Raw genomic sequence first — 134,496 nt, 5'->3', positions numbered from 1 at the left:
CATATCTGGCACTGTGGACATCACATTGTGCGGTGTAATGGGCATCATGGTATGGGGCGTAATTGGCATTATGGTGTGGGGAGCATTGGGTAATTGCCATCACAGTATGGGGTGTAATGGGCATCAAGGTGTGCAGCATAATGTGTAATTAGCATCACAATGTGCAATCTGCAGGTACACAATACAATCACGGTACAGGCTACAACCCCTTATGATAGGCCACACGCCTAATTTTTCAGCGCGCCTTCGGTGCGCACAAGCATTCCGTCTTCAGGATGGTTGGTGGTGGTGGTGGTGGTGGGGGGGGGTGGTATGGGCCAGCGCTCTGGACTTGCCCCCTAGGCTAAAAGTTGCCAGCCAGCCCCTGCGCAGGATATAGGCATCATGGCAGTTCCCGGGGTAGCCTGCAACCACACTGAGAATTCTGAGGTTGGCATCGCAGACCACCTGCACATTGAGGGAATGTCTGCCACTGCGATTCACATAGACATGCTCCCTCACGTGCGGGGCCCGAATCCCAATGTGGGTGCAGTCTATGGCTCCCAGCACATTTGGAAATGCTGAGAGCCGATAGAATGCCACCTTCAGGTCCTGCCATTCGGACTCACAACGTGGGAATGTGATATATGTGCGCCACAGCTTCTTTAATGCATTTAACACTTGAGAAAAATGTTTAGAGAAAGTGGCTTGTGACACCCCCAAGGCCCATGAGCTCACAGACTGAGTGGAGCCTGTGGCAAACAAGTGGAGGGCGCACATTAATTTCTGCAGCCCAGACACTGCATAGTTGGCCCCCCCACAAGGGTCCAAATCATCTCTCACCTGCTCATATAAGTTCAACAGGTTCTGTCGGTTCAACCTAAACATGTCCACCACCTGTTGATCAGAGAGGGAGTCCAGGTACACCCTAGCACGGTACCGACGAGAAGCACGGAGTGGTCGGGGTACCTGGATCTGGTGGGCAGCATCATCCCTTCTGCGTAGCTCCTCCAAACGCCCCAGCTCACACACTAGCACCTCCAGTCCACTCTGCAAAATGTCCATCTCAAACAGCCTCACAGGTGTCCATAATCATGTGGGAGTATATGTAGGGGAGTTAGTTAGTGCTATGTGGGTCACCTGTGAGATATTTAACCGTTTCTATGCTCAAACGCTGGCGATTTTAAGCAAATCGCCACCCTGTACTTGGTCTATTTTTGGGGGGGGCAAAAACCGCATTTTGTTGCCGATTTCCAAATGCGGCAGACATTAAATTAGCGATTTGTATCTTTTTCAATGGGAAAACATCTGGATGCGATGTTGTAAATCGCCACTTCAGAAAGTGCGAATTAGCGGCAAAAAGTGCAATTTATGCCGCAAATCGCCACCCATTAAGTAGTCGATTTGGGGGAAAAAATGAAAAACTGGCCGTTTTTGCGATAAAAATCGCCAAAAACCCAACAGCGATCTCTAATAAATGTCACCCTAGAGGTCATGTTCACCTCTAGCGTCTGTCTCCTGCAAAGCGGTGGCCATCTTTGGAGTGGCCACGGCAGGCAGAGTCTGTGGCGCCAGTGGGGCGAGCTGGGGGAGCGGGCGAGCAGGGCTGGGGAGCCGGCGGCAGAGTGCACGGCTCTGGCGCCCTGTGATATCTCTGCACCCGGAGCTTGTGCACCACCCTAGCTACGCCGCTGGCTATGAATGCTGAGGTTTTCGAACCTTAATGAAGGTCCTCATCTTTCCTAAGGTCATATGTCCACCTGGCGTCATTGATTCAGACATACCACAGCCTGGTGAGTGTTTTCTTTACCTTTAAACTTTTTTAAATGTATATATTGACAATAATTAGTTAAGTTTACAATAACAAATGGCTTTTTATGGGGCAGTATGGATGGTGTAATGGTTAGCATTACTGCCTCACAGCACTGAGGTCATGGGTTCCCACCATGGCCTTAACTGTGCAGAGTTTGTATAATCTCCCTGTGTTTGCGTGGGTTTCCTCCCACAATCCAAAAATATAATGGTAGGTTAGGTTATTTGGCTCCTAACAAATGTAACCCTAGAATCATTGTGTGCATGTACATGTGGTAGGGAATACTGTATACTGTAGATTGTAAGCTCCACTGGGGCAGGGACTGGTGTGAATATTCAAATACCCTCTGTAAAGCGCTGTGGAATATGTCTGCGCTACATAAGAAACTGTTAATAAATTAAAATATGTTGATATGTTGTCCCTTTGCGGGACTTTGGGTGAGATGATTGCTTCTTTACTATCAGAGGGTATGCCATATTTTGTGCTAAAGAATGATCTGCTATATTGTGTTGCTACTTTACAGGGGAAAAGAGTAGATAATTTGTTAGTTCCCCCGAAAACTTGAGCGGTTGGTATTAGAAGTTGCACATACGCATTTGTGGGGTGGCAATCTGTGGGAGGAGAAAAAACTCCAATGCACACAGTTAAGGTTATTTTGGCCTGGCATCTATGTCTTAGTCAAGAGGTATTATCAGGAGTGCCCAGTGTGCCAGAAGACGGCCCCTCGGCCAGAGTTTAGGGCTCCACTGGTCTACCCCTATCATTTCCATGCCTTTTGAGGAAAATGCTATGGATTTTATAGGACCAGTGGAAAAATCAAGGGCACCAATACATACTAATGGTAAAGGATTATGCTACCAGATACCTGGAGGCTATACCCCTGCATAATATGAAATGTGGCACTATTGCTATAGATGCTACACCTAGGGGTTATAGTGGAGGCAACCAATGAGTGGAATAATCCCATTGTTTTAGTACCTAAGCCAGGCTTTCCCAACCATGGTCCTCAAGGCACACCAACAGTTCAGGTTTTAGTGATATCCTTTAGCACAGATGGTTTAATCAGAATCTCTCAGGTATTAATTAAGTCACCTGTGCTCAAGTCTGGATATCACTAAAACCTGCACTGTTGGTGTGCCCTGAGGACCGTAGTTGGGAAAGCCTGACCTAAGCCTTTGGGTGCATTAAGATGACTTCCATAAATTGAAAATTTCTTGCTTTGATTTCTACCCTTTGGCCCAGGTTGATTTGGTAGAACATGTAGTCACGAGTCAGTATCTTACCACTCTTGATCTGACAAAAGGATATTGGCAGATCCCTTTGACGGAAGAGCTAAGGCAAAAACATCCTTCTCTACGTCAGAGGGCTTATTTCAGTACAAAGTTCTGGCACTTGATTTGGGTGTTTCTGCTTACATGGTGCCCCAATAAACTTCCAGAGAGTTACGAATAAGTTGCTGTGGTCCAACAGGCAGTATGCAGCTGCATATTTAGATGGCATTTCTATTTATAGCTCTAACTGGGAATAACACCTACCAAAGGTAGAGGCTGTCTTAAAGTCTCTTCAGGCACACGGGTTTACTCTGAGAAATGTGCCATTGGTATGGGGGAAGCAAAGTATTTGGGGTACATTGTGGGCAGAAGACAGGTTGAACCTCCACCTAGTAAGGTAAAAGCAGTCTTGACTTGGTCTAAACCCAAATGTAAGTCACAACAGGACATATCTTGGTCGCAAGTTCATTTGAGATTTTGCCACTAGAGCGGCTCCACTAACTGAATGTCTTAATAAACAGTCCTTGCCATAGGCGAATCTAGAATTAGGGTAATGGGTGGTCCCAGAACTTGACATAATAGTAGGGGGACCTTTGCACCAAGGAGGCGTGGCCTCATGGGAAGGAGGCGTGACATCACACATAAGTGCTGCTTACCTACGTGCTCATTGCTAGGGGGTTCTTGCTTGATGGCACCATAGTACCCATTACACATGATGCCGCACACCATAGTACCCATTACACATGATGCCGCACACCATAGTACCCATTACACATGATGCCGTGCACCATAGTACACATTACACATGATGCTGCATGTCACAAACTGTGGGTCTCAGCCCCGTCTGAGACCTCGTCCATTACCTTCCCGGTGGTCAGCGTTGAGAGTAAGGCCTCTGGTCGCTGTTAGTATCTGGCGAGATGTCCCATGTTTGGCGGGTGCTGACCCGTGTCATCGACATGCCGGCACGCTGGACTCCGCGCGTCATGGGCGCCGCCATGACACATGCGCTCAGCTGACCAGAAAGTCCAATCCCGCTGTTCAGCCAGGGTAACCTCTGACCCACACACCTGCATACCTCTCAGGTATGCTCACTCTTTCCCTGTACTGATTGGTGCTGCTGCAGCTACCCAATCAGCACTCAGCAAGGGGGATATATTCCGGTCTCTAATCCTCAGTCATTGCCTTGTACTTGTGTTCATCTGACCCCAGTACCTCCTGTGTTCAGCTGTTTCCAAGGCTCCTGGTTATCCGGTCTCCCCGTGTACCTCTCGCAGTTCCTGCAGCTACTACCTGGTTTGTCATCCCCAGAAGACTCCTGCTATTTCCACTCTGCAGTCGAGTAACTATTCCTGCTACCATCCTCACCTGGCATACCATCTCCAGAAGCCTCCTGCAGTTACCATCGTGCAGTTGAGTGATCCCATCGACCCCGCTATCGACATCGGTGTTGACACTTTCACATTGTGCCTTCTAGAGACTGTTCCACCTGCCAGTGTCTCCAGTGTCATTATTATTACCATCTCCTATGCTCACAGCCTCAGTCCCAGCCTACGTCCAGAGGGCCAGGGCAGAGGGCCGCGACCTGCCTGTCAGACGCAGCTAAGTCCATATCCCCTTGCGGGGGTCCCTGGTGAATACCGCTGGCAGGTTAGACTCCGCGCCTCTGTTTATGGTCTCCGCCAACACTCTGGTACGCAAGGCCTTGCCCCTGTGCATGTCATACATCAGGCCTCCAGCCTTCCGATACTCAGCACCCTCCACTGGTCCACCACGGTCAGAGTCGGGAACACAACAGACCCCAGACCTGACACTGCACACATAATGCCCCTTACACATGATGCTGCACACATAATGCCCCTTACACATGATGCTGCACACATAATGCCCCTTACATATGATGCTGCACACCGTAATGCCCCTTACACAATTAAGCCACACATTATGCGTAATGCCCCCACATACCGCCACTTGTAGCGTCCCTTAAGCAATGCCCCCAAAAGTGCCACTTACTGTAAATTTTTATATGAGCCTTCGCTGCTGCTGCAGGGAGAGATGTAGAGCAGTGCAGCTGCTTCTATGGGGAGAGGAGCAGAGCGCAGCGCAACACAGAGCACGCTCCCACTCCCCTCTGGTGTCCCCTCTAGCCGAGTGGACATTTGAAATATTGTGCGCGCTGTTGTTGTGCGTGACATCGGGGGAGCACACCGGGCGCCGGCACCACATGATTAAAGGGGGGACGGGCTGAGGTGAAAGCGGGGAGAAGAATTGGAGCAGAAGCTGCAGAGGTGACAGTCATTGACAGCTGGGCAGAGAGCAGGGAGCTGCCCAGTATTTACCTGTCAATATGGTCCCAGGATCATGCAGGGACATTCCCAGGCTGACCCCTTATACACCAGCCTAGTCCCTGCATTTTCTGGTGTGAGGGGGAGAGACAACCACTCCCCTCTCCCTACCCCCCTTTAACCAACCAGCTATATCTTCGAAACCAACTGACCCATTTACATGAGACCAGTATCATATTGAAGAACTTTTGAGTTGGCTTCGAATAATTTTGGTCCTGTGAAACTGGGCTGTTTGGTTCCAGAGAAATCTGCCCTCAAAGAACATAAATAGTCATGAAATTACATTTTAGAAATAAAAAAAAAAATGGTTTAACCTCAATATCCCTGGAACCAATTAACCCATATGGATCCAGCCTGGTATCAGATTGAAGGCCCAGCGATTTGGGTTCGACTGAGATCAACCTCGAGCTTCAGTGATGCCGAAGGGGGAACTGGCAGCCGTTGAACTGGGTGAGGGCCGGAATTAGCGGGTCCCATGTTATCCTATAGGGAAAACGTTCCAGTTTTGCCTGGCAGTATCTCCGGTTCCCAGGGGGCTAGAGACACGGGGCTGGGCTCATTGGAAAGCCCCATCCCTCAGCTACAAAATGGGCTAATGGGTGGTCCAGTGCACCCCCGGACCACCCCCTAGATTCGCCTATGGTCCCTGCAACAAAACGGAGACTGTCAGCGCTTCCCAGCAGCACATTGCGTTACCTTCAGCTCTCTGTAAAATGCTGCCCATCATTGGCTGCCCCTGCTGGTGTCCCACTGTTGCCTCTGCGGCATTCTGACCCAGTGGCCGGGTATCCTGCTGCACATCCCTGCGGGCCCACCATGCCAGTCTTGACTCCATTCTCCTCCATGAGCAGTGCCATGACACTTCCTGGTCATCTGACGCTGCTAAACTCAGTCAGAACTGACTCCCCTTCAGGGGAACGCCGTACCCAATCTTCTTACAACCAGCTCAGGGCACAGCACCCGGTCAGTGTTTTGTTGTCTACTATCAGCCTGTAGTGAGCTCCTGCTTATCTCTGCTTCCAAGACACAGTGAAATGACCAGCCTCAGCACTCCCTGACTCCAGGTGTTCATTAAGGACAGCTTCTACGATTCTCAAAGCTCCTTAAAGAGACAGTACAGTTCCATCTGCAGCTTCACCTGGCTCTAGGCAATCCAGCTGTCCTGACCCGCTGGCTCTCCCAGCTTCAAGCAAGCCTGCTTCCTCCAGTGCTGGTATCCCCAGCTTCAAGCAACCCTGTTTTCTGCTTTGCTGGTGCCCCCAGCTTCAAGCAAGCCTGCCTTCTTGTATTGCTGGTACGACCAGCTTAAAGCAACCCTGCTTCCTGTACTGCTGGTGCTCCCAGCTTCAAGCTAGAACATGCTTCTTTACTGCTGGTGTCTCCAGCTTCAAGCAACACTGCTACCTGTACTGCTCATGTCCCCAGCTTCAAGCAACACTGCTACCTGTACTGCTCGTCTCCCCAGCTTCAAGCAAGCCTGCACCCCTGCATTACTGGCGTCCACAGCTTCAAGCAAGCCTGTGCTCCTGTATTACCAGTGTCCCCAGCTTCGAGCAAGCTTGCAACCCTGCATTGCTGGTGTCCCCTGCTTCCAGGAACACTGCTACCTATACTGCTGGTGTCCCCAGCTTCAAACAAGCCTGTACCCCTGCATTGCTGGTGTCCCAGCTTCAAGTAACTCTCTTTCTTTATTGCTGGTGTCCCCAGCTTCAAAGAAGCTGTGGTCCCTGTACTGTTGGTGCCCCCAGCTTCAAGCAAGCTTGCACTCCTGCACCGCGGGTGTCCCCAGCTCAACACAAGCCTGCACTGCTGCATCGCTGGTGTGCCCAGCTCCACACAAGCCTGCATTTCTGCATCACTGGTGTGCCCAGCTCCACACAAGCCTGCATTTCTGCATCGCTGGTGTCCCCAGCTCCACTCAAGCCTACGCTCCTGCATTGCTGGTGTCCTCAGCTCCATGCACGCCTGCTCTCCTAAATCGCTGGTGTCCCAGCTCCACGCGAGCCTACACTCCTGCAATGCTGGTGTCCTCAGCTCCATGCAAGCCAGCACTCCTACATCGCTGGTGTACCCAGCTCCAAGCAAGCCTACATTTCTGCATCGCTGGTGTCTCCAGCTCCATGCAAGCCTGCACTCCTGCATCACTGGTGTCCCAGTTCTGAGCAAGCCTGCTTTCCAGTATTGATGGAAATCCCAGCTCCAAATAACTTTTAACTTCATGTTATCCAGCCATTGGCTTTATTCCATTCAGCCATTGATTTAATCTTATTCAGTTATTGACTTTATTAATTCAGTCATTTATTGCTTCATTCATCCATAGATACTTACCTGTACCCATATGCATGAATACATCTTTCATCAAACCTGCCAGCTTCTGTCCTCATGCATCCAGCCAACTGGTCACCTGCTCTTGTCTGGGTCCACAAACAAATACAGTCCTGACAGTCGGTGGAAAAAAACGGGTCTGAAACGGGTAGGACCCTGCTTTATTACTGTTTAGAAATACCAGTTCAATAGAACCGATAAATTCACTCTGCACCTTTCAGACTGCACAAATTACCGTTTTAAAACGGTAAACAAACGGCAAAATAACGGGTAAAAAGTGCGTTTACAGATGGATGCCTCTGGGACAGAATTAGGAGCAGTCCTTCCCAAGAGGTAGATGAAGAGGGGAAGCCCATGCTCTACCTTAGCTGTAAATTCCTTCCAAGACACAGCAAGTACTCAACTGTAGAGCAGAAGTGCTTAGCAATTAAGTCAGCAGTCGAATACCTAAAATATTATTTGTTGGGACATGGGTTTTTGTTGGTCACAGACCATGCGCCCTTACATTGGATGCATATGAATAAAGAGGTGAATGCTCATGTGACAAATTGGCTTTTGGCCTTACAGCCATATAAGTTTTAAGGTGCGACATCGCCCGGGGAAACAGCAACACAGGTTTGTAGGTCCCAATCCTCCAAGCAACTATCAATACCGATATTTATATGACCAAAGAACAATAAGTGAAAAGCGTAGGTTACGTACTTTTTCCGTAACTTGCGTACCTTTTATTCCTAGCTACATGCGAACAAAGCGTAGTGCAGCGTAGCGTACCTTTACCGTGTATTGTACACGGATGAATCAATGCAGTAATAGGAGATCCCTTCGCAGTACTTAGTCTCTAATCTGCGAATACACTTTAAGGACAAGGTCCGTAATACACCTTATCGCTAGATGCGAATAATTAGACGAGACCACGATATAACAAGTGAGGAGATAGATTCTCCGTAAATAGTGTATTTAGTCCCTAGCGGACAAAAGGGGATTACAGAAAGAAGAAAATACAGGGTAACACGTGATACAATTATCTAACAATAATAATACAATTCAAACACTACTAGGGAAAGAAAACAGGCACAGAATACAATCAGCCAACAATACAATAAAAGAAAGTACAGGGAATGCAACCGTTTACCGTCTCAAATATGCGCAGCGCAGTCCGGTCGGAGCTCGCTATATTCAGATTGAACTATAGCCCGGTCAATGGTGAGGGATAGAAGCAGTGCCGAAGTGACCGAGGCAGCCCAGGGTTAGCTATCTTATAGGGTCAGAAGGGGGAGGTCAAAGGCCATTCCTATTGGTCAGGGTTCGAATGTCCAGTCCTCAGTGATTGGGGCAAAGTATTACACCTGGTTTGGATTGGTGCAGGGGGAGTGAACTTTGGAGTCCTTTGTGTGTTGGCATCGTCGTCGGGGGTCGTAAACAGCAACAAGAACCGGTTATATCTAGATTCTTTTGTCACACACAGTTTAACAGAAATAGTCCTTGAAATATAGATTTTGTCCGTAATTATCGGACCATGTGAGTTGCGAAAACTTCGCAACGACCGGAGTACTGCGCATGAGAAACGTAACGTAACGGTACCAAACATTATACAGACAGAAGTATGTAATGCTGATTAAACTATGTGTAGTGCTCTAAACCTTTAATTAACTATATTTGGTACTCTTTACCTAGGAGGGCGCCCATCGCGATTTCCCATAGGGAACAATGTTAAATGTCTCAATTGACCCGATTTTCCTGTTCAATGCCTCAATTGACCCGATTTTTCCATTGGAAACAATGTTAAATGGGCCACAGAGGCCAAATAGGCACCCTGAAGTGTGAAATGGCCACCCCAATTGTTAACGCCACCCCACGATCAACGTCAACCCGAAGCGTGGCGAGCGCAGCAAGCCCGCGAGGGGCGGCGGTACGCATCCTACAACCTTTTCATACCCCCACTATCCACGTCGGCGTGGAGTTGAGAATAGAAAGTGTGGCGAGCCCGAAGCGTGGCGAGTGGATGCGGATACCTTCACAGGTATACGCGTCCCCTCGCGGGCTTCACAGCTGTCCGCGTCCCCTCGCCACGCTTTGGGCTCGGTTGCTCGCTGCGCTCGCCACACTTTCTATTCTCAACTCCACGCCGACGTGGATAGTGGGGGTATGAAAAGGTCGTAGGACGCGTACCGCCGCACCTCGCGGACTCGCTGCGCTCGCCACGCTTCGGGTTCACGTTGATCGTGGGGTGGCGTTAACAATTGTGGGGGCCATTTCACACTTCAGGGTGCCTATTTGGCCTCTGTGGGCCATTTAACATTGTTTCCTATGGAAAAATCGGGTCAATTGAGGCATTGAACAGGAAAATCGGGTCAATTGAGACATTTAACATTGTTCCCTATGGGAAATCGCGGGCATCGCGTCGGTCGCATCGCACCCGATTTTTTCGTGCATGCGATGCCCGCGATTTTTTACTAACGATGCCCACGATCAAAATCGTGGGCGCCGTTCTAAGTAAAGAGTACCCTATATTTTATTTGGTGTAAGTATGGTATTATGAATTTATGTGTAATAGTATGGCTGCGCTTCTGGTCCACTTTGTCACACAAACTCGGGTATGTATACTTTATTTGCGCAACTCTGCGAACCAAAATGGCGGCCATACTATCCTAAAATGGCAAGTGTGCAACTCGACTTTAACAGTCCACCCTTTGACAGTAAATACAAAACTGTCACAGTACAAAAATATTTCCTAAAACACAGAAATTCATAATCCTAACAATAATTTTGGGATCCTTGAATTTTAAATAAAAGGGGAGTAAACCATCTGCGCTAGGCCAATCCAGGATTATGGATAAATGAGGGGACACATTTATCGAACAATCTACTCAGGGTGACGAAGGATAAAATACAATTTTTGGGATAAAAATAAAAACAAGGGAGGTTACAACATATACACTTTTTCAAATATATCTTTAAGTGGGTGATGGTTTCAATTCTAGGGTCATATACCAAACCCTGGTCTTCCTCTGCATCCCTCCTTCTTACACTCATGATTTCAGTACGTTTTGTCTTTCCCCGGGTCACCATTTAAACACATTTAAACAATAGCAATAAGACTATAATGGCACCACCGATACAAAGAAGTAGTTTTCCGATATTAGCTATGATTCCTTGTGCCCATTCTCCTAAACCGGAGAACCAGTGCATTGGGTTCAGCCAGGAGGTCCATTCGCTGACCTTATCACCTACTTCTGCCAGGCTGACATTGTGTTCCCTTCTAAATTCCCATTTAAGTTGAAGAATCTCATCCATCCGATGATCGATGATTTCTTCTGGGTCTTCAGTATGGTTGGTGATGTAAGTACAACATTTTACCCCAAACTGTGTGGAGAGGGTGACACAATATCCTCCTGTCATGGCTGTCAGATAGTTCAACACCATCCGATGTTGAACTAGCTCTCTTTTATATGCCTGTAACTCTCTCCCAGTGTATCTAAAGGTGTCATCATAAATCTCAGTGATGTTATCTACCAAGCTTGCTAATGCTTGAATATACTTAAAATTAATGACTCCCCTGGCGGTATGGGTAATGTCTAACGCAATGAGGAGTTGGATACCGAATGATTTGTGTATCAATTCAGATGCTAGGGGCTCCTTCTTGATTGTTAAATCCCTTTTGTGGATTTGGTCATAATGGGTATGAGTGTAAGGAGGAGGTATACCTTTGTGTATGCTTACCATTTCATCATGTGTAAGGGTCATTACTTCGGGTAGCACTCTACCTAAATAACAAATTCCAACGTAGTTCATGGAGTGCCATTTGTACGCCCTTCTACCACAAATATAATAAACATCATCAGGGAGAAAATAAGGGACAGAATATTTCATGATTTTATCACACACTATCCATAAGAACATTCCCGTCCCCTGCTCCCTGACCTGTTCCTCACAGGTTTCTGGTTGTAAGGTCATATTACAATAACCGGCGGATACTCTGCCGGCCATCATTTTATTTTTCTTTACAGTGTAAACATATTTATAGTGTCTTCCACTGGTGCGGATCTTTAATAACAATTCCTTATCAATAGGCTCTCCATCTGGACGCTGGGAGTAAGTTATCGTCTGGTTGTGCCATGTCACTTCCCAAGTACCAATCGTTCTGGAACTAGAGAAGTTCATACATACCAGGGACTTATCCACTTGGTATGGGTGTAATCTAAGACTAGGGGACCTGGTATACAGGTATCTCTTATACAGTGGCCTCCCTTTATTTAAGACGCTTATCTCAGAGATATTTAGCGGGTATGGGACTAGGCCTACACTACTTCTTTTATGTAATACTTGTGAACACACCCAGCATTCTGTTTGGTTTAAAACCTTACCCACTAATGAGTGGTAATCACTCAAGGGATGTCGGCTCGTAGTTGCCTTACCCATCGACTGACATCGCTGGATGCATTTTTCTTCCATTTTTGGCTGACAATATCTACAAACACAGTACTCACCAGACAATAACTCATCACATTGCCCTTGAACTACGTTCCCCTCATACCTCTTACCCTCTCCTGTTATGGGTAAAGTATCAGGCTTGTTTAGGGATTCTACTTCACCCTGGTCTGGGTCCATTAGTACACTGTCAGAACTCCGCTCCGATCGCTCTAGAGGTTGGCAGCCACCGAGTATCTTTGGGTGAAGAAGGGGAAACAGGAAGAAAACAAAGAAATAGAAATATAACCATGAACCTGTTGCTTCCATCATCTCTACCAGGGGTCTTTTATTGCTCTGCTCTTTAACTTTTGCTCGTACAGGTTGCTTGACCTTAGCTGCCTTTCAATCCTCCCGGAACAATGCCTCTAGCGATATTTCTTCTCTTTCACTCTCTGCACAAGGGAACTCCGGGTTACTGGCTTTCTTGCAGTGGGACGAATGTATCCAAGTCTCTCTCTCTGCGACTTTAATTGATGTAGTGCTGGTCAACAAAACTTGGTACGGTCCTTCCCAACGGTCTATCAAACAACCTGAGCGTAAAAAATTTCGGATCATAACAAAGTCTCCTGGTTTAAGATTATGACAGTTCTCAATAGGCATGTCAGGTGTCAGTAAATTCAGTTCCTTTTGTTGTTTCCTCAGCTGTTTGTTTAGCTTTAGGATATATTGTACAGTTAGCTCATTGTTACACTTGAGATCATCCTGTGGGTCTATCATGACGTGTGGCTGCCGGCCAAACAATATCTCGAAGGGGGACAAATTAAGCGGAGGTCTGGGAGTGGTCCTAATGCTATACAGCACAATGGGCAGTGCCTCTGGCCATAACAACCCTGTTTCAGCCATAACTTTACCCAATTTGTTCTTAATAGTACCATTCATTCTCTCAACTTTGGCGCTCGCTTGGGATCGATATGGAGTATGAAGTTTACTATTAATTCCCAGGAGTTTACACATGATTTGGAAGACTTCTCCTGTGAAATGAGTGCCTCTGTCACTCTCGATGACCTTTGGGATACCATATCTACAGACAAACTCTTGACATATTTTCTTAGCTGTAAAGGTAGCAGTGTTGGAGGCAGCGGGGAAAGCCTCCACCCAGCTGGAAAACATGTCAACACATACTTCAAATTTCTACAGGGTGGTAACTGTATGAAGTCGATTTGTATTACCTGGAAAGGGCCTTCTGTAGGAGGGATGTGGGATGGCTCTGTTGGGATGGCTTTTCCAATGTTCTTCATCAAACAGGTGAGGCATGACATTGCCACTCTACCTGCTTGAGACGCGAACCCTGGTGCACACCAGTAGGCCTTTACCAGCTTGCACATACCTTCCTTCCCAAGATGTGTCAGCCCATGGGCCGCCTCGGCTAGACTAGGAAGGTATGCCCTGGGGGCCACTGGTTTCCCGTGTCCATCTCTCCAAAGTCCGGTGGACTCTTTGCCACATCACTTCGACTTCCATACAGCTCTCTCCTGTGGGGAACACAAATTCTGCATGTCTATCAGTTTTGATGTGGATACCATGTTAAGTGTACAGAGGTTTGTAGGATGGGTAGAAATATTTACAGGGCATGCGGCCCTTTTCGCTGCCTCATCAGCGCGGCTGTTACCAAGGGACACCGGGTTCTTCTCTGATGTGTGAGCTTTGCACTTAATAACAGCCACTCTGTTTGGAAGCTGGATAGCTCCCAGAAGTTTTCTGATATATGTCGCATGCGCCACTGGTGTGCCAGCCGCCGTCATGAAATTTCTGAGGCGCCATAGGGCTCCAAAATCATGTACTACTCCGAAAGCATATCTGGAGTCGGTATATATTTTAACTGATTTTCCTTTGGCCAGTTCACATGCTCTGGTCAGTGCCACCAGTTCCGCTATTTGTGCTGAGTGAGGTGGTCCTAGGGGTTCAGCTTCCACAATACCTTCTCCATCTACTACCGCGTAGCCTGTGCACAGCTCTCCCGTCTCCGTTTGTCTATGACAGCTACCATCAGTGTATAAGGTTATGTCTACCTCACTTAATGGGCTGTCGCTTATGTCAGGACGTTTCTGTAAAGGTCTGATTCAGGTAGGTCATGCAATCATGTTTGTCCTCACCTTCACTAAACTCTGCCTTACCATTTTCAGCTACATTCCCATCAAACTCCACCCTTTGTGCCTTGGAGGGCACATGAGGTAGGAATGTGGCTGGGTTCAGTGTGTTGCATCTTTTTATGGTAATATTTACTGGGGCCATTAGCGCCAGTTCCCACTTGGTGAACCGTGCTGAGGACACATGTCGTGTTTGGGCAGAGTTTAGGAGGGCAGAAACAGCATGGGGAGCATGAACAGTTAAATCGTGTCCTAACACCACATCCTCACTCTTGCTTACTAGTTGTGCTATTGCAGCTACGCTTCGTAAGCAAGTTGGGAGCGAGCGTGCTACTGTGTCCAATTGGCCACTGTAGTACGCTACTGGTCGGTTGGCATCACCATGTTTTTGGACAAGTACTCCTGCCGCACACCCAGCTGATTCTGTTCCGTACAGTTCAAAGGGTTTCCCGTAATCTGGCATTCCCAGTGCTGGAGCCTTTGTTAGGCTCACCTTTAGTTCTTTGAAAGCCAGTTCAGATTCCTCATTATGAGAAACCCGATCTGGCTTAGTTGAGGAAACCATTTCTTGTAGTGGTAATGCCAGAATAGAGAATCCTGGGATCCAATTGCGACAGTATCCACACATGCCTAGGAACATACGGATCTGGTGCTGGGTCTGTGGCAGCACCATGTTTTGAATCGCTTGGATTCGGTCATCAGTGAGGCGTCTCAGCCCTTGGGTAAGACAGTGGCCCAGATACTTAACCCTGGTCTGACATAATTGTAACTTATCCTTTGATACTTTATGTCCTGTCTCTGAGAGATGCATCAGCAGCTGTCGAGTGTCATCTACTGATGACTCCAGTGACTCAGAACACAACAATAGATCATCCACATATTGTATTAGTATCGAACCACTCAAGGATTGGAAGGATTGTAAACAATCATGCAAGGCCTGGGAGAAGATGCTAGGGCTGTCTATGAATCCCTGAGGGAGTCGAGTCCAGGTGTACTGTACTCCTCTGTAAGTAAAAGCAAAAAGGTATTGGCTGTCAGGGTGCAAAGGGACAGAGAAGAAAGCAGAACACAAATCAATGACTGTAAAATGTGTACAGTGAGGTGGGATTTGCATCAGGATGACAGCTGGGTTTGGCACTACGGGGAATTGGCTCTCAACTACTTTGTTTACCCCTCTTAGGTCCTGCACTAGTCTGTAGCCCCTCCCCCACTCTTTTTCACAGGAAAAATGGGACTATTGGCCGTGCTAGAGGTTCGAACTAGGATTTCTTGTTGGAGCAATCGTTGGATCACATGGTACACACCTAGTTCGACTTCAGGTTTTAAAGGGTATTGTGGTATTTTTAGGGCTATCCTGCCTTCTTTTAAACGAATCTCTACTGGAGCTACGTTTGCCATCAACCCAGCATCCTGTCCATCTTTAGTCCAAAGGGAACTCGGTATTTGTGCTGTAATTTCAGCTACCCTAGATGGATTCGACTCTACAACAGTTGAATACAACATTAGCCTCTGAGGACTGTCCAGCATATCTTGCACTTCCTGTGCAAGATCTCTAGGAGTGTCCAGAAATACCCCATCGGGGGTGCAATAGATGACACATCCCATTTTACATAGTAAGTCTCTACCCAGGAGGTTAGTCGGAGCCGCCAACAGGAAAGAATGTTTGGTATGCAGAGGTCCGATTGTAACTGCCGGTTTCGTCAGTGGGTAATGTTGCACTTTTCCTGTTACCCCAATTGCTGCTACTGATTGATCAGTGAAACCCAAGTGAAGGGGAGTGTTGAGAACAGATCTGGCCACCCCTGTATCAACCAAAAAGGTTTGTCTTACTCCAGCTATATCAACCTTTACCTGAGGTTCCTCTCTAAGGTGTTGTGTCAATCTAACTGGCTGTAGGATACAGGTATGACCTGTTTCCTATTGTCTTACCTGGGTTGCCCTTAGTACGGTGTCAGCCATCAGATGGGGAGGAGGCATGTTGCGTGACCTGTCTGTCTCCTCCCATTGTCTAGGGGTTGGGTATCTCCGGGTCTCACCCTGGTGAGATTCCCATTCTCGCCTATGTGTTCTGTTTCTCCTGGGGTTTCCTGACCTGCATTGGTGTGCAAAGTGTCCCTCTCTGTTGCAGTTGTAGCATACCATGGGTTTTCTCCCTGTGTCTCTGGTGTTTGGTTGGTATGCAGTTTTATTTGGGACATTTGCAAAAGCTTGGATGCTAACCACCATTAATTTTTTGGTTTGCATCTCTCTGTTTCTTAGTATGTTTTTGTCATGGTCGACAGCAGATTCCCGTAGGGCATCTACTGTCATTCCTCGCCAATTCGGGAAAGATGTCTGGACCCTGGTCCTCAATTTCTCTCTCAGCCCCTCCACTAGCACAGAGACAACCATCTCCCTCAGGTGTGGGTTATCCTTAAGATCGGCGACACCAGTGTGTTTGGATACCATCATCAAACCCCGGTTGAAATATTCGCTAGCTGATTTACCATCCTTTTGTTTGATAGTGAAAATCTTGCTATATTCCACTGCTGCAGGAAAATATACACCCAACTGTAAGTTTATTAGGCGTATCATTTCCTGGTTGATCTCATCATTTATTTCCTTGTCTCCTCTCAACCCGCTATCCTGAATGAATTTCAAGATATCGATGTGAGTAGGGAGACAGGCCCTCAACATGATTCTCCAATCCTTGTTGGTGGGTTCATCAGAGTTTCCCAGATCCCTTACAAATTTCTGGCATAAGGTCAGATCTTTCCTAGGATCAGGGAAATCTGAAATGATGGACCGCAGTTCTAACCGTGTCCATGGATTTAACATGGTCATCTTCCTGGTAGGACACCCTCTCTGTCTGCCTTACCATAGGGAACCTCAAGTGTACGTACTGGGTATGTTTGCACCACATCCGCATTACTGGGTCCTGGTATGGGGTTGCTTGTGTCTGTGCTGTGTAGTGCTTTCTTACCTGAGTCCACAACTACACTGTTGGCATCAGCCGTCTCCTCTTCCTGTGCTGGAGCCCCAGCAGCAGGTTTTGCTGGTTCAGCCTTTCCTTCAAGCATGTTAATTGCATGGGAGACGGCCGATGTCAACAGCAGATCGTTTTCCTCTCTGGTTTCCTTGTAAGGGGATAAAACAGGGTACAGGTTAGTAATGGTTACATCTTTACTCATGTTCTGTTTAGCAGTCATTAACCCCTCCGGCACATATGGAGGGGGGGGGAGCGGTTGCGGTTGCATTCCTGCGGCTGATTGTATCTGTTATTGCTAGACATCCAATTCCCCTTTGTTCCTGCCCTTCCTTCTGCCACAAATTTAGAATTTCAATGTGCTTCACTCTCTTCTTACGTGAGGAAAGTAGACATATCTCATCTTTAACTGCGGATAAGATCTCTGGATCAAAACTACCAACACTGGGAAATTCTAACTTGCTGCCCTGTGTCATCTTTTTCCATTTCTCTTGGTAAACAACTGCTCGTTCACCGTCTTTCCTGCACATTATGAATGCTGCCGACCCTTTAGGTCAGCTTGATTCAGTAGCTCCCAAAACACTTCCCAGCAGCGTGGCACTATTCCGCACTTAAGCGTGAAGCCCACTCTGCGAGGTTGCGTCTACTCAATCACCACTCGCTTACGGTAAGAAACGCATAACTACACGATTTGCGGGGTGCGGCCGAGTTTTGCAGAACACAAAAAAACTTGTTTTTCCTGTATCCTCAAAACTGGTATATTTCTAAAGTGGCTAATCAGATCACTGGGTTCCGATTTAGCTTCTTGTACCCTTCCGGTGGATCAAAATAGGTAGGTCCACGGAAGGGGCAGTTCCTATGGGCACGTCATCACGTGCGCCTCTATGTCTTAAACCATGTCCTACTCTGGACTGCGCTGAGTCGTGTCGTCACATACCCGTTCACCCAATGACTGTTTCACACTGGGTGCTAGTTACACCTTGGTCTTACGCTTAAACTTGCAATATTTCTGTATAGAAAATCTTCCCAGGTTGGTAGTTTCTCACTAGATACTTATGCAGGTATAAATCCCTTTAATGGCTATAGGAATCTATTAAAATAATGCTTGAGTTGCTTGTTTTTGGGAAAAATGAACAATAAAAGAAAAACTTATTTTCTTTTATTAATTACCACTTACTCCACAGTATGTTACTATACTGTTTTAAATAAAGCTAGTGATTTATACTATTCACCTCTGGGTTCCTATGTGTGCTGCATGTGCAGTGCCAGTGAACAGCCACGTATGTACGTGTGTTTGTTAAACCTGTTCACAGGCCGCCGATGACTCGGCCACCCACGTGTTCTACAGTGTATTTGTAAGGTCGCGATCGGGTTTCGCTACACGCAGTAATTGCGCATAAATATGGAATAAATCCCTTAACTCAGTCCGAAAGTTACGTATAAAGATGCAAAATAAATCCTGCACTTAATCCGTAAATTACGTACAAAGATGCGAAAATTTCCTAACGTAAGCACGTGCGTGCGTACCTTGCATAATACACAATAGACGCTTCACGTTACTGAAAGGCCCAGAACTTATCGCCACGTGGCGGAGTCCCTGGCCCTGCAGTAACTAACAATAAAAAGTTATAGTTTTGCACAGAAGGGATCCTCTATGTACTATAATAAACACAGGCCTTTGCCTCCACGTGTGCGAACCTTATCGCACGTGGCACATATACTGTAATAAACAAGCAACTCAAGACACTATACCCCGTTAAACTACTTGTGGCAGGCAGAAGTTCAGATTACTAAACACTTAATATACTTTAAAACACGTGGCTTAATATTTCCTTGGATTTCACTTATTGTACTTCGGGTTCAGACGCTAGCACCTCTCGAACCCTGCACCGCCGCGGACTTGGCCTATCCAGCAATGGTTAAATAATCACTTCCACCCTTTTGCTGGTATAGGTTCAAGCCGCGCGTTTGGTACAGTGTTCTAGAGTATGAAACGCTCGGACGAAAGCCCCCAATTATCAATACCGATATTTATATGACCAAAGAACAATAAGTGAAAAGCGTAGGTTACGTACTTTTTCCGTAACTTGCGTACCTTTTATTCCTAGCTACATGCGAACAAAGCGTAGCGTACCTTTACCGTGTATTGTACACGGATTAATCAATGCAGTAATAGGAGATCCCTTCGCAGTACTTAGTCTCTAATCTGCGAATACACTTTAAGGACAAGGTCCGTAATACACCTTATCGCTAGATGCGAATAATTAGACGAGACCACGATATAACAAGTGAGGAGATAGATTCTCCTTAAATAGTGTATTTAGTCCCTAGCGGACAAAAGGGGATTACAGAAAGAAGAAAATACAGGGTAACACGTGATACAATTATCTAACAATAATAATACAATTCAAACACTACTAGGGAAAGAAAACAGGCACAGAATACAATCAGCCAACAATACAATAAAAGAAAGTACAGGGAATGCAACCGTTTACCGTCTCAAATATGCGCAGCGCAGTCCAGTCGGAGCTCGCTATATTCAGATTGAACTATAGCCCGGTCAATGGTGAGGGATAGAAGCAGTGCCGAAGTGACCGAGGCAGCCCAGGGTTAGCTATCTTATAGGGTCAGAAGGGGGAGGTCAAAGGCCATTCCTATTGGTCAGGGTTCGAATGTCCAGTCCTCAGTGATTGGGACAAAGTATTACACCTGGTTTGGATTGGTGCAGGGGGAGTGAACTTTGGAGTCCTTTGTGTGTTGGCATCGTCGTCGGGGGTCGTAAACAGCAACAAGAACCGGTTATATCTAGATTCTTTTGTCACACACAGTTTAACAGAAATAGTCCTTGAAATATAGATTTTGTCCGTAATTATCGGACCATGTGAGTTGCGAAAACTTCGCAACGACCGGAGTACTGCGCATGAGAAACGTAACGGTACCAAACATTATACAGACAGAAGTATGTAATGCTGATTAAACTATGTGTAGTGCTCTAAACCTTTAATTAACTATATTTTATTTGGTGTAAGTATGGTATTATGAATTTATGTGTAATAGTATGGCTGCGCTTCTGGTCCACTTTGTCACACAGACTCGGGTATGTATACTTTATTTGCGCAACTCTGCGAACCAAAATGGCGGCCATACTATCCTAAAATGGCGTGTGTGCAACTCGACTTTAACACAACCCTATGGTGAATTTAGGGAGGAGGTGAGGTGGGTGACCTCTGGAAAGTGATGGAGGGCTGTGTACCCAGGAGGATGAAACAAGGGGTGGGATGTATTCATATACATCGCTGCCCCTCACCACGTCCCCGCCATGATGCCAGCGCATATGTACATATGCGGCTGACATCGCAGTGCAGTGACGGAGGCCCCCCGCGATACGTGTGAAGTGGTTTGCGGGGGGGGGGGGGGGGAGCTTCTATAGGGTATCGCCACCCAAAGACGTAGACGGTGCGGACGGGCTCTGGTAAATTTGAAAATGCGGTAAAACAGGGGGTTTACCGCATTTTTGGCTTAGTACAGGTTTTAGATCATAACCGGCAGATTTAAAAAACGAGATCCAGTCCAGGTTCCCTAATTGATGTGATTTGGGTTGGGCTGATTAAGTAGCACCTGTCTTCTCCTGATACAAGGGTTTCCAGAGCAGAGGCCTGTTGCTCTTGATGGTGGAATAGCTGCCCAAGTAATAGGCCAGGGTGTGGGTAGAGACCACTGGAGATTTCTGTGTGTTTGTACTACGCTGTAATGCTGTAAGCATTCTTTCTGTGCTAATTAATTAATATAATTAAGGTGTGCCCAAATGAAAAGGAGACTTCTGTTATAGCAGCATTGTAATAAATCACAGTGGGTTGATGTGTTTGCCGATAAATGGTGTGGTGTTTTTCCCAGTTGAGCAGTTTTTTTGTGTGGATGGATGCATGATGGATTCCTCCAGATCAGCGCGAAGAGCTGTTATTCAATTCCTTCACGCAGAAGGCGAGCAATTTTGGCAGGGACACTGATGTGTGTCAAACTTGCTGGATATGGAGAGAGGTAGCTGTGAAGACAGGGATTGGAGGTAGAAGCCAATACTGACTGGGGTGGAGTAGAGAGTCTGTGGGCTAAAACCTGTCACCGCTCTAAGTGAAAGTAAAAACTGTCACAGCTCAAAGTGAAAGCACATTGCAGTCTCATCATTTTGAAAGGCTTTTAACTAGTGCATATATAATTGTCCACTGAATCAACTACACAAGCCTTAGAGCAGGCATTCCCAACCACGGTCCTCAAGGCACACCAACAGTGCAGGTTTTGTAGATGTCCAGGCTTGAGCACAGGTGACTTAATAAGTATCTGAGGGATTCTGATTAAACCATCTGTGCTGAAGCCTGGATATCACTAAAACCTGCACTGTTGGTGTGCCTTGAGGACCGTGGTTGGGAATGCCTGCCTTAGAGGCTGGTTGAAGTACAGTATAACCTGTTTCTTGGAAGAGGTATACAGGGAGACCCAATCCAGCTCTTGAGAATCTCTGTCAGACTCAATATAACACTGACTGCTGAGCATCTCAGTAGGAGAAGGGTAAGAAATAGCAGCTTAAAAGGCGGGAAAACCACAAGAGGAATCACACCATGAGTTGGGGCTAACACGGGAGCCAACCTCCCCCATGTTGACATTCACCCCAGGGCTATACAGCTTAATATGCTCTGTTGGTCTAGCAGAGGACCGCCAAGAGCACTAGACCCATCACTAATGCTACTGCACCGGCAGGAGTTGTTGGAGCAGCAGTGCTGGCATCAGTATCAGACACCCATTGATGCTTGCTCTAAATAGTAATAAATAAATAATAAAAGCCTGTCAAATGGCGTCTCCAGCTGCAGGCAGGATATAGGGGAGGAGGGACCAATGCATCCTGGTAGCAGAGAGCTTTAACGGTTTGGTGCCTGGTTCACTCCAAACCACCTATACTCCGTTTCTGCAGTAATACACGTGTGACATTCTGCCATAACTCAGTGATACTTTTTATTAAAACAAACAAAAAAGTGAAGTCTCTACTTCCATTAACTTATGCGCCAGTATATAGGTTTCCCGGGGAGATCAGAGTTATAAGAAAAGTGACTTTCGGAAAATGGCTGCCCCCGTACGAAAGACAGTTTTTTTAAATGGGGTTTCCTATGGGGCAGCCATTTTCAGAAAGTTCCTTATTTTTTTCATACGCGAAGCCAGCCGTGGTACAGTACTGCGGCTGCCGATCAACTGCAACGTGAGGAGGTACCGACTTCAGGGGGGGGGTGTTCTTAAACACAATGCGGGGAGGGGTTAACGGGGTTGGGGGTGCGGAGGGGTTAACGGGATTGTATGTGTTAACCCGCGCGGGGGGGTCGCTGAAGACTGGCTTTGACCCTGTATTTGGAAGGTTTCCAAAAACGGGTCTGCCAGTGCAAAAAAAACGCACTTAAACGGTAATATACCGTTTAAGAGATGCGGTGTGAAAGGGGTTTTACCTGGCAGACCCGTTTTTGGAAACGTTTCCAAATACAGGGTCAAAGCCAGTTTTGCGGTCTGAAAGCAGCATTAATAGGCCCACACCAAAAGTTTTACATGCACTAGTTGGACCTTGACAAAAAAATCGACACACAAAACACATGAAATTGTCGATCTGAGTTTCTCATTCCTTTTTTTGTGTTAATTTTGACACCTGAACATGTGGGCAACCCATTCGCAATCGGAAGCATGAGAAATTCCAAAGGGGATCAAATTGTGAAAAACTCACGTCGACCACCTACTTGTGTCGACATGTTGTCATTGTCAAACTAGTGCATGTGTAACTATTAATGTCGACCTGTCTAAGTAGATATTGTAGGTCAGCCACCGGGATCCCTCCCGAGTCTTATGACACGCCTCATTTGCACCCGATGCTCCGGTAGCTGCGGTACCAACCAAGGCAGGCTGACCCCGGATCCAGCAGCAGGAAGGCGGGCCAGCAGCAGCCCTGCATGGGACGCATGATCGACGCCCTCCTCCTGTGTGACACGGAGCAGCGGCAGCCTAGCGCCGGGGACTGGGCGGGGTGACTGCATCCTGCACCCTGTCCCTGCCTGCTGCTGCTACCGCCGCCGCCTGTGTCACGGGGGCCGTCCCCGCACTCGCTTTCATTTCGCGAGATTTTAGCTTGGCGCCGTGACCCCCATGTGAGAGCAGCAGCTCCTAGTAAACACTCCCAGAGCAACAGCAGCAGCTCCGACATGGCCGCCCAGCGCCGCGCACACCGCGTATAGACAACAACAATAATACTAGCAACAGCGCCAGCCCCCAGTGCTGCTAGTAGTGAGCAGAGCCCCGGGCGGCGGCGGAAGCATCACGGTGAGCGCCTTATCTCCCGGTGCAGCGCCCTGTATATCCGTGCTCTTTGTTGTTGAACTGGGCTGTCATCGCCAACTCGGGCGCATTACACACAGGCAGCAGCAGTAACAATAATAACAATAATCATCATAAGGATAGTAGTGCTGCTGGTGCGGGGCATCGGGGCTGTATATCGCACACTGCACTCGGCAGCTCGTACAAGATGTGGATCCAAGTGAGGACCATAGATGGCACCGAGACCCACACCATAGATGACCTGTCCCGTCTCACCAAAATAGAGGGACTGAGGTTAAAGATCCAGGAGAGTTTTAATGTGACCCCGGACAGGCAGCGGCTCTTCTACCGGGGCAAACAGGTAAGACGCACCCCCCTGCCTCCACCCCCCAACACTGGCATCACATGCACTGCAGTCACCCTGCCTGCATTCCTGCACTGCATGCCAGGAGGGCAGCACCATCAGAGCCACTGCTGACCATATATGCTCCTGCACACCTCTGTGCAGGTACATGGTGCTGGAAACAAAGCTTACCACACCTGGCCTAGCACCACATGCATGGATGCTGCACAGGGTTTGCACAGTATTGTAGGCACTACAACAGAACCCTTGCAGCAATTGACGAGTAATCCAACATCCATCCACACTTCATATTTTAGTTGTCAGTATTGTATTGATAAATAATGAGATGGAAGGAGCACATGGCTCTGCATATTGCTTTAAATGTGCCCTAAGCATGCCATCTCTGATTCACTACAATAAGATTAGCCATTCTTTGCATAGTTTCTAGGCATCCAGTAAATCCAGCTTTGTTTCCTGCTGCATGCTTCCTAGACATGCACTGGTATTAGTTGTGCAGCCTAATCTCCCCTCCACTCAAATTACACAGTTTTTTTTACTGATCACTTTTCCGACTTCCTAAATACCAATCGATTTATTAAACAGCTTTAGCCTCCATCTATGTTTGCTAGATGTACTATTGTACTTCCTTTCTGGAAAGGCCTAGAAGACGTAACTTGGCATGCACACACACACACCAGTACTTTCCTAGCGGAGAGGCCTAGACGGTCAATTTGTGTTTGGATTCTTTAGTGTTATTGGTTGAGCCTCTAGATGTTCTGCTCTAACTATGTAGGCTCATTTACATCTTAAATTGTCATTCTCACAAGATGTTAGTTTTGCTAAAGGACTCCTGTCATTGCTATTTGCGGCTGCTACCGCATCTCAGAATATAATACAAGGAAAGCTGCAGGGCAGCATCATACCCTATTTATTAAATATCTTTAATAAAGGTGTAAATAATTTAAAATGTAGCAACTGTTTTCTAGCGCTCTCTGTGCCTGCTGACGTTACCACCCGCTCGCTGCCTGCTTGGTGTTCATTTTTATCTCTTTAGTAAAAAGAGTCTTTACGCTTTGGTTTTCATGAATTATCTTTGCACATGTGGCATACTATCTGTAGCCATGGTTTAGGTGCTTATTAGTAAATAAATGCATGGTATGCACATTGTATGTCGCAGCAGGATTGGTATTACTGTAGCGTAGTCACAACTCTGCTTATGGGAGGCAGAAAATCGTGCCATGTTCATTACCCCAGGACATTAGCAATGTTAGCCTGTCTGCTATATTATTTGGTGGCTAAACCAGTCTGCGAGACTCTGACCACATGTACACAAACCAGTAAGCTGTGCCTGTCGCTGCCATGTGACTCGCCTTTATGAACAATGCCTGCTGAAAATGTCAGCAAAGGCCTATGTGATCTGCCAGTGTACGAATACCATTATTTAACTACTAACCACCCATTCTGTGTATTCCGCTTTCTTTCCATCGTCGCTGCAAATGGTCAGCAGGCAGGAAGGCAGGCATCGATATGTTAGCTTTGACTGTAAATCTTTTTTTGTTTTGAGTTGGTGGCGAAAAGATCAAACTATTTCCTGTCACTTCCTAGTAACACTTAACATTATTGGTAATATTAATCTGTATTAGCAAAGCACCAGCATTCTTTTCAGCACTGTACATTAAGGGATTCGCGACACAAACACATCGCATGCAATGAGCTGAAACTGACTTGTTTTTGTTTAAAAGACCATTCTCTTCTGTATCTAGAAATATTTGCGTGATGTGTTTTTACTTTGTCATTGCGTTCGGCAACTGTATAATGCGACCTATTTAGACCCAATAGGGTACTTATGTAGTATCTGGGCTTCCGATTTAGAAATCGGATCGGATCGCATCGTATCGCATCGCATGCGACCAAATCGTATGCGATGCGATGGTCAAGATTTTTCCATAGGATTCAATGTTAAAATGGTCTGAGTCCATTTTAACATAGAATTCAATGGGAAAAAGGGGTCCTGTTCCTTGCCCTACTATCCAAGTGGGCATGGAGTTGGATATAAACCTGTGGCGAGCGAAGCGAGCCCCGCGAGGGGACACAGAATACTTTTTAAGAAATATGCGTCCCCTTGCGGGGCTCGCTTCGCTCGCCACGCTTCGGGCTCGGTGGCTCGCTGCGCTCGCCACGCTATATAAAATCAACTCTATGCCCACTTGGATAGTGGGGAAATGAACAGGACCTTCTTAACATTGAATCCTATGCAAAATCGCATCGAATCGCATCGCATCTGATTGTATGTCTTAAGGTAAGGCATACAATCACAAAATCGGCAGCCCAGATACTACATAAGTACCCCCAATAGTTCAGAATAGTTTTCTTTCTTGTTTTGTTTTGACCAAAGGTGAAATGTCATTCTTTTATCGCAATCTTAAGGTGTTTACTAATTGTGTTTATTATTCGCATTGCCATGGTTTATACGGAGAGAAGTCTGCCCTAAACCATGTTTTCTTCCTCGCTTATGTTTTATCGGTAGCTCCCTCGTCCGTTTTGTTTTTCTCAAATCTTTTCCACTCTGCACAATTAATGAGGCATCTGGCATAGTATGGCTTCCCGCCCCCTCTCATTGCAGCGTGTTTTGGTTCTGTGATCACAATACTGCTCTGTGTTTGGTTACTCGAACTTTCATCTGATGCATGTAAAATAGTAGTTGCCATTTTATTGGTACTCACAATTGTTTTTTTTGTGTGCATATGCCTGTACACTTTAACAGAAAAGGTGTTTTTATTGTTCAGGATTCTTTTCTGATTTAATTTTCTTAAGGGTGTTGTGCACACACGGTTGGATTGCCTTGCTAGTCGATCAGGATCGAATCGTATGGGAAGCTAAACGCATTCGATGTACACTACATAGCACAGATCTGTACTATATATAGTTTTGCCTGCACAGTCGGCATCAAATGCGTCTGAAAACTGTTTGATGTCAATTTAATTTTGATTAAATTAGTAAAAGCAAATTGAAAGCAAGAAAGTAGCGCACCATGTGTATGGGGGCATTAGGGTAGGAGGAATTCAATAATAGGAAAAACAAGTAGACTTAACCCTCCCCCGTCGCTATTCTCTTCAGCAGGATGCAGCTTTCAGTCTTCTGACCGCCAAAAGCAGCCCATCTGCCAGTCACACATACTGAATCCCAAGTGGGGTACACATATTCTGGCTATGCCTCAACAAAATACTCCAAAATTACTTGATATTGCATTTTTGCAACAGTTATCCCCAAGGACATTGCTTTATACAGTCATAAACAGTTGCGGCCCACAACTCAAGCATATGCTGTTTATATCATAGTTTAAGGACTTGCCTCCCACATCAATACAAGATGGATGGTGAGAAGAAAAGTGAACTTGATCTGTTTTTCCTATTATTGCCCCATACACAGCAAATACTGGGGAAGGGTTAATTCTACTTACCTCTTAACTCTTCATACCTGCAGTGTAACTCTAATAACCCCTTTCACACCGCACCTTGGACCCAGGTTATTGCTGGGTTGGTGACATATGGACCTGGGTTGAGGTGTGGTGTTAAAGCACCACTACCTTTGTCGACCAACCTGGTAATTTGACCCAGGTTGTAAAAAGGATTAAACCCAGGTTGTCCGCTGTATAATGGGCGATCCGGGTTTAATGTGAAAGCGTCTGAGCCGGCTTCCGACCCAGCTTTGGGTATAATCCCCCACCCCTGGCCTAATGTTACAACAACCCATTGATACTTGTGATTGGGATTTCAGCCACAGCATTTTGGACCCCAACATTGTGACCCCCCCCCCACCCACACACACTTGAATTGAGGTTAGTGTAGGTTCTGGTCTCTCCAAGATTTCCCATTGTTCACCATAGGGATCCCATAGTCTGTCACAATGGAGGGCGTATATTCCACATATAGCCGCCGATAATGCTGTGTAGATTCCAGCCACTCCATTGTTTTTAAAGGTCCCATGAGTTAAATTAATACAGACTTTTTTTTTAATTCAATAGTTTTTATTGATTTTTCAAAAATAGTAAAACATCTAAACATGCAGGCACGTCAATGGGTAGATATACAATATCAAATTTGTGACATCATACACATGAGTACAATAGAATGGGGAAACATACCCTACAGATGTTATTAAAAAGAGAATACCCGAAGGCGCCATACAGGTTAGTAAGCAATAGAAGAAAGTAGGGGTACATATATTAATCGTCTAAACATGTTATAAAGTTCAATATCACTCATCATGAGCATTCAGCAGAGGAGTTATATATCGAATAAAATGTGGTTGCACAGCACTAATTACTAGCAGTGACATGTCCTTAAAACAACCCCCTTCCATGAAAAATAAAGGAAATTAAATTAAACCCCAAAGCAAACCTACTCCAAAAACGGGTGTGGTATAGGGGTCCGACAGTCATTATCCTGACGTCGGGATCCCGACTGGCCGGACCCAGACAGCATGGCTAGTGCAACTAAGCCCCATGCGGGCTCGCCACGCTGCGGGCATGGTGGCTCGCTGTGCGAGCCACCTATTCTATTCTCCCTCTATGGGGGTTGTGGACCCCCATGAGGGAAAATGGCCGTCGGGAACCCGGCTGTCGGTGTTTTGACAGCTTGGATACCGACGTCGGGTAAATGCCTGTCGGGATCCCGTCCGGCACCCCCCAAAACCCCCCCACCCTGTATAACCTATCCCCAATTTAGGCATACTTAGATCCCAAAACCATCCCTTCCCAATCCCACTAACTACACTAACTAAGTTCCATATCCCACCCACCCCAAACAAAATGCGAGGCAAAATACTAACGGCTTTAAGCTATGCCGCATATATATAGGATATACCTATAAGACCGGATATAAATAAACTAATCGAAATTAGCAGGCAACCCACCATAAAGAATGACCAAATATGCATACATATAGTAACAGAGCACCCAATAAAAACTAAAGAAAAAGATGAAGTGGTACAATTAAGTGATCTTTTTACAAATAGGACAAATAGCATACCAGGATATACATGTAACATAGTCTTAAACTTTGCAAGCGTCCATCACCAACAGGAACTTAGGACACCATCTGGGATATATCAAAGTAAAATTTAGAGGCCATCGAAGGGTTTAATATGAACTTGCAAAAGCATCATTGAGTGATGCAAGTGCACAAAAATGGGCAGTACCAATACCCCGATTTTTCTTTTGCCTGCTCTGCAAATCAGGAAGCCTTTTTGAAACATCACTCAACAGCCTAGGGGTAGTGGGTAAGAAGGTAATTTCCACGATTATTCAGGTAATTTTGTGGGAATTCATATTTGATAACATTTAATGGATTCTGTTTTGAAAAGATATGTAGAGGGCGTTAACCTATAGAAGCCTATGGGCTTCTTTCCATGTTTCCCCTGGAGATGGATCCCTCATTGCACCCACCATTGCATGTGTGTCTCATGAGGCATGTGCATCGTAATGGATTGCTCACAACAGATCATGATATGAGCTGCCATTTGTGATCTGGGAGTCTGTCTGCAGGCACAGAAGAAAGTGTTGGATGCTGAAAGGGATCCATTAGGATCCTCCCAAACCACAGATGCCTAAGAGTTGGGAGGAAATATTTTTGAAGACTTTAATTAGTTGGTTTTAGATTGATTGTTAAAGCTGGTTAATGTGGTCTCCCTTATCCCACTGACAGATAAAAAGTAAGGACAATATAATGTACTGGTAATTTTGGGGCGGAGTACCATTTTTTTAGGTATATGCAATGTTACAAGAATTGTCTCGCCAAAGAAATTTACCGAATATATGACTTAATATTTAAGTGTGCTACACACAGGGTTTAGGATTTATGCAAAATTGTCATGAAGATTACATCTTTTACTAAATATAGATTTGTGTGGAATGTCTACACAGTAGGAAAACGGTAGCCGCCAAACCACACTGAACGTCAGAATTTTCCAGACTTATGCTGAACTGTTTAAAATGGCTGCAATACAGGACCTAGTAATGTTGTGTCCGGTGTTCGCTAGTAGATTATGTTCAGTTTTACATCTATTTTTTAAATGATTAGTGTCATAAGTACTTAATTGTGGAATCCTTTACTGTATTTTATTTTCTGAAGCTATACCATTTTATTAGTCACTTTTTTTAAAACTAACTTGTAGTCCTATAGCCAAGAAGTCTTCTGGCAAAATAAATGTTGAAATGTTAAAACTTGTAAAGGAAAAGTATTCTCATGCCTAAAATAAGAGTAAGATATGTACAAATACTGTATATAGGAATGGCGACATACACTGAGACACCAAAGAAAAAGTTAAGTGGCTTTGCCTACAGTTCTGTCATCATGAATTACAATACTATTACTAGATAGGAAAAAACATTTTTAAAATATATATATAAAAATGGCAATTGTAAGTATTTTGTGTGAATGCTACTTAAAATATGTCAAAGTTTTTTTATTTTATTTTTTATTTTCTGTGGTGAATCTCCACACGCAGGGGTCCATTTATCAAAATAAGGCTGTCCTATATCCCGTATTGCATGCATCCTGCCCCTTGTCCCAAGCATAGTGGTGTTAATGTCATACACATAACATCATATACATAAATAGTTAACATTAATATATGTATACTTAACCCTTTGAGTGCCAAGTGATTTTGTCAAAATTGGTGTGAAAATTGCAAAGCCAACCTTTTTATTCTTTGCAATGACCTGCAATGTTTACATTATATAGGACATATAAGCTTTTTATTCCACAACATTTTTTATTTGAATTTATATAACAAATGTGAGAGACCCTGGCATTTTTTTGTAGATATCTTGACCATCGCTCACTGAGATTTTGGCAATTTTAGCAGACATGTTGCGCATCTCTCACAGAGATGTTGGGACTCAATGTGTTAATCCAGTGATTCCCAAACTTTTTGAATCATGGCACCCTACAGTATAAGAATATTTTTCAAGGCACTCTTAGGCCAAAAGTTTTGTTACTTTCAGGAAAAATAAAATTAAGTTGTGATTAATTTTTATCCTTAGGTCCAGTTATGTGGTGAGGAACATGATTCACTTCTGTAAACCCACATAGTTTATAATTTGAAGCCACAAGCACTGATTTTGTCTATTTCATTAACCATAAGTAAGTTAAATTTGTTCTGGACCACCAACCCGAGGCAAGTGCTCTGAGGCACACCAGGGAGCCTAGGCATACAGTTTGGGAACCACTGGGTTAAGCAAAGGACAGATCTTCCAATAAAAGACGTTCCTTGCAATATGGGGACTTCTGGATTTATGACCCCGGAGTCCTTTAGCAGCTCTCAGTCAGGGCATGTGTACACTGTGAGGGAACTTTCAGACCTCTGTCTAGGGATTTGTGCAGTAAAAAGCTCAAATGCTTCTCGATAAAACACCATCTATAGATGGCATTCCCTATCGGGTACAAGCTCTGGAAACATTTGGCCGCATTCTAGTATTTGGTACATCTCATCCTAAAACATGGTAACTGCTTATGTTTTTGGAACTTGCCTCTGGAAATGAAAGCCGTCTTCAGATGGCACCATCTGTTACCATGTGATCTCTATTTGGTAGGCTGGAGTGACTGAGATGGCCATTACAACGCCGCCATTCTGCATACTGTACAATGACAATGACAAGTGACAATGTAAACTATCACTTTTTCTTACTAATACTCAGAATGGGCTCCTATCAGAGCCCATATCCAGGCCACTTGGCTGTCGTAAATACTCCCCTCCAAAAAAATATTCCTTAGTTTTCGGTGGTATATCCGTTGATCTGTTTTTAATAAATAGTTTCCAAAGTGTGAAACAAAAAGATTACATATATTTTATAAATGTCATTAATTGGTCATCATCAAAATTGCTTTTGTATGGCTTCTACACAAACTTTAATTTCACAAAATAGAATTATAAAGAAAGTAGTTTTACCTTTGTATGCAAGCATAGGAACATGATATTGGAGTCCATTTAAACCTATATTAAGTTAGTATAAATATTTGTTCTATTTAGCATTTATTTTGAATGGTTTTAGGTATTTTTATGTGTAAATATTGAAGAATTAATATGTTGATATAAATTGTGTTGCAAATAAGGGTATATAGAGTACTTGCAAATTTTTTTTTTTCATTTACCCGTATTATAGAAGTAAAAAAGGAAATGCCTCTGATCAGTAGCAGTTACAGTATGTTGAGGAAGGTCACCCAGCTACAATTGCAAATGTCACTGAGGCTGCTTTCCGACCGCAAAACTGGCTTTGACCAGGTATTTTAAAACATTTCTAAAAACGGGTCTGCCAGCTAAAACCCCTTTCACACCGCATGTCTTTAAACGGTATTTCAATGCAGTTTTTGTTCCTTCACAACACTGAACCCGTTTTAACCCATACAAAACAGTGGATGAAAAAAAACGGGTCTGAAACAGGTAGGACCCTGCTTTATTACCGTTTAGAAATACCAGTTCAATAGAACCGGTAAATTCACTCTGCACCTTTCAGACTGCACAAATTACCGGTTTAAAACAGTAAAAAATGGCAAAATAACGGGTAAAAAGTGCGGTCTGAAAGGGGCAAGGAAATAGGTCTGAAATACTGCCTTTCAACACATAGGAAGGAAGGAAAAGTGAAAAACCCCATGTCGACCTTTTGACTGTCGACCTTCACCATGTTGACTTTCCTGCATGTCGACCTTCAGTCATGTCTATTTTCAGTCATGTTGACCTTCAGTAATGCATGTGTACACCTAATAACCCTGTCGACCTTACCCATGTCGACCTTCAGTCTCGTTGATCTAATGGTGTCAACCTAATGCTTCTCGACCTAATGCTTGTAGACCAAGTGACTGTATCCGACAGAAGTTCCTATCTCCACATTATGATTGTTTGAGAAGCTTTGTTTGCTTGCTGTGGTTTATGTTGGATTTTAAATTAGATTTAAGTATTTGTGGTGTTTTGAATCACTTATGAAATGGTGCTTTGCGGGTTGCCTGTACTAACAAATGAGTATAGCCTGCTTTACATCAATGCACTTTTCTTCAGACTTTTGCCATCCTTACATCATACCTCTCCATTCCACTGTAGGTGTGGGTGAGAAGTGGTGTGTTGGGTGGCTGATTGTGGGGGGTGGTGTAGGGGTAGGAGGAGGGGTATTGTGGGTGCTGTGTGTGGGGTAAAGTTTGTAGTGGCGTGTGTGGGGTATTGGGAGGAGTGTGGATACAGTGGAATGGAGAGGTTTGATGTAAGGATGGCAAAAGTCTACATTTACCTGTTAGCCGTTGGTGTCCCTCAGCGATGTGAGGGTAGCGTGAGGCCAAAGGGTGATGCTGGCAGGTGCGGAGGTAGCAGGCCGTGGGAGCGGATGTTGTGGCCTTTTCGGAGGAGGGTGTTCCTTGCGGGTGGCGGGGTACCATGCGGCGGCAGCTGGCCATCAGGCAGCAGGAGCAGTTGTTTGGGGAGTGTGCGAGCTCCCACAAGACTTCCGGGTCGCAGGTCACCAGACAGGGGGATGTGTGGATGGCGCTGTGGTGGTATGTGTGGGTGGATTAGCTACGTAGTCTGTTCCGCGACTTCAGGGCACAGGACAGGGGGATATATTTATGCCGCTGGGGCCTTTATGTGAGTACCAGTGGGTTTAGTAGGTGTGCCGGACACCCATTTATCTTAAAGGACAAGCCACATCTGTGTATCTGTGGGCTGTGTGTAGAACGCTGAGTGGGGGAGTTTACTGCCTAACTCCGCCCAGCATTATACACACAGTCACAGATTGACAGATCTGGCTGAATATATAAGAGACTAGCGACCTGCCCCTGCTTTGCACGGGAAGCACTAATTATCTATAGCCAGATGACTTCTGGTGGATGGATGGGGGGCGGTCATGTGACAAAGTTTTAGCAGATATCTATAGTTACAGTGCCGATAGTCAATCTGGTTCCGTTGTACAACTTTGGTGCGTAAGTTCGAATAAGCATCACCGGTGATCCAACCTTCAATGTTGATACGTGCGATGGCATTCTGGGTGGTTCCAATTAATTCAAAAATTCAATCGGATAATTGACGGCTTGTTTTTCATCCATTACTATGTCGATTGATTTGTATTTGACTGTTTTGTCGGGCAGTTTCAATTGACTTTGCTCATTGAGCTTGATGACATCATCATTTTTTGGTGCCAGAATTGCACCTTCACACAGCCAATCTGGATTTTTGTTGTTGGTTGTTAGATTTGGGAATATGTTGTCGACAACGGCTTAAATATTCAGTTGCATTTGACAGAAGTTCCCCCCCAAAAAAAACCACAGACACTTTGTTTACCCCAGTCAATCACCCACACATGCCACCGCCACACACCTACAAACTACTGCACATGCCTCTACTACACCCACACTACCCCCAAACACCATCCTCCCTTATACATGATGCACCAACCTCACAAACATCCACAACAAAGACACTGCATTCCTCTCCCAAAAAAACCCATGCATTACTGCCTACTATCTCCGCACTAACTAAGATCACTTTACCGCTTCCCGACATCCAATAGTCAACGGCATCCCCTAACACCAGCAACAGCAGACGTCTGGATAACACACACCTCTCACCTCTCACTATGCCACCAACGGCTATCAAGTACATCCTGATTTTTTTTCCATCCTCACATCAGGGGATACCACCATGCAACCAATGGCTGACTGTATACTTCTCCATCCCGCAGTACATACTATGGCAAATCCCCCCCCCCCCCCCCCCCACACACACACACCTCCCAAACACCCCCTCACTCACCCACAGTAACCCTTTTCTACGCTCCAAAATCACCCACACAACACACCCCTTCCCACCCACAACATCGTCCACAAACAAACCACATACATGCAATATTGTAACCAGTCCCTCACCCACCCACCCCACTCACACCTATAACACTACTTCACACGCCATACTACTCCTACAGACCACCCTCCCCTATACATGACACACCAACCTTACAAACATCTACAACAAACACACACTGCATCCCTCTTACGTGCTAAACCTGTACCATTGACTACAACCTCATCAACATCTCTGCCATCAAATATCATCACAGCTATTCCAACAAACACACAACCGTTAGTACAACACCTACACTATCTACAACATCCACACTAACACCTGCCCATTACACAACAACATCACCACACCACAGGCTCTCACAACTACAGCAAATACACACCTCACACTAAAGCATCACTGGTACTCATGCTATTACCCACAGCACATCTGCATCTACTCAACACATGATACCCCTACACCCACAAAACACAGCACCTCCACATTCAACACCCCAATAAACAACACACACATCCCTCCCTCATCAACATTATTACCCCAAATGCCAATCAGTGTATGCTGCAACCCCCCACACTAAAACAATATTCACCTCACATACAAAACACACACACTTCTAACTAAACCCAACGCACTAAAAATACACCCCACAATATTCCACTCACAGCACTCTCAAACAACCTTCACATACACATGACACCGTTGCAACACAACCTTACACACACAACCCACCACACATGCAACAACACTACAAGCCCAACTCTACCATCTGCATCAAGCCAACAGCCACCAAGCCAAACACACGGGTGCCGGACAGTCATTACCCCAACAGTCGGGATCCTGACAGTCATTACCCCAACAGTCGGGATCCTGACAGTCATAACCCCGACGTCGGGATCCCGACAGTTATTACCCCGACACTCGGGGTCCCGAGGGCCACCAGCTATTATCCCTTGTGGGGTTCCATGACCCCCATAGAGGGAGAATAGAATAGGTAGCGAGCCACCGTGCCCGCAGCAGGCTTTGTTGCATTTGCCATGCTGTCTGAGTCCGGCCAGTCGGGATAATGACTATCGGGACCATATACCACACCCAAACACACTACCCATTACTTTCCATTCCTCTCTACACCCACAAACAAACACCATTGTCTTACTAACAACCTGTGCATCTACATTATTATCTCAATAACAAACTTCTTTCTGCCTACGCTGCTACTACAGTCAACACTAGGCCTACAAAGTTTAATACGACGGTGTGACGAGCGATGAATCGCCTAGTAATATAGTAAAAGATAGTATAAAATGATAGAGGGGGGTAAGGAATTGCCCGCGATCATGTATTATGGTCTATTGCTTTGTTAAGGCCTGACCTATTAGTCCTGACAAGCTGGCATGAGCTGTTGCTTTTCGAGTATTTTGTTTCACCTGCCTCAGGCAGGCAAAGCTAAATCTGATAAGCGCCTTCCTAAGCCCCATAGACACCAGATAATATATTGTTTATAGCGTATAATGCAGTGTTTTTCAACCACTATGCCATGGCTAGTGTGCCGCGAGAGGTTCTCAAGCTTGCCACCAGAAATTATTGAGCCAGTGTATAGCCACCACGACCAGTTTAACTAGTCTTTGTGGCAGTACTTTTCCTGCTCCAGTCCTGTGTTTGTATCCTGGACATGTGAGTCTACCTTCTCTGACATCAGTGGTTCCAGTTCTGGCCACTGGCTCCTCCTCCTGTCATCCACTAATAATCATTATATAATCACTCAGATACCACATACGCCATGGATTTGAAAAAATGGGTCACAGGGAGCAAGGTAAAGATCTGCTTGGATGTCCCGCTGTTCTACTGTTCCCACTAGCACCTATTGGAACCTCCTAGGAGCACCAGTTGGCAGCTGGGCAGTGACCTGTATGGTGTTTTATAAGAAGGCATTATTAACTTTTTAACGTGGAGTGCCCAAAGGAGTAAACAGTTGGCAATGGCATAAGTTCCAATTTTAAAGTGCAACAGAATATGCTGCACTTTATAAGAAACTGTAAATAATAAATACGGTCTCTCCTGTGTTCTGCAAGCCAATGAGCCTGGTTCAGACTCTGTATTGTGTTTATCTTGGGGCCAGAGTGTTTGTTTAGTTTTTTTTGTTTTATGGGGGACAGTCTGTTTGTTTTCTGTGGGGGCTAATGTTTGTGTCTTAAACCCATGGGGGACTGATGATGTGTCTTGGCAATATTAAAAACTGAGTACATAGGCGAGCAGCATGCATATAAACAGGTACAGGTACTCTCTGCACCCCACCATTGAAAAAGTCCCTTTATGGGCCGGGACGCTCTAGGGACCTCCACCCAACCCACGCTTTATGCATAGTATTGATTACTTCTGCACATTTATGCTTTGTCAATTGAAACAGTGCCAATTAAACTGTGCTTTTATCATAGCACTAGTCTCTGGCCCCTTATTTTCAACCCACCCCTCCTGCCCCCTCACCCTCATTCACTGACCATTCCAGGCAAGGAGTGCATGCTGAACCATCGATACCAGAGGGTAAGTTAATACAAAGGTTTTTTTTACCTATACCTCTACTCACACTTACCCATGCCCTTACACCTGAGGTACGAACACCTAACCCAGAAGCAAGGGAACCACATTGCCGAAACCCCAGCCTCAAGTTTTTCCTGAGCTGAACACCTCTCTCTGTAGGACAACCGCATTCCACATCACCCACTACAGTTAACTCGGTTGGACATCATTTACAACACCCAGCCCACAGTTATCGCTCCCAGCCATAGACTTTTTACCCAGTGACATTGGACATTGCATACTCCTTTCCCAACCCTAAAGCGCCAGCACCCCTATTCCCCTCTCTGCAATTTTAAAAACTTGTTTGGTGCGCCATGAGTTGAAAAAGGTTGCCAGTCTAGTGTGTACACTCAATATATGTATATATAATAGATGTACTCAGTATACGACCTTAAAATATACATGTGCTGTTTATACCTATAGCCTAATCCAGTGTTTCCCAAACGGTGTGCAGTGGCTATCTGGGGGAACTTGCAGGGGTTCCCTGGATTGGTGGTCCATAACCAATTCTAATTATTTATGGCCAATATAATAGGCAAGTTGTGGACAAACAAAAGTGAATCATGGGCCGTGATTCGAAAAAGTTTGTGAATCACTGGTCTAATCCCATCTGTGTAGTGACGATATAGGAGGTGACTATTACTTATCATGTGCCCTCCAGTTCTACTAACTGGGGGTAGAGGGACTATTTGGGTTAAAATGGATGACTGAGACAATATTATGATGTAAAATGTTGTGAAAACTTGTCATCGTATCTATATTATGCATTAGGCCAGTGGTCAGGGAACTCCGGCCTCATTACCCCACGCAGTGCATGTTTTGCAGGTCTCCTCACAGAATCACAAGTGAAATAATTAACTCCACCTGCGGACCTTATAAAATGTGTCTGTGAGTAATTAGAACACCTGTGCACCTGCTGGGTTACCAGAAAAACATGCACTGTGTGGGGTAATGAGGACCGAGTTCCCTGACCACTGCATTAGGGGATTGATCATGTGTAGAAAAAAAAAACTGTGCAATGTACTGTATGCTTATCTCTAAAATGCTAAAGGTAATATATACCTAGTTGTTATCACTTCTCTTCATTCTTCCCCCTTTTTACTGCAGCCATATATTAAACTAGCCACAAAATAAAGTGTGGTGGTTCCCTCAAGTGTAGGCACCAGCCCTGCACCCTCTTGTAAGAATAGCCAGTCACAGAACAACACAGGTTTTTACCTGCTGTAGCACTGCTCCTATAAAAGGTACAAACATAGTGATACAAAGTAGGTACAGAAAGAGCCAATGAATTCACATTTAGTCAGTAATGCTGTACTGTGGTCCATGTAACTAGAACTATTCTTTCTGCACTATTGTGTCTGTAACATGGGGGTAAGAATGTCTGCCTCAAGGAACGGTTGTGCCAAATGTAATAGTCTGCGAGTTGCAGCATGTTGCAAGATTTAACTGCTAGATTTTAAGCATTTATTTTAAAGGCAAAATGCCTGCAACTTGCAGGTGATCATATTTGGCAAATACCTGGCTTTTGTGATTTAGTAAAAAAAATATTTTTTTCATGTTTTTCAATCCTCTCCAATTTTCTTGTTTCCTTTAAATACAATTGGTGATTTATATACTTTCGGGGACATTTTTTGCTCTTCTTGCTCTGGTTAGGTTTTCGCTTTCGTTCTGGTGGGAAGGTTCGACCAGGTCTAGGTCAACACCAAATGGTGGACATGGACAAGATCAACATGAACAAAAGGTCAACACAAGCAAAATGTTGATGTGGCAATGGTCGACACATGAAAAGGTTGACCTGGGTTTTTCATGGTTTTTTTTCCTTTTTAATTTGTTGATTTCAGGACATGGATTACTGTACCTCTCTGCGTAATCAGCATCCATGTGGATGGTAAAGTGTAGAAAATTCTCAAATTGACCATTGCCACGTTGACTTTTTTGTCTATGTCGATCTTATCAATATTTCTCTATCATTCTTATGGGATACAGGGAGTCGTTCATAACGATGGGGAAAAGAGCTTATCCGAAGGAGACAGGCACATATAAAAATTTATACAGGGTGTACTGGCTCCTCCCCTCTGCTCCCCTCCCTCTAGCTTCAGTTTGAGAACTGTGCCTCAGGAGAAGCACGCATCAGGAAGAGCTCCAGAGAGTTTTTCTTCTGTTTTATTTTCTTTATTATTTTGGGGCTGCTGTTTGGACTTAACAGCAGTCCTGCGTCGTGGGAGACTAGGGGAAGGGTTCAGCTGCTGGCCACTTCAAGGTACCGAGCTGTCCCTGCCACAGGACCACCGTCCTGAGTGGGTGATGTTACCGCGGGCATTGCGCTGCAGCGCGCACACCCCTGGCACGCCGCACACCCCTAGTCCAGTCTGAAGACGTCTGTGGTGAGTATTACCCCGGGGTCCCCCGCCGTGGGGTCCCCGGGTTATTGTGCGGCAAAATGGCGGCGGTATGGCGGTGCCCTGCACAGGGACCGCGTAACCCCCTGCCTACACTGAGACAGGGTACAGTTCCTGTTTTGTCCAGGGCAGTTACCAAAGAGGATTTGGACATTCCCCAATGTCAGTCTCAGTATAAAACGCAGGTAAGCTCCGGCGCCATTACGCTGGGCGGAGCTTACCCAGAGTGAGACCAGCTCTGTGAGGGCGCCAAAACCTGCTTCCTGCTTCTTCCCTGGCTGCTGGAAACGCCATTATACTGCTCCAGACACTCCTCAGCGGTGTGGATCAGAGGGAATCTGCTTGCAGAGACAGCTTCAGGTTTTCAGCGCTTGTGTACTTGTGCACTTGCCTGCTTACACTGTAAAGTACTGTTATTGATACTGTACTGTATTACCAGCTCTTCTAATCGGAGAGCTAAGGTTATCAGGTGTATTGGTCTCCTCCATTATCCTCTGTACACCACCCCACTGGCTTGTTAAGCTGTACAGATCAGATAAGGCTACACATAGTATTTATCTGGTTAATTTCACACTGCATATCCACTGTGTGTGCGCGCTGTGTGAGGGGAGACTGTTTGTTTGTCACGATGGTGAGGAAACTTACATGTATGGTGTGCAGTGATAAGTTTGTGCCAGCATCTTCATCACAGGTGACTTGTGAGTCATGCATGTCCCCTCAAAGTACTGGGGTCCCCCCACAACTAACTGGGCAGCAAAGTAGCACACAGGACAGCTCACAGGAGCCAGCCTGGGCTACAGGTATAAAAACCATGCTTGAGACTGTAACTACACAGTTAACTGCTACTGCAGCACAGACCCAGAGAGTACAAAGGGAGCTGGCTGTCCTCACTGCCAGAGTGGATGTAATTACTCCCACCCCTGGGGATACTCGTAAGAGAAAGACCCCCTCTCAAATCCCTGATTCCGGGGCTGATGATGGGGATGATGGTGATGATATGGATGATGCAGACGCAGGTGATGACGAGCCTGATGCTTCACAGTCACTACTGCGGGGCACAGAGCCATTGATTATGGCAATCAGGGAGGTGTTGGACCTTCCCTTAGCTGAATCCACAGCAGGTGATACCTTCTTTGCTACTCAGAAAAGGCAACAGGTAGTTTTCCCTGAGCAGGCTGACCTGGAAAGTACATTCAAGTCAGCGTGGAATAACCCAGAAATGAGGTTTAAAGTGGCAAAAAAGTTTAAGTCCACGTTTCCCTTCGATCCTGAGGGACGTAAGGTGTGGGAGGAGCCACCAGAGGTTGATGCTTCTGTGTCTCGCTTAGCCAAAAAGATGGTACTCCCAGTACCAGGGTCGTCTTCACTTAAAGACACCACGGACAGAAAGGTTGAAAACACTTTGAAGTCCATTTTTACTGCAAGTGGCGCGTGTCAGCGTCCTGTATTAGCTAGTTGCTATATGGCCAAGTCCATATACACGTGGGCCTCCCAGATACAGGAAGGTCTTCTGGGCGACATGACAGTTGCGCAGGTGTCTGAAAAATTACACCATATTCAGGACACTGCTAAAGTTCTGTGTGAAGCGCAGAAGGAGTTAGGTGCCATTAACGGCCGTAACTCAGCCATGGCAGTGTCTGGGCGCAGATCCCTCTGGCTCCGGCAGTGGGCTGCTGACGCTGACTCCAAAAGGAGTGTAGAAAACCTCCCCTTCACAGGTGGCAGGTTATTTGGGAGTGATTTAGACGAATTAATCTCTAAAGCCACGGCGGGGAAGTCCACTTTCCTGCCATCCACTCCACAGGCGCCAAAGCGTCCTTTTCAGGCTCACTCCCAGCAGCAGTCCTTTCGGGCTAGTAAATTCCGCCCTAAAGCAAGAGGTGGTTCAAACGCTGCAAGAGGCTCCCGTGGTAAATTCAGGAAGCCTTCCGCTTCGGCCACCGCAGAGCGGCCATCTGGGGCAGCTGCAGGAAAACCCGCAGCATGACGGTGGGGCTCCACCATTAGCTCCGGCAGAGGTGGGAGCCAGACTGGCGTTCTTCGGCCAGGTTTGGGAAGCCTCGTACCTCAATTCTTGGGTACAGGCTCTTATTACGCACGGCTACAAGCTGGAGTTTGCAGTTCAGCCACCTCAGAGGTTCTTCAAATCAGGCCTCCCAACGTCCCCAGAGGACCAAGTGGTGTTGCAGCAAGCAATCCAAAAGCTGGTGCAGGCCAAGGTTATAACCCGGGTCCCTCCCCTAGAGAGGGGGCAGGGTTATTACTCGAACCTATTTGTAGTTCCGAAACCGGACGGGTCAGTGCGCCCAATTCTGAACTTAAAATCCCTGAATCCCTTCTTGAAAGTAACCAAATTCAAGATGGAGTCCTTGCGGGCCGTTATAGCGGCACTGGAGGAGGGGGAGTTCTTGGCGTCCCTAGATGTGAAGGACGCCTACCTTCACATCCCAATATGGCCCCCTCATCAGAAATACCTGAGGTTTGCGCTGTTAAACGAGCACTATCAGTTTCGCGCACTGCCATTCGGCTTGTCCTCAGCCCCGCGCATATTCACCAAGGTGATGGCGGAGATGATGGTGGTTTTAAGAAAAAAGGGTATCTGCGTGATACCATACTTGGACGACCTATTGGTAAAGGCGCGGTCGCCACAGGAACTACAGGCAGCTCTACAAGTTACCATACAGACCCTGTCGGGCCATGGTTGGCTCCTGAATCTGGCAAAGTCTTCTCTGATCCCTTCACAGAGACTCCAGTTCCTGGGCATGGTGATGGACACAGCTCTCATGAGAGTGTCCCTGCCACAGGACAAGGTGTTGGACATCCAGCGGCTGGTCACAGACTTGCTAAGGACCCCCCAGGTGACAGTACACCAGTGCATTGTCCTATTGGGAAAGATGGTCGCCTCTTTCGAGGCTCTCCAATTCGGGAGGTTTCACAGCAGGATTTTCCAGCTCGATCTCCTAGCGAAGTGGTCCGGTTCACACCATCAGATGCACCGGCGCATTGCGTTGTCATCTCGGACCAGACTGTCACTACAGTGGTGGCTCCACACGCCCAACCTGCTGGCAGGGCGTCGGATTGGCATCCAGGATTGGGTCTTAGTCACCACGGATGCAAGCCTCACGGGATGGGGGGCAGTGACCATGGGTCAGTCCTTTCAGGGCAAGTGGACCCTATGGGAAACACGCCTCCATATCAACAGCCTGGAGTTACGTGCTGTGTATTACGCACTTCTGAAGGCGGGCCCTCTCCTCTGCGGTCAGGCGGTCCGTATACAATCAGACAACGCCACCACGGTGGCATTCCTGAACAGACAGGGCGGGACCAAGAGCAGGCCCTGTATGAGGGAAGCATCGAAGATCCTGTCCTGGGCAGAGAGTCATTGCCAAGCGCTCTCGGCCATCTTCATACCCGGGGTGGACAACTGGGAAGCAGACTTCCTCAGTCGCCACGAGCTCCACCCCGGGGAATGGAGTCTACACCACCAGGTATTCAATTCTCTGGTGGCTCGGTGGGGGACCCCACTGGTAGACTTGATGGCATCAAGAAACAACTGGAAAGTATCCAGGTACTTCTCGAGGGCAAGAGACCCTCAGGCAGAAGGAGTGGACGCCCTCTCCATACCGTGGACGTTCAACAGCCTGGTCTATGTCTTCCCACCGATTCCCCTAGTGGCTCGGGTGCTAAGGAAGATAAGAAGAGAAGGAACCGAGGTTATTCTGGTGGCCCCAGACTGGCCACGAAGAACGTGGTACCCGGAACTTCTAAGTCTGCAAAGGGACTCGTGGCGCCTACCCCTGCAAAGAGATCTACTCATGCAAGGACCGTGCGTCTTCCAGGCCTTGGAACAGCTGCGTTTGACGGCCTGGAAGTTGAACGGCAGATCCTGACTCAGAAGGGGTTTCACACTTCGGTCATCAGAACTATGACAAGTGCAAGGAAACCGGTAACAGCTGCACATTACCACCATATCTGGAAAAGATATGTGGGTTGGTGCGAACAGGGAAAGTTTTCTCCATCTGAGTTCAGACTTGAAAGATTTCTTAGCTTTCTTCAAGCTGGTCTGGATCTCGGCCTACGCCTAGGCTCTTTGAAGGTGCAGGTATCTGCGTTATCAGTTTTCTTCCAGAGGAAACTGGCTAATATTCCTGAAGTGCAGACATTTCTGCAAGGCGTTTTGCACATACAACCTCCTTTTGTGGCCCCTACTCCACCGTGGGACTTGGATGTTGTGCTGAAGTTCCTTAAATCCTCCTGGTTTGAGCCCTTGGAGGAAATTGACCTGAAATATTTAACCTGGAAGACAGTGGTCTTACTGGCCCTAGCTTCGGCTAGGAGGGTCTCGGAGCTAGGGGCGTTGACTTGCAAGAGTCCTTATTTGATATTCTTTGAGGACAGGGCAGAATTACGTACTAACCCGCGTTTTCTGCCCAAAGTGGTGTCTGCGTTCCATGTGAACCAGCCAATTGTGGTCCCTGCTGGTGGGCCTCATTCTGAGGTGCCGACGTCCTTGGACGTAGTGAGGATTCTCCGTGTCTACATCAGGAGAACAGCAAGGATTCGAAAAACTGATGGACTTTTCGTCCTTTATGATGCCCAAAAGATTGGACGTCCTGCTTCCAAGCAGTCTATTGCACGATGGATATGTGCAACCATTAAACAGGCTTATGCGGTAGCAAAGCTGCCTATGCCTGTTGGGGTGAAAGCTCACTCTACTCGTTCCGTGGGGACATCCTGGGCGGCTGCCCGAGGAGTTTCGGCCTTACAATTGTGTAGAGCAGCCACATGGTCTGGCCAACACACTTTTGTCAAATTTTATAAGTTTGATGCTCTGGCCACTGAGGATACTCAGTTTGGGCAAGCGGTGCTGCGGCAATAGGTTCCGCACAATCCCGCCCGTTCTGATATCTTTGGTATATCCCCATCGTTATGAACGACTCCCTGTATCCCATAAGAATGATAGAGAAAATAGGATTTTAATACCTACCGGTAAATCCTTTTCTCGAAGTTCTTATGGGATACAGGGCACCCGCCTCTGTGCGGAGGTTTGCCTTGCTCACTTTGTGAGATATGGACCAATTCTGGGTCCTTCTGCTACCCTTCTTGTTCCTGGCGGACATAGGGTGTAGGTTACCTAGGTAACTTAATCTTACATAGTGTACCTTAAAGGTCCACGAGTGTACATGGTCACTTAGGTGATTATTCTATGCATTGTTCCAGTTGGAACACAGTTCAAAATAGTTGTCATGTTGACATGTTCTTAGGCCCTTAGACTTCCCAGGTTATGGGGTTGCTAATGTGGTCTGTTATGTTGAATGTTGGGTGTGCTGGATGAATCTCACCACGGTAAATATACACATATTCCTCTCATATTGTTCTTCTCCTTCGGCACAGTTCACTTAACTGAAGCTAGAGGGAGGGGAGCAGAGGGGAGGAGCCAGTACACCCTGTATAAATTTTTATATGTGCCTGTCTCCTTCGGATAAGCTCTTTTCCCCATCGTTATGAACGACTCCCTGTATCCCATAAGAACTTCGAGAAAAGGATTTACCGGTAGGTATTAAAATCCTATTTTACTTACTATCAAACGGTTTATCTTCCCTTTGCCACTGCCTGAATTCTGTGTCATTGATTTAAACAGTAAACATTCTTCAAAGGGTTTTTGTCCATGGTGGCAGATAGGATCACACAGATGCTGGTGGCTGCACCTTCATGTTGCCACTTTCCAAAGGTGCTCTATTGGATTATGAGATCTGATGACTGTGGAGATCATTGGAATGCATTGAACTCATTAGCATGAGTCCCGGATATTTCCAAAAGTCTGACATATTGGCACTTGTCTCTGATAATAGGTCAACTCTACATTCATCTTGTTCCTTTTCCGGCCGTCATAAAAGGGAGCTAAAGTGTCAAATTTGCTGATGTTTTCGATCCGGGACTGCATTTGTAGGTGTGTGCTGTTATTTCTGCCTGTTGGAAATATCAGCACACATTGAATACCCCCTATAGTAGTATGCAGATAGCGAATAGAACAATTTTGCATTACCAAAAGTCTAGTTTTCATTGGATCAGACTTAATGGACAGTATCGTGTAGGGCCCGATTCAGGGCTGTATGGAAATTCAATGCAGCATTGAATTTCCATCTGATCTCTAGGAGGGACATGCAGGAGACATCTCCGTAGAAGAGACTCCTCCTGCATGTAAAAGCGATCCCAGCACTGGTATCCCACATCACAACCATCAGTCACTCAGATCGGCGGCTGAGCAAGCCTTAGCTTGTGCAGTTACTGTAGCTGGCTAATGGAAGCAGAGGCTGCAATGTCAGGAAGTGTACATAGTGACGTGCTGGCCTTTAGCTCTCCTTTGTCATGAAACCGGAACACAGGTCTTCCTTAGCCCCTACCCCACACCCTCAACGCTGCTGCCTGTCAAGCAGGCCCATAGTCTGAACACTAAATTAAGCAAATAAATATGGCATAAAATGATGCAACCCTTGCTCTCCAATAAGGGTTTTCCTCACAGGTTTTTTGTGCTTCTCAACATACACAATCATCTAACACTCTAAATTAGGCCCCTTACACTTGTGGAATTTTGTAAGATTTCACCCAATTCAGATGGATTGGGCTGATTTATCTGACAAAATCTGATGTGCCTGATGTGTAGGACACGATGCATGTTTTTGTGCGTATTGGGTCTACTAAACAAGAGATTGATCCTCCTGTACATAGGATAAATTTCAAGTCAATCAGATCAAGTATAAGGGGGCCTTAACATTTCCGATTTGCAACATGTTTTTATTCTGGAAAAGGTTATTTTTCATGTGTACATTCTAGACACGTGTAAAACACACCAAAATACAGATTTTTTGTTTTGTGTGACTGATAGTGTTATCTCATTATTGTATGCAAATATTCCAAAATATGAAAAAAGGATATCCAAAAAAAACATTCCATGTACTGGAGACTAAGGGCCAGATGTATCAAGCTTCAAAAGTGATAAAATGGAGAGTGATAAACAACCAGCCAATCAGCTACTACCTGACATTTTTCAAACCCAGCCTGTAACATGACAGGTTGGAGCTGATTGGCTGACTGTTTATTTCTCTCCATGTTATCACTTTTGAAGCTTGATACATCTGGCCCTAAATCAGTACTTATCCATTATTTATGTTTGTGCTTAAAATACAATGGCTGTATTGTATTATTTTTTCAAAATGTTAAACAATATACTTGTTATAATGTTGAAGAAACAGAGTGTTTATTTGCTTTAATCAATTGATAGGTTTTTTCGGTACTCTTTACCTAGAACGGCGCCCGTCGCGGGCATCGCGGGTACATTTATGCCTGCCCGCAACGCGACCGACGCGATGCCCGCGATTTTCCCATTGAAAACCATGTTAAACCTGAAAAATCGCGTCGGTCGCGTCGCGGCCGGCCATAAATGTACCCGCGATGCCCGCGACGCGATGCTCCCGATTTCCCATAGGAAGCAATGTTAAAAGCCGCGATGGACCCGATTTTAGTGTTAAATGCCTCAATCCACCCGATTTGGCCATAGAAATCAATGTTAAATGGGCCACAGAGCCCATTAACCCTTAAATGTCCCCCCAAATTTTTAACGCCACCCCACGATCCACGCCAACCCGAAGCGTGGCGAGCGCAGCGAGCCCGCGAGGGGCGGCGGTACGCGTCCTACGACCTTTTCATGCCCTACTATCCACGTCGGCGTGGAGTTGAGAATAGAATAGTGTGGCGAGCGCAGCGAGCCACCGAGCCCGAAGCGTGGCGAGCGCAGCGAGCCCCGCGAGGGGACGCGGATACCTTCACAGGTAAGCGCGTCCCCTCGCGGGCTTCACAGGTGTCCGTGGCCACGCGGACACCTGTGAAGCCCGCGAGGGGACGCGTATAACTGTGAAGGTATCCGCGTCCCCTCGCGGGGCTCGCTGCGCTCGCCACGCTTCGGGCTCGGTGGCTCGCTGCGCTCGCCACACTATTCTATTCTCAACTCCACGCCGACGTGGATAGTAGGGCATGAAAAGGTCGTAGGACGCGTACCGCCGCCCCTCGCGGGCTCGCTGCGCTCGCCACGCTTCGGGTTGGCGTGGATCGTGGGGTGGCGTACAAAAATTGGGGGGACATTTAAGGGTTAATTGGGGCTATTTGGGCTCTGTAGCCCATTTAACATTGATTCCTATGGGAAAATCGCGGGCATTGAGGCATTTAACGCTAAAATCGCGGTCAATCAGGCTTTTTAACATTGTTCTCTATGGGAAAATCGCGGTAATCGCGGGTACCCGATTTTCATGTACCCGCGATTTACCCGCGATGCCCGCGATTACCGCGATTTTACCCGCGATGCCCGCGATTTCAATCGTGGGCGCCGTTCTAGGTAAAGAGTACCGTTTTTTCTATATGTCCAGTAATAGAACTAAGGCAGCAAGTATCAAGTATATGCATTTGATACATCCCGACACATTATTTATACAAAGAACAGCAGCTGATAACGTTATCTGTTGCCATATGAGGACTTCCTGTTGGATTCCTATTGGGGATTTTTGCAGAAAGAATGCCATAGGCTTCTTCTATTCAACACCATCTATAGATGGCATTGCCTCTCTGTACACTTGTCATAGTTTTGTTTTCCATAGCTTGACGCATATGAGGCATACAGTCAAACCTAAAATAATTTTTTTCCAGAGTTTTGACTAAATTTTGTCATCGGCCCATCCCAAATCTGTTTATATAGACCTTAAATAAATGACTGTTTAAATAAAAAAAATTTTGAATAACCAACTGGCAAAATCCACACAGCACCAGCCTACCAGATGATGTGCCCTCTCCTTCACCTTATTTTGTCAAGTGGGAGAGGGGCTGCCTCTGCTCCAGTGACTTAGATGTAGGAGGTTGGCTGTGACATCACAGCAGTAGAAGTCCACATCAGGTGACCTATTCAGAAAAATACAGGAAGGTCATGCGTTCACCCTTCTTCTCTCAGATTAGAGGAGAAGGGCTGTGCAGTCTCCACAATGTTGACTTCCACCTTTGGGCAGTATTCAATGAGAATATTTTGCATGTGCAGCGAATCCTGTTTAGGATTCGCTGCACAGTCGCCGTGTTCCAGAGGGCTGGAGCAGTCGCTGTCAGCCCTCCCTGTCCTCCCTGTCACCCTATTCAACACCGCAGGGGCTCGCTGCCCCTGACGGCGATTCTTAACTTCGGCGCTGGGGGATGGCGGCAGGCAGGGAGATGGAAGTCCCTGCCTGAGCCAGACACTGTGGGGCAGAAGCAGGGCTCCCGGGGACACAGGTAGCAGAAGCTGCCCCCCCCGAAGAGCTGGCAGGGGACTGGGGTAGGGAGCCGCTGCACTGCTTGCTCGTGCATATGTAATGAGCGGGTGCAGTGTGAAGTGAATATATGAATATGTAATGAGCGGCTCCCGGCCCCCTGCTGGCTGTTATGTGTAAAAACAAAATAATATAATAATGAAATATTTCATATATATATATACATGAATAAAAATAGCATGCCCCTTCACATAATAAAATTCCTGTTTTTTTTTTTTTTTTTTACACCAAATTTAAAAAGAAAATTTTTATTTTAAAAGTTCACATTCCAGTTCACCATAAAAAGATGGCGATTGCTACAAGGTGACACACAACAAAATCACTTAGAAAGCAATTCGCCATCTGATCATTGAATACACTCACGGCGAATCACATTGAAAAACCCATTGAAAAACCTTAGCGAATTGCAGTGACTATCAGACAGCAAATTGTTCATCATTCACTGTTCGCCGTCGGCGAATATTACACGTTGAATAGGGCGAATCACCTTTTCAGCAAAAAGATTCACCTTAGAGCAAGAAAATAGCACACATTCGCCGTAGAACATGGCGAATCAGCCTCATTGAATACTGCCCTTTTGTCTGTGGAAATGAGTTGGATTATTCCAGCAAAGCAAGGGATCTGCAGAATTTCAGAGACCGTTGTGGGGTGTAGTAGTGGTTTAGGTTAGAGTGGGTGGTATGAGATGGTTTTGGAAGTACAGAATGTAGGGTAGATTTATGAAGCATTGAAAAGAAGAAGTTGCTCATGGCAACTCATCAGTTGCACTTGATAAATGTTACTTCAAACCTGATCGATCCACTTGCTCTGATTTTAAACTCTTTTCACTGCTTCAGGAATCTGGGTGTGAAATATTCAGCTGGACAGTAAATAGGTCTAACACTATTGGTCGACAGTCAATGGCCAGTATTTAATGATTTTATTCACTATGTGCAGCGAATCCTGTTTAGGATTCGCTGCACATTCGCCACATTCCAGAGGGCTGGAGGATTCGCTGCCAGCCCTACGTCTCCCCCTATTCAACGCATCAGGGGCTCGCTGCCCCTGACGGTGAATTTTAACCCCAAATGCCGCAGGGAGATGGAAGCCTCCCTGCCTGTGCAGGATGCTGTGTGTGGGAGTAGGAGGGCTGGCAGGGACATAGGCAGCGCAAGGTCAGGTCGGGTAGTGCTAGCGGGCAGGGGGACCCCAGGTGTATATGAGATCAGCGGCGGGGTCCCTGTGACGGATGGGAACTAGTAGTTCCCATCCGCCGCAGGACCCCGCTGCTGATCTCACATACACCGTAGGGACCCCCTCTTGCCAGCGCTACCCGACCTGACCATGCGCTGCTAGACCCCGCTGCATGCCAACCACCAGCAGGCAGGGGGTCCCTGCAACTAGGGAGGAGAGGGAGGACTGCGCTGGTCCCGCTCGTGCATATGTAGTGAGCAGGACCAAGTGCAGTGAATATGTAATGAGCGGCTCCCCCTGCTGACGTCATGTGAAAAAAAAATTAATATATATTCATGTGCTGCAAGCACAAGACACCAAATAGCATGCCCCTTCACATAATAAAATTACTGATTTTTTGATACAAAAAAAAAAAAAAAACACCTTTATTTTAAAAGATCACATTCCAGTTCACCTTAAAAAGATGGCGAATGCAAAACGGTGAATCACTGCAAAAATCAGGGAGAAAGCAGTTCTCCATCCTAGCACTCTCGGCAAATCACAGTGAAAACCCCATTAAAATATACCAGCGAATTGCAGCGAGCATGAAACGGAGAACTGGCTGGCATTCACTGGTCGCTTTTGGCGAATAGTGAACATTGAATAGGGTGAGTCACATTTTCAGTGAAAAAAGATTCACCACAAAGAGTGAAAACAGCCCGATTCGCCAAAAAAACCCCAGTAAATCCTGAGCATTGAATACTGCCCAATATGTCGACACATACAAAGGTCGACACATGCAGAAGTTTGACCTGAAAATGATTGACACAGGAAAATGTGACATGAGGTTTTCATTATTTTTTTTTTGCATCTGTCAATCTGCCGTCATGGACACAGAATAAGTGTACCGCATCTCCTTGCATGGCATGCAGCAGGCACTATTATAGTCTAATGCTGGGTACACACCAAAACGATTTGGATTGGATGCAAATCGTATTGTACGATTTGCATACGATTTGCATACGATCTGATCCCCTTTGTATTCAGATGAATGGATCTTTTACAAATCCTACCTACAGCAGGTAGGATCGGATTCGGATCCAATTCAGATCCAACCAAACGATTTTGACCAAATCTGCATCCAATCTGCATCCAATCAGTCTGAATTGGATCCAGATTGATGGGATTGTGCCAAAATCATTTTGGTGTGTACCCAGCATTACTCTATGTCCACTTGCATCGTGAAGTAAGAACAAGTCAGTTTAAAATTTTTTTTATGAAAAACTTGTCGACCATTTCATTTGTTAACCATTTTCATGTTGACCTTCTTTTAATGTCGACATAAAGCACATCAACCTTATTTCTGTTTTGGGAGAGCAGGCATTATGTGAGGGCTTGGCTATTTTGGGGCGAGAGTTATACGGCCTACACACATGCCGATATTAAGGCATTTTCTAAGCGATTTTGCTTAGTTTGGCAAAGTCGCTTAGCAAATGCCCTCACATCGGTGTATGTGTGGGGGCTATATCGGCAGCAGTGCGCGTCCCCGCGCGTCTTTATCGCTGGCCGAGATTGATGGACAGTGTCCATCAATCTCGGCATCAGCAGGGTTCTTCCACCGGAGAACACTAGCGCTGTCTGCTCGCTTAGCACACAGAGCTGACAGCTCGCTCTGTGTGTGGGCTGTCAGCTCTGTGTGCTATGCGATAGCGGCGCAGCACAGCCCGACCTAGCATAGCTAGGTAGCCCTGCACACATCGCTATGTGTGTAGGGCCCATAACACTGAGCGCTACTTGAAATAATATGAAAGGAATTAATTAGTACATTTGGGAGTTATTTTAAGGAAATATGTTTTCCCATATTTTATTAAATATATTACAGTATTTAACCTACTACTGACATTCAGTACAATTGCAACCCATTTTAAAGGCTAGAACATATAATATTACTTTCTATTAATACTTCCTTTCTTATTCAAACATGTGAAATTACTTTTTGTTTTCATAAAATATGTAATACTACACGTCCAGTCACAATCAATCAGTATAAACCGTAAAATAGTGTAAATAGTTAAGCACAAGTGCATAAGTAAACACAAGAGATACACACCAAAGTATGGCATTGTCAGGGTAATGTATGTACTGTAACATTTGCTAGAAAGGGTAAAGTACATCACAAGAACTTTGTCCTACTTATACATGGCTGTTTTGAGTCTTTTAACCATTTCCATGCATTTTTTCCATTGCTGTGACTGTACAATTGCGTGATAAATTCAAAAAAAACTTTAAACTAGGAAAAACACTCTGACCTACAGACATCTTGGTGGTAGCACCAGTGGAAGAGGAAGGGGTTCATAGTATCTTATACAGAACACCACCTGTGTTTTTTGTTTGCATGCCAAAATTGGGATTAAATATATTAGTATTTAATACAAGATTGACAAGTCTACAAGAGCATACAGAAAATAATAATGCAGTGAGAAATTTACCAGTGAAGCCCATTTAAGTTTGAATCCAATCATTCAGTAAAGCAGCAGTGATGGCTAACCTTGACACTCCAGCTGTTGTTGAACTAACATCCCAGCATGCCCTGCATCAGTTTTAGCATGACCAAATAGTAAAACTGATGCAGGGCATGCTGGGATATGTAGTTCAACAACAGCTGGAGTTCCAAGGTTAGCCATCACTGACCTAGGGTAAAAGCTACCTGGTAGTGGTTTTTAGAGCAGTATGTTCAGGAGGGGGGGGGGGGGGGGGGGGTGGATGAGTGGCACTGGCATGGCCAGGCCAGCCAGGCTTCTGATCTGAGTCTGGCACTGGACATCTGAGCGAGTGGGTGGGGAGGGATGGGGGGGACCATCACCTGAGTTGACTGAACAGGGTGGACGTCTGAGTGGGGCCTGGCAAGCCTTGGGGCCCATCAGGACTGCTTCCAGGATTCCATAGAGGTAGAATAGAATAGGTTGTGAGCGCCCATTGCCACTAAGCCTGCAAGGGGCTTGAATGCCCCCCGTCAGGCACATGATAGGTCGTGATTCCGAAGTCTGAGAAATGACCATTGGAAATCCGAGTGTCGGGAAGTTATACCATACCCCTTAATATCTAAACCTGGGTACACACCTAAAGATCTTTTTTTTTTTTTTTTTTAAGTCCAGTCAATTTATAGGATCGTCAAGGTTACTACCCACCTGAAATTGAAAGAGAAAATAGTTCCCAATCCTTTCTAAAATTATATTGGTAAACAACATTTGTGACCTGTTAATCTCTCTGGGCATTGTAGTTGATAGTACATCTTCTAAGGCATACTTGCCTAACATTCCAGAATGGCAGGGAGGCTCCCAAAATTTGGGTGGTACACCCAGCTCTGTTCCTGTCTACCAGTCCGGCAACCAGTCGATTCCAGCCACTGGAATTCTGGGGGAATCCTGGAATCCGGGTGACTGGAAATGCCTCCTGGAGGGTAGCCACCAAATCTGGGAGAATCACAGAAATCCGGGAGAGGTGGCAAACCTAGAAGCAGTGTGAACAGGGCAGACACGGGAATTTCCCGGGTCAAAGGTGCCGTATGAACGGGGTTTGTGAGCTGAGATGATCTGAACCCTGGCAACAAAAACCCGGGTGTTTGCAGGGGCGGCAATTAGAACATGGTAATAGTGTAGAGGTCTTTAGGGTGACAGTAATTTGTGCATGTTAAGTCTGTTCAGCACTATTTCGAAAGAAACTTCTTCGACAATAGGCCAGGGGTATTTCATCCGATATTGGTTAATGTTAGGTATTGCTATAGTCTAAGAGAACGTGTAGTTTCATATTGGTTTACATATTCTTTCTCCCAAATTCCTGAAATGAATGAGTCATATCTTTTTTTTTTTTTTTACTGGAAGCTGACTGGTTTCCCTGCTTTCCCCGCCATTCATTTCCTGACATACTTTCTTTGTGAGTGTGTACATTTTGTAATCGCAATTAGTGAAGCAAGACATCACCAGCGTGAATGTTTTACATATTGCTCTCAAGTTTTTTTTACTGCACACAATATTTGCAAGTTGTCGCTTTTTTTTTATCTGGCAATTTTTTATTTTTAAGGCCAGGATTGGCTAGATTAATTGCAGACATGTCATCCAAATTCAACAAATGTGTTTTTAAAGACTGAAATAATGTGGAGCTGCCATGTTTCCTGCGTGCTATATATTACTAGGTGATACATTTTTATGTTAGTATAAGTCTATGCTATTACACATATAGTCAGTTTTAAAAAACATCTGTGGATAACGGTTTTTCTGTTTTCCTAAACAAAGCTTAAAGGCGTCTATATAAAGTGAAGAGGAAAAGGAAGGCTGTGTCTGCCACACAACAAAGACATTGCACTGTAATTGTATCTATAGGCTCCAAACGTGTAAATTATTGCTTCCTGCTAATGGTTTACGTTGGCGCAAAATAGAATTAGAAAGTAACAAAGAGTTCATGTACATTTTATTGGGGATAAATGTCAGCAGTAAAAAGAAAAAACTTGAAACCTTCTTAATTTTCGATACATTTTTATGTACAAAGTGGTTGTTCATTTAATTGTCCTACAGCTTTTAGTTCACATCTTGGACCACACAGAATACTAGTTATTGCTTACCTATGCAGGGATGAGGGAGCTCCATTCTAAATGTGCAAACTCCTCCATCCTGCTCCTCACCAAGATCTTCATGTCAGCTGTAACAACATATATATGCCATATTGACTTCTGGGCCCCATCGTCTGTGTCCGTTAGTATAACACCTCCCCCCTCCCAGCCAGTAGTATATTTCACAGAATTATCAACTCTCTCACCAATCACAGCAGGAGTCAAGTAATGTGACACCAATCTAACTGTATGTATACAGGATATAAAAAAGTGGGGGAGACCATCCTACCGGGGGTCAAGACATTGCATTGGTTGAATCGGCTGGGATAAGTTTGGGAACCGAACAAATATGCCTATGCTAGTTTTACCCATATTGTACATGGTACCAGCTTCTTCCCACTATTCTGTATATGCATACAAAACAAAATCGGTATTTGTGTATTTTCACGGCGGCCGATATATCAGCTGATATATCGATGCGATCCGAACCGATTTTTGACCTGTTTATAACCCCACTATCCACTATGCATGGAGTTGATCTTATATAGTGTGGCGAGGCACAGCGCTTGAAGTGTGGCGAGCGGACGCGGATTACTGCGCTCGCCACACTATATAAAATCATTATAAACAGGTCAAAGATCGGTTCGGACCGCATCGATATATCGGGCGCCGTGAAAATGCACCAGTACTGCAAAGCTGTGCATGTCTAGCAAATAAAAACATTGGGATATTTTTCACAATCATATATATATATATAGTGTGTGTGTGTGTCTTCATGTATATGTAGGCCTGCTCGAAGCTAATGCTTTGAAAGCTAGTCTGCTACCTTGTGATTGCTGATGGGGGGGGGGGGGAATCTTAGAATGCACACCCAATATACATGAGGTGCTATCATGCTGGGACTTGTAGTTCTGCAAAGAAAAACATGTGGTTCAGATGCACACTCCATATTATTAATCAATCAATCAATAACAGAGGTTCTTGGTATATCAATTGGCCAAGAAATATTTGCCCACCAACCAGCTTCACGGTAACCTCATTTCTGGTGGGTCCCTAATACTAAGTTTGGATCTGGGGCCCGGAACCCCAAAAAGGCCAGCATAAGCAAGTCACCCCAGGGCAGCACACAAGTGAAAAAACTAAGCTAGAAGTGTGTTAATAAGAAAGAAGCAGGAGCTAGAGTACTCAAATGTGTAGTGCTAGAGAAAGTATAATATTAGTGAAAATTAAATAGTGCTAAATAAATGTTAGGGTGTGCCAATTGATATACCAAGAACCTCTGTTATTGATTGATTAATAATATGGAGTGTGCATCTGCACCACATGTTTTACCTTGTGATTGCCTCTGTGTTTGTGCATGTGTAAAAGAGAGAAAGAGATGCCAACAGATTGCAGTGTTTCGGAGACACACAATAGGACACTAGACCTATATATAGAATATGTATATGAGTGTGGGTGTGTGTGCGTGTGTGCGTGTGTATATCCCCTTACCGACGCAGCCTGTTTTTGCCTTCCTGACAGAGCCCTTTTTTTCAAATCTGACATGTATCACTTTATGTGGGGATAACTTTTTATTGCTTTTACTTATCCCAGTGATTTTGAGATTGTTTTCTCGTGACACATTGTACTTTAAGTTAGTGGTAAATTTTGGTCGATACAGTTTTTTTTTTTGTGAAAAATACCAAAATGTCGTAAAAAAATTGAACATTTTGCAATTTGCAAAATGTAAAATTTTCTGCTTGTGAGACAAATAATCATACCACTCAAAATAGTTAATAACTAACATAGACCATATGTATACTTTATTATTAAATCATTATTTCAATCTCCTTTAATTTTTTTGGACACTAGGGGGCAGCAGAGTCAAAATTTTACACATAACACAGTAAACGCTGCTTTTGGCTGTTCACGTTTGAACAGCCAATCGCAGCGATCGCCGATGGCGGGGGGCATCGCTGACCCCCTGGGCAATGAGGGAAGATGTCTGCTGTCAGGGACAGCAGACATCGTCCCTCTGTCACCGCGTCTATAGACGCGGTGACAGTTTAAAAACATGACGTACATTTATGCCATGTGTCGGGAAGTACATCCCGACCATGACGTAAATGTACGTCAAATGTCGGGAAGGGGATATACTAGTAAGCCTGCTAGAAGCAAATGCTTTGAAAGCTAGTAGATGTAGTTTCTCTCGCTGCCAACAGATGGCAGTGTTTCTGAGCCACATGGGTATTAAAAAAGAGAATACACACACAGGAATGTGTATACACCAATTAGCCATAAAATGCAAACCACTAATAGGTGAAATTATTAACACTGATTACCACATTACAGTGGCACCTGTGAAGCAGTGTAATATATTCATCACCAAGTGAACAATCAGTTCTTGAAGTTCAGAAAATTGTCAGAGTTAGGATCTGAGTGACATTGACAAGGGCCAAAATGGCAGGTCTTGTGGGTTGCTTCCAGTATGCAGTAGTTCTGTCTGCAGTAGTTCTGTCGGCACAATAATGCACCCTGACATTATTCACAAATTCTTCAGGAATGGCCTGAGGAACATGACCTCCAAACTCCCCATATCTCTTTTTTCAATCACGCATCTGTAGGGTGTGCTGGGAAAACATCCCCAAGCCATAGATGCTCCACATCGCAACTCATAGGGAGCTACAGCTAACATTGTAGTGGCAGATACATCATGACCCCTTCTGAGGTTTTGAAGTCTATGCCTTCTGGATCAGAGCTGATTTTGGCATCCATTAGCTGTTTACGAGCACAGGCCTTTCGCTCAGGCCCAGTTTTTGTATACTGGCTACACTTTTAACAACTGATTCAACAGTGTGGTTGTTTTATTAATACTTGCACTGCTTCTGTGGGAACCAACAATCATTCTCCATTCAAAGAACCATCAGATCTTGTTGTTTACCAATTGTTTCGTGTCTGATACACTTCATTACTCTGCTTGCCTTCTTCCTATTGTGCGTATTCAGATATTCTACATCAGCATTGTGTGCAGAATAGCTACTTTTACATAAAATTCCCTGGTGATCCTAATGGTAATCATGAGGTATTTGCATTGGTTGTAGCACCAAACCGGCAAAGAGTATTGTGGTGGTGTGCCTTATCAGTCTATGGTAGCTGGCGGTTGCAGCAGAGATAACTGCATAATGGTCAGTGCCTGTGGAAAAGGGCAGGGCACATTTTTACATTCACAAAATGGGCAGGACATGGTATCCTTTCTAAACAGGCTGCTGTGAGCACCATGTTCAAACCTGAATCATTTGTTTTAAACTGCATCTTTTCCATCATCTGAAACCACTGAACAAAAAAGTCAGCAACTTTTAATTTGATTTTTCTTTGTGCAATTAGATGAGCCATTTCAAGTCTGCTAAATGCTAATAACGAACTTGTTGCTCCTCGAATATAGAACTGCTGTTGCTGAAACTTTTTCATGCTGCCCCAATGTACTGCAGCGCTTCTTCATTCACAAACAGGGCTGTATTTGACGGCGAGAGGGTTAAACGGTGAGGATCACCGAAAACAAGCCACCCTCGCCGTTTAACCCCGCGCTGGCCGCTCACCCTATTCAAGGTTTCTGGTGAATCCTAGCTCAGAGGACGGCGATGATTCCCCCAAACGGAGAGGCTTGCGGCTATTGCAGGGGGCCCCTGCATTTACCCACCAGCCTCGCTGTTTTGGCGGCCGCATGTGCCTTTTCCACCTCGCTGTAAAAACCCAGCGAGGTGGAAACGGCGTGTGCAGGGGGTAATTTGAATTCTGACCCGCGAGCTGTGACTGCAACCAATCAGCACAGTACAAATATGTGGATGGATTTGAAACTTTCTACATGCATCAGCTTGCTCATCCCATCTCCACTACCCCTATGCAATATATATATATAGCTTGTGTGTGCGTACATGTGGATAGAGATAATAAAGGAAAAGATGTGCGTGTTGTACAAAAAGCTGTTCTTGAAGGTGCTAGACTTCAGGCAGGGACTTTTTTTTTCCCGTGGTGCCTCCGATGCTGTCCTTTTTAGCTTCCCACAGTAATTGGTTGTCTATGTATAGATAACAAACACTTTGAGGCTGGACTATTCTTTCATACTGGAATGTTTTTCCTGCAGGCTAAAGTATTCCTGCAGTTGCATTGATTTCAAAACCTGGTTCGCTCTTGACGGCTTACTGTATGACACCTAAACTGGGTGACTGTATACTAGTGTTAGTACCTATTTGTACTGACAATAATATATAGCTAATGTCTCATTTTACAAAACGTTATATTCCATTCAGTAATAATGAAATATTTCAGTGGCGCTATGGGCCATATTGCGCCATAGTGGAGCAGAATGGCATGTGAACACATACAGAGACAGAAGTTCTCTGAAGTGTGCTAAATCGGTATGGGGCAGTAAAGGACGGTTACTAGATACTACTATTATACAGTATGTCTGTGGAAAGTAGTGCTCCCTCTGCCTCTAGTAGCATTCTGCCACAAGAGAGCAGTAGTAGGAGTATTAATAATGGGGACTTGGTAACTTTGGCAATTAAAACATTCATTTCAGTTTTTTTATTTTTAGTATGTCTGTACAACCATTCAAGTTATTTGTATTAAAGTTGGTAGATGTTCTTTGCAAAAACAATCCAAATCCTCAAATTCTCTTTATATAGCAGCTTCTTATTTTGATTCTTTTTGTTGAGCTGCTGTTTTGAATTTTTAGCATTTATATCATACTAGTCTCAGAGAAGGTTGTATACTGCTAAGAAAATGTCCGTAAATTTACCAGTATCCTCTTTTAGCAGTTTTATAGCACAGTCTGCTGATAAATCCAACTCCTTCTGAATTGAGAAAGTTCCAGCATGTGGTTTGTGTTGCAGGTTGGAATTTGAAACAATTTAGTGTTCTTGAATTAGCAGTATGTATGTTACTTCTAAATGGGTCTTATTGCCATAGGAATTTCAGCAACCAAATTATAAGTACGGTGCAAAGGGGCAGTGGAGAGTGTATTCGAGAAAGATAAGTGATCTTATAAGGCCATACACCATCTACTTCCCCTGTAATGGGAGGCCTGACATTTCACATGACTATGTACAAAACAAGTAAATGGCAACTTTTTAATGTATTGTTATATATTTTTTTTTATTAGCTTGAAGATGGGCATACTCTTTTTGACTACAATGTTGGATTGAATGACATTGTCCAACTCCTAATCCGTTCACAGTCTGATGATGCTGTTCCTTCCATGAAGAAAAAGGATGCAGATGGGAAAGTCCACCCAAATTCAGCAATTAAGCACAAATCGCGGGTCAGTGCTTCTTCCAATCAGCCATCTACTTCCGCCCGAGCCTTCCTTATTGATCCTGGCATTGGTATTTACAAGGTTGGTGTTGAAATGTATTACGCCTATTATTTTACTTTGTTTTGCCACATCTATATAAAACACAAGCTGTATAGGCTGAGCAGTGTTGTAAAATAAATCTGTAAATATCGGCGTTTTAACCTGGTGAGTGCTAGAGGAAATTTTTTGGCTAAACTAGTCTCCATTCTTCTTCATTCCTCTTCTTTTCATTTTAGGTTGTTTATTTCTTAGTGACCTGGATTGATAAACAAAACAAAAACCTTTTCTCCTGCATCCAGTAGGGGACACTGCAGTCATCTACAATGGGTATAACGCTGTTGTAGTGAATGAATTGTCACTTTAAGATTTTTAGAATGGCTGGCTCCTCCTCCCTCTAACCCCGCCCAGACTTCAGTCTTAACAAAAGTTCCTGGAGGAGTTGGATCCCTGGGCTCAGGTCTCCTGTATTTATTTTACTTTCTGTTTTTTCACTTTTACTTGTCACTGAGGACAGGCCACTGTCTGCCTGCACCGAGGGATACCCTGGGGAATCAGCATGGCACTGCCTGCGGTGTGCGTTGTGTCCTAGGAACTGCCACAAACCACAGGGGGTTAACGGGCAACAGTATGTGCACTCTGCGACATGTGGCACCTGGCCAGAAGTGTGCGCTGGCTGGGAGACAGGCGCAGTAGCAGCAGCAGCTTCAGGGTAGCCGCATTCTCGTGAGCTCCCTGTTTCCCTTTATTACTGACCGCGCTATATATATTTTACATTTGGCACCACTACAGCGGGCGTGAGTTGCCGCGGGATGCGAGGGGGCAGAGCTTACCATGCGCAGTTCTCCCTCAGTGGCTATTTCCTATGCAGTGGCGGCAGGTCATCTAAGGGGTGAAGCTTGTTATTTCCCATGCTTCCCTTCCTTCAGAGGCAGTCACCATCTTCCCACTTTGCTGACCCCTACTAGACGGCAGCAGCTCCTGGTTTACTGGGTCCCTGCGCATTCTCCTCCACACAAAGCACAGAGGCACCGTGAGTTTTTCTGGAGGGGTTATAATATTTTACTTGGAACAATTTGGGATTGTGGTTCCTCTTCCCCCTATTGATGCTTATGCTCTAGCCTGGGCATGTCCAAACTATGGCCCTCCAGCTGTTGTGAAACTGCAAGTCCCATCATGCCTTGCCACAGTTTTAATATTAGGGCATGCTAAAACTATGGCAAGGCATGCTGGGATATGTAGTTTCACAACAGCTGGAGGGCCACAGTTTGGCCATGCCTGCTCTAGCCTGTCCTTTACCTGCTATTTCTGTGTGTATTCTCTATATAAGTATGACTGCAATAGGTACTTCCTCCAAGGGTGCACTAAAAGTGTACACCTGCAGAAATTGCTAAATGCATTACACACCGAACATTAAAGGTGTTTCCCTGAGTGAAGCATGTTATGGTGGGGGACAAGATCCCATCACTCCCCCTCAGGAATTCTTTAATAATGATTCTTTTAGTTCTGTTCAACTTTATCAGCGGAACTTGCTTCTTCCAGCAGAGAGCGAGAGAAGCTTTACACTCGGATATTGAAAAATCTATGTCAGCCACCTCACAGGTGCTACCAAACCCTGTGAACAGGGCCGGCCCTAGGCATACGCATACTAGGCAATTTCCTAGGGGCGGCACGGCGGCAGATTTACCGGGCGTTGTGTTTACAGTTCGCTGCCCTGGCATAGGCTCTCATTCTTGACTTCTGCCACGCCAGTGCATCCCACGCTGCCACTAACGCACTGGCGGGAAAGCAACAAGAAGCTCTACTTTCTGCTATTCACAAGCTTCAACGAGCAGGCGTAATTGTTCCGATTCCCACCGAACAGAGAGGTCAGGGCTTCTACTCAAATCTATTTGTTGACCCAAAACAGGATGGTTCTGTTCGACCAATGCTGGATAGACTAAAAGATCTTAACATGTATAGTTTGGAGCAGAGAAGGGAAAGGGAGGACCTGAAAGAAATCTTCAAATATATGAAGGGTTTTAACATAGTACAGGAGGGAAATTTTCTTCAAAGGAAAAGAAGTAATGGAACACGAGGACATGCACTGAAACTGGAAGGAGGTAGGTTCAGGGGAAATGTTAGAAAGAATTAGTTCACAGAAAGGGTAGTGGATAAGTGGAATAGCCTCCCATCAGAGGTGGTAGAGGCTAAGACAGTAGAACAATTTAAACATGCTTGGGATAGGCACATGAATATCCTTACGAAGAAATAAGGATTAAAAAGGGTTGAGATTACCTGAAGGGTAAAAAAAGGGGCAGACCAGAATCATTTGGCCCATCTAATCTGCCATCAAATTCTATGTTTCTGTGTTAATCTGAATGACCTAAATTGTTTCAAGATGGAATCCATTTGATCAATCATTTTGGGCCTCGAATACGGGAAGTTCATGATATCTCTGGACATAAAGGACGCCTATTTACATGTCCCAATTTGGGAGTCACACCAGACATTCCTCTGGTTTGAATACTCTTCAACATTTCAAGGCACTTTTTTTCGGTCTGTCCCCGGCTCCCCGTGTTTTTACCAAAATAATGTCATGCACGAAGTCTGCACTTCGACTTCAGGGTGTGACCATGATGCCATACCTGAACAACCTTCTCCTCCAAAGCACATTCCGAAGACAAGTTGATGTGTGTGTGCGTGCGTGTGTGTGTATAACAACCTTCTCCTCCAAAGCACATTCCGAAGACAAGTTGATGTGTGCGTGCGTGTGTGTCGGTTAAAGGAGTGCCGGTCTGTGCCTTACTATGCATATATGCTAGAAAGAACAGGCGCCACTCCGGGACTTCAGTGAAAATGGTGAAAAAAGTTTTGACTGCATGCCAACGCCGTTTCGGGATCTCTCCCTTCGTCAGGACCAACCTCACGCGGCACGAGTTACTATTTAAGTTTGTTCACTTGTATTTTTGTTAGCCTGAAGACAACATGCAAATGTTGAAACGTGGCTAAGTGCTGATAATTAAATTTACGATCTCACTAGGCTGTGGAGTGCTGCATCTTTGAGATAGATAGATATATATATATATATATATATATATATATATATATATATATATACATACATACAGGTTGAGTATCCCGTATCCAAAATGCTCGGGACCAGGAGAATTTTGGATAACGGATTATTCCGTATTTCGGAATATTTTAATATTTCAATGATGTATCTTGCATTTATGCTGTATAAACACATAAAATAAACACAAATATATTTTATTACCACATAAAATACACATAAATATATTTTATTTGTTCAAAAAACAAGGTTTCAAAACATGAAACAAAATTTGTGTACTATCTCAGATAGTGAATTTGAATGCCAAGCAATCATTATCAGCACATATTTAGTGCCAGTTACATATCATGTCCTCAGTATTGCTGTTACAAATGTCCCCAGTGAGTTTTTAGCAAAAAAATTATTTTTTTCCACTTTCTGAAAAGTATGGTTTTCGGAATAATTCGGATAACGGATATTCGGATACGGGATACTCAACCTGTATATATATATATATATCCAGGATCACCTGAAAAGAATAGGCGGCACTCGAGGTCTGGGTTCAAAAAGTATTTGTATTAAAGATATTGCATATTAGACAACGTTTCAAGGCCACACCGGCCTTTTCTTTAGGTCATTTGCAAGTGCTTGTAATAGAATAATAAACGTGAACCGACAGACTATTGACAGACCTTCTCCGTAAGTGCCGATCAAACTCTATGTATATATATATATATATATATATAGGGAGACAGTAAGGCGGCACTCGGAGACTATAGTAAAATAAAAAAAAAAAACAAAAGGTGGTTTTAATGTGACATGCAGCAACGTTTCGGGGCTGTGCCCCTTTCTCAAGCCAAGTCAAACAACAAGTGACTTGGCTTGAGAAAGGGGCACAGCCCCGAAACGTTGCTGCATGTCACATTAAAACCACCTTTTTTAAAAAAATTTTTTACTATCGTCTCCGAGTGCCGCCTTACTGTCTCCCCGTATACACGCACCTTCCGTGTCAGGAAGGCACCGGGGCAAGTTGTATCCAGCACAGCATCCAGGAGTGCCGGTTCCCCTGCATCCCTATATATATATATATATATATCTATCTATATCTGTCTTTTTATATAGATGCGTTGTCCCCGGCACTCAACTTGAGAGGTTGTGCTGCCTTCCCCAAAGTCCGCTGGGTGTCCAATTGGTAATATACTGTACATAGATCGGCGGCACTCTTGACAGTAATTACACTCGCATGGTCATTTTTTTAAATCAACATTTCAGTGCTGCGACGCTTTTATCAATTACTAAATGCAGTTCTTGATAAAAGTACCACGGCGCTGAAACACTGAAATTACTACAGATGTGTCCACATACATCTTGGCTATAATTCTCAATTTGGCACAACATGTAAAACACGGCTTAGCTGTTTTTCCAAATGTAGCAAGCAGATGGATTCTAAAAATTTTTTGAAAAAAATGAGCGCTACAGAGACAGCAAAGAGAAAAAAGGTAAAAAAGATAAGACAAAAAAGCACTTGTAAAGGAAAGGGTTAATTAAAGCAATGTTTACGCTCCTTTGTAGGAGTGTTTTTGTTGAAGTCCGTGGGGAGCCCTGTCGCTATCCCTACCTCTATCCAGACTCTGCGTGCAGCATACAGCATGTGTGAAGCGGGCGGCGGTGTTTGTAAAAGCCGCGTCTGTCTCCGCTCCGTTGCTGCAGCGTGTCTCGGCGTTGCTTGATGGAATTCTCGCTGGACTTGGACTGGGTAGCGGGGTGAAGCAGGCAGGATCTTCTCTCCTCCACGGGCAGCAGGAGGAGAGAAAAAAAAGTGTGCTTGGCGCATGAAACGCATTGATCCCTGCTGCCCGTGGAGGAGAGAAGATCCTGCCTGCTTCACCCCGCTACCCAGTCCAAGTCCAGCGAGAACTGCATCAAGCAACGCCGAGACACGCTGCAGCAACGGAGCGGAGACAAACGCGGCTTTTACAAACACTGCCGCCCGCTCCACACATGAAGTATGCTGCACGCATAGTGTGGATAGAGGTAGGGATAGCGACAGGGCTCCCCACGGACTTCAACAAAAACACTCCTACAAAGGAGCGTAAACATTGCTTTAATTAACCCTTTCCTTTACAGGTGCTTTTGTCTTTTATCTTTTTTACCTTTTTTCTCTTTGCTGTCTCTCAAAAAACAATTTTTTTCTTAATCTCTATAGCGCTAATTTTTTTCACAAATTGCACTATTATATCTATTGAGCAGCTTTCTACATCTTTTAGCGCAAGTGAAATCCCCCCTTCCTGGATTCTAAAAAATGTTGCAGCAGTAGAATTTGTATAAAGGAATAGATTAGAGAAGCAAATTTTTAGAAAAATCACAAAGCGTGACTTTTGCAGAGTCCAAAGTGTGCGAAATTGTGCCATACACCATAAAACCAAGATGTATGTGGACACCTGTATATTACTATCTATCTATCTATAATCTGTATTATATTTGTGTGTGTGTCTATTGCAATGTTATGTTTTAAATGTATATTTAAAACCCATTTTGATCTCGGCGTGCTGATCCCTTAATATAAGAATCATTTGAAAGCACACGCACTGCTAGAATATGGTAGGTGGTAAACACAGTGGAAGGAAGCCTGCCTAATATTAGATGCAGTCAGTCTGATATAGAAAATGTACACTGTGTGAGCACAATTCCTAATCACTGCAGAAGGCAGTCGTAGAAACCGTTAGCAATACGCAACAGTAATGAGAATGCACACAGGGAAAGCACAATGCATCAGCACGACAGACATCCTCAAGATGGCGGAAGGCAGTGGATAAAGCAGACGCTATGTTGTTTCTGCAGTAGATAGAATTTCTCAAATGCTTCACTCTTTCTTATTTTTTTGTAGATCTACCAGTAATTGCTCCCAAAAATGTATAGTTTTGTTCCTCTACCAAAACAAAAAGTGACCTGCTGAAGAAAAATACTAGGAATGTTCATTTCGGCAGTTCGTCGCGCTAGTGTTTCAATTACACTTCTTGTCTGCTAGTCTTCTTCCATGTCTCATTGAGCATTCAGTTGCCATGGGGATTTTTACCGATCGCAAGCATGCATTTGTTCTGAACTTGTTGCAGCAATTAAAGCATGCATTCTCCTGTTTATTTGAAACTATTTTAATGTCTGAGAAAGATTGCTGATGATTTTGCTTTACAAGTACATCATCCTCAATTTCCAAAGATTAGTGTTGTCCAGCACTTCCAGCCCAGACCCTAGTCTGTTTCAGTAGAAAATATGTACTTGAAATTAAATCTGAAACTCAGTTATGTTTGTCATTTATAGCTTGATACATAGTAATATCTACTCAATACAATAAAGGAATGCATTACTGCTGGAGCTCTGACAACCAAAGTAACACAGATGGGAATTGCAATGGGCAGGGCGGGGAAAGACCAAGGTATTTTTATTTTATTTTAATATGTTTAAATAGGGCTTAGCATTACAGGTAAACTTTTTTTTTTTTCTGAAAATCCAGAATTCCATGGGGCTGATTCAATTAAGTTCTAGCACCCTGCACCTGTCCGAACACATGCAGTGCCTCTTTCCTGCATGGTGTGTCGCTCTCTGCTCTTCCTGGCACAGTCACACCTTATTGCCAGGACGCTGACTACAGATGGGAGCGGTGCAAGTGCTGAGTCCTCCATAGTGTGAAAGGGGCCCGGATTGCTATGACCATGGTTGAAAATCCAGGCTGCTCGACCTGGGAATTTGGTCAGTGGTGCTTTCACACCGCAGATCGACCCAGGTTAACGCAGCAATAACCTGGTTGCTTTGGCAGTCTGAAAGGGGCATCAGTGTTAAGTTACCGACCAGTGTGTGCCAGCAGCACCAAAGCTGCAAGCGACACCCCAGAGAGGAAAGAGGAACTTCACGGGTTGTTAGAGGTGCAGGGTGCTAGAATGAACATGAGTGCTCTGATATGCCCAACAGAAGCAGTTATTCTGGTACCCCTCCTGGGTGTGAATTCTAACTCAACTGCTGCCACTATGCTGTTTTGGGCTCTTATACCCAGTGGTCAATGCTGTTTTGGGCACTAACTCACGAATACCAGCATTCTGTGACTTAACAACCCACTGAATTGATTAGCTACTGCAGTGGTCAGGGAACTCGGTCCTCATTACCCCACACAGTGCATGTTTTGCTAGTAACCCAGCAGGTGCACAGGTGTACTAATTACTCAGACACATTTTATAAGGTCCGCAGGTGGAGTTAATTATTTCACTTGTGATTCTGTGAGGAGACCTGCAAAACATATACTGCGTGGGGTAATGAGGACCGAGTTCCCTGACCACTGAGCTACTGGATCTCCTTCCTTAAAGTCACTGCGCACTGAATTGAATTGACCTGCGTATTAAAGCAGAATATCAGGACTGTACTTATTTCACTTGGTGTTATCTGTTGTACTACACAAAGAACATATCATATACCAGTGTTAACTATAGGGTAGCGATTATTCCTGGGCAGTGTTTCTTTTTTTCTTACAGCTTAGATCATGAACAGGCATCAGGATGCCTGATGGAAGAGTGCTTCACCTATAACCCCTGCTTTCAATCAACTGCTTTGTCCCATCATAAAATCCAATCCATATAACCTGGTGTCAGTTCCTCATAAAATTAAGCATAGCTTGTAGCTATACAATTTAACCAGTCAGCACATTGAAAACACAATCTGCTTCTTCACAAATCAATCTCCCTGGGCCCCCATACACTACTCCATTTGGACTGGATTGCACCCGATTCTGGAGGATCGGGCCAAGAAATTGGGTGAAATAGGCCCAAAATGCGTAGTGCATGACATCTGATCTGATCCGATGCGCGGTCCCGTGCGATTCAGATCGGGAGGTCTGACGATCTATCTTATGTGCAACCATCAATGCAGCAGGGAGCGAGGTCTGGGGGAGCAGGGCTCTGATTCAGTGGGTGGGGACCGGATAGCAGGGTCCAGGGTAGCGGCGAGTGGAAGGAGAATAGAAAAAAATCCTGTTCAAAAGACTGGGTGGACCAGTCTTTTGAATAGGATTTTTTTTTCTACTTCCACTCGCCGCTACCCCGAACCCTGCTCTCCGCTCCCTGCTTGCCGCTACCCCAGACCCTGCTCTCCTGCAGCTCCCCCGGCTTACATGTGATAAATCACATCTGATTTATCACATGTAAAAAATAGCACACCAAGTGCCGAATCTTATCTACTCTCCCGAGGAGCTCAGGGAAGTCGGCCTAATGTATGGGGGCATAAGACTCTGTAAATCAAACCTAGAACTAGTCACTAGGCGTACCCATCCATCCTGTTGTTCTCTAGTCACCTATTGTATTCATATTATATCTACTATTTTGTTCATAGAATTTCTTTACTAGCGATTGTAATTCGATGTTCAGTTTAGTTGATACCCATTCCAGCTGCCACTCTCTAGAGATAGGGAAACTGGAGTTTCGAAGATGATAGTAATGCATTAATGCTGCTTTTATTAATGAGAGGTGTTCTTTAAACAGCTCAACATTTATTGCAAGCTTCACTTCATCAAGTCACAAAAATATATAAAAATATTCTATGGACCAGTTTTCTCCACTAAAGCAAGCAGGTGTTTTATATTTCTCCACCAACCATGTCTTACAAAAAAAAAAGATGCTTTACCTTGAATAAATGTTTTCTTACTAAAGTATATAATTCACATCTTACCACAGTGTTCAAGCTGGCAGTGGATAGCATTGTCCCCCCCATTAAATATTCCTCCATTGGGAAGTCAACAGAAGTTTATTAACATATAATATTTCTACTCTAAAAAAATCAGACTATATAATCTGTTGTGGATAGTCTGAAATAACTTTTCATACTTTTTGTATTCAGTTTTTTAGAAGAGGTTTTCCCAATATTTTGTTATTTCCTTAACACATAGTTGCCATCTTTTGAAAACTAGTTTCAGTGCGATTTTAGCTGCTAGTAAAATGTGCTGCGTGCTGAGAGGGCGTATCTAACTCCACCCATGGACGTACCTATTGCCACTAAAGGGTGTGTCCTGCAGTGACTGAGGAAAACCCGGGGCATGATTCAGATGAGAATGTTGCTGCCTGTAACACTGAACTTAACAAAATAAAACTGTTCTGGGTACTTGTGGAGTATCACGGCTCCCATCGTATGGCATCGTATGCCATATGTAGTGGCATACGATGGTATGCGATGCGATTTTTACTGATTTTTGTTCAAAAATCGTATGCGATCGCATCGGATGCCATACGATGGCATGCGATGCGATGGCACCCGATTTTGCACTGAAATGCATCAAAATGCATTGAAATGTGTAGTAAACATGTTAATTGGCCCCCAACTGTCATTTTTCACTGTGTACCACCCCCAATATCAACGCCAACCCGAAGCGTGGCGAGCGCAGCTGTACGCGTCCTACGACCTTTTCATACCCCCACTATCCACGTCGGCGTGGAGTTGAGAATAGAAAGTGTGGCGAGCCACCGAGCCCGAAGCGTGGCGAGCGCAGCGGATACCTGTGAAGCCCGCGAGGGGACGCGTATAGCTGTGAAGGTATCCGCGTCCCCTCGCGGGGCTCGCCACGCTTCGGGCTCAGTGGCTCGCTGCGCTCGCCACACTTTCTATTCTCAACTCCACGCCGACGTGGATAGTGGGGGTATGAAAAGGTCGTAGGATGCATACCGCCGCCGCTCGCCACGCTTCAAATTGACGTTGACAGTGGGGGTGGTACACTATGAAAAATGGCATTTGGGGGCATTTCAGAACTTTACTACACATTTCAATGCGTTTTGATGCATTTCAGTGCAAAATCGGGTGCGATCGCATCGCATTCGATGCGATTTTTTTGCATCCGATCAAGGTCGTGGGAGCCGTGATACTCCACAAGTACCCTGTTCTGCCTCTCTTGCGCTATATATATATATATATATATATGTCAAAAAAGAGGACAGGAGGGGCGCTCCATAGTGCATAAATGACAGTTTTATTAAAATGATCATAAAACCACTTAAAAAAAAAAAGAGACAAACAATTGCTTGTACCATAAAAAAGAACGCTGTGGGCTGGGTACCACAAGGCTTTTGTATATACAACACGACCCGGCAAACTCCTACCAGCCGTCCGGAGCACTATCGCCAATCAGGATCACCCACTGGGAACACCGATGGTGAGAACAGCGTGTCGTTGGAAGCCGTAGGAACAGAGGCGTGCAGGGGAGCCGGGTACACACACAGCGGACGTCACAGGCCCCGCCCTAACTAGTTTCGTAGTAAAACTTCGTCAGAGGGCGTGGCCTGTGACCGTCAGCTCCGAATATTTATCAGAATGATCATCCAATCAGGACACTGCAAAAAGGTGCTCTATACTAGTGCTGAATGAAACGGTGCTAGTCATTAGTTTAAGCTGCCGCAGGTGGTCTAAAGTCAAAGGACTGTATCTTCTATATAGGGAAAATAAAATAAAAGAAGCACTAACGGAAGGGGAATAATTTAACTTTACGTATAGACATAGTTTACACCTGAAATATGAGGTTTTTAAGAAAAATATCATCTAATTAGGTTATACAGAAAAAAACTTTTTATATACACTGGCGGCCGGCATATATATATATATATATATATATATATATATATATATATATATATATATATATATATATATTTGTCAGATAGAGAAGAAAAGAGAGTGCATTTGTGAGAAACTGAGGCGGAAGTATTTGTGCGACACAGTTTTGGGAGCGACGGGGGGGCATTATTTGGGGAAAAGTTATGGATCAAATACATAAAATGATTTTTAATCATAACCTACTTGTTGGTTAATTGTGGAGGTTGCATACCTTTTTCCAATATTGGATTATTGAATTGGTTTTAGTGATGCCGGAGTTGGGTCAATAAGTGTTAAAAATATACATAAGTTTGCTGAAAGTGTTGTGTCCTCCACCATGACTTCTTAGAAAAGTATTTTTGTTTTTTTTCCATCACTAAATGATCTATTACCGCTGCTTCTGGCTTTGGCAACAACTTTTTCTGTACCATGAAATAAGCACTTTGTGGACTGAGCAGTTTCATCCCAATGGTTGTGCAACCATGCACGGTCAGCTAACTCTGGTATAAACGTCACCATTCATAGTGCTTGGCATTTGATAACCTATATGTAACAGGGTGGGTGTCTCCTTGTATGGTGATAGCGGCTATAGCACACAGGACTTTGCAGATCTATCTCTGCAGGATTACAGTGAGTCATGTACTTTTGTGATCGCTATGATCTGAAGTTAGTCCTGCTCCTTTTTCACTGCCCTTAAGAATAAAATGGATAAAATCTGCATAGTTCTGCACGTGCTTGTAATGCCACCAGTACCCCACACATTAATAAATTTTGGATAGGGAAGGATTTCATTTGCAGTGTGCAATTGGGTCATAGCAGTCCATGGAGCTATTGTTTCCCGCAGAGATGAATAGGCTGCTGCTTGTGTAACAGCATAGAAATGGGAATGCTTTGTTGAATGCAAATGTGAAGAGGTGACGCTAGAACTTGGTTTGCAATGTATCACTGACAAGCAGTGGTCTGGAATGTGGAAAACCCTAGATGCAGAAAAAAGGGAAGAGCACCAGTTACCATGTACTCCCCTAATGATAGCGGGTCTATTAAATGTATGCAAATTATGTATCCATTTGTCAAATATGCACGCATAATATGTTCATATGCAGGAGAGTGGGTATGGAAAGAGTTAGAGAATGTAGGGTGGGGAAAGAGAGAATCGGGGTGGGGAAAGAGAGAAAAGAATGGGGGGGGGGGGGTGGCAAGAGAGAAATATACAGCTTTGGATTTCATTGTATAAAAACATGAATACTCTTGTCTGCTTCCTTTCTTTATGTATCATACTTAAGGTGTGTACACCACAGTAATTTTATACACTATACATGTTTGTGTTTATCGTGCAGTGTGTATGCACGCACTATATTGTTAATAATGCGTGCTCTTGTGGATCATTGGCAATGTCCTTTGTAGTCTGTACATGCAGCTCAATCTGAGGATATCCTCAACAACGGCATACTACTGGATGTGGCGACTGACCATATCTTTTGTCAAATGTATTTATTTATTAACAGTTATTTATATAGCGCACATATTCTGCAGCACTTTACAGAGAACATTTATTTAAGAGAATAGTTTACAATCTACATTCCCTACCGCATGTACACACAGACATTCTAGGGTTAATTTGTTGGGAGCCAATTAGATTATCAGTATATTTTTGGATTGTGGGAGGAAACAGGAGTACCCAGAGGAAACCCACGCAAGTATGGGGAGAATATACAAACCACACAGTTAGGTGGGAATGACCTCAGTGCTGTGAGGCAGTAATGCTAACTATTACACCATCCGTACTGCCCCAAAAATCGCTCCGTGTGTACGCACAGTATTGTTTGTTGGAGTTCAAGTTGCAAAAATAAAATAATCCAGGAAGACATAACATTGCAGTTATTCCCTGCAAAAAAAAAATAATAATATTAAAGAAATATTAGAACACATTCCTTTATCTATTCACACACATTTTCCACAGAGAATATTTCCCCATTCATATCAGTCTCTGGTACAGCTTACAGCCCATTTCCTACCATATAGACGCACACTTTCATTCACGCTAGGGTTACTTTTTGTTGTGAGCCAATTGAACTACCCGCATATTATTGGATTGTGGGAAACTGGTTGCATAGGTTTCTTCTAGGAATTCCAAAGAGAGGAATGGGACTACAACCTAGAACTTCAATGCTGTGATGTTTCTACCACCTTACAGCTTGTCATTTTTTTTTCCTGTGCCTGGTAATATGACCACATTAATTGTCAGCCAGTAATAATTTCCTTTTTAATTCTTGACCTGCTAACAACATAATAGTCTTTATTATCTTTTAAATGTTTAGCTTTTAAGTACCTGAACATGTTTCCACAGTTAATTGGGCTTCTTAATGAAAAGTAAACATTGTAAACCAGGTATTTACCACCAAGGTATTAAGTACTCGGTGCCAAGTGATTTATAAACAACCAGACACTGTATTAGATGTGTAGACTGCAAAGACTTTGATTTACAGCTTATACATTTATTGAACTGTATGTTATGTAGTTTATAGTCTTAAATCTTTTCTTTATGACAATTTCTCCAGACTCTGTTCTAGTTTAATGCTGGTAATATCAACTTCTATATTGCTGCACTTATATATAGAGAATATATATAAAATAATAATTTAGTGGTTGTGTTATAATGTAATAATGCTTATTTAGACTGAGTTGAATGTATTGAGTGTCTTTGACTTCAATGTATGTAGATTTTAGTAGTATTGACTTGTTCTATGGAGTACTACTTTTATACTGAAGCAGATCTTATAATATTCATAATAACCCTTTGAGTGCCAGCGTTGCTGTGAGAGATGTGCAAAATATCCGCAAAATTGGCAGGGTTTAAAACTATGAATCACTTTAGTTATTACTGGCAAATGATCTAACCAGCAGATGAGCGGCTTTCGTGGCGATGATGCGGGAGCGCGCAGCAGTGCTCATCGCTGGGGCATACACACAGGCTGTTTTGAGCGGCTTTCGGCTCATAGTCGCCCAGTGTGTATGGACCTTTACAGCAGTGTTGACACTCAAAGGTTAAGTAACTTTTGCTCTCTCCAGCTGTTGAACTAAAGCAGCAAATTGCCTGCTGTATTTTTAGTTTACATTATTGATCATATTTATCAACTTTTTTTTCTACATGAGCCATTTGGAAGAGATTTTTCCACTTTCACAAAATAAAGGTCTGGGCATTGTATTTGCTAGTGTATTGGTGTGTACACACAGCAAAATTCCTTTGCTTATTCGACTTAAGATTCGATTGCTATACAATCTTTTACTAACTGTACTATTTACATACAAATTATGCTATCTACATTCGATTTGCACTATATAGTCATTGCTGCGCTGTCTATTTGGCTTGTCGATTTCAGCTGAACAGGAGCGAGCATCTGCATCGAATCGTGATAGAAAGCTTAAAACATGTTCTATCTCAATACGATCCCGATTCGATTTTGACTATATAGTCAAAATGAATGTCAAATTGTACCGTGTGTATGCAGTGATAGAGTTTATCTTACTCAACATTATATTACTTATACCATAGCATAATTCTTGTCAGTACAGAGTATTATAAAGACCCATATGTACTAGCATTATATATAATTATCTTGTGTACAGGAAGCTGAATGGGTTAAAATATATTCCTTCTGAGTTTCAGGTTCTGTAAATAAGTCAAAGTTACTAATGATACCCATATGGGGAAATACACTCTTCCATGTCATCGGAGATGGCATAGTAAAGTTACGTCAAACCAGTTATAGACTTTGTAACACCACACTAGGGGAGTGTAGCATGTGAACATGTATGTATTTGGTAATATCCCCTCCCATAAGGGGGAGGAATTATTTGTGTTACATGGTATAAGTATGTGACCAACGAGCTATGTAAGGTACGGTACGGTGAATAAACCTGTCTGCAGTCATTTCTAAGGCTCTGAGATATCTGCGTGCTCCTGAAAGGAAGGACGCATTCCTAAAGCTTTCAGTGGTGGCCCGTCCTGGGATGACAGAAGCAAGAAAGGAACGCGTACATTTATGTCTGCTATTTACAGAGGGATCTGAGGTGAGTGGAATCTCTTTTAAAAATATATATATATAAACATATATGTATATATTTTACTCTCTCAGAATCCCTGTTTTAGAAGGCAGAGCATAAATATACACTTGCGTTTCTCTTGCAAACTTCATATAAAAAACCCATATATAGAGCATTTGGATATCGCACAGCTTTGGATATGACTGCATAAGTTGTGTTTGTTTTTTTTTTTTATTTATTTATTATTATTTTTATTTATTTTTTCATTTATTTATTTTTTATTTATTTTTTTATTTTATTTTTTGAGTTTTTGTTTGTTTTGTCAGAATTTTGTATGCACATGTTTCATGTTGTATGAATTGGCCATCTTAACGAGGCTTGTAAGTGGAGCGATCTGAGTCCGGTATTACTTCTGGTTAACGCTGGACAAAGTGCTCTAAAAGCGTTTTTGTTGTTTGTCTTGTAAACACAAATAAGTTATAAGGTGTGAATAAAGTTCAATAGGCTTCTAAGACTTTCTTTGGAATATGCTGTGATAGGCTAGACCTGCCTTATTACAAAGATTTGACCCTGGAAGCCATTTTGAACTAATTAGGATACAGCCCTTATAAAACTAAAAGTGTTTACGTACATGTTGGGGTGTGAGTGACGGATTGTCTGTCTAATTGTCATTTAAACAACAACAAGTGTAAGGTGCATATAACAGAATTGCTTGCAGTAATACATTTTTTAAAGTGCTCAAAACAGGGTGTCTGCCCAGGTTATAAAAGTGGTATCATATTATTGTCCTGATAGGTGGTTATGATATTTTGACTTAGATTGAAAACAAGGAACTGAAAGCCGCATCTATATTAAACTTCAGCCAATAGAAGCACAGTTGTTTTACCTTTCTGCACAACGTTACACACTGCTTTACGCACGTGGATAAAGGCCACACCCACAGGAAGTAATTAATCCAATGGGAGTGAACAGTGGAAGGTTAATGGAGCGCTCCCCCCTAGAGGTTGTAGCAGAAAGGGAAGGTATAAATCGATCGTTTCGATTTTAAGAAGGGCTAATTTTCATAAGGATAGAAGTTTAGATCCTGTTGCATGGAAGCAATTCCAAGTGACGAACGCTCATTGGCTACAGGAAAAAAGGTTATATAGATACAGTTAATTTATGGCTTACAGTGTTACAGGAATTACAAGATAAAAAATACGGGAAACAGGAGGTGCCATTTGAAAGTCCACCCAAAGATGGGTTATCTGAGGCTAGGACACGCAAGCAATTAAGAATTAAGACAGACAGTATAAAAATCCAGATAAAAATAATGGCATCCAAAGTAACTATAAAAAGAAATTAAAGTTTTGTTTTTATTTAAAAATCATAGGAATAAATAAAGATGTGCCCAGATCAAACAACTGATCTGAGAAAATAAAAAGCTTTATGTTTGAAAAGTCTGCAAGTTGGTGATTTTGGAAAATACTGTAAATGAATATCTTAATTTTCCCTATATTACCAATGAGCAGAATCAAATATACAGTTTTGTGTTCAAAGTGATGAACTAAAATCATCAAATTTGTGTCATTACATGTGTGTAATCATTTGTAATGTTTAATGTGCATGTCTAATTCATATGTATGCAATTATGATCTTTGCATTTGGTGAATTTTAATACTAAAGTGTATTTAAATATTCAGTATTTAACATTTGAGCATGTTAAGGATTTTAACTGACTGCATGACGGTCACGAAAGATCACGTAGCTGCTCTATGCTTAACACAGTATGTGTAACAGTGAATGTCTTTTTTTTATGTTCAATGCATGTGACGTCGACAAACAGCTGCTATTGCAGTAAGCTAGCTACAAGAATCATTTTTTTCAGGATTGATAGCGCTGACTTTAAAATTGTCTTTTTATTTTTTATTTTAGAAATCTGATCAGTATTTTAAGTTGTATGTTTAATTTGTTTTTTTTTTTAAACAATTATGTGACAGTAACATTTGTTTTTTTGTCTCCTTAGTAGAAAGTTAAAGATACGAGCTGACTGCTATTTTCTGTTCTCTTTTTATAGAATCATAGCAAACTTTTCAGTACAATTAAGTGTATTTTTTTGCATATCAGATATTTCTTAATTTTCATTGGGTATTACTACTTGAATTTTTCCTTAAAGTAAGAAAATATGTGGATATATACACACATACTCAAACACATATGTGTGCATTTAATAAGAACTGAGTATTTGAAGGGAACGTTATACTTCTTTACTATGAAATTATTTGGAAATTTAGTTTTACGTTAAAAATGCAGTGCTAAAATAAACACAGTTCCTATTGTTGTTCATATGTGACTATGTTATCTTTCATAGCCTAATATAACCAATGATACTTTACTGGAACATTGTTACAAGCCACAGAGTGGCTCATTCCTGTTTTGGGTATTTCGTTAGAAATTTTCTGTTTTGTGTTTAGTTTGTATGGTCTCTCTGGATTAGCTTTCCAGGTTTTGCATTAGTTTTTGGGGTTTTGCCTTATTCACTTGTTCTTGTATTTGTGGGCACAGCTACTCCTATGGATCTATAGCTTGAGTGTTCTGTTAGGCTGCACAGGTGTAGCATGTGTGCTCATTAGTGGATTTTATAGTCTGTTTTGTGTCATTTGTGGGTATAGGCAGTTTCTCTCCCCGTCATCTATTACAGATTTTGCTGAAGTTATCTTCCCAGATTGGATCACATCCCAAGTACCAGACAAGCTGTGGTCTAAGGGGAAGATGGACACTGGCAAGCTGAACGTACAACCTGTCCAACTGCAACTAAAGCCAGGAGCAGTGCCAGTATCCGTAAAGCAATATCCACTGAATCCTGATCAAAGAGTCGCCATCACCAAGCAACTACAAGCTTATCTACAGTCCGGCATCCTTGTTCAAAGTAGATCTCCATGGTCGACGTCTTTGTTTCATGAATGATTCATGACCTCAGAGAGGTCAACAAGAGACTGTTAATTAATTGTCCCATTGTGCCTAATCCACACACCTTGCTGAATCAGATCCCACCATCAGGGGCCTGGTTTACGGTGATCGATCTGGCAAATGATGTGCCCATCACTAAAGACTCTCAAGAACTGTTATCTTTTACACGATTACCCCAGGGGGCTGCTAATAGTCCCAGTGACTACTCTGAAGCCATGTCACTGGTTCTCCAGGCTTGGAGACCCTTTTTCTCAGAAGAAACTCAGCTTATCCAGTATGTCGATGACCTCTTGTTAACTACTACAACTCAAGACAAATGCCAACAAGAAACAGTGTCCCTGCTCAAGTTCCTGGAAGAACAAGACTGCAGAGCTTCAAAAGAAAAACTACAGCTCTGTAAGCAAAAAGTCATCTTTCTTGGACATTGTATCTCTCAAGGCATCAAACACCTGACAGAAGACAGAAAGCAGCTAATACTGCAAGCCAAAGTACCAAAGACTGTGAAACAAGTCAGGTCATTCCTGGGCCTGGTGGGCTATTTCAGAGACTGGATACCTCTTGCATCAGTTTACATGCAAACATTATGCAAGGCCATCAAAACAGAGGGTCCACATCCAACAGATGAAGACATGGCTCAAGCAATTCAGCAACTAAAGTTGGCCATTGCTTCTTCACCTGCCTTAGACCTGCCAGACTATTCTAAAACTTTTCACCTTATATTGCCATGAGGAAAGAGGACATGCTTTGGGAGTGTTAACACAGATCCACGGAACAAGACAAAGACCTCTTGCTTACTATTCCAGCAGGCTTGACAATATCAGCCAAGGATCACCTACATGTATTAAAGCTGTAGCAGCGGCTGCTGTATTGAAGTACAAGTGCATAGACATTGTTCTTAATCATGAACTAACTCTACAAGTACCACATGCCGTTACAGAAATCCTACAACAAGCAAGAACCAAACATCTTTCAGCGGCTAGACTCACCAAGTACGAAGTGTCCCTATTGTGTGCAACCAACGTGACAATCAAGAGGTGCACTACCCTCAGTCCTGACACTCTTACCAGCTCTGTTGCCGGAACAAAAGGAGTATGAACATCAATGTTCAAAAGGAGGGAGAATGAGGGGGACAAGCGCCTTCTGTCAGCACAGTATCATCTAACACAGCCCAGAGAATGGAAGTCGATACAGAAGCTGAAAGTGAGGACAAAAAAAGGAAAATACTAATACTTAAAAAAATTTCCCATGACTGTCTTGCTTTGATGGAACAAGAAACCCAGACATTGCCACACGTCCAAGATATGCCCATACCCAATGCTCATTACGAACTATATGTTGATGGGTCCAGATACTATGAAGATGGCACACCCTACACTGAATATGCCATCACTATCGACACTGAAGTAGTAACTTCTGGAGCCCTACTAGCACACTTATCAGCACAAGCAGCTGAACTTGTGGCCCTTACTAAAGCATTGGAGCACGCAGAGCATACAACAGCGAACATTTATACAGATTCCAGATACAGATGGGGAGTGACAATGGACTATGGGTTGAACTGAAAAAAAAACAGAGACTTTAAAACAGTTACAGGTAAACAGATACAGCACGCTGACCTCATTAAAAAAACTTTTTCAAGCATTAATGAAGCCACACAAAGTTGCCATCATCAAGATTCAAGCACACACAAAGAATCAAACAAAAGAAACAAGAGGAAACAATCTTGCAGATGCAGAAGCTAAAAAAGCAGCAAAAGCCCAGCCAGTAGGAAAAGCCACTACTTGGTTGTGACGGAAACGAAAGAACCACAACACATGGCAGATATGCAGCAATTAAAGAAGTTCCAAGACCAAGCAGGTCCAGTGGAAAAAGCAGAATGGCAAAGGAAAGGAGCGGCAAAAGATGAAGAAACAGAGCTCTGGAAAAAAGATGAACTGTTATGTCTACCCAGAGTACTATACTCAGCCATGTGCCAAGTCACTCATGGACAGACCCACCTTAGGAAAGATCAAATGACTGCCATCACTAAAGAGAGATGGATTGCTCCAGGATTCCAATCAGCAGCAACACTTCATACACAAGCATGCTGGATCTGTGGAACAAGCAATCCAGGGATAAGAGTAAAAACTCCACAAGGGGCAATACCAAAAGCAACAGCTTCTTTTTTCAGAGACTGCAGATTGACTACATTCAGAGGCTTAAGTGTGGAGTGTATGAATATGCACTTGTAATAGTGGACATTCTATCAAAATGGGTGAAGGCTTTCGCTGTAGCAAAGGCCACAGCAAGGAACACAGCTAAGAAAATCCTCTCAGAAATTGTCTGTAGATATGGTGTCCCAGATGTCATTGAGTCAGATGGGGGACACACTTTACAGATTCTGAAGCAGAAAACAATCCGCATCATCTCCAGCCAGGAGATTGGGTGTATCTTAAGAGACATGTTCGGAAATCGCTTGAGCCCAGATATGATGGTCCATTTCAGGTCCTACTGACTGCACCAACATCAGTGAAGCTACAGGGGAGGGACACATGGATTCATGCCTCCCATTATAAACGATTACAAAGTTAAGTTTGAAGATGCAGTTTGCTGAGATGTTATTGGGGCCCAAACCCGATAAAAGTCTATGGGGATGTATTATGTGTTTGGCAACCACAATAGTTGCAATAATATGGTTATGTACAATACTAGAGGCACCAGATTATGTTAATAACAACAGTACAGTACAAGTACCTCTATAGTCTATCCCAAACCACATTATGTGAGAAAAAGGGAAGTAGTAAGCCCTAACCATGAATGTAGAAATTTGACACACATCTCAAGGTGTATTTGTGAGTATTGTGGACAGCCACCTGAGGAAACATGCATAGAATGATGAAAGGCCCCTACTGGAGAAAACCAAAACATGTTGTTGCAATTGCATAATTTGGTAGGGAATACCCTTAACACTACAAACTGTTGGATCTGCTCTCAAGGTCCTACCTCAGGAGGAGGAGAGTGGACATTCGTCCCCATCACATTTAATGAATGAGACAGGAAGCAATTCCAACGAGTTTGTAATTGATAGTCTAAAGACAGAAAGATGATTGGATAACTTAAGGAGAATGTGGGACAACATACCTCCAATTCTCCCAAAGAATCTATATTATTTATGTGGGAAATACGCCTACAAGTGGTTTGTTTATGGCGACTATGGGAATTGCACCCTAGGATGCATAGTACCTGCAGCACAAAAATTATAGGATTATGCATACTTGCTTATATTTGCCTTTAAGGTATTGATGTGTGTTTTCTCTATTTGTCTAAAACAGTGTCAGTCCGCAGCAACTACAACCAAGTTCAAAAAACTCATATCTGGAAGGACACAGAAAGCAGAGAATCAGTCTATTCCGATGGATGTGAGCGAACAGCCAATTGCTCTCTGACGACAGGGAGAAGCTACCTTGTTCTCAGGGCTATAACCCACTAGAACCATCTGATGTGACTAATACTTTGCATAGTTAGGCAGTTTGAATTGTAAGATGTCCGACCACTATGAGTTTTCTTATATTTATAATAATTTTTTGTATTTTTGTCTTTGTTTACTACTGTATGTAAACAATGTAATCTCAATTGTAATGTTTAATTATTATAAAAAGGAGGGAGTAAATGATAGTTTATCTTACTCAACATTATATTACTTATACCATAGCATAATTCTTGTCAGTACAGAGTATTATAAAGACCCATATGTACTAGCATTATATATAATTATCTTGTGTACAGGAAGCTGAATGGGTTAAAATATATTCCTTCTGAGTTTCAGGTTCTGTAAATAAGTCAAAGTTACTAATGATACCCATATGGGGAAATACACTCTTCCATGTCATCGGAGATGGCATAGTAAAGTTACGTCAAACCAGTTATAGACTTTGTAACACCACACTAGGGGAGTGTAGCATGTGAACATGTATGTATTTGGTAATATCCCCTCCCATAAGGGGGAGGAATTATTTGTGTTACATGGTATAAGTATGTGACCAACGAGCTATGTAAGGTACGGTACGGTGAATAAACCTGTTTGAAAGAGACCGTCTGCAGTCATTTCTAAGGCTCTGAGATATCTGCGTGCTCCTGAAAGGAAGGACGCATTCCTAAAGCTTTCAGCAGCATATGACTTGCCCAATCTTTGAAAGGGTTAGGGGTTCTGATGTTGTATGAGAAGAAAGTTTTTTGAAACTGCAGAATTTTTATGTTACGACCATTATTTTTACTTTTGTTTTCTCTATGATTCCAGATCAACGAGCTGGTGGATGTACGAGATGTAAGCATTGGATCATGGTTTGAAGCGCATGTTGAAAATGTTACCAGAGCCACAAAAGGACATAAGAATGGCAAGGCTCAAGTTAAAGGTGGCAACTCTTACAAAGGGACTAATGGAAGTTTGAGTCCAGAGCACGCCCATCTTCCTGATACCACCCCTTCTACGTCTTACTCCGATTATGTGGATGATGAAGATGTAACTTATTTTATAAAATATGATGAGTAAGTTTTGTTCTAATGGAATACAGTTGCATAGATGACCTTGTGGATTATGGGCAACTGGAATACAACTGAAGGACTATGCAAAAGTGCAGATAGTGCAGGCAATAAGTACTCAGGCAGTGTGGAGCATCTGAAAAAATATTTGTTTCTGTTGTTCATCCAGGTGGCACAGCTAACCATGGGATGTAGTAGGTCTGAAGGAGCCAGGGCACCAATGCTGTCACTTTAAGAGGCAGGTTCCTCCCCTGCTGCATCCCAGAAAACCCCAGTTTTATGTAGGGGGGGGGGGGGGTTACCCAAGGATGACCCTGGAGTAGAGAGAGAGGGGAGTTAGATGATTCAACTCCAGGAGTGGAGGATTTGAGTATGGCTGTACATCATACGTTATAAATTTCTGATGACGAACCGGTTCAGGCGGAGGGTCTGTTAAAGTGCAAGCGGGGGTGTCTTTTTCCTCCTGATGCTGCCTTGACTGCTCTGATTGGAGAAGAGGATGGTCATTCCTAGAAAATTTTACAGTCTTTACCTCATGCCAGAGGAACATGTTAAACTATGGAATGACCGGCACCAGTCTCATGGGTTCGGGTGCAGTAACCATGCATCTCAGGCTTCAGGGTCTCTGGTTACCAGAGGAGTCTGTTCTGTCAATCAATATACTGGAACTTCGTACGGTTCTAAGGGCTCTTCAGGAGGCATAAGAAGTCTTAACAGGTTTGCCAGTTCAGATTCAATCCGACAATGCCACAGCGGTGCTGTATGTAAACCACCAGGGAGGGACTCACAACTGGGCAGCAATTCTCGAGGTGTCCCAGATCCTAAGGTGGGCGGAAGCCCATGTGCTGGCCCTGTCTGCCGTTTTCATTCCGGGGATCCGGAATGTAGTGGCAGATTTCCTGAGCAGGACTCCGTTAATGGAAAGAGAGTGATCTTTGCACCCCGAGATTTGTCAGAGCCTGGTGCAGCCCTGGGGGTTGACGGCTTCCTGGCAGAATTGTTAGGTTCCTCGGTTCTGTTCCAAAGTCAGAGATCCCAGGGCTTGGGTGGTGGATGCCAGGTTGTGGCATCTTCCTCTGAGACCAGACTTGTTACAGGACAGGGTCCGTTTCTGCATCAGGACCTCACTTTCTTGGCTTTGACGGCGTTGCTTTTGAGACCTCCTTGTTAAGAAAGTTTTGTGGTCCGGACTATGTTACAGACTCAGAAGACTGTTTCTTCCACCAATTATCATAGGGTGTGGAAGAAATATATTCAGTGGTTTGAGCTCCACAAGGTTCATACTTCCTGCTTTAAGCTGTCTAGAGTACTGGAGTTTCTTCAGGATGGACTTACGGCAGGGTTGAGTCTCAAATCTTTAGAAGGTTCAGATTCTGGCCTTATCTATTTTATTTTCAGGAACATATTTTTCTTTTACTGGAGGAACAGACATTTTTGCAGGGCGTGGTGCAAATCCAGCCGCTTTACTGTCCTCTGGTGGATTTGTGGGATTTGTCCTGGATTCTTATTTTGCATGATAATGGAGCTGTTCTAAGTTCTATTCCATCTTTCCAGCCAAAGGTTGTGTCGGCTTTTCATCTGAACCTGGTTTTCTATCTCCGATGAAGGCTAAAAATAGGGACAAACTGTTGCATTTGGATGTGGTTCGAGCCCCAGGATTTACCTTGGTAGGGTTGCTTCCTTTCACAAGACTGATGCGTTGCTGGTATTGTATGATGCTCATAAGAGAGAGGTTGTCCAGCATCAAAGCAGACAATTGTTCATTGGCTGAGGCCGGTGATTTTATTTGCCTATACAAAAGTCAGTAGACCAGTTCCACCTAGGATCAATGCCCATACCACAAGGTTGGTTGCCTCTCCCTAGGCTATGCGTCACGGGGCTTTGGCAGAGCAGCACTGCAAGGCTGCTACCTGGTTCTCTGTTCACACATTTACCAACTTCTACCGTTTTCACAAGATTGCACCTGAGGATGCTTCTTTTGGGCAAGCAAATTTTGTGTGCTGCGGACCATCCGAAAGGGCCGGCTCATGAACGTCCCATGGTTAGCTGTGCCACCACGATGGACGACAGAGAAAAAGGGATTTTTGTAATAACTTAATGTTCTTTATCTGAGTCCATCCTGGTGGCACAGCACTCCCTATCTTTACGCTCAGTAAGTATTTATACTGTTTCTTGTTCATGGTTAAAGTTCATGTTTGTGCATGTTCATACGTTCAGGCGTTGTACTGAGTACTTTTTCCTAGTGGTCTCTATTGAAGTTGTACTGAGGTTTTCTGGGATGCAGCAGGGGAGCAGCCTGCCTCTTAAAGCGAAAGCATAGGTGATCTGGCTCCTCTGGACCCACTATATCCCATGTTTAGCACCAGGATGGACTCCGAACGGTAAGTTCTTACAAAGTCAATTTACAAGAATAAGAAACATTGCACAGATATTTAGTATTAACCCCTTCCCGACAATTGACGTACATTTACGTCATGGTCGGGAAGTACTTCCCGACACATGGCGTAAATGTACGTCATGGCTTGTAACTGTCACCGCGTCTATAGACGCGGTGACAGTTTCAACATGTCTGCTGTCCCTGACAGCAGACATGTCCGTGCATGCCCAGGGGGGGCTGCGATGCCGCCCCCCCGTCGGCGATCGCTGTGATTGGCTGTTCAGTGTGAACAGCCAATTACAGCGTTTTCTGTGTCACCGGCGAATAACGTTCGCCGGTGACATGCGATCGGAGGTGATTGGTGCTGTAAAGTACAGCACCAATCACCGCGGGGTGTAAGGGTGACACTGGTGTCACCCCACCTCACCCCGCCCGCCCCCAAAGGCCGTGATTGGTCCGTCGGACCGACGGACCAATCACAGCCATGGAGGGGGGTTTAAACTAACGGTGACTGCACTGCAGACGCCATTCCGGTCTGGAATTGCGTGCAGTGCGGTCACCGTGCCTAGCTGCCGCAGTATACTGACCTGAACCTTGCCAAATACTTACCTGATCCTTGCAAATATCTTGCCTGCTTCATCACTGCTTGTAGTGTGCTGGATGCTTCCTGGATCCTGTTACTTGTGACTTCCTGTGTTGTGAACTTGTGCTGCTGCAGTGTAATAGCGTTAGATAGAGAGAGATAGAGAGAGATAGTGTCAGAGAGTGCTATATTTTGTGCTGCTGCAGTGTGATATAGTGAGAGAGATAGAGAGAGATAGAGAGAGATAGAGAGAGATAGAGAGAGATAGAGAGAGATAGAGAGAGATAGAGAGAGATAGAGAGAGAGAGAGAGAGAGAGAGAGAGATAGAGAGGCCTAGTGACAGAGAGTGCTATATTTTGTGCTGCTGCAGTGTGATAGTTATAGAGAGATAGAGAGAGATAGAGAGAGAGAGATAGAGATAGTGACAGATTGTGCTATATATTTTTTATATAACTGACTGCTGCCCCCCCTTTTGTGCTGATCAGTATAAATTAACTGATCAGCAACTTTTTGGGGGCGCAGGTTTTTTTTTATATATATATATATATATACCTGTCACTGCTGCTGCTGCAGTGTCATAGAGTGTTAGATAGTGAGAGATAGAGAGATAGAGAGAGATAGTGACAGAGTGATAGAGAGTGCTAAATTTTGTGTCTGCTGCCCCCGCCTTTTGTGCTGATCACTATATCTGAGGTGATCAGCAACTTTTTGGGGGTGCAGAGGTTTTTTTTTTTTTATATATACCTGCCAGTTGCACTGTCAGTTGCACCAAAGGTTGTGCACCTGCTGCCCCTCACTGGTAATCAGTGTCGCATCACTGATCACCTTTTTTTTTTTTTTTGTGTGTGCTGTGGGGTCTTTTTTTAATTTTTTTTTTACACACACTGTGATTTTGTGGGTGTCCTGTGGCCGCTGTGCGCTGATCAGTGACGTACATCACTGATCATCTTTTTCGGCACAGGGTTGATCTATTTTTTTTTTTTTTTTTGATCAAATTCCTGTTGCCTTTGAGCGCTGTTCAGTGACGGACGTTACTGACCAACATCTGTGCTCAATTTTTGGCGCAGGACCTTTTTTTTTTTTTTTAACCCCTTCAATTTTTTTTTTTTAACCCCTTCAATTTTTTTTTTTTTAACCCCTTCAATTTTTTTTTTTTGTATAAAGTATTTTTTTTTTTCTGCACTACATACACACTACACACTACATACCCCCCGGGTTGAAATAAAGTTTGTACCCCCCCCTACACTATACACGTGTTGAAACATTTCACTACCAGTAACACAAAAATAAAAATGGCATCCCAAATGTCATCCAGAAGAATGTATTCAGCGGAGGAGGCATATGCCATGCTTGCTTCTGACTCTGACACAGCCAGTGATGCAAGCGGGGAATTTGAAGGATTCGCCTTAAGCTCCTCTTCCTCCTCTGGTGATGAGGGACCCCCTCAAAGACGCCCCCGTAGAGCAGCTGAGACCACCCCCCCCCCCAATAATTGATCTCGTATGGACCCCACCACCAGACAATTTTGAGCCCCAGGTTCCTGAGTTTTTGGCCATGCCAGGAATCCAATTTGATTCCACAGGTCTCAGAGAAATTGACTTTTTCAAATTATTTTTCTCTGATGATTTTATAAATTTAATGGTGGACCAAACTAATTTATATGCCCAGCAGTTTATTGCTCAAAACCCCACGTCATCATTTGCTAGGTGGACCCCTGTAGATGCAGTAGAGATGATGACGTTTTGGGGTCTGGTGTTTCATATGGGCATAGTAAAAAAGCCAGAAATTAGGCAATATTGGAGTACAGATGTTCTGTACAGCACCCCATTTTACCGTATGGCCATGCCCCGGGCTCGATTTGAGACGATCCTTAAATTTTTGCATTACAACGATAATGCACAGTGCCCACCCAGAGATGATCCCACCTTTGACCGGCTATTCAAAGTCAGGCCGGTCATTGATCATTTAAGTGCCAAATTTGAAGACATGTACATCCCAGATAAATTCATTTGCATAGACGAGTCCCTTATACATTTTAAAGGAAGGGTTAAATTCCGCCAGTACCTTCCCAGTAAGAGGGCAAGGTATGGCATAAAAATGTATAAGCTGTGTGAAAGCACCTCAGGGTACACTCACAGGTTTAGGGTATATGAAGGGAAGGATTCAAGAATTGAACCGCCAGAATGCCCCCCCTCCCTCGTAGGTGTTAGTGGAAAAATTGTCTGGGATTTAGTGCACCCCTTCCTGGATAAAGGTTATCACCTCTATGTGGATAACTTTTACACCAGCATCCCCCTGTTTAAGGCCCTTGGTTCAAGAGGTACAGCAGCTTGCGGTACTGTGCGCAAGAACCAAAGAGGCCTCCCAAAAACGCACATTGCCCAAGTAATGAGAAGGGGTGAAAGCAGGGGAATATGCACCGAAAATATGTTGTTGGTCAAATATAAGGACAAGAGGGATGTCCTTATACTGACAACAATTCACGGAGACAGTACCACCTCCGTCCCTGTACGAGGTACCAGTACCCACACCTCAAAACCTAATTGTATCCTGGATTACAATAGGTACATGGGCGGAGTGGATCTTTCAGATCAGGTACTGAAGCCGTACAGTGCCCTGCGGAAAACAAAAATCTGGTACAAGAAGCTGGCCGTGTATATCATCCAGATGGCACTGTATAACGCTTACGTGCTATTCCGTTCTACCGGCCAGAGGGGGACATTTATGCACTTTCAAGAGGAAGTCATAAAGGGCCTAATATTTGGGAACCAGCAGGCAGAGGGCCCCAGTACTTCTAGTACTGGCCCCCGTATTGTACCAGGGCAGCATTTTCCTGATGAAATCCCCTCCACTGGAAAAAAGGGCAGGACACAAAAAAGGTGCAAAGTTTGCTATAAAAAGGGAATAAGAAAGCAAACTATTTTCCAGTGTGACACTTGCCCGACAAACCCGGCCTATGTATAAAGGAGTGTTTTAAAATATACCACACATCTATGGATTATTAGGTTCATAATTTCACCGTGCTTCGGGGGTCTTGCTAATGCCACATAGCACCCACCATTCATTCCACCAGAATCTGAGCCGCAAAATCCAAAAATCACTCCTTCCCTTCTGAGTCCTGCCATGCACCCAACTGGTATTTTTTGGTCACATGTGAGGCATTGCCGTACTCGGAAGAAATTGGGGCACAGATTTTGGGGTGCTTTTTCTCCTTCATACCTTCTGAAAATGAAAAATTTTGAGCCAGAACTGCATTTTTGTGTAAAAAAATGTAATTTTTCATTTTCACTGCCCACTTGTATCAAAATTGGTGAAACCCCTGGGGGTTTGAAATGTACACTATACCCCTAGATGAATTCCCTGAGGGGTGTAGTTTGCAAAATGGGGTCACTTGTGGGGGGGTTCCACTGTATTGGTGCTTTGGGGGTCTTGCTAATGCGACATAGCACCCACCATCATTCCACCAGAATTTGTGCTGCAAAATCCAAATATCACTCCTTCCCTTCTGAGTCCTGCCACTTTTTGGTCACACATGAGGCATTGCCGTACTCGGGAGAAATTGGGGCACAGATTTTGGGGTGCTTTGTCTCCTTCATTCCTTCTGAAAATGAAAAATTTTGAGCCAGAACTGCATTTTTGTGTAAAAAAATGTAATTTTTCATTTTCACTGCCCACTTGTATCAAAATTGGTGAAACCCCTGGGGGTTTGAAATGTACACTATACCCCTAGATGAATTCCCTGAGGGGTGTACTTTGCAAAATGGGGTGACTTGTGGGGGGGTTCCACTGTATTGGTGCAACATAGCACCCACCATTCATTCCACCAAAATCTGTGCTGCAAAATCCAAAAATCACTCCTTCCCTTCTGAGTCCTGCCATGCACCCAACTGGTATTTTTTGGTCACATGTGAGGCATTGCCGTACTCGGGAGAAATTGGGGCACAGATTTTGGGGTGCTTTTTCTCCTTCATACCTTCTGAAAATGAAAAATTTTGAGCCAGAACTGCATTTTTGTGTAAAAAAATGTAATTTTTCATTTTCACTGCCCACTTGTATCAAAATTGGTGAAACCCCTGGGGGTTTGAAATGTACACTATACCCCTAGATGAATTCCCTGAGGGGTGTACTTTGCAAAATGGGGTGACTTGTGGGGGGGTTCCACTGTATTGGTGCAACATAGCACCCACCATTCATTCCACCAAAATCTGTGCTGCAAAATCCAAAAATCACTCCTTCCCTTCTGAGTCCTGCCATGCACCCAACTGGTATTTTTTATTCACATGTGAGGCATTGCCGTACTCGGGAGAAATTGGGGCACAGATTTTGGGGTGCTTTTTCTCCTTCATACCTTCTGAAAATGAAAAATTTTGAGCCAGAACTGCATTTTTGTGTAAAAAAATGTAATTTTTCATTTTCACTGCCCAGTTGTATCAAAATTGGTGAAACCCCTGGGGGTTTGAAATGTACACTATACCCTTAGATGAATTCCCTGAGGGGTGTAGTTTGCAAAATGGGGTCACTTGTGGGGGGGTTCCACTGTATTGGTGCTTGGGGGGTCTTGCTAATGCGACATAGCACCCACCAAAATTCCACCAGAATCTGAGCTGCAAAATCCAAAAATCACTCCTTCCCTTCTGAGTCCTGCCATGCACCCAAATGGTATTTTTTGGTCACATGTGAGGCATTGCCGTACTCGGGAGAAATTGGGGCACAGATTTTGGGGTGCTTTTTCTCCTTCATACCTTCTGAAAATGAAAAATTTTGAGCCAGAACTGCATTTTTGTGTAAAAAATGTAATTTTTCATTTTCACTGCCCACTAATATCAAAATTGGTGAAACCCCTGGGGGTTTGAAATGTACACTATACCCCTAGATGAATTCCCTGAGGGGTGTAGTTTGCAAAATGGGGTCACTTGTGGGGGGGTTCCACTGTATTGGTGCTTGGGGGGTCTTGCTAATGCGACATAGCACCCACCAAAATTCCACCAGAATCTGAGCTGCAAAATCCAAAAATCACTCCTTCCCTTCTGAGTCCTGCCATGCACCCAACTGGTATTTTTTGGTCACATGTGAGGCATTGCCGTACTCGGGAGAAATTGGGGCACATATTTTGGGGTGCTTTTTCTCCTTCATACCTTCTGAAAATGAAAAATTTTGAGCCAGAACTGCATTTTTGTGTAAAAAAATGTAATTTTTCATTTTCACTGCCCACTTGTATCAAAATTGGTGAAACCCCTGGGGGTTTGAAATGTACACTATACCCCTAGATGAATTCCCTGAGGGGTGTACTTTGCAAAATGGGGTGACTTGTGGGGGGGTTCCACTGTATTGGTGCAACATAGCACCCACCATTCATTCCACCAGAATCTGAGCTGCAAAATCCAAAAATCACTCCTTCCCTTCTGAGTCCTGCCATGCACCCAACTGGTATTTTTTGGTCACATGTGAGGCATTGCCGTACTCGGGAGAAATTGGGGCACAGATTTTGGGGTGCTTTGTCTCCTTCATACCTTCTGAAAATGACAAATTTGGAGCCAGAACTGCATTTTTGTGTAAAAAAAATAATTTTTCATTTTCACTGCCCAGTTGTACCACAATTGGTGAAACCCCTGGGGGTTTGAAATGTACACTATACCCCTAGATGAATTCCCTGAGGGGTGTAGTTTGCAAAATGGGGTCACTTGTGGGGGGGTTCCTAACTTTTAGCATCTTATGGTGCCTAGAAACCTACATGGTGCCTAAAAAATAATCTCATAAAAAGGAGGCTCCAAAATCAAGTAGGTGCTCCTTCTATTATGAAGCCTGTGGTTTGGTCAACGTGCACACTAGGGCCACATATAGGATATTTATGAAAACAAAAGAATTGGGGGAATCAATTTTTAGTCACATTTCTCTAGTAAAATGTACTGTGTTCCTTAGAAAAATGTATTAAAATTGCAAATCTGCAAAAAAAATGAAATTTTGAAATTTCACCTACACTTTGTTTTAATTCCTGTGAAACACCTAAAGGGTTAACAAACTTCCAAAATGCTGTTTTGAATACTGTGAGGGGTGCAGTTTTTTAAATGGTATCATTTATGGGGGTGTCTCACATACAAGTCCCTCAAAGTCACATCAGAACTGAACTGGTCCCTAAAAAAATCAGTGTTTGAAATTTTCTTGAAAATTTGAGAATTTGCTATTCATATTGTAAGCCTCCTAGTGTCCAAAAAAATTAAAAGGAAGTTGAAATAATGATGGAAACATAAAGTAGACATATGGTCTATGTTAGTTATTAACTATTTTGAGTGGTATGATTATTTGTTTCACAAGCAGAAAATTTAACATTTTGCAAATTGCTAAATTTTCCATTTTTTTACGACATTTTGGTATTTTTCACAAAAAAACAGACTGTATCGACCCAAATTTACCACTAATTTGAAGTACAATGTGTCACGAAAAAACAATCTCAAAATCACTGGGATAAGTAAAAGCAAAAAAAAGTTATCCCCACTTAAGTGAGACATGTCAGATTTGAAAAAAAGGGCTCTGTCAGGAACGCAAAAACTGGCTCTGTCAGGAAGGGGTTAAGTAACAAGAATTCAAACCTAAAAAAAGTGAAAATCTAATCCGCACAAGTTTAGTTCAGGTTTGGTGCAACCATTTTGGTAAATTCCTAATGTACATATATTACCATGGGTGCAGAAGTCAACTCCTAGAATTTATTATACAAAATGCAATTTAATAAATCTAGGGGTAGAGTTCTTACACAACAAACTGGTTTAAGTAGGGTGGCCAATCCCAGAATCTGCGGGATCCTGGGATTTGGACCCCAAATTCACGGGATTTCGGGATTAAACTGCGTGTTAGACGCTGCCCAGCTGTTTCCGACACCGGCGTGCGGTCTGCGCAGCATGACTAGGTCATAGGTCACTCTACATAGGCCGCACTTCTGCCTCCGGAACCCTCCTCCTCCAGGCCAACACTCCCAGCAGCACCCGACCTATACTCCCCACTTCCCGGCGGCACATTGCCTCCCGGCGCCCGTAACACCCGCTGACTGACTTCTGCCTGCCCCAATCCCCCCTCGTTAGTAAATGTGGGGGCGTTTCCATTTAGTAATGCCAATCCTGGGATTGAGCATTTTATAAACCTTACATATTGTTGGTAAATGTAATGTGTATCATCAGTGAGAATTGCAGCCTCACAAAAATACCATCAGTTCAGCATATAACAGCGTATAACTTCACTAGTTAAGCTGCCAGGATTCAGTAATATGGGGACTGTAACGAGTGGTTTCCATGGTATTGTGCATTTGAACATTCTGTAGTAAACAGCTCATAGAATTAACTCTACAATGTGTTTTTTGTTATCTGTACCCAAACTGCTTCTAAGGTATTAGTTATTGTTTTCAGTGAAATAATGTTCGGGTGCCGGGGACCCCTCACTTTTCTAAAATTGGAGTTCTACACCACTGTTTCAGGTTCCCATCACATATTATGCATTTAAACTAAGAGCTCTACCATTCTTCTCCACACACACACACACACACACACACACACACACACACACACACACACACACTAACACTACAATGTCTCTCAAGGGCAAAAGAAAGAGTGAGAGACAATAAGTGAAAAACAGAGGAGCGCTCTGAGGAGGACACTTTCAATCATATCTGGTGGTCATGCCTGGAGGTCACACTAAATATCTTCTTGATCACGCATCAAAATAAGATATGATGTATCATCTGTGCAGCAACATATCAAATAGATTCAGATTGGAAGGTGCACTCCTCTCCATCACTCCAAACAGTAATTTCCTGTATTTGGTCTATAAGATGGACTATATAAGTATAATAATCACTCTGCCAAATTGTTTGACAAAGTTTGGAGTCCCTGGCTAGTTTTTCAGAACACCCTGTCATAATTTTTCCATAACTCTCCATTATGCACATTTTACTAGCAGTCTTCATTCTGCAGTTCTACTCTGAGGGTACAATTTTCCTCTTTCTTTTTTAACCTCCTTTCTGTTTTTCTAAATGGTCTCGCTATACTGTTATTGCTGAAGTACACACACCCTTTCATATGTAGCACTCAGGATAGCAAGTAATATCCCATTTACACCACTGCAAAATCCTGTGTTTTTCCCTCCTGGACCTGGGTCAGCGGTGGTGTAAAAGGGGTTAACCCGTGTTCCTTTACATGGAACTTCAACCCAGGTCCTGACCAGGGTAGAACACAGGCAGGACCCGGCCCGGCTCCCGTTTATAGCACTGGGGGAAGCCCAAACTCCGGACAGCAGCCTCCTGCGGTCAGTGTGGAGGTTGGGTGGGGGGCTTACACAGCTCCGCTGCTGCCTGCTGTACTCTGCAGACAGCTGCAGAGGCAGGAGGAGGTGAATGGATGTCTGTGTGCGGCATCCATGCACCTTGCGGCTGGGGGCAGCCCAGCAGCTTACCTTGGTGCTGGGCTTTCCCCCAGCGCATTTGTCTGGGACGCAGCGATCGGTGGTCCCGGCGCTTGGAGATAATGTAATTTCCAAGCGCCTTCCTCAGTTAAACTGCGGGTAGGCACTGCACACAATGCCCGAGTACTCCTGCATATGCCTTCATAATGCTAAAAATGGCTTTAAATTAATCACTTTATCCAGTACTAGCAATAGGCGCCCTTCATATAAAGCACTCACAATATCATCTCACTTGGATCAGCATTTAATGAGAACATCAGCATGACCAATTTTAGCATGTATCACAATACAGGTTGAGTATCCCGTATCCAAAATGCTCGGGACCAGGAGAATTTTGGATAACGGATTATTCCGTATTTCGGAATATTTTAATATTTCAATGATGTATTTTGAAGTATCTTGCATTTATGCTGTATAAACACATAATATACACACAAATATATTTTATTACCACATAAAATACACACAAATATATTTTAATTGTTCAAAAAACAAGGTTTCAAAACGTGAAACAAAATGTGTGTACTATCTCAGCACTGAATTTGAATGCCAAGCAATCATTGTCCTGCACATATATAGTGCCAGTTACATATCATGTCCCCAGTGATGCTGTTACAAATGTCCCCAGTGAGTTTTTAGCAAAAAAAATTTTTTTTTTCACTTTCTGAAATGTCCGTATTTCGGAATAATTCGGATAACGGATATTCGGATACGGGATACTCGACCTGTATTAACATCTGGACAACCTTTTTGGGGGAAAAAATTACATTATCTTCATCAGTGGTAGTGACAGCTTTTATATAAACTCCTAATCTTAGCGTATATCAAACTATTAATACCTGGACAACATCAGCATTTTAGAGAAAAACCTTTGTATTAATTGCATCAGCATTATACACTCCTTTACAGCAAACTACATCAGTGGAGCCCAACTCCTGTATTTAATCTATACTAGCTAGAGGTGCAGCTAGCATGAGAGGGGAGCCTGTACCCTTATACTGACTAACTGGGACAGAGTATAACTGCATTGTGCTTAGAGGGTGAATGGGCACTGATATCTCACCACACACTGCAACACTTCTGTCACCTGGGACCAGGTTTTCAGCGCTGGCTGGAATGCAGAGCAGGGCACAGACAGACTGACAGTTGTGATCCGGGATTGCATATCTCCATTAGTGTTAATGGGAGAAAGGGTAGGGATGGTGGTTATAGGTGTATTTGTGATGAATGTGACGTTTAGTTTTAGCTGACAAGATAAAGTGGTGTTCAAGGACATTGTAGCAATGGATAGTATATTCTTGTATCTTTGATTGACAAGCCATGGTCACAGTAGTCAGAAATGTGCCAATGTGATTATTATAAAAATACAGAGTCTACATTTTTATTTTAATATCTTCATTTTTGTTTTCACTTTTAGTTATCCAGAAAATGGAATAGTAGAAATTGCAACCTGCAACATGCGTCCCAGAGCGAGAACCATATTAAAGTGGGGCGACCTCAGCGTGGGGGATGTTGTTATGGTGAACTACAACATTGAGACTCCAGAGGAGCGTGGTTTCTGGTTTGATGCAGAAATAACAGACTTAAAGGAAATGTCCAGAACAAACAAAGAATTGTATGTGAAGATTTTATTGGGGTAAGATGTCAGTGTTCATACCGTAGTGTCCCAAAACACCCAATTTCTGCAGTTATTTAAATTAACAGCTTCCGGTCTCAATCTATTTTCAGTTTGAAAGTGAAGAACAAATAAACAATTGGAGATAAATAGAAATGTTCTATACATTATTTATCAAATTCAAATCTAAATTTATGACTCCTCCACTTGTGGCATTCTTTTACGATGGAAATTAAATGTTGGTCCGCAAGTTCTCCCCAACACTGTTGCAGAAGTTTTTTTTGTTTTCACCCTTCTGCCCAGTTCATCCCAAACCAGCCCAATATGGTTTAAGAGTAATGACTGTGTTGGCCATTCCATGCTTTATTATTATTTTTATAGTCATGACCGTTATATTGCAGTGTTTTATTATAGTATAAGTAACTACAGTCAGTTTCACATTTTTTGGGGCCCTTTCTTAGGGCCAGATGCATCAAGCTTCAAAAAGTGATCAAGTGGAAAGTGACACAGCCAGCCAATCAGCTCATATCTGTCATTTTTCAAACCCAGTCTGTAACATGACAGTTAGGAGCTGATTGGCTGGCTGTTTGTCACTTTCCATTTGATCACTTTTTGAAACTTTTTACATCTGGCCCTTAGTGGTTTGTGTCTTTGACTCCATTATTTGAAACGGATTAGGTATGAAATCCCGCCGGTCAAAATCCCTACAGTACAAAAATGTTAGAGGGGATGGTACACCCAGTTAAGCGCTATCCCTGTGAGGATACCACAGAATTATGATTTAAATGTTAATAATACTCCCCTTTCTTTTTAACTTGTTTTGATGTGTAGCTTCTTTATTGTCCCCAAGGATGATCTCCCACTGAGATCATCCTTGGGGACAATAAAGAAGCTACACATCAAAACAAGTTAAAAAGAAAGGGGAGTATTATTAACATTTAAATCATAACACTGTGGTGTCCTCACAGGGATAGCGCTTAACTGGGTGTACCATCCCCTCTAAAAAATTTGTGCAGTTTTTTAGGTCCTAAAGGTTAGACCTATTTGATACACCCCAGCTGCCATCTCTTGAAGCGCCTGAGATAAAACCCAAACTTTCTCAAAACCCAAAATCCAGACAGTCAAAATCCCGAATGGGTCATAATACCGACAAGGACAAAATACCGACATTTAAAATCCCGACAAGGACAAAATCCCAACAAGGTCAAAATACTGACATATAGAATGTGCAGGTGAAACTGTCAACATGGCTTTGGGTCGCAAGGTCGACATGTTTTTTTTCACTGTTTTTTTACCCGAATGTCGACACAGTCGACATGGACACAGTTGGAGGTGAATCGCAGCCCCTCGCATCGCTCGCAATGCTTCGGGCAGTGAACAGTGAAAATACCCATGTCGACCTCACGACCTGTTGACCCAAAGTCACGTTGACCGTTTCACCTGTACATTCTATATGTCGGTATTTTGACCTTGTCTGGCTTTTAAATGTCGGGATTTTGTCCTTGTCTGGATTTTGTCCTTGTTGGTATTATGACCCATTCGGGATTTTGACCATCGGGATTTTGACTGCATACCATTTGAAACCTAGTAAATTGTTTTCCTCAAGAACAGTCTGTAAGTATGTTTTGGATCATTATTTTGCTGTAGGTTGAATCCATGACGAAATTGAAGGTAATGCATGTTGCAAAATGCTGTGCTAGCCCTTTATGTTCAAATGGCCATTCGCTCTTTGTGAAAGTTACCAACTCTTATTGCAGCATTTGAGCCTAGACCACCATGCTTTCCCTTCCATGTTTGTTGGTGTTAATTATCTTCTAACCTACACTTTTTTTTTTATTATTTTTTACGGCTTCTAGCATTTTTCCCCTTGTACCAGCTTATTCACTGGACTTGAAATTTTAAAAAGAAATATTGAAAAATATGAGTGTTCTAACATTTTTGACTTATGAGTGTTATTTGCCATCCAATTTCGTACATGCACTCCATCTTGTGTCTTTTCTCTTGGGATTTTTTTTAAATAATTATATATAATTACATTTAAAAAAAATAGTGCTGTGGTCATGGGTCATAAAAGCCATTAAAGCTTGAAGCCAGGGAAGAAGAAGATGAAAAATTCTGAAATATGTTATAGTTTTTATATAAAGGTTTAATAACATTTTAACTTTTTACATATGTGAAATTATTATATGTAACTTTACATTACCTTTTAAAAATATGGTACTTATATGTTAGTTGGGCACCCACTATAGTTACTATGCTCATACCCCCACTATCCATGTCGGCATGGAGTTGATTTTATATAGTGTGGCGAGCCACCGAGCCCGAAGGAGACGCGGAAAACTAAGCAAATAGCTTAGTGGGCGCCCAACTAACATATAAGTACCAAAAATATATTATAGAAATAAATTTAAAAAATACACACATCTTTTAGTAAACGTACACAAACGATAAGTCAGACCTACAGTAATCTAGTGCATAGATTTCTTTTTTCTGAAATCATCTGGGGGTAGAACTTTTTCACTTTGCAGAACCAACTTTATGGAATGCACTTTCTCACACATTTGGAGAGACCTCCACTCTGCAATCCTTCAAATACATGTCTCATGATTTGCCAGTTTACTAAAGCATTTTACTAATGCCCATTAAGTTTCCAATAAATTTTAACCCAAATGCTTAGTTTTTTTTTCTGCTTTTGTGTCCCTTAAAGCAGTTTGAGTTAATGGGAGAATAGTTCTACACAATTTAATAATAATAATAATAATAATAATAATAATAATTATTATTATTATGTTAATATCTTCTCTATATATGCATATGTACTAATTCCCCCAGAGATTGTCAGCTGACAGTGGCTTTATCTAAGGCTAGATTTAGGGTTTATTTTGAGGAAACTGGGTAAGAAGACCTGAAGAAGGAATCTGGGTTAGAGTTAGTATATGTGAAGCAGAAAGATGGGAGGGGGGGAAATGGAGTTGTATGCTGTTTTCACACAGTACAGACCAGAGAATTGATTTTAAGTTAACACTCCTGTAATATAAAAAGCAGGAACCAGGTTTCATATAAACCAAGAATCTGATGACAGATAAGAACCACTTGGCCCATCTAGTCTGTTATGTAGAACGTAGAGATGGTGGCATGCTCTTTATTCTTCTATACCATGAGAAGTGTTCTGATGTTCTTTACATGGTCCTCAAACCTTCAAGTGTTTTGAGAGGTGTTATTCTCCAGGTTCTTGTCCAAATTTATTGATATGGTGTATAAAGTTATTAGTTCTACAAGTGTATTGCATTCTTGTTGAGCAGTTTAGGCACAACTTGATCTGGGGGCGTATGGATAGGCAGGAGACGATTAAGTATGTCAGCAATAATTTGGCGGAATAGTTAAAGATCAGTTTTCTAGAGTATATTTGACACCGTTCTTGGTTTTGGTTTAACTGTGAGATTTTGAGTCTGAATGTGCACACAATACAGTGGATTATTTAAATGCCCAAACGGGTATGTGATAAGGTTTTGTAATAGGCCATCAAGTCCAGGCTTTTAATCTTTTGGTGTCAATTGCGATCATAATAAACTGTAAGTAGCCCAAGTATAGCGTTGTGCCTGAAAACAGTACAATTGAATTAGTATGGGGTATGGACTGATGCGCTACATGACTCTCATCTAGTGAAGTAAATTATGAAGTTGTGTTGGGAGGTAGATTGATGAGAGTGTAGGCAGAAAGCACACTGGTTGGAAGAGGTGTAGGCTACAATTTGTGGTCAAAGAGAAGACTAAGGGCTTGGGGAGCTGAGACTAAGGGGGGTATTCAATGTTAGGGGAACGGCTGTCGAGCAAGCTCGACAGCCGTGCCCCTGTCCCGTTCTCGGTCAGCTCACCAAGAGCTCGGCAGTCGGGATTCAATGTCCCGGCTGCCGAGCGGCGAGAAAGGGGCGTGGCCGCGAGTTGAGGGCGGAAATAGACGAGCTCCGGCCAAGAGCTCGTCTATTTACGGCTTTTCTCGGCAGAACGAGCCCGACAGCTTGTGATGTCGGGCTCGTTCTGCGGTGAAACCCTGTTCAATGCTGTCGGGGAAGGCAGCATTGAATAGGGCCCCGCAGCCATTTCCCCCGTCGGGAGATGGCTGCGGGTGCACGACAACGATTGAATACCCCCCTAAACCGTAAGTAACCAAATTTCTGATCCGGAGGAGGAGAACTGAAACCTGAAAGTGTTTAGTAGGGATTTTCCTCAGGATATCTGGGCAGTGGTTGCTTAATGTGCAGTGTTAAGCTGGGTACACATATATACAATCGTCGGGCCGTTCATGTGTTTATTATCGGTTTCAACTTTACAACTGTATTGGAGAATGACCCCCGCTCCCCCCAACTTGTGTGAATTGGCTAGAATAGACACTCATGTATTGATTTGTAATCAGCTGTCCCCCCAAGCAGTAAGTGTGTATATGTGGTATATCCTCAGCATAGCAATCCACCCTGTAGAGTTTCTTTCTGGAATATATTTTTTACCTCTACATTCTCCGGAGTGTGAGTTCAATTTCTTCATGCTACGTGGAACTTTGCATTTGATTTTTTCTGAGGTGCTGTGTTTTTTCCCTGGCTTTATTGTATATTATATGATATATTATATGTTGTCAGCATGAGATAAGATGATATCCGGTCTCTAGCCTGTGCTGGGAATATAAACATTGTAGACCACACGTGTTTGTGTGTACTCCAAAGTGAGACCGCACCAGATATTTCTGTCTTTTTTTTTTTTTTTTTCATGTGTGATCGTAACATATTTAACTAATTACAATATATATATATATATATATATATATATATATATATATATATATATATATATATATATATATATACACACACAGTCAATACTTGTATTTACATCTGTGATAGACATTTGTTAAACTTTCTGTAAATACACTCTGTATAATAACAACGCTACTGTTTTTAGTAAGAATAAATTTTAAGCTGAGCATAGACAAAGCATCACATATTATGCTGAATGTTTACGTTTCCCAGTTTGCAGCCAAATGACGCGAGTACCGGGTTCCCAGAATTCTCGCTAGTTTGAATAGTATCCAGAAGTCTCTGTCATGGAACTGAATGAATTAGACCATTGGTAACTTATTTCAAGTATTTTAGTTCATTTACAATGAATACTAGATTTTATCAGACTAGCTTTAAAAACTTGTCAAAAATGACAGCTTCTGCATTGTATTTTCACTTTAAGCTGTGACCATTTATAGCCCACAAACGCCCCACCCCACCCCAGTCCCTGTCTGCTCCTACCTCCAATGTCTTTCTTCACAGCTCCTTCTCTCCATATCCAGTAAGTTTCAAACAGATCAGTTTCCCTCCAAAAACTGCTTTCACTTTCTGTTACGACCTCTTTTAGCACACAAGAGTCATTTGGTCAATCAAGTTGTCACTGGCAGTACTTCACCTCATAGTGGTAAGGAGTAGTTTGCCAGATAGATAGTTGAACTTGTAAAACTTGACTGCTATTCTTTCCATTATATTGTAAATAATATATTAGATTATTTACAATAATATTGTTAAGCTAAATGCACCCACTTTTTTTAAGATGGTTATTTACGGTTGTGGGGGTGGGTGCAGAAGACTACCAGTAACAGAGTCTGGTTCACTTGCCAAAGCAAATTTTCTCTCTAATGGACAAAACCATGTGCACTGCAGGTGGGGCTGATGTAACCTGTGCAGAGAGAGCTACATTTGTCCATTAGAGAGATTTGCTTATGCGAGTGAACCAAAATCAGGCACTTAGTGTATTTGAAACCTGCCTGGTGGTTGTGTATATGACCTGCTCAGAAGAGACCATCTAGGTGTATTTGTGTGTGTGTGTGTGTGTGTGTGTGTCTGTCTGTCTGTCTGAATGTGGGGGTCCTGTGCTCATAATATCTAGGGAACAAAAATCCCAGGCTCTGTACCAATGGCAACCATGGTAGTTAGGCTAATGGTTAAGACCTTAGAAGAAAAAGTTATCTTTTAATGCTAGTGGTTACTGACCTTAAGCCACATTTACACGTGTCATTTTAGCACTTATTTGCATATACTACAGTAAATACTCCGTTGAAGTATTATGTGACTATTGAAGGTAAATTTCAAGTCAAATACAATTTCAAAATGGAGAAAAGAAAAGGTTTGAATGACATGCATGCATACACCAGAAATCCTTCCTTTACATAACTTTTTGTATAAAGTCCCCTATTTGGTATTCCAATATTAGTATCTCATAGTTTATTTAATTTAGAACATAATTATTGAGTTTGAGCTAATTTGTTTGTAATATTTGTTGAATATAATTCAAAGACTAAATTTTTTTCTGATGATCCAGATGCTTTGCATATATGTGAAAACTAGCATGGATGTTCAGGTATAACTTACTTTGGTGATGTGTACACACTGTGAAGATATGCCGTGCTATGCGAGTCCCGATGCGATCAGATCGTATCGGGACTCGCATCACATGGCATGCATGCAGTGACACAATTTTGACTATATAGTGCAGATGTGCACTATATAGTCAATGCAGCCAAGACTATCTGTCTTGCGATACGTGAACGCGCATCGGGATCGCAAGCAGATCGCAAGGGTTAAAACCCTTGTGATCTGCATGCAATGCCGACATGATGTTGACTATATCGTCAACATCAGAAGGCATAATTTACCGTCTGTGCACACTATTAGTCATTAAATGATTAAGCAGAATTCTGCATCCTTGTTTGTTTATTAATTGCTTATTAAAATTGGTAAAATATGAATTTTCGAGTAATAAGCACTGACCCAGTAGGATTATATTTTTAAGAAAGCATGGTATATAGATTAAATTAGCCCGGCATTTCCTTCTCTCACCAGAGATTACTTATTTATCATAAGATGAGCTTCACTTTGATCATTTAAGCAAACCGGCATTTTGACACATATGCATTTTTTGTGTTTCAGTGCTGCTGGTGATGCCATTAATGACTGTAAGGTTAATTTTCTTGAAGAAATATACAAGATAGAAAAACCTGGAGCATATCCTTTGTCATCTGGAGATGGAGAATTTAAAAGTATGTTTTGTGGATGGGAGTTGTCATGGTCAGGGATGAATATGCCCCACAGAAGCCATACTCTTCCCATTGTTTAGAGAATACAATGCCTAGCTATTTGTGTGCTATGTATTTTCAGTCATATAGCTCTTCACAGTGAAAAATGGCCGCTCATCTCATGAAAGTGAGGTATAAAAAACCGTATTAGATGCATTCAAAAACAAAAGCCAAACACAACTAGTGTTTCAATCCTAATTCAATCCTGATCGCAGGGCAAATTTGTTCTTAAAATGGGCAAAACCATGCTGCACTGCAGGTGGGGCAAATCTAATTAGCCCATACACATATGAGATATTGTATACATCATTTCGACCACATCTGTTCAATAATTGAATGATTGTAAGCATATTTTAGTCACCATGTGAAGCGATGTGGCATTGAATGTGCTGCACATAATATCCATCTAATTGCAGTGGCGATCACATGGTTTTTAACCACATGTGATCGCTGAAATGTAATCCACATGTAGGGGGGGGGGGGGGCAGCGGGAGCACTTTCTGTGGCATTGGGTTTGGGAAGAGGGGACCAGATGGACCGCTAGCGGCATCTGTCTGAGTAGCATAATGTTGTAAAGGAGTGCTAGTGGGAGGTGGGGGTCAACGGCGGCGGCATAATTACAAAAAAAAATGTTTAACACTGAGCAGCCCTCTGATTGGCCCAGTGTTTAAAACTGTTTTTCAAATTCTGCCACTGCCACCTGCTAGCGCTCCTTCACAGCGGTACACATACACAGTACAATATTCCTGTGTGTTTTAAACTAGATCACATCGCATTGCATGCGATCGAATCACATGCGATTTGTATACGATGCAATTGGATGCCTAGTTCAAAAAGCATGGGCTGTACAGACTTTGTGCTGTGCGATGGGATGCCCGCGGGAGTGTGCATCGCACAGCACCCTCGCACAGTGTATGGACACCTTCAGCTACTCCGCCGCCCGCCCTCTTTTAGCACCTGATGTGCCATCACAGGTAGTTTAGGCACCACAAGATACAATGGGACATCGCATTGTGAGGTCGCATTGCATCCGATTGCATAAGTGTATAGTGTTGGATTTGGGTTTTTTTTTTTCTGTGCAGGGTAAATGCTGGCTGCTTTAATTTTCACTGCAATTTAGAGTTAATTTTCAACACACCCCACTCAAATGTACATTTCTGCACATGTTTTATTTGCCCCACATGCAGTACACATGGTTTTGACCATCATTAAATATTTGCGGCTTATTCCCCGTAAATGCCAATTTTATTCAAGAGTAAATAAACACAAATAGATTTCCAAGACCGAGGTCCACTTAATCTCACCTATAGCCCCAAATCCCATGGGAAACTTGCCATCTAAAGATGATGTTGGCCTTCGCTACAGATCACAAATTTTGCTAGCAGCGGGCTTACATGGAATCCTTCCTGGCAATTCCTGGCAATACCCTCTATGCAAATGCAGAGTCAGCAGGACTGCACGTGCACAGCGGATTACATTACAAATTTATTTCTGGATACATTTGCCTCCTATTCTGCACATTTACAATAATATAATGTACATTTTATTCTAAAGGATATCCTGTCCCTTTTAGCAGTGGTGGCTCCAGAGGTGGGGCTGCAACACCAACTGCCAACCAGAATGCTTCCAGACATAGACAGCTGAGACCCACTGACCAATTGAACTTACAATAATTTACATTGCCTAGCTATAAGCAGCCTAGCTGGTGTTCAAGCTGACTCACAATATGCAGATTACAACTGATGGAAGTCTGCCCATTTCCATGTTGTGACAGCACCGTGGCTCCACTTTACCATTACATTTGACATACTGCTATCCGGTGACTTTTGGCACTTCCCTGTAATATGTTGCCTGTGTGAGCGTTAGTTATGTTGTTCTAGTATGACTTGGTAGGAGATGTATCACGCCTTTTGTGTGAGAGAGAGAATATTGTTGTCCATAGTACCCAATCGGCTTCTGTTATTTATGAACTCAATTAAAAGTTTGTCTATTTTATTATGGGCAACCTCTCCCCATTATACATCTTGAAGGCTTGATCTATATCCCCATAGTATTATTTTTCCCTTAAGGTTACTTATGCTCCTTGATTATCTTCTGGAGTTGTAGACGGACTGCTGTAACAGACATAACCGACCATACTATGTGTCCTAACCGCAATGTCATCTCACAGGGAAAAGTGGCCCAGAATGTAAACATTGCAAAGCTGACCCAGACTCGGAATGCAGGTTCTGCTCTTGTTACCTGTGTGGGGGAAAGCAGGATGCCCACATGCAGCTTCTGTGTGATGAATGCAACATGGCCTATCACATTTACTGCCTGAATCCCCCATTGCCCAAGATACCAGAAGATGAGGATTGGTATGTATGATGAAATAAAGACAATGGGCCTAATTCAGTCTTGATTGCCGGACAGATTTGTTCTCAAAATGGGAAATACCATGTACACTGCAGGTAGGGCAAATATGTAACAAATATATAACATGCGCAGTTAGATTTGGGTAAATTATTTTGTTTCTGTGCAGGGTAAATACGGGCTGCTTTATTCTTGCACTGCAATTTCGATTTCAGTTTCAAGACACCACACCTAAATCTAAATCTCTCTGCACGTTACATCTGCCCCACCTGCAGTGCACATGGTTTTGCCCATTTTGAGAACAAATGTCTGCAATTAGGTCTGCATTAAACCCAATATTAGGGGTTCATTTAAAAATATATATTTGTAGAATTGTTTTAAATGTACACAAGTCAGCTGAACTAGATAAATGCTTACATACAGCGGATTTGCCACATATATTTTTTTTATTTTTTGGGGGGAATTCATTTTAGCCGTTTTATCCCTAGAACACCAACTGTATCATATTTGCTACATGAGTTTCCGAGAACTCTGCGCCATCAATACTTTCCTGATACATCTCACCTGGTGTATACAGACTGATATGTGTCTTCTGCCCTCTGGTGGATTATCCATGCATTGCAGGCACTGCAGTGCTTTTGAATACAATTTCTGAAATGACTACATTCAGTTGCTGACCGATATATTTTAGCATTAAATGATTCAGCCGATTCATATGATCATTTATCTGCGAATCCCCAAATTTCTTTGTATTGCATTTCATGATTGAATATGCATATACATAGTGTATTTTTGATTGTTTACTAATTATTTATAAAAAAATTCTTATATAGCACCTTCATTGCACTTTACTAGTGGGAGCAAAAGAGTAATGAACCAGGACTGCAAAATAACAGATAGAAAAACAGAGATTTTCTAGGGAAATATTCATTTATATACAAGGATTACTCCTTCCAGTTCTGATTTAGATGTGCTGTGTAACCTTTGATGATATGGTGTGAGGATCTATGAAATTACTATTCACCAATGTGAGTATTTTAACAAATGCTCTGATTTTGTGAACTAAAGGTGCCCACACATGGCTAGATATCAGATGAAATCCGATATCTGTCCAATTCCCTTTGAAATCCAGAACACCCCTGTTAATGGCCACACACAACGATTTGAGTAAATGATCAGAGTGTTCAGGGTCTGCCGCTCCACTCGCCTCCACACCTGTGCAAGCGCCTCTGCACCTCCACAGCTGGAAGACAGAGAGAGAGGCAGGCGGTGGGCAGGAGATTCCAAATTAATGGGCCACTGCTAGCTCAGCCAATCAGTGGCCGCCCTATTCATTTGAAATCTCCGGCCTGCTGCCGTCCTGTCTCTCTGACTGCCGTTGGCAAAGATGCGGGGAGACGATGCAGGTGCTTATCCCCTCCCCACACCTGGCCACATTGTTCATCATGCCCACACATGGAACGATGTGGCCATAATCCTGCACGATGGGTCATTCATCTTTTCGCCTTCTGAAGAGACCAGCAGGCTCGATGAACGACCCGTGGGCCCCCAAATCGGATCGTTATCAAGCCATTGGTCAATACAATAGGTCGGAAACAGCCATATCGTTTAAAAAATTATTAAAATGGGTAGTGAGAACATTGTTTGCCACTCTCTTACTAGAGCACTAATGTACTATTAACCCATAACATGGTAATGCAGATGCACAGTGATGGGTCCCAGACAGAGGTTGCACAGAGGGGAGGGTCTTTCTCGGTTCTCCTCGAAATATGGATGTGATTCCTCTTGATTCAGCTCCTCCCCAGTCTCCTCCCCCAGACACTGATTATATACTTTCTCCTTACTGTGATGCCTGTTCCATGCCTCCTCAGGAGAGTGCCTGCCCCTGCCCCAATACTTCACTCTTACGCCAGGTTTTCCGTAAGAATGAAAGTTACAATAAATAGCTGCAGAGCATGTCAGGAAAAGGTGACTATGGTCTCCAGTGTTCACCATGGCTTCAGAAACACATTTAGCCGGTAAAAAAATAAATAATCTGATTTTTGTTCCCAAAGTGCAACAGAATACGCTGGTGCTATTTAAGTAACCGTCAAGCCCCCATTTGGATCTGTTTTTACACTGCTATGACCAAGGCAGCCTCGGCTCTAATACAGTGCACATAAGTCAGTGTTCCTGTAATTATCCTTTCTTTTCATGGTGTGGGTGGTGGAAGTATTGTCTTTATCACATTGAAATGAAGTAGTACCTCCTAGAAAATGCATTTTCCCTTTCTCTTAGGTATTGCCCTTCCTGTAAGAATGATTCCACAGAAGTGGTGAAGGCTGGGGAAAAGCTGAAACAGAGCAAAAAGAAAGCAAAGATGCCTTCAGCTAGCACGGAGAGCCAGAGAGACTGGGGGAAGGTACGGCTTGCTACTGGCTTCCTTATACACTGACCTGTCCTTCTTTTATGCTTTACAGCACAGGTCTTCAACCTGTGGCCCTCCAGATGTTGTGGAACTACATGTCCCAGCATGCCCTGATGTTTTTTGGCATGCTCTTATAGGAAAAAATGTGGCAATGCATGTTGGAACATGTAGTTTAACAACATCTGGAGGGCCACAGGTTGAAGACCCATGCTTTACAGCATTGTGTATTGTACTTTATTTGTCACTGTAGTGCAGTGGTCAGGGAACAGGGGTAAATTGCCCCAAATGGGGTAAAAACTAAATCCCTGGGGGTAATAGACGGTCATGCTGACGAGACACAGCCGGGCATGCATGTGAATCTATATGCATGCCTGGCTGTGTCTCGGCAGTGGGACCGTCCATTACCCCCAGAAATTTTATTTCAGTGCATATAGAATCTATATATACATTCTACATGCATGCCTGGCTGTGTGTGTTACAGTACTGTAGTTTACAAGGACCTGACTCAATGCAGTGTGTCAGGCCCTTGTGTATAATGCGCTAGCCTGTGTGATGCCCCGAGTCCCGCCTCCAAGTCTGACCACTTCTTCAGTAGAGTTGACTAGTTGCTGCGCCATCTCGGCAGCGTGCAGTCTGTACTGCCGCTGCAGCACCGACTTTCTTTGCCTGGTTATAGGCTCCTGTCCAGGTATACCCATCTCTAGTCTATGGGAAAAAAATTGATAATTATATCATCTTGAAATACTAATGGTGTGTACACATGATACAATTTGCCATTTGATTTGACTATATACAGTAAAAATCGAATCAGGATTGCACAGACATTGAATGGAGATAGAACATGTTTTTAACCTTTCGCTCCCAATTCGATGCAGATGCGCGCTACCGTTCAGCTCAAATCGTATAGCCAAATAGACAGTGCAACAATGACTATATATTACACATCTGTACTATATAGTCAAAATTTAATGCATGCGTTTTGGCTTGCCATGCAATTCAATCCCGATCGAATAACAAGGCTATCGCACCCTGTGTACACACCATAATAGTTTCCTGAACATCGCATTATCGATGGCTATGCCACATACAGCCTGGCAGAGATTGACACACACAGCCATACATGGTCATCATCATCATCAATGGCTGCCAGGCTGTGTACCGTACTAGTAGGATATATTATCAATTTCTAGGGGTACAGTGTGTATTACAAATATATAATTTCCTTTCAAATCAAGGCAGCTAACATCGGCGTATCTAAATATATATTTTGAGGTAAAAAAGTTCCCTGACCCCTTCTGTAGTGTGATATATTATCGCTGTATTTCAACATTGTTTAGCTTTTCTCCAGGCAGTTCAAACTGAATTGAGTTAAGTGATCAGAAACTATTGGTTTTATCCCTGACTGCATTAATCATCTCTGACAAATCTCTACATTATTATAGAGATTGAAGGAAATTATTTGCCCCTTGACCTACATTTCATACTGTCCATGCAATACACATAAAAGGTCTGTGCTGTGATCGGGCAGTGAACCTAAATGCCACATTCCTAAGACAATATCAGAGCAGGCTGGTAATCTTGGACTATTAGCATCATTTCCATTAGTGAGAGAAGCCCGGCTTACATCCTGAAAGTGACTTGGTGTACTCTCTTCCTAAGCGCTCAGGGATCTCTGTGCAATCGATGAGATTACTTCTGTGTAAAGCGAGATTATTTATTTGACACGTGAAAAAAGAAAGCTTCATTTCAAATAGATGTCCGTTTCATATAAATCACAATACTGCATTGTTGGTATGGTTTGCAGATAAAGTGGATAAATGCACTTTGATTGATTGACCCTTTTGTATTTTCAGTACTTCATATTGAAATCCCAGAAAATATCTAAAAATAATATAATTGTTGGTACTTGTGTATTATCTGGGCGCCTGATTTTTTCATTGCATGCCACTACTTAAGGCATGCAATGCAATGCAATGCAATGCGATTTTTCATTGTAAAGACCAGATTTTTAATTGTATAGTCAACCATGGGTGATTTCATACCCCCACTATCCAACTACGCATGGAGTTGATTTTATATAGTGTGGCAAGCGTAGCGAGCCACCGTGCCTGAAGCGTGGCGAGCGCACGCGGATGACTTTACATGTATTCTGACTTTACATGTATTCTGGCATATCATTTTTTTTTAAATCCATTACATTTTTTTTTTTTTTTACAAATAAAATAAAATAATTCCCATAAGGTAATGTTTACCTTAATGGTAAAAATTTGCATAAAATACTATTTCAGATCCTAATAATAACAAAGATAATCGCCAAATATGAAGTCAGGTCTAGTATCCAGTAGTATATCTTAAGTAGATTTGTGTTTGACTTGGGTAGAAATTATTTGAAGGTTAATGGGCAGCAGTCCTTTTATGCAGCGCCTAGGCAATCTGGATTGGACAGGTATCCTGGTCCTTAGGGGGAGGGGTTTAATGGCCTGTAGGTAAGTGGGTGATGAAGCTGTGGTGTAATTCTATTTGTTGTAGGGAAAGATGAAGTCCTGATAAGATAAGAGAAGACAGACAACAATGAGTGCAGCAGATGAAGTGTCCAGAGTTCTTGAAAGACAATCCAATGAGGAGGCCACAAATTGGTGGCAAAGTGCATTTGAACCCTGCCTCTATGGTCCAACTGCTAGCTGGAGGCTAGCAGCAGTACCTTTTCTATTGTACCTATCCCTTTCAAAGTTATTTACACTTCAGTAACCACTGAAAGGGGGTTTCTGCTGCGCTCTATCATATCTTTTTATGGCCTGTTTCCAGCTTAAAATGTGTGACATTAGTTTACCTGACGTCTGCTGGATGTGCTGATGATTGGTGGCCTTGAAAATGTTTAGTGACCAAGAAATATATTTTTATTTTTAGCCCAGAGTTGATCTGTTTTGTCAGTTACATTATTTACAGTATTATAACACTGCTGCCTTTTCTTTAAAGGGAATGGCTTGCGTTGGCCGCACAAAAGAATGCACGATCGTCCCTTCCAATCATTATGGTCCGATCCCTGGAGTTCCTGTAGGAGCAGCATGGAAATTTAGAGTGCAGGTACTTGTTACTTAGCATATACATAAACTATTCAAGAATGTAATAAATGTTTACATTTAAATTTATATAAAGACTGATGGCCGTTTCTCTGCGTTCATGTAGTAAGTTTTTATTATACACGAGAGGCTTAAAGCAGACTTCAAAAAGGAACATTAAATCTGGTTTATTTAGGAGCAGATTCTGTTGAAACATGCATTTATCGCTACTTAGCCTTAATGTTCCTTAAGGGGATGCGGTCAATTTACCTACAATCAAAATCCCGACGGGGATTGTACATACTTTACAATCCCAGTGTAGATGAAGGGGGGATATAATAGTGTGCCCGAAGCACGGGGTTCATGTTGACCTATGTCAACATACAGACCCAAAAAGTATGAAAAACCTGTCTAATTTTTGACCTGTCTATATTTTAGATGTAGGTATTTTGACCATGTCAGTATTTTGACCGTCGGGATTTTGATAATAGGTAAATCATACCGAACCCTCCTTAAGGCACAATAGCTGTAAGATGGTGCAGGCTTCTCCGGTATCCAGCTATTGTAGTATAATTAACCCTTTGAGTGCCAAATTAATTTGTAAACCTAGGTGTGAAAATTGACAAGCAAACAGTTGTATTAATCATAATGACCTGTAATGTTTACCTTATATAGAAAATATAATTATCCCCTTCCCGACATATGACGTATATATACGTCATATGTCGGTTGGGGGTGAATCAAGCCAGCTCACGGAGTGAGCTGGCTTGATAGAGAGCAGGTAATGGCTGTATATTACAGCCATGTCCCTGCTCTCACGGCCACGAGCGGCGAGTTCGCCGATCGCGGCCGTTTAACCCTTTAAGCACCGCGGGCAAAGCGCCCGCAGTGCTTAAATAGCTGATCGGAGGGGGGGCGCCCCCCTCCGGCGCCGATCGGGGCCCCCCGCAGCGCGATCGGAGGGTGCCGATCGGTTGCCATGGTAGCCAGGGGTCTAATGTAGACCCCTGTGCTGTCCGTGTATTCATACCTATTACATCCTGCCTCAGGCAGGATGTAATAGGAAGTGAAAAAAATCACTACGTTCAGCCATAGAGCTCTATGGCTGAACCTAGTACAGGCGATCGCGCCCCCTAGTGGTCAAGTACACTAGGGGGCCTTGTAGTAAAAGTAAAAAAAAAAAAAAAAAAAGTTTAAAAATAAAAAAAAAATAATAAAATATTAAAAGTTCAAATCACCCCCCTTTCCCCATTTCCCAAATAAAAATAAATAAATAATAAAAAAAATAAACATATTTGGTATCGCCGCGTTCCTAAAAGTCCGATCTATTAAAATATAACATTAGTTATCCCGCACGGTTAAAGGCGTAAACGGAAAATAATCCCCAACGCCAAAACTACGCTTTTTGGTCGCATCGCCTACCCAAAAAAAAATAGCTAAAAGAGATCAGAAAGTCGCCCATATCCCATAATGGTATTAATTAAAAAGTACACTTCAGCCCGCAAAAAATGAGCCCTCACCCAGGTCCGTAGGTGGAAAAATAAAAAAGTTATAAGCCGCAGAACATGGCGACGCGACGCAAATTCGAAAAACCGTAACATTTTCTATTTTTTTTTTTAGTGGTAAAATGTAACGAAAACTATATAAGTTTGGTATCACCGGAATCGTAACGACCCATAGAATAAAGATAACCCATCATTTTAAACGAACTATGAACTCCAAAAAAACCGTAACCAGCGCAAAATTGTGGAATTGCGTTTTTTTTTTTTTTTACCCCACATTGAATTATTTCCTGATTCCCCAGAATATTATACGGTATAGTAAATGGTACCATTAGAAAGTACAACTTGTCCCGCAAAAAAAAAGCCCTCATGTGTCTATATAGCCGGAAAATTAAAAAAGTTACGCTTATTTGAACACAAGGAGGAAAAAAAAAAAAAAAATTACCTTAAAAGGCAATGTCGGGAAGGGGTTATTATTTTTTTTTACACATTTTTATTTGAATTTATATAACAAATGTGAGTGATGCTGGCATTCTTATCTGATATTTTGCACATCTCTCAGAGATGTTAGCACTAAAAAGAGTTAAATAGAGACTACTAGTAGTGCATTGGTAGTTTCTTAAAAAAAAAGAATGCTAAATGCCTGTAGATCTGCACAATATGTATTTTTCACATTAAAAATAAGCAAACCAGTACAAAGAATAAGAAGCAAAAAACAGAACAGAAATCATGTCATATTGTACACATTAGAAAGACCAGATAAAACTATTCAAAGCAGCAGAACTTCTCTAATAACAATGCAGACCCTCAAGAATAACCAGACATGCATATCCTAATTAACACCACCACTGCGAGCATACCTGGTTGTATACCAGCTAAAGTCAGACTATAACTTATCTGTTTATCAGCAGAAAGGTAGTGCCCAAATACCATATATCACATGGTTTGTAGCATCATTAACCAAAGTCAGCCAGCTATGAAAATTGGCAGGATCAATCCCAAGCCATTTTCTAGCTACAGCAACCTTGGTCAAGGTCAAAAGCTTGAACGTGCATATCAGCTGAGACTCTTCCAGAGAGAAACTAGAGAGACGGGGTCAAATGGTGAGACGACTGGTACAGTAGCACAGATACAGACCAAAACTGGATTACATAAGTGCTGCACAGCCCAACATTCCCAAAAGCAGATGCTAGAACCTGGTCTCCGATATCCCACACCTAGAACATTTGGAGTTAATCCAACTTTCCATATTAAATAGACTAAGTGGAGTGTAGTATATTCTATGGGGACCATAACAATATATTGTTGGTAGCAAAGACAGGCAGTGGCATCCCAAATTACATTATTTATTAATGACTATGGCTCATGCATGAGGATCGTCAAGTGAAATGCCGTTTGGTTTTCACTATCAAAGCAGAATTAAAAATTCAAAGTGTAATAGAAACAACCTTTTAATTCCCCATAGTGCTATAGCTTCCTAACGGGAGACCAAAAAATAGTCAAATTAGGAGCATGAACCTAAAATTTAATCTGGTCAAAAGTCCTGATCAGTGTATCTTTGGTAAATATTACCAAAATTAGTCGTGCCATATAAAGATCAAAACTGCCCAACTCTGGTAACCTGTCTTTGTCTCACAATGGTGTATTGTACACCTGGGATCCAAGTAAGCTATTTGCGGTCATCCAGACCTCAATAGGCTGGTTCATTGTAGGAATTTATTTTAAGCACATTGTCCTATAAGGAGAAACTCCAAGGAAGATAATGACGAACCAAATTTCTAACCCAGAAAGCTCATCAGGGTACAAGTACTATAGACTAAAGTCTCTTTAAGCAGTATTTGTAAAATACACATTTTACCTCACTTTTCTCAAATCTCCCTCAGTTCATCCTTCTGCACCAGGTTATTGAAAGCAGCACAGATCTGGCTTTAAAAAAATATTCTAGAGGCCTCAAGTGTAACATCCTTGACACATACATACATAGAAGTATATCTACAGTGGCGTCAAAGCCACCAATCATTGGCATCTTTGACCAATATTTACGAAATGGCAATAGTAACAAATGCTAAACTAACCTGATTTAACATTTATTTATATTGCAGTTTTAAAACTATTGCTCAAATCCATCCCATAGTAGATCTATACAGTTGTCTTTTTTTTGTAGGTTTCAAAGCATCATCTCACTTGTTTATTTCATTATTCAAGATGTTTGCAGTGCAGCTGTTGAGACAATTTGAACAGGTTTCTGGTAGAGGTAGATCTATTTTGTAGTTCTTTTGTAGAATTTATCACTACAGATATCGAAAATCTGATATTTTTTTTTTCCTTTTTTCACTACGTGATAGTGACACCTTTTTGTATTCTGATAGTTCAATGTACACAAAAAAAATGTATGCCCAAAATTATAGAAAATATTGTGTAACCTCCAGGCTATGTGTATAAGAAGCATTTATGCATTTTCTGTTTTTATTTTGTCCCATCCTCACATTTTGGTATGCAAATATTCCAATTACGGGACAGTCAGCACTCTAAAACACTGCGGGTCCCAAGCATTTCACACATGTGATACTCATCCTGTGATGGCACTCAGAGGAAACCAAGATAATTTAGTGCTTGGCATAAATAATTGAACCCACTCTTAACTAGTATTGAATAATTATGTGAAGCTTAACTATTGAAGGATCTTAGATACAGTCAATTTGCCAGAAATAGCTCCACGGACTTGGCTATAATTAGTAATGGTACTGCTAGCCAGGTTTCTGCCTTGAATAATATATAAATGCAAAAAGCACATTATAAGTTTACGTTAGCTGTGAATTCACTTATATGATTGTTTAAATGCTAATGTGATTTGCAGGAAAAAAAAATTATAATATAAAATTTGTTCAAACAATGACAAGGAATTTGTGATCTACGGATGGCATGCCAACTGGTAATACAATCTTCTGCAGAGCATAATCTGAAATCCTGTCCTGAAGGCAGCCAAGGGTGTAATTAAAGAATAGGTGAATAACTTACAAACTAAAATTTGTTTGAATGTGGAAGAGCTGGACAGAGAAAAGTAAAATGATTTATATGTGGATCAGCTCTCTCTTCTCCAGTAGGTCAGTTAATAATTTCCCAACAGCAGCATTAACATCATATCGCATTTCATGCGATGCTGTTACAGGTTTAAAGAAAAGTGGAAAAGTTAGAGGCTTTATGTGTATGTGACTACACCAGCAAAAATGTTAAAGCAAGGAGGGTGATTCTTATCACCGTTCCTGCCGACAAATGTGCTTTATTTGTGTTCACAGCTTCCTGATGTGGAAGCAGAAATGTTCCTGTCTGAGTGCACAAAGGCCCACTTTTCACTTTGCGCCAAGTACTTTAGTTGTATTTACTGTTTTGTACATTGATTTCTGGGCACGATAAAATAGTAGGTACCCAAACACTTGCATACTGCCCCATCTAAAGTAACGGGGGGATATGGATTTATGGTAGCCCATTAAATAATTGAATCTCCCCCCCAAAAAATACAACACTGTACTGTTAGCAGGTGCGCTTGTAATATGGTGATGATACTGTACATGCCAATGTGAATTATAAATGTCTAGGGAAGGCCAGCTAGAGTACCGCATTATATGTACAGCTCTTCAAATCACAGTCAGGTGCTTGTTTAGAGACACATAAATTGCGTCTCTATTAGATCAATGGGATGCCATTATAATCCCGGTGTTCAAAATTCCAACGCCGAAATCCCGATACTTTCTCCCTCTGTGGGTGTCCACGACACCCATAGAGGGAGAATAAATGAGTGTGCTGAGCGTAGTGAGGCACCAGGCCCGCTGCGTAGCGAGCCCATAAGGGGGCGATCCACGTGTCGTCGTCCCCCCCCCCTTGTCGGGATTCCGGCGTCGGTATTTTGAACGCCGGGATTTAGAATCACTCCCCGCTCAATATGGTTATTGCAAGGACTGGAATTCATTAGTTAGTGAGAATACCTAATGCCAACATATTCTATACCAGTAGTAGCCAACCCTAGCCCTCGAGAGCTACCAACAGTTCACATTTTCCAGACAACCTAGCTGCTGCACAGCTGCACTCATTAATCACTGACACATTTTAAAAGACACACAGGTGGAGCTAATTAGCTCACTTGTGATTCTGTGAGGAGACCTGCAAAACATGCACTGTTGGTAGCTCTCGAGGACTAGGGTTGGCTACCCCAGTTCTATACTGTACATTGACATGAATCTGAAGGTGAATATAACCCTGTCCAAATCTGTTTACAATCAAAGAGGTATGACAAGCGCTTGTTACATAAGGTAGCGGAATAATGACTATAACTAGTGGTTACCAGCTACCAGTATTAAATCCGCCAGAGGAAACGGGCATTTCTGTACCGCCACCAATAATGTTGTGTGGCTGGACTGAGAATTCTGCTAGGTGCACACTATGGAACAATCATACAGCCGATCTTCAGCTGCACTCCAGTGTCACCACAGAGTGTGTCATAGCAGCCAGACGTTTATCAGATTTTTAGTAAACTCTTTCATTGTGTGTTTAGCATTAGTCATTGCAAAAATGTTAAGATAGTCTGATATGAGTGATTGTGCTGATATGAAAATTAATGTGGGTTCCAGGTACCCATATGTAGAGTTTTATTTTATTGTTTCTGGGTCCTATCAAACTGTTTGGTTATGAAATTTATTATGAAGGTATTAAATGTCCTCAGACCTCCGCACAAGCTATCAGTGCCAATCAAGTTTCTTAAAACCTCGCCACAATACATCTGATCACGCCACATATCCATGAAATGCCCATTACACCCTCCACATGCCCTCAGACATCCCTCATATGTCCCTTGGATCACTGACATATGCCCACAGACTACCCCCTATTATTAATATGGCTATCTGATCTCACACAATGCCCTCAACCTTCCCGTTTGCCCATCATCATACACATCTAATTCAGTTGTGCTGCTAGTAGAAAAGAGCATACTGTGGGTGTTACAGTTGGGTTATTGTTGCTGTGTGTAGTGTGATTATTACACTGTGCAAAGCCTGGAGGACACTGACATATAATAACACTCTGTGTTTAGAGCTATATACTGTGAATCTATAATCACTGATAATGCCCACGGCATGATACATCGATCTGTTTGTATATTGGCCGTTGGCTGTGCTGGACAGCCGCTATGGCAGGCATGTCCAAACTATGGCCCTCCAGCTGTGGTGAAACTACAATTCCCATCATGCCATAGTTTTGCTATTAGGAATGCTAAAACTCTGGCAATGCATGATGGGGCGTGTGGTTTCACAACAGCTGGAGGGCCACAGTTTGGACATGCCTGCGCTATGGTATGTCTGTTAATGGTATGTGTGAATCAGACATGCAGATGTGGTCTCGGTGTATATCGGCCATACAATGGAACTGGCGATATATATCGGCCAATGTGTACCCAGCTTTAAGATTTTATTCTTTGTACTGCTGGGAATCTTGTGATTATTCCTCAAGGCAGAGGGCTGCCTGTCTATTATATTAAATATATGTCTTTTTTTTTTTTCCTTTTTTTTTTTGCATCATGGTCAATGCTAGGAGGCTTGTGCCCCATTTTACCAGTAGCTGCTGTAACCAGGGATGCTGCAGAGGTCACTAAAGGGGGACTAGTGAGGGCATCAGCAATACCATTTAAACTCGCTTGGATCCGCAATTAGACTACACAGTATTCCATTATATATTTGAAATCCCTGCTTATCTTGTCATATGTACTGCAAACAAAACTTGTGAGGGAGGTAGGAATCAGTATATTCATATTTAGTGTCAGTTACAGTGGTTTACTGAAAAACCGTGTAATGTAGCATATCTTGTGCATCCTATTCACTCCGTTTTGCAAATAAGACTTTATTTAACAAGGGAAAGTGCAAAAAGACACCCGGTACTACCAAATTGCTCTGAAGAGCTATTTAACATGAAAGTTGGCTTAGATATGGACACCTCTGTATGTGTTTCAGTAAGCGTTTGTGATGTTCAGCCTTGGTTATGGGAGTATTAGAAGCTGTGAAGTCCATGCCTGAGACCCTCTGAGGTATAACTTATTCTGGATTGTTTTATTTGTATTTGTAGGTCAGTGAAGCAGGCGTCCATCGTCCCCATGTAGGTGGGATTCATGGGCGCAGCAATGATGGCGCATACTCTCTTGTACTAGCTGGAGGATTTGAAGATGAAGTGGTAAGTGTTTCCAGTTTTGTGTTTCCTTAGGAAACTAAAGCTAACTAGTCTGATAACATATCCTTGCAAAAGTATACTGAACAAACTAAAAACTAGGTTTGCATGTTTCAGGACCGAGGGGATGAGTTCACATACACAGGAAGTGGTGGTCGAGATCTGTCTGGCAACAAACGAATTGGAGAACACTCATTTGATCAAACATTGACTCATATGAACAGGTACATTATTTCTTTGGAGCATATGAGAGAAATACATTTCAGAACACTTAGGTCAGGCCTGACCAACCTGTGGCTCTCCAACTGTTGTGAAACTACAAGTCCCAGCATGCCATGCCATATTTTGCTATTGAGTTATGCTAAAACCGGGAGCACAGCAGGGTGGCATTTACCTGCTCTCGCAGCCCAGTGACTAGGTATGATTGGGACCCATTATCCGCAATTCTCTGTGAAGCATTGGGATCTAAAGAAGCAGCAAAAGAACCCAGAGCTGGCCATTTACAAATATGTACACATTAGACTGGATACAGTATTAATAATTATATAGCAGTGTTTCCAAAACTCAGTCCTCAAGGACCCTATACATTGCATGGTTTCCAGATATCCTAGTGGCTGCACAAATGTATGTATTAACCCCTTCCCGACATATGACGTACATGTACGTCATATGACGGTTGCGGGGGAATCAAGCCAGCTCACGGAGTGAGCTGGCTTGAAAGAGAGCAGGTAATGGCTGTATATTACAGCCAGGTACCTGCTCTCACGGCCACGAGCGGCGAGTTCGCCGATCGTGGCCGTTTAACCCTTTAAGCACCGCGGGCAAAGCGCCCGCAGTGCTTTAATAGCTGATCTGAGGGGGGGCTCCCCCCTCCGGCGCCGATCGGGGCCCCCCGCGGCGAGATCGGAGGGTGCCGATCGGTTGCCATGGCAGCCAGGGGTCTAATGTAGACCCCTGTGCTGGCCATGTCAGCATTCCTATTACATCCTGCCTGAGGCAGGATGTAATAGGAAGTGCTGAAAATCACTATGTTCAGCCATAGAGCTCTATGGCTGAACCTAGTACAGGCGATCGCGCCCCCTAGTGGTCAAGTACACTAGGGGGCCTTGTAGTAAAAGTTAAAAAAAAAAAAAAAAAAAAGTTAAAAAAAAAAAAAAAAATATTAAAAGTTCAAATCACCCCCCCCTTTCCCCATTTCACAAATAAAAATAAATAAAAAATAAAAAAAATAAACATATTTGGTATCGCCGCGTTCCTAAAAGTCCGATCTATTAAAATATAACATTAGTTATCCCGCACGGTTAAAGGCGTAAACGGGAAAAAATTCCCAACGCCAAAACTACGTTTTTTGGTCGCATCGCCTACCCAAAAAAATTTAAATAAAAGAGATCAGAAAGTCGCACATATCCCATAATGGTATTAATTAAAAAGTACACTTCAGCCCGCAAAAAATGAGCCCTCACCCAGGTCCGTAGGTGGAAAAATAAAAAAGTTATAAGCCGCAGAACATGGCGACGCGACGCAAATTAGAAAAACCGTAAAATTTTCTATTTTTTTTTTAGTGGTAAAACGTAACGAAAACTATAAAAGTTTGGTATCACCGGAATCGTAACGACCCATAGAATAAAGATAACCCATTTTAAACGAACTATGAACTCCAAAAAAACCGTAACCAGCGCAAAATTGTGGAATTGCGTTTTTTTTCCTTTTTACCCCACATTGAATTATTTCCTGATTCCCCAGAATATTATACAGTATAGTAAATGGTACCATTAAAAAGTACAACTTGTCCCGCAAAAAAAAAGCCCTCATGTGTCTATATAGCCGGAAAATTAAAAAAGTTACGCTTATTTGAACGCGAGGAGGAAAAAAAAAAAAAGTTAAGAAAAAACGCCCCGTCGGGAAGGGGTTAACATCATATTATATACTACCGCTGTATTAAACCACTTACTGCACAGGGTCAGGGATAGTGGCTTCTGGGTAATTGGGAACCCTCCCTGCATATGCCTTTGATATGATTACAGCGATTTTACTTTCCAATGGTGCTGTTCCCTTATACATATAACACTATTGGGTACCATTTTTCTTTTTATAGCTTTTTATTTCTTATTTGCACAAATTTTTATATTTATTTTTTTTACCCCAAATTATGGTTATATAATAAATCTTAACATCCTTTTTGCTACAGCTCCGTTTAAAAATTAATTCCATTTGAGGGTAGGAGCAACAAGGTTTACAATGTTTGCCATGCCACCTCGCTCAGGGCGGGATTCTCTAAAATCCGCAGCCCAGTATCGCCGGCCACCGCATTTCTAATGACCGCATATTCTCTAAAATATGCGGTCATTAACGCAAGGGACAGCTCTTGCGGTAAGAGCTGTCCCTTGCGATGCGGCGCCGTTGCTGGACTTCCGGGTCTATGACCCGGGAGTCCGTCTGCGCATGCGCAGACTGACGCGCCGGCCGCAGGGCATGCTGGGAGGGATCAGTGACTGATCCCTCACACACCGCTGCGGTAAGAAGCCCATAGGCTTCTGCAGGGAACCGCCAGCTTTTGCTGGCGATTCCCTCCGCAGCGGTGACACTGCGGAGGGACATTAGAGAATACAGAAATGCGGTAAAAACCCCGATAACGGGGTTTTTACCGCATTTCTGTAATAGAGAATCTCACCCTCAGTGTGAAGCACTGTAAGCTCCTCCTATTACCAAGCAAGCAGAACAGCACAGTTTTCCTGCTGAGGCTGCACAACCGTAGGGAAACTTTCCTTTGTCAGTTCCTGCAGCATCATAATGCTCCAGGGAGCCCAGTATGCAGTGCCATACTAGAGTGCTGAAGTACATACTCTCCATTTGTCTCTGCAGAAGTTCACATTGGAACTGCGGATGGAAAGGTTTACTCCAAATCAATAGGATTTTAAGATGGAGCTCTTTTCTAAATGTGATAAACTTTCTTTAATGTTCTAGTATGTTACAATATTCACTGGTACACATTAGCATTAGAAAAATAATCAGCAGGACCTTTATTACCTTTTCATGTCAAGCTAATCCTGCGCTGTTCAAAACACCTCTGTAATTATTAGCATACGTCCCGAACATGAAAACATGATGTTGAAACGTTCTCATGCCGTTGATTGGTGGTAACATTCTGCCTTTTCCTGCTGGTTTGTGTTTTTTTTTTTGCCAAGATCACAGAATGTAAAATTTACACAACAAACATTTGTAAGCGTTTATTGATTTGTGTGTTACATTTACAAAATCATTTTATGCAACGTTTACTAGATGATTCAAACCCTGCAGTGGTGGAGCTTGCAGCTGAGAAGAAGAAAGTAATGGTTTGTTTTTCATGATTAGTTGCTCACTTCACTTTTTAATTCACTTTGGTGTGAAGGGGAATATGTTTTATCTTTTTTTTTTTTTTGTCACTATACCTGCAACAAAGATATTTTCTTTTTCTGTTATAATGCAATATGTTACATAATGCATTATAACAGAAAAAGAAGATATTATATAATATATATAATATCAAGGTGCATTATAGATGTGCTAGTAGACATGAGTAAAGTCTAGAACTCGAGGCATTTAACGCTAATGTGAATCCTAATATAAAATGTAGCATTTATTAAACCAAATTAAACATGAGCGTAAGTAGATCTACATTGCAACTATATTTAACAAACAAAAAAAGTTGTTGTTCAACCTGTTATACAGTTTTGCAGCTTCTTGAATAACAGAGCCGTAGAGTATCACCATTTTGTTCATGGTACCCCTAGCATTAAAGTTTTCTTTATTGATAAATTTGAACTTTAGTCAATTATGCCTACCTGTCAGTTTCAGTTATGATATGGTGTACAGTTGTGCTTCTGTTTGGCAGACATCGGCACTGGTTTTGCTTTGGCCATAAATAAATTTTGTCATGAACTCCCAACCCACGGCACCCCTATGACAGATAGGAGCTGAGTGGCTGGTTGTTTATCACTCTCCACTCTATCTCTATTTGATGCTCAATACATCTTGTCCACAGTTCGGGAACCACTGCGCTACTGTATTAACAACATACGATAATGTCTTGTACATAAATACATGCTACTGGTTTTATATTTTGATACTGGTGGAAGGAGCACTACTTCACTGTTCACATGCATCACCCAAAACCTAAAGATATTTGTTTGATTTCATGATTTTCTAGCTGTTCTGGGCAATTACCTGCTTGCCTATGGTTACAACTTGGTCCTTCTCTCTGTTGTGATATTTGGTGAAAGATGGTCAATGTTTTTATTCTGAAATCGACACATTGTTTTATGTAGTGAATTTTTTAATGAGAAATGTAAGTATATATACACACACGTTTTAAATATGAATTACCTAAATGATTGGCTTCTGTAATCACATATATGATCAGATACAAGGAAATGCCTTTGTCTTGTCACAAACGTTTTCCAGTGACACTTTTATTGAAACTTGGCTACAAGTGTTTTTACTGTAATACATAATAATATATATTGTAATTGTATAAAAGTAGATTTTGATTTGAAAGCTTCCCAAAACCACATTTGGTTCATGTTATACGTACTTAATACCACTTTCACATCGCCGACACGTTTTAAAAACCGGTATTTAAAACGGTAATTAAAACGGGTCAGAGCCTTAACATTGCCGCAGATTACCGTTTTAAATACCGGTTTATACTCCTTTCACATCGCACTTTTAAAACGGTAAATTGCCGTTTTTTTTTCCCTTTTTAAAACGTTTAAGCCTGCACTGTGAATGCATAGCATTGTACACATTCACATTGCACAAAAAACAGCAAGGAACCGTGTAGGACTCTGCTTTTTACACGGTTCGAAATGCCAGTTAACTTTAAACGGTAAATCGGCTGTGGTGCATTCACAGTGCAGGCTTAAACGTTTTAAAAAGGGAAAAAAACGGCAATTTACCGTTTTAAAAGTGCGATGTGAAAGGGGTATAAGTATTGTTATTTAGATACCATATTTATTTACATATTACTTACAGATGGAAGTAAATAGTTTTGCTAGTTCCCAGCCACAACCTCCAGTATGTTGTTACTACTGTAGATCAGGTTACACATGTGAACATGTGCTGTATGACAAATAAGAAATACAGTATGTTTATATAAAACTGCATAATGTTACTGTTAATGCTCTAGAGCAGGGATTTCCAACCATGAACTTCAAGGCACAATAACACTTCAAGTTTTAAGGATAGCTGTGCTTAAACACAGATGACTTAAGGTGCACACACGGTGAGATTTTGTTGGCTGTGTGTGATTTTGACTATACAAGTTCCCCTGAACTCCCCGGAGCACAGAACCATACAATCTTGACTATATTTACTTGATATTTTGACTGTGGACTATTTTGAGTATATTAGAACAGTAGATTGTATACACTATAGACCCAATTGCCTTGCCTGCACAGTCTATTTTTCTTCTGTGATGCCTATCCCACAGGGGGCACGCATCAGCATTGCAAACATCGCACCATGTGTATGTACCTTTAATTATTACTTCAGTTATTTTGGTTTAACCATCTGTGCTCAAGTGTGGATCTCACTAAAACCAGGACTGTTAGGCCAGTATTCAATGCTTCGAACGAGCTGTGACAGCGAGCAGGTCTACCTGCTCGCTGTCACAGCTCGCAGGGTCAGTATTCAACTGACCCCCTGCATACGCCGTTTCCCCTATCTTCATTTTTGGAGCGAGGGCAAAACGGCGTATGCGACGCTAAAACAATGAGTGGGCTCCCTGCATTAGCCACAAGCCTCGCTGTTTGTGGGAATCTTCACTGTCCTCTGAGAGCGAGGATTCCTTCAGATCGTAGAATAGGGTGAGCGGCCGGCGCGGGGTTAAACAGCGAGGATCACCACTGTTTAACCCCCCTCGGCGGCCGCATTGAATACAGGCCTTAGTCTGAGGACCGAGGTTAAGAATGCCTGCCCTACAAGAATTGCTGTGGCCCTTGATCATTTAACATTTAACTCACTCTTCATAGAGAATATTAACATCCTAAGACAATGGATGCGGGACCATTTGTCTACAACAAGAAGATAGACAGCCATTAGGTCGACACCATTAGTTCGACAACTCAATAGGTCGACATGCTTTTAGGTCGACACTGCCATTAGGCTGTCGGCCTTTTGACTGTCGGCCTTTTGACTGTCGGCCTTTTGACTGTCGGCCTTTTGACTGTCGACCTTTTGACTGTCGACCTTTTGACTGTCGACCTTTTGACTGTCTACCTTATGACATGTCGACCTTATGACATGTCGACCTTATGACATGTCGACCTTATGACATGTCGACCTATTAAATTGTTGAACTAATGGTGTCGACCTAATGGCTGTCTATCTTCTTGTTGTAGACAAATAGTCCGGATACCAAGACAATAGGTGATGGATGCGGACTAAGTGCTAAATAATATTATGATTCCAGAAGTTTTCCTGGTAAAATAAATTGAACTGTGCTGTTACAGTATTTTGATGTTTTTTGCTAGATTATCATTATTTTATTTCTGAAAATGTTTGGCCTCGTGCTGTTCTTGTGTATTACTAGCAAAGACTTTGTTATGAACAATAAAAAGTACTTACTTTTTCGTTGGATCCGACACTGACTCAAAAGTCAGAATTCAATATTCCGAATGTCGAAAAGTCCATGAATTGTCAGAAATGGCTGCGGATTGTTGGAAAATGGCCATGAATTGGACAATCCGTGGCAGTTTCCAACAAAACAGATCTGACAGCGGGATCTGACAGCCTTCAAAGTTGCCGTTAATGACATGCATTGGGTTAACCACTGACGGTCGAGGTTGACATGGGTAGGGTCAACGGGGTCAGAAGGTAGACACAAGCATTAGGTCGACATTAGTTTTTCACACTTTTGTTGTCCCGAATATTGACACAGTTAACATGGACACCGTGTAAGTGTACCGTGTCCCCTTACATGGCTCGGTGTGCTCGCTACACTACTGTATTATACTCTCCCGCCATGCCGTAGTGGAAGGTAGGGCATGAAATACCATCTGTCGGCTCAAAAAAAGAGAAAACTCATGTAGTCAACCCAATGCATGTCAACCTTAATAGGGTCGACCTAATGACTGTATACTGCCGATATTTCCCCTGTCAGGAGATATAGGCACATATTGAATACCCCCTTAAAGGGATTTGTAGCTTGGACCTAAGCAATGAGCGTTTATTTTTCTCCTTTCTATCCTCGACACGGTTCTTTAAGACCACAAACAATAGCTGCATTCATGAGTTGTGGTAACCTGCGTACTTTTTCATTTTATTTTCAAATATCTTATTTTTCCTATGGACAGAAGCCAGAATCTAAATAAAATGGTGCCCTGATAAAAATTCATAGAGAACAGCTGTAATGTGTGGGACTAATACTACACTAATCCACTACGGAAACGATTAATGGACATCTGACCCATCAAATGTGTATACCTGTAATATTTTTTTTGTCACTATAAATTGTACACTTATATGAGAGCAATTCAAGTGATGATGCACAGGTATCTATGGTAAGGAGCCATGTGCAGGAGTAGATGATTGCACTGTAGTGTTCTAGCAGGGATCGGGAACCTTTGGCCCTCCAGCCGTTGTTGAACTGCACTTCCGAGTATGCCCGGCTATAGTTTTGCTATTTGGCCTTACTAAAACTGTTGCAGGGCATGCTGGGATGTGTAGTTTAACAGCTGGAGGGTTGAAGATTCCCTATCCCTGTGTTATAGGAATGGGGCCTACACACTGGGCGATTTCAGCCCATCTGACTGTAGGAGCCATAGCGATGCGTGGCCCCACGCATCGTTATCGCCCGGCGATTCAGATCCCGTATGCAGGATAAATTTAGTCAGATCGACGGTCAGGGCCAATGTTCTCCTCAGAGAACACTGGCCCCGACATTGCTCAATACACATCACTGAGTAGCGCTGTTTGCTGAGCGATCTACATTGCTGAGCGATCTGTGTGATCTAGTATTGCTCAGATTGCTCAGCGCAGTTGCCCCGCGTAAAGGCCCCTTTACACTTACAAAAGAACAATACAATAGCCATTGGGTCCTCAATATCATTGGCGTATGTAGAAAAGTGAGCTGTTTGGCAAGATTGTGATATGTTTGTTCTTTACATACTGTACAATTTGTGCGTCATGACCGGGTTATTCTTTTAAATGCTTCATAAGTGAATAGATGGGTCTAGGCAGTCTAGCATTCAACGCAGTTCACTTACTATGCTCTCATCTTCTAAATCCTTCTAGGGCCCTGGCCCTAAACTGTGATGCAGCCCTGAATGATAAAGATGGAGCGGAGTCTAAAAATTGGAGAGCCGGAAAGCCAGTCCGGGTGGTTCGTAGCTCAAAGGGACGTAGGATCAGCAAATACGCCCCCGAAGATGGCAACAGATATGATGGCATTTACAAGGTCTTCAATCCCAGGGGGATACGTGCTTACATTTATTCTGCCTAAAATATACTAATAAGTAGCACAAGGAATTTTTCTTTGCTTAAACACAATTGAATTAGCCGCTATTAAATTGTTCCAAAACAAAGTGGTCAATTGTGGTCTTGTAACCCTTAGACACCCTTATGGTGGCATTGCAGGTTCTGCTCGTAACCAGCTTCTGTGTAGCAGGTACACTAAGTAATATATATTAATCGTAAAATAAATATCCAAAAACCTGCTAATTTTGTTTCATATTCTTCTATTCAGTTGTGTCCATAGTGCCGCACAGTTGAGAAGCGCAATGAATACTGCTTGCTCTTTTCTAACTTAGGTGGTGAAATATTGGCCTGAAATAGGCAAGTGTGGCTTTCTTGTGTGGCGCTACCTCTTGCGGAGAGATGACGTGGAGCCTGCTCCTTGGACAGCAGAGGGCATAGAGCGCTCACAGAAGCTTGGACTAACCTTGCAGGTGAGACATCATCCATGGTTTGTGCCTCTCCAATGCAGTAGTCCTGGTCATTTGTTCTGGCTAGAATCTGAAATGCCGCATACAAAATATATAAGTACAGCCTACGATTTATTGCAGATATTGTCATGCCTAAGCTTTTGCATCTGTTTTGCATCTGTTCTAGTTCCCAGAGGGATATTTGGAAGCCATGGCTAACAAGGAGAAAAAGGACAAGGTTAAGAAACAGCCTGTAAAATCCGAGCCTAGCAGCCCAGGTTATCCTGTGAGCCAACCTGTGCTGAGCACCACTGAGATCGTCATTAAGCCGAGTAGCCCAGAGCAACCCAGCCATACCACGCGTAACAGCACCAAGTGCTGCAGCACCCAAAGCAATGGAAATCCAAAAAGACCCATTGAAGAAGGTATACTGCTGAAATCAAAACAGTGAAATATACTCCTTTTTTTGCAAAGAGATCTGAAATGCTATAACGTGTTGTGGCTTGCTCCTTCTGTGCAATGAATTCTTATACATGCAGAAACCTTCCTGGACAGAAACCTCAATGAACAGCATCCAGCAATGATGGCCATGCATCTTAGGAACATGTTACATACTGATAGCTTTCAGGGTTAACCTCAGTTGTTTGTAAGAATGACCGAAGCATAGGTCAAGGACTTGGCGCCTGAAGTGCTGATACATTACATTTTTGGGGGGGTTATGTAGGTAGTACATGTTTATACTGTACTATTATATATTAATGCTAATCTTGCATAACCTAATTAAATTCAATGGATTGCACTTCAGACAAAACAAAAGTAAATGTACACCAATATTTTAGGGGATACGGTCGTTCGGTCAACAGGGCTTAGGTCAACACATGAAATAGGTCAACGTGGCTGAGGTCCACAGGGTCGGAAGCTCAACACAAGCATCAGATCCACTAGGTGTGGAGGGAGACTATAACAATGCCCGAAGCATGGCGACTAGTACATTTGCACTTTTTAAAACTGTTTGTCATGTGTATGTATTGTATGTTATACTGTTCTATGCACATGCATGTCCAGTACATGGATATTTATGAATAACAGTAAAGCTGGGCAAACACCGGTAAATTTATCTACAGACTGATCAGGCAGCGTGTTCTCCATTAACACTGCCCGATCCGCCGGTACGCACACTAAGCAGTCAATCATCAGCGGCTCCCGGAGCGGCTGTACGGGCGGTCATCGGATTGCCTGCACACCATACTTGCCTACCTGACCCTCTCCATGAGGGAGAAAATGCTCTGTTCCTGGACTTCCCTGGTAATATATGATTGCCATCACCTGTAGGGGGAAATTTACTAAGCAAAATACACCTAAAATAGGCGTACTCCTATAAGCTAAATACGCCTATTTTAGGTATTTACAAATATGAATGCATGTGCCATCAAAAGAATAAGACTAGGAATCACATGCATTCGAATGGGGATTCCTAATTTACTAAGCGGCCGTATGCGGGATACGGCTGGTAATTGCCTGGAAAATACTTATTTTGGTACTTATGTAATATCTGGGCTCCCATGTTAAATGCACCCCATTTTATTCATACCCCTACTATCCAACTACGCATGGAGTTGATTTTATATAGTGTGGCGAGCGCAGCGAGCCACCGTGCCCGAAGCGTGGCGAGCGCAGCGGTCTCATAAGAAAAACGGGAGCCCAGATATTACATAAGTACCCTTATTTTTTTCAGGCGTATTTGGCCAATCAAAATCTGCCCTATTTACGAATCGTATTTCTGACAAAATACAACTAATGGCAGTCGTATTCTGTTGCATTAAAAATACGAATATGACTGAGTTGTTTTCGTATTCTTAGTAGATTTCACCTGCAATTAGCTATTTAATTGTTACACCACAGGTTATGGCAATCCTACATTACCAGGGATGTCCAGGAACAGATTATTTTCTCCCTCATGGAGAGGGTCAAGTATGCCGTAACCACCGCACAATGCACCGTTGTAGATCTCTAGATATATTGTCCACCAGCTGTGTTGCAGAGCCGATAAGATACACCACTTGTACATACTGGCTGATGGAGCATAGATATATCGTCTATTAAATGGAACGTCTGATATATGGGCTAGTGTGTACGCACCTTTACTGTAGGTACAAAAACAATACCATGGTGTATATAATGAGTACATGGTACAATATGATTCTTGCTGTGACATGAGCCCAACATCTGAATGTTTTAAAGGGGTTTAATCATTATGCCGGCTTATCCCACATTGTTACAGATGATGAAAAAGAGGAGCAGCCATCCAAATCTCTAAAACTATCGGAAGAAACTCGAGGAGAAACGTTTCAACTCACACAACAACAACATTGGCTGATTACAGAGGACTCTTTGAACCAGAAGCTGTGGGACGAGGTTCTCTCTTCCATCAAGGAAGGTCCTGTAAGTACAGGAAATAGCGGAGAGAGAGTGTAAATTCTGATAAGGTCAGAGATGTAGCTTAACAGCACATAAAGCTCTACATCCTCCTTGTAATTGCATTAAGTATTGCTAACCATTTGCAACATGCCATCCTCTATCTCATGTCGGCTGATGCTATTTCTCACTTGCATAATTCTAAAGACGTGTTATTAAAGGCAAAAACACATGGAGGTGCTGCTAAGCTATTACATCAGTTCCTCTGGTTATGTCTGTGATCGGTGGATTTCCAGGTTTCTCATATACTGTACTGTGCTCTTTAAAGGGCAAGGTTAAAAGAAGGCTTCAGATTGGGTGCGTCCATCAGTAAAATTCCTTTCAGGCTAGAAACTTGGATCCAAGCTAGGTTATCGCACACTGTTGCAAGCCATGTCACAGCTGCTTGAAACAGTGTTCACACTGCAGGCTGGACTGGGATATTAGTACATGGACATCAATACTAGATGTGGGTTACATTACGGTCTTCCTGAACACTACAGGGTAAATCTGCTAAAACCTCTACAAATTAAGAGGTGATGTTGCCCATAGCAACCCAACAGGTTCCATAATTTCTTTATTGCAAACTAGAAATGGATAAACCAAATCGGATTGGTTGCTATGGGAAACATCAGCACTTTTAATTAGAAACGTTAGTAAATATTCCTGTGCCTTATGTCAGCCCGGGGATGATGTTTTAATGCAATTAAGTTTTCTTTCAAGCTTTAGTGCTGCTCCACTGTCCACAGCAGATCATTCTCCAAAGATGACAGGGTGAACGTTTTACAAGTTCTACATATGACTACACTGAGCATAAATAATCAGTTCTAGAATGGAGAAATGGGAATCCTCTTATTCAGTCTATGGGGTATTCAGTCCCCGCCGCTATTTCCTATAGGGGAAATAGCGGTGGGTGCCTATTCAATGCTGTCTTTCCCGACAGAGGCATCTTGGCAGAATGGGCCCGACTTTAAAATCAGTTGGGCCCCAGTTTTCCCGAGAACGTCCGTGGATTGTCGAGCTCAAGGCCATATCTCAACGATCCACGGACGTTTCTCGCGGATGCCCCCTTTTGGGCACTGGACAGGCAGGACATTGAATCTCACCTGCCGAATATTAGTCGAGCGGGCCGAGAACAGGCCAGGGTCACGACTGTTGGAACGTCCTGATAGTCGTGACCCGGGATTGAATACCCCCTTAAATGTAATTTCTTATGTTGTCATGATTGTATTTTCGCTTTGTTTACCTTATTCTAACACGTATGGACTATATATGCATTTTTATATGGTTTTTATAAAGCATCTTTCTTGCATACACTAGACCAGGGGTTCCCAATCTTTTTAGAATCACTGCACCCCAGAGTATCAGAATTTTTCTATGGCACCCCTAGGCCCAACAAAAAATATATAAAAGTAAGTAGATTGTGTTTATATGTGCTTTTTAGGTTCAGTTATGTGTTAAAAGGCAGGATTTGCTTCTGTTTGTACACATAGTTTATGATTGGCAGCCACCAGCACTGGCTTTGTCCATAAATAATTGATCATAAATAATTTGAATTGTCCTGGACCACCAACGGGTGGCACCCCTGCAAGTGTCCCGAGGCACCCCAGGGAGCCGCGGCACACAGTTTGGGAACCACTGCACTAGACAGTACTGTGCTGGCTGTGTAGTGGTGTTATGGATTAACCTGTGTTACACACTAGATTGATGATTTTTTTATTGCAGCTGTGATCATTTTTATGTTTTGGATTAAAAAAACTAAAGTTTTATTTTTTTATTTTCTAGAAATTTCTGAAGAAGGTTGAGCAAACATTCATGTGTATCTGCTGCCAGGAGTTAGTTTATCAACCAGTCACGACAGCATGCCTCCACAATGTGTGCAAAGTGAGTCAATAAGACCAGAAATTGTCTTTTGTTGTTGCGTCTGCCTGTGTTGGTGTGTGTCCCCCCCCCCCACACCCCCCCCCCCCCCCCCCCCCCCCCCCCCCCCACACACACACACACACATATGCATGTGAAAATTACTTCTACAAAAAGGGTTTGCCTTATTGAACACAATTTGTTATTATATGTGTGTGTATGTATGTGTAATAAAATATATATATATATATATATATATATAATATATATATATATATATTCTCTGTATGTGTAATAAAATATATATATATATATATATATATTCTCTATGTAATTTTCTTTCTATCCTTTTTTTTTTCCTGTTATATTACATGAAAAACTCTTATTTACCTTTTTGATTACTGTAGAGCTGCTTACAACGTTCCTTCCGAGCCGAAGTCTACACCTGTCCGGCCTGTCGCTATGACCTTGGAAAGACTTACACTATGGTTCCTAATAAGGTCTTGCAGACACTGCTTGAGCAGTTTTTTCCTGGCTACAGCAAAGGGCGGTGATATGTCATGCTCCCGGAGCACAAGCCGTTTTTGACTTTTTATATGTAAACAGACTTGTCAAATCACAACAAGGATAGTGGACCAACAGGCACCAAGGAACTCAAGTACAAATCAAACACCTATCCCTTTGTCAGCATGACTTCAGTTCTTGTCTCTGTACCTAAGGTAGTTTGCCCCCCAAGGCAGCAGATTCGGACGGAACCCTTACATCATACTGGCCGTTACATCTAAATCCTGCTTGTTTTCATTTAACTACCTCAGGATAAAGAAGAATGCATGGGGGTGCAGAGACAAACAAATGGCTTGGTCATCTGATAATCAACAACACACTGCCTCCGGAATATGAAGTCGTGTCTATTCCATATGTATTTTCTGCTCCAGTGCCAAGAGGGCCTACAGAGTGTTGCAAAGCTAAGTCTCGTGGACTCCTTTCAGGACTAAAGGGCTCAGTGTACACTGACAGCACTTAGATACAAAGAGATTTGTTAGATTAAACATTCATTTGTTTTCTTTCCTTCCTATTTCCTTTTAGGGTGTTTTTTTTTGTTTTTTTTACCCCCCCCCCCCCCCCCCCTTTTTTTTTTGCAGAGCTTTCATACAGTTAATTACCGTGAGCTTCTTTCTGCTTCATAATTTGTACCTTTCGCAAGTTGACTACTAATTACTAATGAGAAGAATATGTATGCAATATGTATGCATTGTTGCTACATTAGTGTAATGTGATCTGTGTTCTTTGCCTTTTATTTTTCTTGTTGCTTCTAGAGGTAATCAATTTACACTAGTTTTGTGGGTTTTTTATGTTTCTTTTCATTTTTCATGTCACTTCTATATTAGTTTAAAAAAAAACCCTGTATGCTTCGATAGAGCTGTGTATCAGGGGCAATACAGTTCTGCAGAGCATTGCAAATAGGTGACAGTGATAGTTCGGAGAGGGTCTCGGATAGCTTCCTATTGTGATCTCAGATTTTATACACAGTATATTCCCTAAAAATGTACCTTATTAAATATTTTATCATTCTGAAATGTTGCTTATGTTTTTTTGCTGGTTTGTGCTGTGTAGCTGTAAGGTTTCTTTTATATATAAACAAATTATGTTTTTATATGATGGTCCAGTTTTTTTATGAAAATGCTTTTTTGTGATTTTGTTAAGTGAGGTTGTGTCTGAATACTGGTATAAAGTGGCTTGTGTATCTCTCGTGGTTTTTCTTATTAAGTATGTGAAGATACAAAATTATTTTGTTGACCATACAACATGCTTTATCATGCCCAAAAGTGCATTGTATGGACTTCAAACCATATGAGGTGGCAAATAATGATCCAATCAACAGTGTGCACCTCAGTGCCTATCTATCTGGTAGGTTGCAAAAAGTCTCCCAAACTCTGCCATTACAGTCCATGCTTGCGCTCAGGTGACTTACTTAGTTCCTTAGTCAGTTTAATTTAATCATTTGGATTTTCAACCATGGATAGGTTTATAACCTGGACTGTAATAGTGACCTTTTGGTACCTGCTCTATAGGCTTGTATGGTCATCCTCCATATACAAGCTGGGAAAGTGACCAGCCAGTACATGTTCTTGCCCAGTGCTCTGGCTAAGTACAGTATCAGCTGTGGTGTTGCCTAATGGCCTCTGATCCACCCAAAGAATGTTATTAGTGATTTATAAAATGAATTCAAAATTATTTCCTAAGCAACTTACTCGTTATGATCTGTATATAGGTTCTGTGTGTTTGAAACAAATAATTTCAGACAACATTAGCCGAGTGATTAGATTTGTGTAGTCTAAAATCGTCATTTCATTGCACATATGTACATAAAGTTATACACTTGAAGATTTGCTAGCATGAGGCTCCTGTATCTGCAGGGTAGGTTGGGGGAGGGAAGACTTGTTCTAACATAGGCCCAATGTCGTTAGGTCTATCTACGTGATGCACCTGTAATGATGATGGCCATTGACAACATAAACCAGTTGCTTCTGATTTAGGGTTACCACCTCATCCCTTTAATTCTAGACAAATATTAATTACACCGGTTCCGTGACTGATTAAAACCAGGTAAAATTGAGTCTTGAAGTCAGCCAGCCACAGAACCTGTGTATTTAATGTGTCCAGAATTAAAGGGATGAGGTGGTAACCCTATTCTGATTGCAAATGATAGATTGATAACATCTCTGAAGCTGCTAGATTCCTTCTCCCTACAGATTTTCACATTTGCTTGTGAATTTTTGCTAGTATCCGATTAGCCCCAATGTGCTTTCACCTGAAAATAACACCTGATGGTCATTATAGACTCTATCCAAATAGTGACAGTTTTTTTGGTTGATACACATGAAGTCCGGGAGAAGTTCCGGGACCCGTGTGGTATTCTGCAGGCTGTTGGTCGGGAATTATGCTTTGTGTGCCTGAAGCATAATCCGTGGTTAGTTCTGGTATTGGGGGGAGGTGTATCTGTGCTAATCGGTTAGCAGCAATAAGTTACTGGTGCTAATAGGAAATCTCCCTTATGCTCTTAGGAATATTATGTCTGCTATATTATAGACAAGTTTAGCTTGTGATTATGTCCCCGTTATATGTATTATTATTATTATTTTTTAAGTGAAGCCTGGGGTGCATGGCTTTAATCATCCAGTGTGTGAATCCAAACTTGCTGGGGGCATTGGACCTTTGGACCCTCTTCAAAAGGAGAAGAGCCCCATTACTCCCCACAGATCAAAATCGCCTAGA

At 43.0% G+C, this 134,496-nt stretch overlaps 1 protein-coding gene across 1 annotated transcript; it reads left to right on the top strand.

Moving 5' to 3' along the window:
• The first annotated feature begins 23,250 nt into the window (after window positions 1-23,250).
• UHRF2 (ubiquitin like with PHD and ring finger domains 2) lies at window positions 23,251-132,964 on the top strand. The gene is made up of 16 exons (XM_083185990.1): window positions 23,251-23,955; window positions 59,995-60,228; window positions 82,104-82,351; window positions 95,172-95,390; window positions 102,331-102,440; window positions 104,647-104,833; window positions 107,106-107,229; window positions 110,212-110,319; window positions 117,908-118,012; window positions 118,124-118,230; window positions 126,278-126,440; window positions 126,793-126,930; window positions 127,094-127,331; window positions 129,188-129,348; window positions 131,146-131,244; window positions 131,628-132,964. The coding sequence occupies exons 1-16, from the start codon at window positions 23,803-23,805 to the stop codon at window positions 131,772-131,774; spliced, it is 2,541 nt and encodes an 846-aa protein (XP_083042116.1). The 5' UTR covers window positions 23,251-23,802; the 3' UTR covers window positions 131,775-132,964.
• Window positions 132,965-134,496: the final 1,532 nt, after the last annotated feature.

Source organism: Crinia signifera, chromosome 1, assembly GCF_055691185.1.
Source record: "Crinia signifera chromosome 1, ASM5569118v1, whole genome shotgun sequence".
NCBI classification, from domain to species: Eukaryota; Metazoa; Chordata; class Amphibia; order Anura; family Myobatrachidae; genus Crinia; species Crinia signifera.
Note: the sequence above shows the minus strand (reverse complement) of the source record. Positions and strands in the feature narration are given on the sequence as shown.

What these genes read in the sequence shown, in the direction of transcription:
- UHRF2 (XM_083185990.1), top strand. Translation starts at nt 23,803, where the DNA reads ATGTGGATCCAAGTGAGGACCATAGATGGCACCGAGACCCACACCATA. An exon ending in CTGGCATTGGTATTTACAAG is followed by an intron (nt 60,229 to 82,103) that starts GTTGGTGTTGAA and finishes CTATGATTCCAG; the next exon opens with ATCAACGAGCTGGTGGATGT. An exon ending in AAAAAGACCCATTGAAGAAG is followed by an intron (nt 127,332 to 129,187) that starts GTATACTGCTGA and finishes ACATTGTTACAG; the next exon opens with ATGATGAAAAAGAGGAGCAG.